Source organism: Mercenaria mercenaria, chromosome 8, assembly GCF_021730395.1.
Source record: "Mercenaria mercenaria strain notata chromosome 8, MADL_Memer_1, whole genome shotgun sequence".
Taxonomy (NCBI): Eukaryota; Metazoa; Mollusca; class Bivalvia; order Venerida; family Veneridae; genus Mercenaria; species Mercenaria mercenaria.
In genome coordinates, this window is record NC_069368.1 from 29,052,670 (window position 1) to 29,196,848 (window position 144,179).

Sequence of the window (144,179 nt, forward strand, 5' to 3'; positions counted from 1 at the left end):
AAATAGTTCAAGATGTAACAGAATAATCAGTAAAAACATATGTCTACCATTCCTTCGCAGGCGAAAAGAATGAAAATTGGGAAGAGAAATGTTTGTTAAATGGAAGCATATCAACAACAAGAAATAATTTTACAAAAAGTAAACAAAGCAACTAGACTTCAAGACCTAGTGTGTTCAATAGCCCTGCACGTATGTGATAACTGCAGGCGTCTTTGCCAACACTCTTACAAAATGTAGACGAAATTATATCAAGATAGTTTACTACAAAATACAACACAAATGTTAGAATATGTAAATCGACGTTTACAGTAGAATGCATAAGGAAAAGCGTGCTGCATAAATCTGGAGAAATGTAATGTAATAACAACAAAAATACCGCATTATCTATGGATTATTTTTCTAATACAACACTGAATAAAGAGCCCCACCCAACACATACACACATATACGTGTGAAAACGCTTGTCTGTATATGCTTGTCAGTCAATATTCATGAAAAGAGACATGGTTTATGACCTATCGTCTCATCTTAAGATAATAAACAAGAGCAGTCTGAGGACCTCAACGCTTGACTATTTGACAGCCTTGTCATAAACAAAAATTAAATAACTGAATACAAAAGTCGAATGAGGGCCATAATTTTGTAACAAGAGCTGCCGGATGACAGCGCGCTCGACTATTCGAAGAATTGATGGAAGAATGGGGTCAAAATATTACCACAGAATTTCAGACAAAAGAAAAGTAAAGATAAGACAAATAATGTTCCTGTATTTGTAGATTTGGATAAGTCTTGCACTAAATGGCAATGTGTGACCATATTGATAATGAAGTGTTCAAAGTTTTAAAGTCATATATCAAACGGTCTAGACAAATATGGAATGGTATGAGAAACTTTTAACTTATTTCTATGTCAAAAAAAAGGAGTCAACTGAGTTAAAGTCCTCGGCCTAGGTATGAAGTCTTGTCTATATAATGTAGACTGTGATAGTAAAGAAACTGTCAAAGTTTCAAAGCCATATGACAAACAGGTTAGGCAAAATAAGGGCTGTTATGAAAATTTTAACTGATTCCCAAGTCCAAAAAGAGCCATAATTCAGCCAAAATAGTTGTCAGAGTTATGTACTCTTGCCTACTGATGGAAATTATGATGATAAGCAAGTGTTTAAAATTTCAAAGTCACATGTCAAATAGTTTTGACAAAACATTGACTTGTATAAAACTGAACCAATTTTCAAGTCCAAAACGGGCCATAATTCAGCCAAAATAGTTGCGGAGATATGTGCTCTTGACTACAGATAGAGACTGTTATACTGAACAAGTGATTTAAGTTTCAAAGCCATATGTCAAACACTTTACACAAAATAAGAACTAGTACGAAAAACATAACCAAGATTTCCAAGTCAAAAGGGGCCATAATTCAGCCAAAATCCTTGATGGAGTTAAGTAACTGGACATGGTGATGGTAAACAAGTGTTGAAAGTTTCAAAGCTTTATCTCAAAAGACTTTGTCAAAATATGGACTGTTACGAAAAACTTAACAAGGTGTGACGCCGACGCCGACGCCGACGCCGTGGTGAGTAGGATAGCTCTACTTATTCTTCGAATAGTCGAGCTAAATGCAATACAGAGTTATGAAACATGTTAAATGCATGTCAGCTCATCACAGTGGACAAGTATGTGAAGGTGTAATTCATTCCTGCAAGCAGTTCTTGAGATACCAGCTTACATACAAATATTAACCAAAAGACATAAGAGTACAAACTATAAGTTATGCGCACGCACACCTCAGGTTGTCGATGTTCTAGTCACGTCGTTTTTGGCAGATCTGCACGTTCGGGTTAAAACAGTGTAGAATTTGATTAAACCGGGATTTTTCAAAAAGTCCTAGAATCAGTCAAATAAAAAGAAGATAGGGCCGTGTGGTTGATTTTTTGCTGGACTGATTTGAAAAATTATTGGAAAAATCATAATTTTGATAACATGGTCGCAAATAGGATATTTTCTACAACGTAAATTTTGATGAAAACGATTTTCGTTTCCGTATACCGAGTTTGTTGATAAATGACATTAATACGCAATCACTTCCGGTTTATCAAACGTGCAGAACTACTTTAATTAAGTTGGAATGGAATATATAGGAAGTGCTGAATACACAGTTACAAGTGTATTTGTAATACTGTAAAGTTAACAAAGTGATATGACTGAAAAAGTAATAATCCAACATTAAAATCGGGACAATATACGCACACGCCCACCTACTGTTAATGACGTATACCGAGTCTTATTTGAGTTAGATGGTGAATGCAAAAGGTATTTATGTAGCTGTATTATGGTTAAATTCAAACAAGAGCACCGCCTGCGGGTACTATCGCTCGTCTGCAGGTGCTGGACAATATGTAAGAAAAGAATAGTGGTTCTTAGCATTCCTGCCTAAAAGCTTAAGTTAGTATTCTGGTAAAGTGAGCTTAAACAAAAACAACCAAAAAGTACTGATTTTCTAAGTAAAAAAGGGCCATTTTTCTGACAAAATGCAAGTAAGAGCGATGGGTCATGGTCTACTTAATCATCTAATGACGATAAACAAGTGTACAAAGTTTCAAAGCTGTAGCTCTTATAGTTTTAAGGAAATAACGGACCTAAACAAAAAAATAACGAAGAAAATCAAATTTTCTAAGTACAGAAAGGGCAATATTTCGGATAAAATGCATATCAGAGTTATAATTCTTGGCCTAAACAGTCACCTTATAATAATATACAAGTGTGTTGTAGCTCTTATAGTTTTCCAGAAAAGGTGGCTCTAAATAACAATTTTAACCAACAATGACGCCGACGATCAAGTGACGACAATACCTCAAATTTTTTTTTTTCAACAATCAGACGAGCATAAATCAAGAAACAATAACCTCAAGAAACAATAACAGAGCATGAAAGTCCCGACAATTTGGGTTTATCTACTTCATGTTTATTCATTTGAATCTGTACACAAGGAACAGTTGTTATACTGTTAAGTCCAAAATGTTTCATTTGAATGTGGAGGAAACTGTAAGAGGAGTTAAAACACAAGAAAGTTTAACTGATGGACGTGTTGACAGACGTACAGTTCCAGGATCTTATGTCATATGACGTGGATGAATGAGAAACAAGTATTTTAGGTTTGAGTAATATCAGATATAGAGTGAAAGTGCATAAAAGCTTTAGCCAAGAACCTAGACTGGCCGTAGATGCGGGCGCCGGTGCAATAATGAGTAGGATAGCTGTATTCATAATTCGTATAGTCGTGCTTAGAACAACTTTTTGCAGAATAATGGCGCAAAAGTAACTGAGTCAATACCACGCAAAACTTTTGAAAGGTATTATACCTGGCATGCATCGGACTGTCAGCTGTCAGAAACAACAAACACAGGACAGCATGATTATACTGGTTTTCAGCAATTGATTATTTTTTCTGTGGATTTCAATAGTGTGAAACACTGCATTCAATGGTTGCCTTTTAAAGCCTGAAATAAATAATACTTTTATAGACATGTTGCTACAAAAACCAGCGAAATCCATGAAATTCTATGGAATTCTGCGAAGTATTGCTTAATGATGAAAGCCAGACATGTATCAGTAATTCCCCAGAAAACTCTTGACTAATATATATCAGCCGTGCCATGAGAAAACCAACATTCTGTATTTGCGACCAGCATGGATCCAGACCAGCCTGCTTATCCGCGCAGTCTGGTCAGGATCCATGCTGTTCGGTAACGGTTTCGCAACAGGCTTTGAAAGCGAACAGCAGGGATCCTGACCAGACTTCGTGGATGCGCAGGTTGGTCTGGACCCATGCTGTTCGCAAATACACTATGTTGGTTTTCTCATGGCGCGGCTCATATGTTGTTGCGGTCGTTGACTTCGAATCATTTACTCATCCCTTTTGTGGGTTCGAGCCTTGCTCGTGGTCGTTGTATTCTTTTACTTTAAGGTTTTGCTGAAGATTGGTGATCAATATCAAAAAATAATGACTTGAGCAGTAATCGCGACGCAGACGCCGACGCATGGATGAGTCCAATAGCTCTACTATTCTTTGAATAGTCGAGCTAAAAAGTAATCATACACACCCTATCTGCTCCAGAATCTCCCCTATAACTTTGTGCATCTGAACGTCGGTCATCAAGTTATACCGTTGCCTTTATGTAGATGTATGTTTCTATTCAGGGTAACCCTGTTGAGTGTATAGATACAGAGAGGCATGTTTAACAAGAGCTGTCACAAGAGATAGCACGCTCGACTATTTCGATGCTGGATAGTGAAACTGGGCACATCTGAGGAAACTGGAGCTATCACTGGTGTTTAATTTCTCCTATGGTGGATGACGATCTTGCATAATAGCTTGAGTCTGTGTCAAAAATATTAAGTAATAAGAGAGGTAAAGATACAGTGTATCAAAACACTAAATAAGACTTAGTATAATTCTAAGCAAAAAGGGGCATAATTCATAAAATATTGGTGTCATTCACCTTGTGTCATATGATGTGGATGATAATGAGGAACAACTACCTCAAGTTTGAATCAAATCAATTTCGTAACAACAGAGATATAGTGAAAATGCATCAAAATTAACCTTAAAAAAGGGGACATATTTCGTGAAAATTGGAGCCAGAGTTATGCTCTTGGTGTCATATGATGTAGGTGATAAAATGGAACAACTATTTTAAGTTCAAATCCATTAAGGAATAACTGAGATAGACTGGAAGTGTATCACAATTTTAACCTGAAATTCTAAGTAAAATTCTGGTAAGAATTGTGGCCCTAGTGTCATATGATGTGAGTGATGGTGTTGAACAACTACTTTAAGTTTGAATCAAATCCATTTAGTAATAACTGAAATGGAGTGAAATTGCAGCAAAATTTTAATCTGAAATTTGAAGTAAAAAGGGAGATAATTCACGAATGTTGAAAAAAAAACACACCCAATATGCTCTAAATCTAAAAAAAAAGCATGTCCGTTTGCGATCTGTATGCATCATTGTTGCAGTATAGTTTTGATCGTTGCTGCTAACACACAAGCTAAAATGCAAGAAATAAAAAGAGCTGTCCGTAAGTCAGCCAATACTGTCACAGAAGCAGGAAAATATTACCAAAAATGTTAAAATATCAAAAGAGTTTTAAGTTCAAAAGGGGACATAATTTGACCAAAATGCATATCAGAGTTATGGGACTTAATGCTATCAACTAGTTTTATAACCCCGAAGACACATGTGAAGTTTCAATTCAATATCTGCATTAGTTATGGAGATAGTAACTAACTTGCATGTAAAACTTTAACCAGAATTTTCTTAGTCCAAAAGGGGGCATAATTTGCCCAAAATACATGTCAGAGATATGGGACTTGACCCAGGAGGTTGATAATTGATCGAGAAAATGAAAAAATAAGTTTCAAATCTATATGTCTTTTAGTAATAGCTGTATATACTTGCACGCAAAACTTTAACCAGGATTTTCTAAGTCCAAGGGGGCATAATTTGGCCAAAATGCAGGTCAAAGTAATGGGACCTGATGCTATCGATTAGTTTTATAACCCCGAAGCTCATGTGAAGCTTCAATTCAATATCTGCATTAGTTTTGGAGATAGTAACTTGCATGTAAAACTTTAACCAGAATCTTTTAAGTGCAAAAGTGGGCATAATTTGCCCAAAATACCTGACAGAGTTATGGGACTTGATCCAGTGAGGTTGGTAATTGATCTAGAAAAAGAAAAAAAAGTTTCAAATCTATATGCCTTTTAGTAATAGTTGTACGTACTTGCACGCAAAACGTTAACCAGGATTTTCTAAGTCCAAAAGGGGGCATAATTTGGCTAAAATGCACCGCAGAGTTATGGGACTTGATGCTATTAATTAGTTTTATAACCCCAAAGACACATGTGAAGTTTCAATTCAATATCAGCATTAGTTTTGGAGATAGTAACTTGCATGAAAAACCTTAACCAGAATTTTCTAAGTCCAAAAGGGAGCATAATTTCTTCAAAATACATGTCAGAGTTATGGGACTTGGGCCAGTGAGGTTGTAATTAACCTAGAAAGAGAAAAAATAAGTTTCAAAGCTACATGCCTTTAAATGATAGCTGTATGTACTTGCATGCAAAACTTTAACCAAGGTTCTGTATGTATGGTCTTCCATCTATATCACCATGGCAACCTGGAAAACTGCAAAAATAAGATTTTGTTAATTATAAATGTCTCACTTGCAATTAAAGCTTTCAAAGCAATTCTAAAATATTTGTTTCAGTGGCAGCATGACTTCCATGATACTTTGACAATCAATAGAAACCCTCGGAATCTGTGTAAAAAAATATTACTGTGCGGCTGGGCCTAACCGGTCTTATTTCCAGGATAAGTATAACCTTTATAGTTAACCCTAAAATTAATTAATTTAGGTTACTTGCTATCATAGCTTGACAAAATTATGGTGTAAAGGAATAAGAGTAACAGAAAATCTAGTCATTATATGAGCCGCGCCATGAGAAAACCAACATAGTGGCTTTGCGACCAGCATGGATCCAGACCAGCCTGCGCATCCGCGCAGTCTGGTCAGGATCCATGCTGTTCGCTAACAGTTTCTCCAATTCCAATAGGCTTTAAAAGCGAACAGCATGGAACCTGACCAGACTGCGCGGATGCGCAGGCTGGTCTGGATCCATGCTGGTCGCAAAGCCACTATGTTGGTTTTCTCATGGCGTGGCTCATATTCTCAAATTAATTTTGTATTTTGATGGTAGACAGGAAGTCTGTAAGCCATACTATGTGTCCACCCACTTTACACAACTTTTCATGGATGCCAGGATGGTGGTACGGTCATATAAATGAGACTTAAAAAATGAGACCATTTAAAATCAAGAGCACCCCCCTTGCAGGTACAGACGCTCATCAGATTTTGTTGTCTCTGTATTATAGAAATATTGTCATACCCCTGATTTTCTAAGTCCAAAAGGGACCATAAGTCTTGCAAAAAGCAATGTAGAGTTACAGTACTTGCTGTGAAATGTCAGCTTTTAATAGCAAACAACTGTTCCAAGTTTTAAAGCAATAGCTTAGACCATTAATGAGAAAATTTTACCTAAACGCAAAACTTGACCAAAAAATCTGATACTTTCTTAATCCAAAAGGGGTCATAATTCTTGCAAAAAGTAGGATGGAGTTATGCTGCTGTACAGAGTCAGCTATTAATGGTGAACAAGTGTTGCAAGTTTTAAAGCAATAGCTTTGAAAGTTTAGGAGAAAAGCTGACCTATACATAAAAGTTAACCAGGCAACGCTAACGCCGACGCCGATCAAGTGATGACCAATACCTTATCTTTTTCTTTTCAAAAAAAATCAGATGAGAAAAAAACGTCAGAACAATACATAATTTAATTGTTTCGATGGCAAACGTTCATTTCAAACAATATCAACATGTACAGTTTAAGCATAATCATGGCATAAGGCCCTATACTGAATAAATGTGCGTAAAAATATCTAAAAAATATGCTGACTTTTCACTCCCAGTGAAATACATTATAGCTATAAATATTCTTTGTATTTGGTATTATTCTTTATTATCATTCCAAAGAAACAAGTGGTGTTTGCTATTTTTCTAGAAACAGATTTTTTCATTTACCATAATTTGAATGATAGGCCTACTTGCAGGAAGAAATAGATGAAAACACGAATGAGTCAAAATTTTGTTAAAGAAATGAGAAAAGAAAAAAAACAGCAGAAGTAGAAAGAAAATATAAAAGAAAGCGAGTGAAGAAAAAGTACGTACCATTTTTAACGTGTCCCCTCTGAAAACCCACGCCAGCACTAACTATAACAATATGTAGTCATGAAAATCACGTGCAAAGTGAACTGACCATAAACAGCGCCCCGGGAATAACATGTTGATTAATTCACAAAGAGTGAGTGAATTGTGTAAGATTGTGTCAAACATGTTTTTGTACAAGTTCATTAGTCACCGGGTCATTGCACCCTTTCGCTGTTATGCGGAGCAATTAATTATTTAATACCGTCGTAAATGATCAAGTTGATTTTGTACCCCCCCCCCCCCCCCCGACAACAAAGTTGTAAGGGGGAGTATACTGGTTTCAGGTTGTCTGTCTGTCTGTCTGTCCGTCTGGCCGTCTTTCCGTAGACGCAATCTTGTGCGCACCATCTCTCCTTATCCCCTTGACAGAATTTAATGAAACTTCACACAAGTGATCAGTGCCAACAGTAGCTGTGCATGGGGCATGTTAGGTTCTTTTAGAAAAAAATTTGCAGAGTTATGGGACTTTGTTTTTTGTTACTATACTATATACATAGACACAATCTTGTGCGCACCATCTCTCCTCATCCCCTTGACACAATTTTAATGGAAACTTCACACAAGTGATCAGTACCAACAGTAGTTGTGCATGGCGCATGTTAGGTTCTTTCAGAAAAAAAATTGCAGAGTTATGGGACTTTGTTTTTTTTTTTTTTTTGTTACTATACTATATACATAGACACAATCTTGTGCGCACGATCTCTCCTCATCCCCTAGACACAATTTAATGAAACATGTTAGGTTCTTTCAGCGACAAAAATTGCAGTGTTATGGGACTTTGTTTCTTGTTAACATACTATGTACATACAGTCTGCTATGCAATCTTGTGCGTGCCAAATCTACCAAACCCTTCACACAATTTAATGAAACTTCACACAAGTGATCAGTACCAAACCCTAGTTGTGCATGGTGCATGTTACATTCTTTTAGATAAGTATTCTGCATAGTTATGGGACTTTGTTTTTTGTTACTATACTGTATACATACAGTCTATATACATACAGTCCACATAATTATGCAATCTTGTGTGCGTCAAACTGCAATGTACTGTGTCAGTGCATGCGGGGGGTACATTCATCACCTTTAGTAATAGCTCTAGCTTTTCTTGTTACATCGTTCGTGGAGAAAGTTAATAGACTAAATGCCGATTAAATTCTGATATACTTTGATCTGTAACATTAATTCGCCCCTACTGGATGTATTGAGTGTACATTATACTAATACCGTACTTTAAAGGTTATCTCTAATAAAGTGCATGTTCCGGTTACTGGTAGGTTTAACATAGGGTTTTTGCGGGTGTATAAATGCCGACTAGTTGCGCACGATACCTTTAACCTGGTGTAATGAAATATTTCGACCCCCATAGAATAACGACCCCACGGTCATTATTCTATAGAAAATGTGACTCCTTTCCTGTAAAATATTGACTCCCCTTATAAAAAAAATGACTCCCTTCGAAAGCTCTATAGAATAACGACCCCCCGGTCATTATTCTATAGAAAAACTGACCCCTCCAAGTAAAATACTGACTCCCTAAAGATGACTCCCTTCGAATCTCATAGAATAACGACCCCAGTTATTATTCTATAGAAAAAGTGACTCCTTTCATGTAAAATACTCACTGCCGAAATTACTACATTCGAACTCTCATACAATATCGATTCCCGGACATTATTCTATTTAAAAAGTTACTCTTTCCGTGTTAAACACCGGCTCCTAAAAAGACTTTCGACGATAATATCTATTAACAAGAGATCAAGAATAGCACAATATACGCCCGTCACGCAAATTTCTTTACTCTACACTGTATTTGCAAATGGAATTTTAATTTTGTGGTTGTTTTAGTAATAACATAAGTTTTTGTTTTTTTAAGTCCAAAAAAAACTCCTTACCAGGTAGAGATACCTTAAAATACACCTAAAATTGGAAAGTAACATCTATGTTGTACCACAGAAAAGTGGTCTTGGTTTTTTCCCTACGGCAATTATAAAAAAGTTACATATAAGTTATTTATAGTAACAACTAAGGGAAGTTAATCTTAAAAAAAAAAAAAAAAAAAAAAAAAAAAAAAAAAAAAAATCAAAAAAAAAATTGTAAGTCCACACAAAACATCTTTACCAGGTAGAGATGGTCAAAATACACTCAAAATTGGATGTAGCATGCATGTTGTACTACAGAAAAGGGTCTCGATTTTTCCCTACGACTAAGTAATGAAAAAGTTACAAATATAAGCTATTTATAGTAACAACAAAGGGAAGTAATTCTAAAGAAGGGAACTGCGCATGACACTTCGTCTCATGATGGTGTATAATTGTGTCAAGTTACATCAAAATCCCTCCATGCATGAAGAAGAAATGCTTCGGAAAAGTCATTCTTGTATCTAGACCTTTGGCCTCTAAGTGTGACCTTGACTTAGACCTAGGGACCTGGTTCTTGCGCATGACACTACGTCTTGTGGTGGTGAACATTTGTGCCAAGTATATACAAAACCCTCTATGCATGAAGAAAAAATGCTCCGGACAAGGTTTTCATTCTTGTATCCTTTGCCTCTAAGTGTGACCTTGACCTTAGACTAAGAGACCTGGTTCTTGCGCATGACACTCCGCCTCATGGTGGTGAACATTTGTGCCAAGTATATATAAAAAATCCCTCTAATGCATGAAGAAGAAATGCTCCGGACAAAGTTTCATTCTTGTATCCTTTGACCTCTAAGTGTGACCTTGACCTTTAGACCTAGGACCTGTTCTTGCGCATGACACTCCTTCTCATGATGATGAACAATTGTGCCAACTTTCATCAAAATCCCTCTATGCATGAAGAAGATATGCCTCCGGACAAAGTCATTCTTGAATTTGACCTTTGACCTCCAAGTGTGACCTTGACCTTAGACCTAGGACTGGTTCTTGCGCATGACACTCCGTCTCATGATGGTGAACAACTGTGCCAAGTTTCATCAAAATCCCTTCATGCATGTAGAAGATATGCTCCGGACAAGGTCTGTGGACGCCGCCCGCCGCCCGCCCGCCCCCCAGGGGCGTTCCCATAATACGTCCCGTTTTTCAAACGGGCGTATAAAAAGTGATCCCCACCAAACCTAACGGACAATTTTACTAGATCTACAACTCTAATACCTCCATTGCCAATAGTTAACATTTTGATCGTACTACTACTACTGGTGCCGCTACTTCTATTGCTATTCTACATGTACTTCTTCTTCTACTACTACTACTACTACTACTACACTTCTTACCTACTACTACTACAACTGCTACTACTGATACTACTATACCTGCTTCCACTAATACGTCTTGTACATCTACCTCTTCTTCTCCTGCTGCTGTTGTTGCTGTCACTTATTCCTCTGCTGCTGCTGCTGCTGCTGTTGCTGCTGCTGCTACTGCAACTGCCACTACCACTGCCACTGCCACTACTACTACTTTCTATTGTTGCCGCTACCGTACTTTACTGCCACTGCTAAGTATTGCAACTTCTATTAATACTAAGTTCTATGCTAGCAGTTTCTTGTGCAGTTTTCTTCTGAAGAATTACTTCATACCGAAGTTTGCAGGAATTATTGACACTGTTGTGTTTTGTGAACGTATTGTGAATTGTTATTTTCCTAAACAAAATGTATACACCAAGATACAGCGTCTAGAAATAGAATCCCTTTTCTCGTTGCGGAATGCTCTGATTCCTGTGCCAAGTGATGGTATCTGGGGCTAATGATAAAACGGAAGGACGGACGGACAAGGGCAAATCTATATGCCCCCTCCCCCGAATGGGGGCATAAAATGCAACAATTAGGCCTTAGATACATGAGTTATCACTAAATTTGACCAAATGACCGGGGCTCGTTTTTTTTATGGAAGTCAATATTCTTCGTGAGGTTCAGTTTACTTCACGTGGGGGAGTCATAGTACTATGATCTGGAGGTCATAATACTATGACCGGGGGTCACTTTTTCTATAGAATAATGACCGGGGGAGTCATTATTCTATGGGGGTCGAAATACTTCATTACACCGGCAGTGACTTGTCTCAGGTAGCGACACGTCGACAAATGTCACATATACAATATCTGGATGGAACAGCTACATGTACTTCTCTATTCTTCAGTCCTTTCTATCACACCCCTGAAGTTTGGACTTTGACTGGTTGTAGGCTTATAAAATTAGCCCCGCTTCACCCATTTTCTCCAAAAAGACAGCCTACCACCCGTGCCCAGTAGGGACAATTTATGGTGTCGTTGCAGCTTGGGGTTCCCGAACTTAAAAAGAATGAAAAAGTCAGAAAATCGCTCTCGAACAACTTCAAGTCTCGCTCGCGAATACACAAGACCTTGATAGCCTTAAATCAGATCGATATCCCCTACAACAGCCACCCGGCTCGACCTTCAACTTAAGTCCTTTCTACTACTGAATGGCATAAAAGTAATAAGTTAACACAAATTTACATTATTTTGAGGTTTAAACCATCAACCGTTTTATTTTCTTGTAAATTGCCTTTTGCGTTAGGTTAAGCGAAGAATAAAGTTTATTACCTCGTAACTCACCACATTTTCGAACAAACACATAATATGATTAAGCACATCTTTCTCTGTGTTGTCCGGTGTTCGAAATAATTACCTAATGTGTAAGCAAATGCTTGTTTTTCAATTATTGGCAAATCATGATGTGTTAGGGTTGTTTACCAAAAGAAACTACCACACACTCATACGCGTGCGCACACGCGCGCGTACGCACGAACGCAGCTTTCTAAAATAAGCTTAGAATGTACACGTCACGGGGCACGTTTTTCCATGGTTACGCATTTTCTCTCAGTTTTAAACAACTATTTATGATAACGGGGTTTTCGATGGCTTCGATTCTGTTGAAAACCAAAATGGAATATTAAGGTTACATTATTAGCAAAATACTCAACACTTTACATGGTACACTATTTATCTTAACGTTTAAAGTAACCATGTGCTCAAAAGGACATATATACATAAACGAACTTTAGATTCACGAGACTGTAGCAGTTTGAACATAAACTTACACGAAATACAATAAATTGCTACGGCTCAACTAACCTAAAAGAAATATTTGTTCGTGAGTTATCGCATGTCGATCTCCTATAATGGATATTGATTGACATCATAAATCGTTGCTGAATTTTTTTCAAAATTAAAATGTCCATGATAATGATCATATATCATCAAAAGCTCAAGTAGGTATTAACACGGAACATTGGCTGTGGTAAACAAATACAGCCGTACCCTAACGACTGATTGAGCGATTGAATATTTGGAATACTTCCATATACTGAAGTAGACTACATTTTTGTTATATGAATATTTAACACAGTGCGGTAAAGACTTATCCTCTTTTAATTTACACCAATGAAACACGTGCTTTATGATTTGATGCGGATATGATAGCATAATTTATTGAGCAATTTAAAACTTTAAATGACAAAACTTATTCGGTCTGATTTGGAAGCTGCTAGTAAATGGGAACGGGATGGGTTGATGCATTTCCATCCTGAAAAATATATCATTCTTATATATGGCATTACACAGAAAAAGAATCCCATCCAGTTTAATTATTAACTACCCTAGAAAAAGTTCAGTCATCAAAGTATCTAGGAGTCTTCTAAAGTGAAAGAACTTGCATATAAAGCTAAAGTAAGACCAAAGTTAAAATATTCACGTATTATTAAGGACCCATCTTCAAAAAGCCATATAGATCAAATTGAAAAGGTTCAGAGATGGGTTACTAAACGTGTCACTAATCGCTATCATAATACCACAGGAACTTGAAATCCTATCCATAAACCAACACAAGTCTACATAAAAAATGACCCTCCCCTCATCTATATAGATAAAATTTCAGGTTCCTGTGATAATACAAGCTAAGTTTTTTTTTTTATATAATTATGTTCACAAATTTAAATTGACCGTCATTAGAGATAAGCGTAGGCCTACGCTTTCCTGTAGATTAAGGCCCAGGGTTCGATTTCTGGCTGCACATTGTAGTGTGTCCTTGGGCAAGGCAATTTATCACGATTGCATCAGTCGACCCAGTTGTCGCTGGGGATATTAAGGTATAACTGGTTTTAAGTGTTCTTAAATTGGGGTCGCTCAAAATCTCTTCGTATACAGAGTTAATTTCCATTGTTTCACAAAGCGACGGTAAATAAAATTTACCATTTCCTTTTACCTTTATAGGAAGAACTAGAGTTCGTTTAATAATGTTCTATAACAAACATAAACTATAGGAGAGATCACCGTGACGTCACAGTTTATCTAGTGGTGGGCAAAACAAATGTTTTTACAGCGCTTTTGTATGGGATCGGAATTTATTTTTAATCTTTAACAACTTTTTCGCTTATTTATGGATTTCAAAAATTCAAAAAGTATTGAACAAGTTACAATTTACATATTTTCGTATTCAAGTACCTTTAAGATTTGTTCTCTTTTATTTTCAGATATGAAATTTAGGTCTAGTAGTATAACTTCCGGTGTACAAAAGTAGCTAGAAGTTTTTATGATGTAAAACGTGTAAAGTTTATTGCCAAGACTGGCACATGTACAAACTTGATATTTGTAAAAATACCATAAAATTTTATTCATACACATAATCATCAAAGTTATGAAGAGTGTATATCTAGTAATTAAAAGAAGAGAAAATCCAATGACTCGAATATTTTACAGGTACCTCAGGTCAGTACAACTAAGTTCGGTAAGAACAGCTTTATGTATGCTGCCCCTGTATTGTGGAACTCCCTACCTGACACCTTTCGGCAAACAAATATTAATTTTATCAAATTTAAAAATCTAATATCTTGCTGTTCAGGAAAGGAATGTACCTGTGTGGCTTGTCAACAAGTATAACTTGTCCACAATGCAGTGGCATGCATACCTTTATCAAACCCCTGCTTGTTTTTCTGTTTGATTATTCCTGCATGTTTTTTCCGGCCACTAGTCACTACAGTTATAAATTATTATTCTTTGTGCTTATTAGAGTTTATCCTCCGAATACCTTTTTTAGTTTTGTAACCTATTCTTGCTTGATTTAAATAGTGTTTGCTTGCCATCATACGTATTATAATTATATGCTTGTTTTATTCCAAATCTGAGAGGTTTATGCTAATCTGTTCTCCTCAAACCTGGTTAAAGGGGTACGCTTTCTTAGCTTTTTTTAGTCTAAAACACATTTGTGTTAGTTTTCCCTTTTCAGTTTCTTAACCTCAGGTTCTTAAGTAATTTTTAGGCCTCTGGTCATGATTAGCATAGTCCACTCAGTTTTTACCCTGCTTTGCTTGTAAAATAACATGCTTTGCTTTGCTTTTATGCTTTTATGTTCTGTATATGCTTTACATTTGTACAGGAAGCTTTTTCTTACAGCTCTTTTTATTTGTTCATTTAATATATGCTATAGCAGCCGGTTATAAAAGCTCTTCTCGAGCTTATGTTTCCTGTTATGATGTCTTGCCGACTTTAAATAGAATTTATTGTATTGTTTTGTATTGTATAATGACATGTATTTAAGTAAAATGTGCAGTGGGCGAATTATAAGATTATTCCATATGAGGAAGTATTCAATCAAACGCACCTGGTGACTCACGACGCGCCCCATGAAATAATAATATTTTTAGAAAAATTTGTCAGAGTCGATAGAAATTAAAGACGTGATGGCAGATCCAAGAGTGAAGAATCTGAAAATAAAGACAGGGGTGGTGAAAAGGTATGTAAATTTTGATGTCGTTCTCTTTTGAATTTGTGAAATTCAAATGACATGCATTTTCGCGACCAGTTTGAACCACCAAGATAAAAACCTTTGTTGTTTCTTATAAGAATGCCAATTCAGATTTGATTTGCATACCTCTGTCGATACCTGTCCCATTTTATCATCATACTTGTAATCTCTCCTGATTCTGATTGGTTAGAAATTAGCTAAACAAATTTTTAAGGCATCGCCACATTCACAACTCAATATCAGTTCATATTTTAAGGCCGTGTATTTTTCTCTTGAAAATTGCACTAAGGGCCTTAACAGTTGGTGAAATTATCATCAACATAGAAGCATATGGGGCTTCTTCGGGCGGAAGTTCTTGATAACTCAAGTGTCGGTGCGAGATATTGGAGAACCGTGTCCTTAATTTGAGCCGCACAAACGCCAAGAACGTGCAATCAAGAACATTCAAGATGGCTGCGCTCATCATTTTGCCACAAGAAACAATAACAATACATCAAATTCTACAGGATATCTGTGACACTGAAACTGCGGACTGCCCGGTTGATTCATTGTTGCTAACTTGTATTTTGACTTCTGTAAACAAAGAAAGAAGGACAAAAGTGCAGAACTTTTTTTCACCGCCATTTTGTTGAGTGTTCTCGAACCGTGTTCCTGGTGCTCCCCGTAAAAGGTGGTGTAAAATTTTGACCCGCGAACAGTGTTCTCGGATCATGTTCTTGGTGTTCGAGCGTGATTCTTTACTACCGGAACAGGCGCCAAAACGCCACGAACATGTTCTCGTGTCAAGAACATCCCGCCCGAAGACGCCCATGATGATTTACAGTACATATGCAGCTTGTAAAATGTTTGAGTCTCGTTTAGACCGAAAGTTTACCCCAAAATATTGAAATCTCACGTGCAGTCAAACTCCAATATAAAAAATATTACAAAGACAAAATTTAGTTCATTTTAAAGTACAATATGTAGAGTCAATGTACCGGGTTTCGCACACATTTCCTAAGAATACCTTCCTATCAAGCTAAAAATGATCAAATTTGAATTTACCTCTATATGTTTTAATAAACACACTTATTTCGGTTTGAAACATGCTACTTTCACTTCCCACTACAATGACGTCACACCTCTTAGTGTACTTGATTCGGATAACATATTTTGACCAGTTGTTGCATTTAAGTGTACCCGGTTTCGCACAACCTGCTATTTATAGAACTCGGTGATAACAATGCAATTACTCAACAGGAAAATATTAATTAACTTTTTAACCATTTATATATTTCAATATAAACATGTATTTTCCAATAAAACATCTGAAAGTGAAATTTAAAAGCAGTTATGAAGTGAAAGCCAGGTACCAAACCCTGTTTTTACTTCTAAAAGCAGAAAAGGCTAAAACAACTGAATACATGAAACAAAAATAAAACAGTAGAAACGGTTGAATCACAAAAGACCCCCACATGTCAAATTATTCGGTTAAGTTCTCTGTTTTAATAAAAACGTAAAGCAAACAAGTTGAAGGCATTTTGCAGGTTGGGAGAACTTCAATAACTGTTGAAATATTTTTCATTTAGGTAAAGTAGTAGGTAAATACTTACTTGTATGATGGAATAGTGATTTTTCAATTTATTTTGCACCTTGTTGTTGTTTGCATAGTCATTATTTTCATGAAACTTAATATTTTTCAGTTGACCTACTGGTCTCCATTGATATTGTTATTGTTTTCGTCTGCACTTACCAGAACGAGGCTCCAGTGGGGAAGGACCCCTTGTGTCAAATTATGTAGGGAATAACTCAGTTTCGTGAAATAATAACAAAGAATTGTTGAATTTTCTGCTTTATTCTCACAAAGTACATGAATTTAAATGGTGTGCGAAACCGCGTACAGTGCGAAACCGCGTACAGTGCGAAACCGGGTACACTGACTCTATACTGCAAACTCTTACGGAATTTTGTCGATTTATTGAGTTTGATATATTGGATATATTGAGTTTGACTGCACGTAAAATTTTGTCATTTTGGCCAGAGAAAAATATCGAATAAACATCTTTATATTGGAGTAGTGAAATGCACATCCTTTTACTTGCATATGTTCACATAGATACTTAGAACATAATTATGACAGAATTAATGACTTTATTGTTACCACTTAGTCATCTTTTATTTTTATGAAAATTTGCATGTAAAATTTTTAGTAAAATGGCCACCACTGTGGCGATGCCTTAACAGGCTGGGCACATGTCCCGGTCGGGGTAAATTACCTCGTTCAGGGTAATTTGGGGTAAAACAAGAACAGTAGAAAAGTACAGAGTATTTGATAACGTTTATGTGATGTGCCCAGCCTGTTTAACAATTTCAGCTCGGAGATGTTAATATATTCTGTCACAGCTATCTGAGGTGAAATGAATCCGGTATTGAAACCTAACAAGAAATCGTGCCACAAGTCTGTCACGCAATAATTTCCCCAAATGAAATGTCATGGACTCGGCACTTTTACTTTAAAATATTGCTAATGCATTTTTAGCTCGACTATTCATAGAATAGTTGAGCTATTGGACTCGCCCATGCGTCGGCGTCCGCGTCCCGATTTGGTTAAGGTTTTGTATGTAAGCTGGTATCTCAGTAGCCACTTGTGGGAATGGATTGAAACTTCACACACTTATTCACTGTGATAAACTGACTTACATTGCACAGGTTCCATAACTCTGTTTTGCTTTTTTACAAAATTATGCACCTTTTTCGACTTAGAAATTTTTGGTTAAGGTTTTGTATGTAAGCTGGTAACTCAGTAACCACTTGTGGGAATGGATTGAAACTTCACACACTTGTTCACTGTGATAAACTGACATACATTGCACAGGTTCCATAACTCTATTTTGCTTTTTTACAAAATTATGCCCCTTTTTCGACTTAGAAAATTTTGGTTAAGGTTTTGTATGTAAGCTGGTATCTCAGTACTTATTTATGGGAATGGATTGAAACTTCACATACTTGTTCACTGTCATGATCTGACATGCACTAAGCAAGTCCCATAACTCTACTCTTTTTTTCAAAATTATGTCCCTTTTTCGACTTAGCAGTTTTTGGTTAAATTTTTGTATGTAATCTGATATCTCAGTATCCACTGATTGGAATGGATTGAAATTTTCCACACTTGTTCACTGTCATGATCTAACATGCACTGTGAAGGTCCCATAACTCTGCTTTGCATTTTTACAAAATTATGCCCCTTTTTCGACTTAGCAGTTTTTGGTTAAGTTTTTGTATGTGAGCTGGTATCTCAGTATCCACAAATTGGAAAGGATTGAAACTTTCCACACTTGTTCACTGTCATGATATGACCTGCAGTACAAAGGTTCAATACCTCTTCTTTGCATTTTACAAAATTATGCCCCTTTTTCAACTTTCGTATTCATTCAATTGACAAGGCTGTTGAATAGTCGAGCGTTGCTGTCCTCCGACAGCTCTTGTTAATTTGGCAGTGGCTAGAGAACCGGAATCCGTTCCCCAGACAGTGACCTTATTCGTCCGGAACCGAGTCTCTAGCCAAAGTACCTTGCATAGGCTAGGGAACCGGAATTTTATTTCTATGCATAAAGATGCCGAAATTCACTATGATTGTTTTGGTAAGAATCATGTTTTCATGTTATCATCTTAATTAATTTTACCATGCCCTTGCACTTATCTGCCTTTACTGTGTCTCTTAAAGTGTACACGCCACATACCGTGTCCGTCATATTGGAATGATATAAACTAGTACGAATAAATCAGGGTTGCCAGCAGTCTTGAAAAGTCAGGGAAATTGGTTTCTTTTTCAAGGTCAGGGAATTGTCAGGGAATTTTAAAATTTGGTCAGTGAAAAATGAAAATCCTGGAAAGTCAGGGAAAAGTTTCCAGGGAAAAGTCAGGGAAATATTATTTCAAAGCTCGAAGAAGTTAATCATTTTAAACTTTTGTGGCTATGGCAGTCTTCAAGCGTTAAATTTAAGTAATTAAAAACAAAGTTTAATGATGTAATACTGTAACATGCATTTAATTTGTTTAAATCCCCAATTTTTCTTTAAACACTGTTTTTGCTTGAAGACTGAAAGGCTATGATCTTGTTATTACCAATGCTTTATTGTTATGCCACTAGGAAACTATTGAGAGATCTTGAGTTTTGAGAGAGATGTTTTGCCAATAGGATTCCAATAGTCTTGCTACTACAGTATTAGTCATGATGCTTTATTGTTTTTGCCACAGTGACTAGGACACTGAATATTAAGAGATCTTGGATTTTGAGAGTGATGCTTTGTCAATATGATTCCAATGGTCTTGCTATTAGTCATGGTGTTTTATTGTTTTTGCCTCTAGGAAACTGTATTATAACAGATCTTGGATTTTTGAGAACGATATTTTGCTAATACTAGCAGGGTTCCAATGGTCTTGTTATTAACCATACTTTATTGTTTTTACCATGAGGAAAGTGTACCTTAAAAGATGTTAGATTTTTGATAGTTACATGTCATGCAAAGATGCTTTTGATATGTATCTCTTAATAATTAGGTTTCACTGACCAATGGTCACAATTCTGTTTCATTGACTTGACCACCAAACAGTCATACAAGAAAGAAAACCATGTTTAGTATCATTGTGTTTGATGTTTATGTTTAATATATTGGAAAATAAATACAAAACATTTGGAAAAAAAATAATGGGAGGATTGGACGGCTATAGGGGAGGTCAGGAGGCCGTTTAAATGTTTAGCGGTTGTGGTCAGTGAAAAACATGAATTGGTCAGGGAAAAGTCAAGGAATTTTATTCACGCAGAGTGCTGGCAACCCTGTTAAAATGCGTGAAAATGACTTTGCCATTTTTAAATGTTGTTTGCTTAAACATGTACAAAGTTTAACTTTAAATTATTTAAATGTTAAAATATATTCTTTTGTATATGCGTCATTACATGTTTACTGATGTACAAAATAATTTAATTGCCATTAAATCTTCCAGCGGATTCTTTGATCACTTTAAATACTCTGTGGTTTGTAACACCTTGCATTTCACATGCACTGGTTTTTAATTAGATTAACAACAACATGTGATCAGTACTAATTAACAGAAATTACTTAATTTGTTATAATTGTTTCTTTTGTTTTATTGTACCTTTTAAGTTTAAATTTCAAGTTTATTTCAGCTTGCTCCAATTTCCGCATTAATTTTTACTAGTTTATATCATTCCAATATGGCGAACATTATGCGGCGAGCACACTTTTGGAGACACAGTAAACGCAGACAAATGCAAGAGCATGACTTACTAAAATTAATTCAGATAATAACATGCATGATACTTACCAAAAGAAACGAAGTTTGCAAAATTTGCGAGGATAGCATATTTAGGTAAATTCAAAAGTTGCGTAATTGTTGCTAGCTAAATATGCTATGATACCACTGTAACAGTTTTAACCAAACAAGTAAAATGTCCATATAATATGTATTGTTCAAATGTTGAAATGATTAATCCAAGTTCAAATAATTATTACATATTACAGTACAATCTCTAAAATTGTTTACAGTGCAACCTTTAGCATTGTTTACCGTACAACTTTCAGAATTGTTCACAGTGCAATCTCTAATATTGTTTACTGTACAAACTCTAGAATTGGTTACAGTGCAATCTCTAGTATTTTTTTTATGGTTTACCGTACAATTTATAGTATCATTTACCGTGTGCAGTCATAAACATTATTTACCGTACAGCCTATTAGTATTGTTTGCCATACACTAGCATTGTTAAGCAAAACTACAATTTTCAATGAGATAGCTCGTTTCGCAATGTTTCTTTACAATGTGAAGTTTTGTTCTTCTATGTAAATTCATGTCTTCACTACAGGTTTATTGTATTATACACATGTAAGAGGCTATAAATGTATTATGTCATTTAATGCCAATAAAGTTATGTTATGTTATGTTATATATTACAAGAAATTCCTGGTATTTGCAAACAATCATGAAATGTCATAACAACTATATTAAATAATAAATTTCACAGTACAATGTATTGCCTTTGCAAACTTTTCTCAGTTTACAGTATTAAAATGGTATCATAATTTGTTCATGATTTGGGTCAGCAGTATTCAATGAACTAGATGTATTCTGTATTTTTATTTGCAGGTTGACAAAGGAGATAGGATATTATGAGAAAGAAGTTACTAAAGAAGAAGAGAGGTTTGAGAAAAAGAAGGCAGGTGGTGGTGATGAGCATGAACTAAAGAAGCAGGTATAATCATTACAGGGTTTGCATGGACCTTAAAAAAAGAAGCAGGTATAATCATTACAGGGTTTGCTTGGACCTTAAAAAAAGAAGCAGGTATAATCATTACAGGGTTTGCACGGACCTTAAAAAAAGAAGCAGGTATAATCATTACAGGGTTTGCATGGACCTTAAAAAAAGAAGCAGGTATAATCATTGCAGGGTTTGCTTGGCCCTTAAAAAAAGAAGCAGGTATAATCATTACAGGGTTTGCTTGGACCTTAAAAAAAGAAGCTGGTATAATCATTACAGGGTTTGCTTGGACCTTAAAAAAAGAAGCAGGTATAATCATTACAGGGTTTGCTTGGACCTTAAAAAAAGAAGCAGGTATAATCATTACAGGGTTTGCATGGACCTTAAAAAAGTGTCACAGAAAAAGTACATAATCATATGGAAAAGTGCTGATTGTCATTTTACCTGGGTGTTGCACATAAGAGGCTAAAAATTGAAAAGTCTTGAAACAACGTCTCCTCCTGAACAACTAGTCTGATATTGAAATAATTTCAAATGGTCCTTATGTAACCGTCTACCAAGATTGTTCAAATTATTTTGATTTGTCAAGAAACATAACAGATCTACATGAAACTTTAACTGTCAAAATGTTTGCCATAGTAAAATAAAATTTGAAACTGTTTTATTTTGAAAATGACCAAAGCAACATGTATCATCAATGCTTTATTGATAGTATTACTTGGAAATTCCTTGTGCTTTTAGAGTTCGAGCTGTGATGCTTATGTAAATTACAGAAATTTACATAAAAGATAATTGGGCGCAAGTAGTATCATAGTGCTAATATAGAGTTGTCTCCTGTTTTCAGAAGGAAGTTATAGAGGAGTCTAGAGCAATGATTCCAGATTCCAAAAGAAGATTGACAGCCGCTAAAGATGAGATGAAAAAATTACTGGTATGTACAGTGTATAAAATACTTCTGTTCATCAATGAGCATATAGAATTAGAGGGTTAATTATACCCAGGGTCAAGGTCACCAAGGTGTTATACTTAGGTTATTTTTAAGGTTAATGTTTTTCGGCAACATTTGTTTTTCTGTCATAGCTTTGTTACTGTTGCTTATATCTTACTGTAATTTTACATAAACATTATCCAGCGTACAAACAAAATAAGTACTGGGGCTGGGCCCATTATACCCAAGGTCAAGGTCACCAAGGTTCCTCTGACAATACTGTTATGCTTAAGATAAGTGCGGACAGCTGCTATGTCTGCTTTTAACACAAATATTAAAACAGTATGGAATTTTAAAGATGATGGAAACATGAGTTTTAGCTAGGACTGGGACGATTATTCGGTTAATCGGATCCAATTCGAATACTAGGTGAAACCGGATTCAGTTTTGCAAAACCGCTAATCGCTCTCAAAAAATAAACACCCAACACTCGAAATAAAAAGTAAATTACTTATGTATGTATACATTTTTCCTCTAAAACTTATCAACACAATAAATAAAACAATAAAGTTAGCTTACTTAGTTCCTTTAAGTCAGCTGCCAGAAGTACCTTGATACGGTCGTCTTGAAAGAAAACAGCATTTTCAATCTGGCGACCGATTAACCGGTTCGATTCGATTTCATGCAAACAACCAGTTTCAAAATTATGAAATCGTCTCAGCCCTAGTTTTAGCTTGCCAGCCAGCTAAGCTCAGTAGGGAAAGCGCTAGTCTATGGAATGTGGGATTGTGAGTTAAATCCTCAGTTTGGGGTGTATGTTCTCTTTGACGATTTGATAAAAGACATTGGGTCTAAAATCATTTGTCCTCCAGCTCTGATGCCTGTGGGGAAGGTGGCAGTTACTTATGGAGAACACTGGTTAGGTTAATTGCCCACTGTTACATAACTAAAATTCTGTTGAAAAACAGTGTTAACCCGTCCCACACCCACCCACCCACCTCCCAAAACAACAAATATAAAAAATAAGAACAAATATTTAGACTTTAGTCCTTTAGCAGTCTTAAAGAAACTTGGTCAGAGTGGAATTTTAACAAGGCTCACCTGATTTTATGAATTAAATCTTTCAGGAAAATGAAGCAGACCTAGCTGAAACAGACGATTATAAAGAAGCGCAAAAGATTTTAGAAGAAGCAGAAAACGTTCTAGCTGCGAAAGCTTAATAGAATAATGGATGTAAAACATTTGATAAATTATTTGTGTGTTGTACGGAAGATAGTATTATTGTAGCACATGTGTGATAAAAGTATATAGCTGGTATTCTTAAAGTGATATTCATTACCAGGCTTTATCTTTGATGTTTTATTCTGTTGGTTGAAGGAAACAGAAAGAGGATGTTGGTGTTGTTTTAGTTAATGTTAAAATAATCATTATTATTATGTGAAGTCACAAAGCAATGGTAAAAGTCATCCAGTGGTGTATCCAATCATACATCTGACCATTACACTATATTTATGCTAACCTTTCTGAGGTAAAAATAGAGGAAAGTGGAATATGATACTTCATTGAACAGTTTTATGCCCCCGAAGGGAGGAATATTAGTTTTCCGTCTGTCCGTTCGTTCGTTCGTTAGTTCATTCGTTAGTCACAACATTAACCTTTTGCATGAAGGCACTTTACTCGTGAACCACTGCACCCAGGACCTTCAAACTTCACGTGCTGATAGTACTTATTGAGTACATTACTCCTACTGACTTTGGGGTCACCAGGTCAAAGGTCAAGGTCACAGGGGCCAACATTAACTTTTTGCATGAAGGCACTTTACTCGCGAACCACTGCACCCAGGACCTTCCAACTTCACATGCTGATAGTACTTATTGAGTACACCACCCCTACTGACTTTGGGGTCACCAGGTCAAAGGTCAAGGTCACAGGGGCCAATGTTAACTTTTTGCATGAAGGCACTTTACTCGCGAACCACTGCACCCAGGACCTTCACACTGCTCCTGCAGATAGTACTTACTGAATACATCACCCCTACTGACTTTGGGATCACCAGGTCAAAGGTCAAGGTCACAGGGGCCAACATTAACTTTTTGCATGAAGGCACTTTACTCGCGAACCACTGCACCCAGGACCTTCAAACTTCATATGCTGATAGTATTTATTGAGTACATCACCCCTACTGACTTTGAGGTCACCAGGTCAAGGTCACAGGGGCCAACGTTAACTTTGTGCATGAAGGCACTTTACTCGCGAACCACTGCACCCAGGATCTTCAAACTTCACATGCTGATAGTACTTATTGAGAACACCACTCCTACTGACTTTGAGGTCAAAGGTCAAGGTCACAGGGACCAACGTTAACTTTTTGCATGAAGGCACTTTACTCGCGAACCACTTCACCCAGGACCTTCAAACTTTACATGCTGATAGTACTTTATGAGTACACCAACCCCACTGACTTTGGGGTCACCAGGTCAAAGGTCAAGGTGCTGTGGGGGCATTTGTCACCATTAGTGATAGCTCTGTTCTCTTTATCATCAAAGTAAGAAATTATCTGTTGTTTGTAACTACTTCTGTCAAAAAAAAAAGAAAAATATTGTCACTGTAATGATTAAAAAGGGTTATAACTGGTAAAGTAAGAGTTATGTTGTGTTAATTACCGTACATGCTTAGTAAAAGGATGAAAGTATTGCACTTTTTACTGTTTTATAATTTTATAAACATTTAATATCCAATTTCTGTTTGTTTTCATTCTTATTAAATCTGGATAGTTGTTAGGTTCTATGACAATTTTTGATTGATTACAGATACAAGAGAATGGACAAAACGTGAATTACATACATGTATTTGCAAATCCTATTTTTGATCAGTGTAAATCAGATTGTGATTTTGTCAGCAAAAAAATTTTTACTGAATTAATTATTTAGTATTAAAGGTGAGGAGTATTAGCAGGCCAGGGATTTTTCAGGACTGGTCCTGATTTCAGGTTTTGGGCTGCCAGAATTTCCCTACATAATTCAACTGAAAAAGAACATTTCAGGCTTCAGAATGCAGATTTTCAGGCTTTTGATTTTTGACTGAATCCCAGGCCTGTATTAGGCAAATGTTGACTGTATCCTGCCATACCTTTAAATGATATTTAAAGTTGTATAAGATTTACTGTTTCACAGTTTTAAACACAATCATATCAGATGTTGGTTTAAATCTATAGAACACTTGTCAGTTATATTTAACTTTAAACAGCTATATATATATAAGCTAATGCAGTGACAGTGAATTGTCACAATAACTATTTATTAAAAAGACTTCAAATTTGTTAGTGGCATTCCATATTTATACTGTAGTTATTTATACAGTTGTTTAAAACTTACCACACGTACTACAGTTTATACACACAAACATATTGTATGTGTACACAATGTTCATATTAACATGAAATTTTGGCATAATAGATTTTTAAGGATTGCTTAAAGGCATCTTAAGCTTTCTAGGTAACCATTTTTTTCTCACATTTTTGCTAATTGTAAATTATTACATTTTGAACAGGCTGTAATAATACCAAATCCAGTGACAATATAGCGTTAGAGGTTGCAATCGAGTAAATTTTGGAAAATGGACTGCCGCAAGTTTTGAAAATTGTGTGAAGTATGTTATCTTATGTCTTGTATCACTGATTTAGAAAATGTTGAAATTTAACTGTGATAATGCATTATCATTTTAGCGTGTTTTTTTCCTTGTGTTCATTTCACCTTAATTTGAAAATAATCCAGTGTTCAGATTTTAACATGAAACAATTCATTTTACCTTTACCCTGCTAAATCTTTTAAATGGACTGGTCTGTCATTCAATTTGGGCAGTACCACTTGTTTATCAAAGGGGTTTCCACTGAAAATTTACTGACTGAATATGGTAGTGAACAGTGCAGACTGATCATGGTCTGAAAAATAAATGGTACTGCCCAAATTGAAAGAATAGAATGGACCTGCCCATTTTAGAAATTTAGCAGGCTAAAGGTTAAATAATATCAGCTCAACTAACACATTATCTTGAATGACATGTAGTGGTGTGATAAAAAGATTTATACATTTTTCTTTGTCATCTGCTAGGACATACAGTGAAATCCTATGGGAAAAATATACAAAGAAAATCTGAATATTATGTACAGGCTTCAAGCTTCGCAAAATTTGTTTTTTATTTATAGATCAAAATAAGAACAATTTGCTTGTTAATGGGTACTACTACAAAATTTGTTTTAGCATATCTGCTTACTTTGTGCTTGAAAGAACATTTATAGACTTGATTCCATTGAAAATAAATAGAAAATTTTACCAAAATTTTTGTTTTTATCCCTTCAGTGTTAATTCTTAAACCCTTACCCTGCTAAATTTCTGTGATAAACTTTTCCACCTTTTAAATAGGACAATACCATTAACTGTATAAAGGGGTGCTCATCAAAAAGATACTGTATGGCGAACAGTGCAGATCTTGATCAGACTGTAAAGAACATCTCTGAAACTAATGGGCCAAAAGAGCTAAAAACAGAAAAACCTTAAAAAACTTGTTTTCTTGAGCCACTTGATAGTTTATATGTATGTATTTAAGCTCCTCTGTCAATTTTGTTCAAATGGGGGACACTTTGCACCTTTAAGGAGCCACTAGAGCTAAAAATAAAAATACCTTAAAACAATTCAATAATCTTGGTCTGTAACATCATTCATTGTTAGACCTTCCCAAATTTGTTCCAGTAGGGACATCTGGCCCCACCAAACATGGTCTTGGGCATCATTTTAAGGTACTCTCCAAAAATTGGGGGAGCTTGACCCTGTTAAAAACAAAAAGTAGAAATACCTTTAAAACCACTTCTCATGAACTGCTTGATTGATACACCTCGAACTATGCCAGTAGCATCATTATAAGGTAATTTCCCAATTTTACTCATTATTCTTCTTCTCATAGAGTGCTTCATGGATCTTCATTAAACTTGGTTTGCGTCATTATTATAAATTCTGCTCCAGAATTTGTGCAAACCGAGGGACTTGGCCCCTTAAAAGACCGTTGCCGCAGTTTCTTGCATAAGAGACGGGGCAAAAATTTCCCAATAATAGAATTTGTCCAAACTTTGTATATGTTGGAAACAGAAAAATGCAAAAAACAATTACAGGTAACTGACAGTAAACCTCGTTGTGTCATCTGCCCTTAGAACTGGATTTTTTCTCAAATTTGCATATTCAATGGTAGATAACTCGTGAACAAGCATGGTGAACCTCGAATGGGTTGATAGATCTTCACCAAACATGGTCCGTAGAATCATTGTAAGATCCACTTCCAAAAATGTTGTAACGGGAGCAACAGCCCGTCCCCTACTAAAGGCTACTGAAGCAAAATATATAAAAATACCTTTAAAAAACTTCTCATGAACAGTTGGGTGCAGGTAACCAATATGGGGAGACGTTTCAAAACACCCTCATTCTGCTCCATTTTGTCTGCTTGTATTTTTTCCACCCAATTTTAAAGGCCTAAGAAGCATATAGTGCTTGAACTGTTTGTCATCTATCACACTAGTTCATGAAATCCTCTACTATCTTTTGACACCTGGAGCATATTATGGTCCTGTTCCAGTTAAACACCGTCTGGCGTGATTCAGCTCTGAAACTCTGGTGAGCGATGTATAATGATGACGGATCCAAAGGATAATTTTGCATTTTAAAAGTAAAGATGAGATTGCACACTTAAACCTCAGCAAGTATTGGCTGGGTACTACTATTTAAAGCGAAGCTGTAGTCATCATACGTCATTTTGAGCTCAGCAGGGTCAAAAATTCAAGACGAGCTTGTGACTGAAAAACTGTTTGGCTCCTCCTTGTATACTTATGCACATGAAAGCATGTTCTCAAGATAAAAAGTATAATTATGGGAGCTAAATTGGAGTTGCTTAGGTCTATCTGTTTAAGTCATACCTTCAAAACCGTTCAGTGGATTTTCAAATTTACTACATACAAATGTCCATCACCATAATATACATATACATGACCAAAGTCAAGGTCAAAATTCTAAAATGTATCTTTTTGAAGGGGGCTCATATTTCACTACATATTTTTCATTTAGGATGAAAACAAGGTTTTTTTTATCAGTCTGGCCATATTTTTTGTCCAAGGTCCAATACTGGTGCCTGTGTTCCAAACCAGGTTAGCTTTTATAATAATTTTGTTCGTTATCAAAGCTTGAAAGATGAAATTTGTATTTCTACATAAAAATACCCCCCACAACCCAAAAACAAGAGGACCATGATGGTCCTGAATCGCTCACCTCTTTCCACATGACCCAGTTTTGAGTATGACGTCGTTTTTTCTATTATTTGACATAGTGACCTAGTTTTTGAGCTCATGTGACCCAGTTTTGAACTTGACCTAGATATTATCAAGATAAAAATTCTGACCAATTTTCATGAAGATCCATTGAAAAATATGGTCTCTAGAGAGGTCACAAGGCTTTTCTATTATTTGACCTATTGACCTAGTTTTCGAAGGTACGTGACCCTGTTTTGAACTTTAACTAGATATCATCAAGGTGAACATTCTCACTAATTTTCATGAAGATCTCATGAAAAATATGGCCTCTAGAGAGGTCACAAGGTTTTTCTATTTTTATACCTACTGGCCTAGTTTTTGACCGCACGTGACCAAGTTTCGAAATTGACCTAGATATCATCAAGGTGAACATTCAGATCAATTTTCATGAAGATCCATTGAAAAATATGGCCTCTAGAGAGGTAAAAAGATTTGAATAATTTTAGACCTACTGACCTAGTTTTTGATCGCAGTTGACCCAGTTTCAAACTTGACCTAGATATCATCAAGATGAACATTCAGATCAACTTTCATACAGATCCCATGAAAAGTATGGCCTCTAGAGAGGTCACAAGTTTTTTTTATTATTTGACCTACTGACCTAGTTTTTTATGGCATGTGACCCAGTTTCAAATCTGACCTAGATATCATCAAGGTGAACATTCTGACCAATTTTTATGGAGATCCATTCACAAGTATGGCCTCTAGAGAGGTCACAAGGTTTTTCTATTTTTAGACCTACTGACCTAGTTTTTGACCGCACATGACCCTGTTTCGAACTTGACCTAGATATCATCAAGATGAACATTCAGACCAACTTTCATACAGATCCCATGAAAAATATGGCCTTTAGAGAGGTCACAAGGTTTTTCTATTATTTGACCTACTGACCTAGTTTTTGAAGGCACATGACCCACTTTCGAACTTGACCTAGATATCATCAAGATGAACATTCAGACCAACTTTCATACAGATCCCATGAAAAATATGGCCTCTAGAGAGGTCACAAGGTTTTTCTATTATTTGACCTACTGACCTAGTTTTTGATGGCATGTGACCCACTTTCGAACTTGACCTAGATATCATCAAGGTGAACATTCTGACCAATTTTCATGAAGATCTCATGAAATATATGGCCTCTGGAGAGGTCACAAGGTTTTTCTATTTTTAGACCTACTGACCTAGTTTTTGACCGCACGTAACCCAGTTTCGAACTTGACCTAGATATCATCAAGATGAACACTCAGACCAACTTTCATACAGATCCCATGAAAAATATGGCCTTTAGAGAGGTCATAAGGTTTTTCTATTATTTGACCTACTGACCTAGTTTTGGATGGCACATGACCCAGTTTCAAACTTGACCTAGATATCATCAAGGTGAACGTTCTGACCAATTTTCATGAAGATCTTTTGAAATATATGGCCTCTAGAGAGGTCACAAGGTTTTTCTATTTTTAGACCTACTGACCTAGTTTTTGAAGGCACATGACCCAGTTTCGAACTTGACCTAGATATCATCAAGGTGAACATTCTGACCAATTTTCATGAAGATCTTGTGGAATATATGGCCTCTAGAGAGGTCACAAGGTTTTTCTATTTTTAGACCTACTGACCTAGTTTTTGACGGCACGTGTCCCAGTTTCGAACTTGACCTAGATATCATCAAGATGAACATTCTGACCAACTTTCATAAAGATCCCATGAAAAATGTGACCTCTAGAGTGGTCACAAGCAAAAGTTTACGGACGCACGCACGCACGGACGGACGACGGACACCGCGCGATCACAAAAGCTCACCTTGTCACTTTGTGACAGGTGAGCTAAAAAGCTGGAGTGGTTTTGCCCTACATATCAAAGGAATGCAGCTAATTTCTTAATGCAGTACTGCTGTGCAAACAATTCATTTAATACAGTGTATACACAAGCCGACTGCTGTTCGTCAAAAAGGCGCTTTTCTTTGATTTGAGATGTAATAAAAGTTTACACCAATCGGGTACTTTCAACAATTCAGTCCGCTGCCATTACCGGTAAATATTGCTGGGAAAATCCTAAATTAACAGGAACAGAATTACACTGGAACTTAAATTTTCTGACCATTTCCAGAGCAGAAATTGGGTACAAACTAGACATTACTGCAACCAATACACCCGTAACTATGGTAACCCACTGTGCAACAGACTATGAACAGACAAGATGGCAAACTATCCAATGAAACACCAGAAGAGGACTGATAATAGTTGTGAAGTTATTTGAAATTCCAAAAAGAACTTTTTGGGAGACAAACATCGAAAGCCTGTTTAGGTGTGAAAACTGTTGAAAACAAAGAGGGTCATTGACCCAAAAGCGCTCATCTGTGTACAAGGCTTCAAGTGTGTTTGTGTAAGTATAGAGTTAGGTTTCTTCTATGTTAGCCTATATTATATACATGTCACACACCCTTGAACCTAGGGCAATAATCTGATATCACACACCAAATATCAGCTCTAGCTATTGATTCAGAGGAGAAAAGTGAACACACCCCCTGGCAGCCATGTTTTTTGACGAATCGGAATAATTTGAACAATCTTGGTAGAGGGTCACCATCTGTGTAAAAATTAGTTTAAAATCGGGCTTGCAGTTTCAGACAAGATTTTTAAAGTTTCCACTATATACATATAGGGAAAAGTAACCACACCCTCTGGTGGCCAAGTTTTTTTGATGAATCAAAATAATTCGAACAATCTAGGTACAGGGTCACACAAGGACAGTTTTTGTGTAGAATTATTTTGAAATCTGGTTAGCAGTTTCACACAAGATTTTTAGTTTCCACTTTATATATATAGGGAAAAGTGACCACGCCCTCTAGCAGCCAGGTTTTTTGATGAATCAAAATAATTTGAACAGGATCACGCAAGGACCATTTGTGTAAAATTATTCTAAAATCAGGTCAGCAGTTTCACACAAGAAGATTTTTAAAGTTTCCCCTATATACATATAGGGAAGCCCGCCCGCTTAGCTCAGTAGGGAGAGCGTTGGTCTACAGATTGCAGGGTCGTGAGTTCGATCCCCGGGCGGGGCTTATGTTCTCCGTGACGATTTGATAAAAGACATTGTGTCTGCAATCATTCGTCCTCCACCTCTGATTCATGTGGGGAAGTTGGCAGTTACTTGCGGAGAACAGGTTTGTACTGGTACAGAACCCAGGAACACTGGTTAGGTTAAGTGCCCGCCGTTACATGACTGAAATACTGTTGAAAAACGGCGTTAAACCCAAAATAAACAAACAAACAAACATAGGGAAAAGTGACCACACCCTCTAGCGGCCATCGGTATAATTAAACAATCTTGGTAGAGGCTGATATGACCTTTTGTGTGAAATTATTTCAAAATCAGACCATCGGTTTAGGAGGATGTCGTTTCATCAAAATCCAATCATTGGTTTTGGAGGAGATGTCGTTTAAAACACAAATGTTGACGACTTGACGCCGAACACAGCATGAACACAATACCTCACCATGAGCACTTTATGCTCGGGTAAGCTTAAAAAAATACAGTTATTTTATTCTTTCAGTATTTTATTCATTATAAACATCCTCAAACAAAATATTTTCAGCAACAGTACATACATTGTGGGTTGCCTGCAGTATTGTTGCAAAACGATATCTATATGTAAGTATCAAACAATAAATATTTCTTTCATAAATGTGACCACTCTGATGAATGTTGGTCCAAGCACTATTTTAGTTTCACATTTATCACACATAGTCCCACTTCACTTGGTAATTATTTGTTAAAATGTCTCCTAGAGAGAATTACAATCAACCGCTCCAGCTGGCCAAGAAATTTACGACTACATCTTTTAATTTTGCATCGTTGGCTTCACTGATCATTCCTTGTTCACGAATTTCCTTCAGGAGGTCTGTCTGGGATGTGCGAATGTGTGCGAGGAAGTCTTCCTCAAAGGCTGTGATTTTTGATGGGTCGATTTTGTCAAGGTAGCCACGGACACCGGCATAAATACTTGCAACTTGTTCTTCAATAGCCATTGGCACTGAAATTAAAGCGATAAAGATGGCTAACACTGAACAAATTCTAAATTTTTTAAACAATTTAAATGCAATATATCTAATGTTTAATGCTTTTCTACAGCAAAATTTCATGTGAACACTATTAAAGTTATAAGACTTCAGCAAAGTGATTATATTCAGTTGAGTAAAACAATCATCTTTCAGAAAGCCAGATTGTTTCCTTCCTCATATGAAAGAATTCTAGATCCCTTTCTGGGTTTCTAACCAACTGGTGTGAAGAAAGCCATACCAAGTCAGTAACATCTTTTTCTGTATTGGTGGATTTTCAAGCTGCACAATGTCACATGACAGCTTTCAAGCTTAAAATGGTGGATGAAGACTCTCAGAAAATATTAGAAGCAATGACATGCATCAATGTAGAACCACAACCTTTCTGTATAATTATGCAGCTTTATACCATAAAGAATTCAACATCCTAAACAACCCAACAGCTATGTAGGGCAGGAGATTTGGAAACCACTTTGCCCCACTGTGTAGAGATTACACTATCTGAAAGTCCTTACCATACTGTCCTTGTTTCAATAATTCTGTGAGACGTACACCACGGTTGAGGAGGTTCTGTGTGGCCTGATCCAAGTCAGAGCCGAACTGGGCGAAAGCTGCTACTTCTCTGTACTGGGCCAATTCCAGTTTCATGGAACCAGCAACCTACAAGTTGAAAAAGAGTATTCATGATTTCAATATTTTTAACATTTCAACTGGTCAAAGTTAAAGATTATGCAAATAAATTTTCTTGCTAATTTTATTTCAAATTCCAACTTTCTATTGTTTCAACCCCATTTTTCATCAGTACTTTAGTTACAAGGCAGTCACTAAACCTAACCATTCTTATGTAGCTTCCTTCAGTATTTGCATGTTCTAAACAAGAGTGCCAGACTGTCACAAAATACGACCAGCGGTTGAAAACTGCTCGACTTGGGAGAGCGGACAAGGCTGAATTCGCAGTTTTTCGAGTAATTCAAGGGCCATAATCCCGAAGTGCCTGGGGCAATTTGGGTGGTTATCGAACTTGGCTGATATATTATGCCCACAAACATTGTCAGCAAGTTTGGTGAAGATTGGATGAAAACTGGCCGACCTAAAAAGCAGACATGCTTTGGACGCCGCCCGCCATGTGTGTTTACTTTTTTATACGCCCGCTCTTTCAGAGACAGGCGTATAAAAAGTAGCAATCATACAGAACAGTTTGCCCACAAAACACGCAGCCAAGAGTTTGCGCTCCTTCTCTTACAACTCAAATTACAAACAATATGATGAGTCCAGTGTGTGGTGTTTTACACCTGGCACACTGAAGAACCATTGGAGTTTCAGGAATTTGAGTCTTCTATTAACAACCTTCTCAGTTTTCCAGCTGAGCTATGAATAAGCTTACAAATTTAATCATTAGTAAGACCATAAACTTTTGTTCAGTGATGCAAATTTTCTTCATGCAAGCAAGACTAACCTGTTTCATAGCTTTGGTCTGGGCAGCTGCGCCTACACGGCTGACAGACAATCCTACATTAATGGCTGGTCGAATACCCTTGTAAAACAACTCGTTCTCCAAGAAAATCTGTCCATCTGTAATGGAGATCACATTGGTTGGGATGTAAGCCGACACGTCACCAGCCTGGGTCTCAATGACTGGGAGAGCAGTGAGGGAGCCACCACCGTGATCGTCATTCATTTTAGCAGCACGCTCCAAAAGACGAGAGTGGAGATAGAATACATCACCTGGGTAAGCCTCTCTACCTGGGGGTCTCTTCAACAACAGAGACATCTGTCTGTAAGCCACGGCCTGAAATATTAGTTACATTGTCATTAATCTGATTTCAATAGGGTATTATAGCAAAAGAATTGTACAATTTCAACTTTTGGAAACCTTTTGGCAAGAAGAATTTTGTCAATTTAATATGTATATTAAAACAAAGGCTTGTCAGTTAGAGAATTTGGATGAAACTGTTGCACTGGAAGGTTTAAATGAAATATTATCAACAAGATGGGAGAATTTTCAGCCTTTAATAACCGCTCACCAATTCTGAAAGTTTTTTGGATCTTTTTGCCTTTTTTCTGTAACAGTGGGTCATTAACCTAACCAGTATTCCTTTGTTCTGCATCAGTACCAACCTGTTCTCTAAAAGTAACTGCCAACTTCACATAAATCAGAGGCGGAGAACAAATACCTTGCTTTGTCAGCAAACGTGCAATCCAAACTTTGGCCAATCCAAATCCATACTTAGCTAATCCGGCCATCAATTCTGTCCGGATATCCCTGTGCCTTTGCCTTTACAGTAAGAACTCTTTTCCTCAGGATTTAAGCAAGAACTTTCAATAAGGAACAAACCTGTTTTGACAAGTCATCATAAATGATGAGGGCATGTCTGCCGTTGTCCCTGAAGTATTCACCCATAGCACAGCCAGAGTATGGAGCCAGGTACTGAAGAGGGGCAGCATCAGAGGCTGTGGCAGCTACAACAGTTGTGTATTTCATGGTATCTGAAATATCAAGATTTGGAGATAATCTGTAAATCATGAAATCCTATACACTAAATCATTTTAATAGCATATTCTTTTTCAGCATGTTTGTACGACTTCCTTTTTGTTTTACAGCAGGGGTTGTTTACTGACCCCAACCATTCCGTTTAGAAATTTCTCTCAATGGCTGTTTTACCCTAAAACTGACACATGACATTGAGATTTTTCCACCATTTGCCCAAGTACCCAGACATTTTTTCCCTCAAAATAATGAATGAAGGCTGCTTTCCATAGTAGAAACTGGATTTGTGCCCAGTGGACAGTCCCTCATTCTGTACAGCCATATATGTTATTTGCTATCAATGCAGGACTAAATAATGCACTTTTGTAAACATGGATGGCTTTGGGCATGGATACTACAAAACATTCCAAAAACACAGGACGTGACATTTGATAAGGGAACTAGCCTTAAAAAGATATAATGAACCCTGCAATCTTTAAACCAAAATTCAACAGCCCAGTCACAATAGGGCAAGCATTATAACCCCAATTGCCCTTAAATTCCTGGCCCAAAACTTCACATCTTCAACAATATGACCTGTTCAAACACACCTTTTTTAGATGTGTGGCACAAACTTTTAGACCCATGATACATACCTTTTACAAGTCAAAGACTGTAGCTATTATTGTACTGAATGAAATCCCAACTAAAACTGATGTGTGCAACTTCACATCTGGTTAATAGTCCTACTTGGTTCCATGACTCGGGTCAATTACTTTTTTTAGACTTGTGCAACACAAACTTTCAAGTCCTTTATGCATATTTTGGGGGATTTTGAGGCCATTTTAGTCAAGGGTTATTGCTCTCATCTGAGTAGAGTCCCAAATAAAAACCCACAGGTGCACAGTTTCGGTGCTAAATAAGTCCTATATTTTTTTTGATGACTACAGGTCAAATACATTTTGAGATATGCGAGTCACTAACTTTGGTGATGATAACTATTCTTTCGAGTCCGGCCTACAAATGACAAATAGCCCTGAATTGTGGTTACATTACTGGTTTCAGGTTAAAGATCCTCATTTCCAGCAGCTTTTACGTTCAATAGCATTAGCCAATCCTTTCAAAAACACCCTAGCTATTCATTGCTTTACATCCTGATCAGTCCTGTATGTTGTCAACTTCATATTTATCGCATCATTTACTTTGATAAAGCATCACATCAAAGAGATAAATTAATTTCTGTATCTTTCCAAGTCATTTAAGCATTGGTGTGCCTTCGGCTATTTTATCTTGATCAGTGTAAAGTTGTCAGCATGGAACTCTGAACGTTTACTTTATTCAAACATCACATCAAGATAGTCTGTGGATTGAACTGACCTATTTCAGACAATTTGATTTTTTTTAGTCCCTGCGTCTTCAATCTTTATGAATATGAAATAATAAACTTTAGCACTGCAAAACAACTGAACAAATTCACATGGGACATAAATGTACACATACCACCAGGGCTCTTGTTTGCTTTTTGGGACTGGGGCCAGGGTCCATGCAAGGGGTGAATTTTGCATGATTAAAAAAAAAACATTTCTTTGGAGGGGGTATTTTAGTAAAAACCAAAAGCTACAAGAAATGCAAACAAATACAAACATTCTTTTCAATTTTACTGACCCAAATCTGATTTCTGTTAATTATAAACTCTGCTGTATGAATTCTGCCAATAAACATTATTTTATGGGACTGAAAACAGCAAGTATACTTGCGCTAAAATCTGCCCAGATCAGACCGCAGTAAGTATGAAGTGCCTTTTACAATACATGGTGCTTATGGGTCAATGTCATCCCTCTGTCGGCTCGCCATGTCTTTTTTCTGAGTTTTTTTTAAAATGGGGGCGGGTGGGGGATATTTCTATTTTGAAGAGAGAATGGAGGGGGTTATTTGGTCCCAAATTTTGCCAATCAAGAGCCCTGACCATGAATAGGCATATACCTTCTGCAGTTCTGCTGAAACATGTTTTCATAAGAAACTAGTACACTACGTAACCACAAATTTTTTGTGTGTACATTACTGAAATATCATGTTCACAGAGAGGAGGGGCTTATTTTGCGAACATTTTGAGCCATCGTATTATTTTATCTTGATCAGTGTAAAGATGTCAGCATAAAATCTGAACGTTTACTTTGTTTAAACATCACATCAAGATGCACTCTGGACAAGACCAATTTCATTCAGACAAAGGAAAGTTCTTGCTTTTTTTCCATAACTGCTTTAGACAATCTTTATCTTGATCAGTGTAAAGTTGTCAGCATGAAACTCTGAACGTTTACTTTGTTTAAACATCACATCAAGATACACTCAGGACATGACCAATTTCTTTCAGACAAGTTTTTTCCATACCTGCGTCTGACAATCTTTTCACAATCTGTGCAACTGTGGACCTCTTCTGACCAATAGCAACATAAATACAGTACAGTTTCTTCTTCTCGTCTTGCCCTTCATTGAAACGCTTCTGGTTGATGATTGTATCGATAGCAATGGCAGTTTTACTGTATAAAAACAAAACCAGGCAAAATGTAATATGAACATTTTCTTTCATCGCTATGATATAGACAGTAGTCACTTAATGTCAGCATTTCTGGATTGTGTACCGGTACCATCTTGTTCTAACAAACTGAAATAATTTCTGCATTTTCTTCTGTGAAAACATCTTTCAACAAATTTTTTGTCAAGTTGACATGAACAAAATGTAACAAACAAATGGAAATGGAACATCAGATACATATATAATTAGATGCACTCAGACTAATTGATTCGGTGAGTAAGGTATCATCCAAAATGGTTCAGCGTGGTACATGGTTTGTCATCATTGTGCATAAAGGTCGTAAATGATGGGAATGACTTTAACATGACAGTCATTCATTATAAAATGGCAGTTAAACTTTTGTAATAGGAGAGTAAAAAATTACTCTGAAAATGCCTCATATCATTCCTTTGTCAACTTGCCTTCTTCAAAGTAAATTTTCATTTTCATAGCCTAGGACTTCATCGAGCATTAAATTCTTCTTACTTGCCTACCTTGTTCCTTTTACAAGATGTAATTAATAATATTTGACAATTTCTTAATTTATTGATCCACACGCTTTATGCAAAATGAATGATCCAGACTCGAGGAGTATTTTCACTTTTTCTTACACAATGAAAATGCACAAATGAATATTTAAAGTAAGATAGAATACCCAGTCTGTCTGTCACCATAGATCAATTCTCTCTGTCCACGACCAATTGGTACAAGACTGTCGACAGCTTTGATTCCAGTCTGCATGGGTTCCTTTACTGAAATTCTTGGGATGATACCTGGGGCTTTTGTTCCAACACGGGCTCTCGTTTTGCAATTCAGTGGACCCTAAAAAATGTAGACATGGCCGGCTTATAACACATAGTATTAGAAATTCCAACAAGAGCACCGCCTTTCGGGTGATGACGCTCATCTGATTTTTTTTGTATAATAGAAAAATTGTCCTACCAATGATTTTCTAAGTCAAAAAAGGGCCATAATTCTTGCAAAAAGCAGGATGGAGTTATATTTCTTGATGTACAGAGTCAGCTTATGATGGTGAAGTTCAGAACAACTGTTGCAAGTTTCAAAGCAATAGCATGAATAGTTTAGAAGAAAAGCTGACCTAAACATAAAACTTAACCAAAAAATTTGATATTTTCCAAGTCCAAAAGGGGCCATAATTATTGCAAAAAGCAGGACAGAGTTATGTTTCTTGCTGTACATGGTCAGCTTATGATGGTGAACAAGTTTAAAGCAATACCTTTGACAGTTTATAAGAAAAGCTGACCTAAACATAAAACTTAACCAAGAAATCTGATTTTCTAAGTCCAAAAGGCACAATAATTCTTGAAACAAGAGGGCCATGATGGCCCTGCATCGCTCACCTGAGTACCATTGCTCAAAATGATACGATCGTTTCAAACCAATCTCATTAGGAGCTGCTAAGGTGTATTCATTTAGATAAAAAATAAAGGGAGGTAATTTGTTATAAATTCAGTCAATATGTATCTTCACTGATTGTCCATGTCCATCTGTTGACATAAATGAAATTTCAGATCAGTATCTTCATTAGTTATGGAGAAATACCCATTTTGATTTGAAATAACGACAGGTTATTTGACATAAAATCAGCCCATAGTTATCTACCCTGATTGTCTCAGTCCAACTAATGACAATAATGAAATTTCAAATAAGTCCTATAAGGACTTACTGATATAAATCCATTTTGATTACAATCAGGGGAGGTAATCAGATATAAAATAACTCTGGAACCTACGATTGGATCTGACAGATTTATCATGGAATCCAAGATTTATTGTTGTTGAAGATATTTTGGAAGTTTGTATCAAATCAAACCATAAATGAAGTCTCCATATGGCTGCAAAAGCCAAAATAGCAAATTCTGGACCTTTAAGGGGCCATAACTCTGGAACCCATGATGAAATCTGGCCAGTTCAAGAAAGGAACCAATATCTTGTGGTGATACAAGTTGTGTGCAAGTTTGGTTAAAATCATGTCATAAATGAAGCTGCTATTGGGCAGACAAGGTCAAACTAGCTAATTTTGGCCCTTTCAGGGGCCATAACTTTTAAACCCATTATGGGATTTGGCCAGTTCAAGAAAGGAACCGAGATCTTATGGTGACACAAGTTTTTTGCAAGTCTGATTAAATTCAAATCATTAATGAAGCTGCTATTGTGCAGACAAGGTCAAAATAGCTAATTTTGGCCCTTTCAGGGGCCATCACTCTAGAACCCATGATGGAATCTGGCCAGTTCAAGAAAAGAACCAAGATCTTATGGTGATACAAGTTGTGTGCAAGTTTGGTTAAAATAAAATCATAAATGAAGCTGTTATTGTGCAGACAAGGTCAAAATAGCTTATTCTGGCCCTTTCAGGGGCCATAACTCTGGAACCCATGATGGAATCTGGCCAGTTCAAAAAAGGAACCAAGATCTTATGGTGATACAAGTTGTGTGTAAGTTTGGTAAAAATCAAATCATAAATAAAGCTGCTATTGTGCAGACAAGGTCAAAATAGCTAATTTTGGCCCTTTCAGTGGTCATAACTCTGGAACCCATAACGGGATCTGGCCAGTTCAAGAAAGGAACCGAGATCTTATGGTGATACAAGTTGTGTGCAAGTCTGGTTAAAATAAAATCATAAATGAAACCACTATCGTGCAGACAAGAAATTGTTGACGGACGCACAGACGACGGACGAATGGTGATCACAAAAGCTCACCATGTCACTATGTGACAGGTGAGCTTAAAAGCAGGATGGAGTTACGTTTCTTGATGTACAGGGTCAGCGTATGATGGTGAACAACTGTTGCAAGTTTCAAAGCAATAGCTTTGATAGTTTAGGAGAAAAGTTGACCTAAACATACAACTTAACCAAGAAATCTGCTAAACTTAACCAAGAAATCTGCTATTTTCTAAGTCCAACAAGGGCCATAATTCTTGCAAAAAGCAGGATGGAGTTACGTTTCTTGCCGTACAGGGTCAGCTATTGATGGTCAACAAAGTGTTGCAAGTTTCAAAGCAATACCTTTGATAGTTCAGGAGAAAAACTGACCTAAACATAAAACTTAACCAGGCAAAGCTGATGCCGACACCGTCCAAGTGATGACAATAACTCACAATTTTTTTTCCAAAAATCAGATGAGCTAAATATAACTAGAAGATGCTTTTGTAGAAAAAAGCACATCTCCCCCAATACAAAGTAGTAATACCCAATAGGTCAGAAGCGAAAATCAAGGAGACACTGATGCTTGGCTTAGTGACTGATATATGCATTAGCAATCATCTACTTGGTATGTCCAATATCATCCGTTGAAGCTTTAAGATTCTGGGAAAAGTGGTTCTTAATGTTCTGGCCCCTGTGACCACGACCTTTTATGTGGTGACCCAAAAATCAATATGGGTCATCTACTCTGCTTGTAAAAACATCCTATGAATATTCAACATTCTTGATCAAGTGGTTCTCAAGTCATAGATCGGACATGAAGTGTGGCGGACGGACAGGGCAAAAAACTGTTATAACAATCATTCACTTCAAAGGAAGATCATAAACATGTGACCACTTTGTGTTACTTTTAGTCCAGGCAGCTCACACAAAACATGCTTGCTTGTTTGTTTGTTTTGGGTTAAGCACCATTTTTCAACAGAGTTTCAGTCATGTAGCAGTAGGCAGTTAACCTATTCAGTGTTCCTGGATTCTGTACCAGTATTAACATATTCTCTGTAAATAACTGCTAACCTGAGGAGATTGAAATGGCTCCGGACACAGTATCTACTAATCAAATTGTCATGGAGAATATAATGCAAACAAAACATCCTGTCTCCATTTTGTTACAAAGCAAGATAAAGATTATGTATACACAACTCAAACCAGTTACCTTGCCATCAATAGGGTTTCCCAAAGCGTCTACAACTCTGCCGAGCACTTCCAAACCCACAGGCACATCTACAATGGCTCCTGTTCTCTTTACAACATCACCTTCTTTGATAAGTTTGTCATTACCAAATACCACAACACCAACATTGTCAGGCTCCAAGTTCAAAGCCATACCCTGTCAAAAGGTAAAAATTTTAATCAAACACAAGTAACATTTATGTAAACTTAAACACAAGTTGTTTTTTTTTAAATGCACCATTCACCATTTCTATAGGATTATAGTTCTAAACCACGATGATGACTAAACTGTCCAATTTATTTTTTGAAGTAAAAAAGCTCACCTTTTATGCAATGTTGGGCGGTTAAAACCAGCCCCGGTTTTAACCAGCGGTTTTAACCGGTTAAAACCACCCCAGTCAATACTCCCTGAAGTGGTAAATACTGGTTGATTGGTCAGTACTGGTCAATAAGTCAACACTGACTGTTAAGATATTTTGCAAAGTTTATGAACAATTAAATTACGACTGTTTTAGAGCATTCAGGACTCAATTATGGTGAATGCAGGCATTATTATTTAGTAAAAACAACCTAATCAATACTCCTAAATTGGTCAGAAGTGATCAACTGGTCAATACTGGTTGAATTTTTACTGGTCATTGAACATATTGTGTTAGATTAGATTACAAAGATGTATTATTTCTCTACAAAAATAATACAATAAGTGGAAAAACTGCTAATTTAACTGAACTTAACTAATTTTGTAAAAAGTATTTCATAAACTATAGCAGAAAGTGTTTGATTCACAAGTGACAAATCTAATTCATTTTACTGGTATAAATGATTTAATGAAAAATTACTGTAAACACCTGGACCATTTTATGGAAGTGGTTTGTGTTTTGATAGCAATTGTCACAGTGCCTAACTGACACCATGTCTTACAATATACAATAGGTATGTTGCTGACCTGTTTATCTAGTCACTAATTAATTAGCTGTCATGATCAATAACCCCGCTGTACTGTTCTCAATGCTGGAACATGGTAATTAGTTTTATGTGGAGGAAATAATAATTTCATTTCTGGTACTTTTAATTTTTTTAAATGACAAGAATTTTCTTACTCTTAGACCACTTGAGAATTCCACCATTTCTTCTGCCTGGATATTTTTGAGTCCATATACACGTGCAATACCATCACCAATGGTCAATACACGTCCAGTTTCTTCAAGATTTGCCTGTGTTGACTGGCCTAAAATTCTCTCTTCCAAGATGGAGGACACCTCAGCACCTTTATAAAAAGATTAGATGATCAGGAACATGGAAATACCAAAATTTTTCATTTGTCTATTGACAGGAAATATTCAGATAAAAATGGCCATAAATTTTCTGAAAATCATCAAACCAAATGCTGATGATATGCACAGAAGTCTTGGCACTTGGCACCAAGCTGTGGTGGAAATCCGCCTAATATTATAAGTGGCCAAAACAACATAAAATTTGATGAACCCATTAAAAGGCCACAATTCAGCGGAAAGTCATCAAGCCAGAAAATGTTGACAATACAAATAACTAGGCTTGGAAATGACCATTCTTTAATACAAAGTTTGATGAAAATCCTTCCAGTGGTATTAGAGGAGCTACATGGACAAACTTTGTGACAGACAGCATGACTGAATCTGTACATCTTACCCACTACACGTGGGAGATATATTATTCAGTTATTTGAAGGACTTTTAAGCTTCATTTTATCTGTGTCTATTCAAAAGAAAACTATTAATACTGCATAAAAATTCTCTATTTACCTCCACTTTTTTGAGATGCCAATTTGGCTTGTGAAGTTGTCAAGTTCCTAGCTGCAACACTCCCAGCTCCCAGGGCATGGCGGCACACCTACAATCACATATATACTAAATGTAACACAGCAGTTCAATCATTTCAATCTTCCTTCTTCAACACAATCTAATCATTCTAATGACTATAGACAAAAGCAGTGTTTTTTTCCAGAACCTAAAAAGGGCATAGTGTTGTCGGATCAAAAGGGCACTGTTCAGCAGGCAGTAGCAACAAAAAGGGCAATCATTTCAACTTTCATTTATTATAGTCAGATCTTCATTATAAATTTCATTCACAAAATCAACAGAAACAATCTCTTAACCCTTTCCCACATGGATACGTTTATCACCGTATCTATCGATTACCGAACAGAAACGTATTGACCCGAGTCTATCGGTTCCCCGATAGAAACGTATTATACCGATTAACGGCCATTTGAACAGAATCGTTTTATCCCGTGTCTCATAATCAATCGCTTTATTTTCGTTCTTTTCCTAAAGAAACAAATTCCGGATGTTTACTAACTCAAAATATGGGATTTCGTCATCATTATTTACGTACAAGATCATGTGGTTACTATTTAAATTTATCGAGTACTTTGCAAAGAAAGACACCGGGGTTTTTTCCTACATGTGCACGACGCTACGTCATGGAAAATTACTGAGAAAACTGCTTGCAACTGGCCGGTTCACGGGCTTTCCTCGTTCTAAAAATAACACCCATTTAACATCAAAGTATTTTTAAATGTGTTAGGTCATGAAGGTCACGCGTGATACATGCGGATTTCCCCTAAACAACAATTTGTGTATACGATGGCTTGGAATTTATGGCCTTACATAACGGGAAGTGTTAATCAAAACAGAAGGACCGCGGCTTTCAAATATTTTATGACACCCCAAGAGTTAATTGCTGCGGAAGTCACCCGTGATGTACCGACGTTTGATCATCAAAATATTACGTAATATTATCTTAAAATTTTTAATTTTTAGCACAAGAATACTGTAGTCGGTTACGAGTCTCGATCTCAGCGATCTTTTTGCACTTTCAGAAATTTTATGATCCGTTATTTTTGTAGTGTTATTCAGTTTGATGGTTGTTTTTTTATATAAATACTTACCGATTCCGATTCGAAGATAAGTCTATTAACTATAAATCAAACTTTCAAACATCAAAATGAAATTGTATATGAATTTCAATGTGAAAGTAATCCAAAACAGAATTTTATGCCTAAAAATATATATTCCCGTACTTTAACACTTTATATCTTCGAAACTCAAAGAGAAACTACAATAAATTTTGTATCATCGGAAAGAGAATTTAAATTGCTACAAACTTTATATTGACAAAAATAATGTCAAACTTACAGAAAATATTAAAATAATGACATTTTTAACATAAGTGTGTGTAATCATAAAATAATGCCAACACCTCTGTTCAGATAAGACAGTCACCTTTATCAGCCATATACCGATTATTGATTATTGATTATCACTTATCAGTGTTATGTAAAAGAGGTTACTTTGGCTTCTGTTCTGTGTGGTAAAGGGTTAAAATCAATATGTCTTTCAGAGCTCGGCTCCTGATAAGCTTTTGGTGCAACTGGTAAATAATTGGGTATTTACCAACCATTTTTTGTCTGAATTGGGTATTAGAAATCTGAATTGGGAAAAATAAAATTATTACCAAGGCTTTTCGAAAGTAATTGGGTAATTGCTAAAACTAATTGGGTATTTCACCAATCTTGCAAAAACATTTTTTTCTTGCATAAACTATTTATTTTTTCTTTTGGCTAAGTTGCACTGGATGAAACATGCTTTATACTGTTACAGTATATATCACAAGGCAGTCTGAAAGACAGCTAAATCCCCCGCCACTGCTATGGATAGTGAAAGGGTATTTCCTTTGGTTTTAGCTGTGACCTTGACCTTGAACTGACATGGCTGACTCATGAATTCTGCACAACGTCTTGATGAGGTGATCATTTGACCAAAGTTTCATGAAAATCCTTCAAGGAGTTTAGGAGATACAGAGCTGAAACCTTTGACCTTCAGTTGTGACCTTGACCTTGAGTTGACATGGCTGACTCATGAGTTCTTGATGAGGAGATCATTTGACCCAAGTTTGATGAAAATCCTTCAAGGGGTTAAGGAGATACAGAGTGGACACCAAATGGAAGGCTCAAACCTTCGACCCTTAGTTGTGACCTTGACCTTGAGCTAGCATGGTTGACTCATAATTTCTGCACATCGTTCTGATGAGGTAATCATCTGACCCAAGTTTTATAAATTCCTTCAAGGGGTTTAGGAGATATAGAGCGGACACGAAATGGAAGGCTCAAACCTTTGACCTTCAGTTGTGACCTTGACCTTGAGCCGACATGGCTGACTCATAAGTTCTGCACATCGCCTTGATGAGGTGATCGTTTGACCAAAGTTTGATGAAAATCCTTCAAGGGGTTTAGGAGATATAGAGCGGACACAAAATGGAAGGTTCAAACCTTTGACCCTAAGTTGTGACCTTGACCTTGAGCCGGCATTATTGACTCATGGGTTCTGCACATCGTCTTGATGAGGTGATCATTTGACCCAAGTTTTATAAAATTCCTTCAAGGGGTTTAAGAGATATAGAGCGGACACAAAATGGAAGGCTCAAACCTTTGACCTTGAGTTGTGACCTTGACCTTGAACCGACAAGGCTGACTCATGGGTTCTGCACATCGTCTTGATGAGGTGATCATTTGACCCAAGTTTCATGAAAATCCTTCAAGGGGTTTAGGAGATATGGACCGGACACGATTTTGTTACGGACGGAAGGACGGACGGACGCAGACCATTCCTATAATCCCTCCGCCACGGCAGGGGATTAATAAACCAGGTCTGACTATTTTTCTACATGTACATACCTGTAAGGCTGTAAGCAAGGTAAACATGTGTATTTTAAATTTACAGTTCTAATTATGTGTAACTTTAACCAAGGATTTTTTTCTCCAATTATTCAATGTTTTCTGGGATACTGGGCGGGGAGGATAATCTAGGAATTAATTTATTATGGCCCAACGTATAACCAGTCTGTTGTCTAGCGTTAAAAGTCTCATTCCCATTTTATAATATGGAAAATTTGATACGCAAGTGATTTTCAACAAATTGGGTATTCTGAATTTTAGTTTTGTTTCAGTATGCACACTGTATGAATTCTATTGGGTTTTCTGCAACTTAATTAAATTGCTTAAATATGCAAATACGCAGCTTAGGCATAAAAAAAAAATATGTTTGTTTCCTGTAACATGCTGAAAAAAATGGGGATCGGTAGGTAGGGAATTTTTTTTTTTTTTTTAATTTTTTTTTTAGTAGGTGTCAGAACATTTCAGTGTTTAGTAACCTTATTATCGCCAATTAACTGCATAATCAGGCCTCAACCTTAACTTTTTTCAGCAGTTGCCAGCAGGTTCACCAACTGCTAAAATCTAGTTGACCTGCTCAGACTTTAGTGGACCTCCAATTCTATCTCATAAATTGTGATGCTGTAAACGTCATAACTTCATATGACTCAAAGAAACAGGACTTATTTCTAAATAATTAAAAATGGAAGACAGTAGCAATCTGTTATCCCGAAAAATAATTATTTTGAAAAGTGTCCCAAAATATGGACACAATCAGCACCAGTGTTGAAAGTGAAAAAAACAAAAAAAACATCAACAATTATCGGTAATCATTCTGATGATAAACTAAGTAATTGGCCTCGTTTTCATCATCAATTAACACCCCCTCAAAGAGCTAAAAGAAGTGTGTCGGTTATTGTGGCATCTGCAGTGGAGATCAAAGCGGTATAGTTTCCACGAGATTGTCATTGTATTACGTCATGTTTTCGCGCCATGTGACACATCACTGTCTGATCGTCCTTTCTCGATTCCTTTAATTGTTGAGAAGAAATCAGTAAAAAAGTTTTTTCTTTAATTTTTTAAAAGCGAATGTGCAATATCCCGAATAAACTGACATGTAAATGTGTCAGACCGTGAACGATGCTGACCTATTTGCCCTCAAGAAATTTACATTATTGTTTGAGAAGAATATCTAACAAAGTGTTGTGTCAAAAAATATATGTACGAAGACTCATTTAAAACTTATTAAAAATCGCAACGACATCATACTGCCTCATTTTAAAACCACATTTCTATTTACGTTCATGAGGTCACGTAACCTATTCATTATTTAAGATTTTTTAATTGTGTTTTTTGTATTTTCTGGTCAAAAGTCTGAATTTTATTACCATAGTATGTACCGTTTATTTACTTTAAAAAGGAAATAAATAATCAAGATCGCGCTGTTTGAAATTTTACAAAACATTATATGAAAATTTGATCGTTTTAAAAGAATTTTGCCTACATTCCTGTCGATATCTTATTAAAATTATTATAGAATTCAAACTGTATTAGTTCTCAAGCGGTGTTGAATATCTGAAGCGATTATATTAAAAAATGAATGCACTATGCGCGTTTTTTTGTGTCAAAAGTAAATTAAGTATTACGATACGGATAGGGCGCACGTGCTGTGGAATGGAAAATTACCAGCATGACGTTTTGATAGTTTTACGATTCGCGGGTAAATTCCAGTCAATCCAGGTAATTTTGCCTGATGTAATTACTCAATTTGGTAAAGTTACCACGTAAAAACCACTCACCCGATCGGTGGAGTAGTCCATTCGTGCTATCCTGACTTTAACTCGCCAATGCTTATAACTGTAGAATGCCGTACTAAGGCAAAATCAACTTTCGTTTTGTGAATTCGCCGATATGGATACGATCCCCCACCCCCCACCACCCCTATTTTTTCACTTTTAAGGGTTTTATTTTATTTGCAGACCGTGACTGAAAATTGGTTGACCGTCGGTCTACCCAACTTTTGATAGTGGACCTGCCGACATTTTTGGTTGCGTCGGTCCAACGGTCCACCGCTAAGGTCGAGGCCTGTAAATTAAATTACTAATCAAATAAAATTGTTGAAAATTTGCTCCCGCCTTTCAATAACAGATGTTGTTCATACAAGTTTTTTTTCTACACCGATTCCTTTTGTTCAGTAAACATTGTGTTACAGACAAAGTTCATAGTTTTGCAGACAGACATAGCCGTTTTTGCCAATTAGAGATTTTCGGGGCCACAATTAATCTTTTGTCGCAAATGGCTCAAGTGCAACCGACAGCGTGACCCCTGAACAAGTGGTACAAACATGATAATAGACTGCTCTTCTACGAATTGTTTAGCAATTAACGTTTACACCTTGATCAATAAACACCTTTCATAATGAAGTACTAAATACAAACCGCGAGATAACCACGTGTCAGTCGGCGCGTGGCGTGATTGACATCTGTCAGTAGCTAATTAGTATATGACGCTCCGCCTACTGCCATACTTCCGCTTGTGGCGGCGAACAGTATTGAAATTCACCGAGATTTTGATTGACAAGGGGCAGAACTTTTGAACTCGATATGCATCAAAGAAAACTTCTCGATTTTCGCGGGTGAAAACCGGGAACCTCGAGTCTACCGACAAACAGGCTTTTCGCCATGTTGTTTCATGTCGACAGAACCAGGAACGTTCGTGACTATGCGCGACGAGGTCGGGTACAACTAAATTATCCCTATAATCAATAAAGATATGATCAGAATCTCGAATTTCAGCCCATAAAAAAATTGCGGTCGGCGGTAAAAACTTACGGTCGGTCGGGTTACAGGAAACAAACATATTTTTTTTTTAGGCCTTATCTGGAGCTCAGGTCTTTTGTTCAATTCCGATTGGCACTGAAATGTTGAATCAGAAATCAATCACTTGCCTAAATTCAGGTGTATTACATAAGGCGTGGCAATACCTTTTCTGTAACAAGGTATCATTCCTATTTTACATCATCCTAACGAACTCCCAAGAGCGGTAATAGGACCTGAATTTTTATAGAGCATTTTGCAGTGCACATTCCTTCCATTTTGGACACCATGAAAGATTTTTTTATGTTTGACTTTGCCAATTATTATATACACTTTTAGAATGTCTTAGCAGGCTGACAGCTAGCACAGAAGGAACATTTATCAGTAAAAAAAAAATCATTCGAAAAAAACTTTTTTCAAAATTTCATGCATGAGGGAAATGCAATTTTGATCGAAATATTGACATTATCTACATCTGTATAACCAACAAACGTTTTCAGCGCTGTCAGAGAAACAATTGTTAGAGCAATTAAGTATATTACAGCATTAAGGATAACATGGTGTAATAGCCATATTTCATATCTTGTAACTGGATGGTAATATTTTAATGAAATTTGGTCACTTTAACCCTTTACCACACAGAACAGAAGCCAAAGTAACCTCTTTTACATAATACTGATAAGTGATAATCAATAATCAATAATCGGTATATGGCTGATAAAGGTGACTGTCTTATCTGAACAGAGGTGTTTGGCATTATTTTGTGATTACACACACTTATGTTAAAATGTCATTATTTTAATATTTTCTGTAAGTTTGACATTATTTTTGTCAATATAAAGTTTATAGCAATTTAAATTCTCTTTCCGATGATACAAAATTTATTGTAGTTTCTCTTTGAGTTTCGAAGATATAAAGTGTTAAAGTACGGGAATATATATTTTTAGGCATAAAATTCTGTTTTGGATTACTTTCAAATTGAAATTCATATACAATTTCATTTTGATGCTTGAAAGTTTGATTTATAGTTAATAGACTTATCTTCCGAATCGGAATCGGTAAGTAATTATATAAAAAAAAGACGACCATCAAACTGAATAACACTACAAAAATAACGGATCATAAAATTTCTGAAAGTGCAAAAAGATCGCTGAGATCGAGACTCGTAACCGACTACAGTATTCTTTGCTAAAAATTAAAAATTTTACGATAATATTACGTAATATTTTGATGATCAAACGTCGGTACATCACGGGTGACTTCCGCAGCAATTAACTCTTGGGGTGTCATAAAATATTTGAAAGCCGCGGTCCTTCTGTTTTGATTAACACTTCCCGTTATGTAAGGCCATAAATTCCAAGCCATCGTATACACAAATTGTTGTTTAGGGGAAATCCGCATGTATCACGCGTGACCTTCATGACCTAACACATTTAAAAATACTTTGATGTTAAATGGGTGTTATTTTTAGAACGAGGAAAGCCCGCGAACCGGCTTTCTTTGCAAAGTACTCGATAAATTTAAATAGTAACCACATGATCTTGTACGTAAATAATGATGACGAAATCCCATATTTTGAGTTAGTAAACATCCGGAATTTGTTTCTTTAGGAAAAGAACGAAAATAAAGCGATTGATTATGAGACACGGGATAAAACGATTCTGTTCAAATGGCCGTTAATCGGTATAATACGTTTCTATCGGGGAACCGATAGACTCGGGTCAATACGTTTCTGTTCGGTAATCGATAGATACGGTGATAAACGTATCCGTGTGGGAAAGGGTTAAAGACATTCAAAATTAAAAACTTTTCACGGAGAGATTTTTTGAATTTTATCATTTTTGGGGGAGATAATCGGTATTGAAGTTAACATTGATGCCTATGTGTAATATATAATTTCTTTGATTATGAGAATCTGAGCTTGAGTTTCGAGAAAATTTTGCGGTAGAAAGCTGCATTATATGATTCTGATACAAATATCAAAAAGAAATCTAAAATTCCCCGTAGGGAAAAGGAGAAAATTATTTTTTTTCTAGTTTTCAGGGGACATACACAGCATGCCCATTCACGCACTGCAGTACGTGAATCACGTACAAAATATCAAATGCACGCATAAAAATCATTTGTTGGGGGTACATGCACGCAGAGATTCGGAACTCCAGTTCAGCTGCAAAATCGCTGTTTATTTCATAGCGCACTTGCCAATTGTTTGGTATGGTCTAAAACGCAGATCCGGTCCACAAACGTTATAATTTCGTTTCCATCACCAAATTCTCGGCGTAATTGTCAGCTGTATAGAGGGTTTGGTAAATGTTTTAGTCGGACGTCACACGGGTCGTGTGCAAAAAAAGAATGGATACGAAACGCAAAAAGGCATTTTAGCTTTAATAAACTCAGCAAAAGGTTAACAGTATTTTATTTTTCGATATTTAACTGCAATTTTGATACACATTGCATATCTGTAATAGTTTGGGCATTTATTATTGATGGACGAATTTTACCAGTCTTCAGTTGACTGTATGTTATTTCGGACGAATAGTGTTCCGTTCACGAAATTGGGAATACATGAACCTTGCTGAAAACTTATTTATATTTAGTATAATATAGGGAGGGGTCTTTTGATTCAGAATTTCCTATCTTAACTTTGGAAAAAACATTTTACATTTTCTAAAATTATCTCATCTGTTATACCCACCCACGAGAGTTCTGTATGAAAAAAAAAAACAAAAAGAAACATTTAATATACAAATTTCAGTAGTTAAATAGAAAATTTTCAGATCTGCCATGTAGTGTACCCCCAAATTTTGAAGTGTACCCCTATTTTGCAAAAGCAGGGGGTACATGTACCCTCAACTTTAAAAATGAGTGGGCATGCTGATACAGTGATTTTTTTACTTTTTTGGGCAACAGCCCATGCCTTTTCAATTGGGAATTTTTAGCGCGATAAACTTCAAAGTTGGGAAAAATTAACAAACCTTAATAAAGAAATCGTTTTGAAAAGTTTTATTTTAAGGTAAATTTATTTCATTCAAATATGCACTGAGGTTGAACAGACAGGACAAACAGGCTATTTTCTGATGTCACAGGATCTTATGGCTCAGATAGCTTAGGGTCACCATGAGCTTCTGTTGATTTCTGGGGGTCATTTTGTGGGGACTCGGATTTCTTGGACAGATCACTTTGCTTTTCTGATGTTTGATTTGAATTTTTAACTCTTTAACTTTACCAAAAGATGTTCGAATGTCCGGAGTACCGTTGGCGTGTTTAAGTTTTATTTTCTTATTATAATATTTGGAATTATGGTCATTTTTCGATAATTTAGGTAAGTTTCTAAACAATTTTCTTTCCGACTCATTTTGACGCATGAAAAAGCATTTAGCGACCGTGATGAAAGTCATACTAAATGCTGTACTATGCCGTGACCCGTTTTATGTAAACAACGCGCTTCGAGTTGGCAACAAAATTCTGCGAATAAACCATAATTAGAGTCGGAATTTTTATGATTATTTGCATCGTTTTAGTTCAACTTTCACAAGAAATCAATCTAATTGGGAAAATTCATCTCGTTTTGGGGAATTTTTAAGTATTTTTTGGGAATTTTGACCATTTTTGTCAATTGGGAAGACGCCGAATTTCGGAGTCAAATCGGCGCAAAAAAAATCACTGACATAACTCATGAAAAAACAAAATTATCAGGGGAGGTAATCTAAAGGAAATTTTTGAGAACTTCTGTCACTGTATAACTTGTCAATATGCACCTTATTTATATCGTTTGACATTTTTAAAGGTTACATTATCAAGTTGTATATACGCTTTTGGTGAAATTAAGGCCTATTATAGGTCGTCATCCTTAAAAGTAGAAGATAAAAGGGCAGTATGCTACAGTTAAAATAGGACAGGATGGAAGAATTACATAGTGACCACCGCCAGCCTCTGTGTAAAGATACTGATGCGGGGAGAGATTCCAGAGACAGATTATTAAAACTATTGCAAGAAAAAAGCTCATAATACCAAATCTACCAACCTTAACATGAAGAATAAATACAAGATAAAATATAAAGAGTTTGAAAAGGCAACTGGAAATTTTAACTAACGCCTACAATCAAGTCTATCTATCTATCTTCCGTAGACGTCAAACCCCTTGTGGGAACGTAGACGTTTTGCGCGTCAAAATCATAAAGAGAAAGAATATAGTGATAAAAATTTAGCGTGGAAGAAACTAAAAAAATAACTTTGGTGATACAAAAAGGTTAAAACTCGAGTTTGCAGGATAACTAGGGCGAGGCATGTTCAAGGCTGCAAACTGCAGCACTGAACTGCTCTAGGGTAGGGAGCTGGGCGACACTGGGGGGAAGTTGGTTCCAATGGTACACTGTTCTCGGAAAATAAGAAAACTTGTAACTTGTAAACAAGTGACGGCAATAGCTCATAGATTTTTTCCAAAAAATCTGACAAGCTAAAAAAATTTTATCTTCTTTTCTTCAAACAGTTTTTGACTAATAATTTAAACTTTGTTTTATGCATCATCCAATCAACCGGTATGTTTTCAATGATCAAATTAATATTTGATGACCTTCATGGGGTACAAGTCTAGACCCACTAGTTTTTGTGTAAATTTAAACTTTCTGACGATGTCGAACAAATGGTTCACACTGCAAATATATTTTGCAATGTTTATCTATCGAATGGGAACCCAAAAAGACATCAGTGGACGCGTAGATTTAAACTGACGGTGTCATAGAAACCAAGTGGGTGGGGTAACTGTAGATACTGTATTCTGTTTTGTTCCGTCAGTTAACGGTGCATTAAAATTTTTGAAAAATTAATCCGGGATAAATTGCATTACACTCCATCTAACAAAGCTTCACCCTTTGTCTTAAAACAAATGCCACGAAAGCACGGACAATGTGCCTTATTCGCAGGGTCAACTCACAAGGGCACCGGCACATCAACTTTATTGCTTAATTTCCAAGTAACTACGTAAAAACTGCACTACTGCTGAAAGCAAACTCTTAATGCAAATGCCTGTTACCTTAGGTGCAGCCCTTGGGAGCTGTCTTATCAATGATGTTGCTACTCGTGCCGTTAACATTTCAGCGGTGTTCCTTCTTCTTAGACCGCTATGGCCGCCTGTGAGAATGTCCGTGCGTTGCAAGGTGTGGGACCCGAACTTTAGAATGTACTAAATCCCGTCATGTCGGAATGAGTTTACCGTTTGGGACCCGTGTAGAATCAACCACATCGCATGGAAAGGTAGATCATCATTTTTTTTGTACGAAATCGAAGACAATATAAACCTGAAATAGCAAATACTGATCAGTTTTGTAAAAATAGTGTAAATATAGTGTCGTTTAACTGTAAAAACGTAAGAACTAGTGTGCATAGCATCAATGATTTGTTTAAGCTTTCAGATCTGATACTTCTTCAGGAGACATGGTTGTTTCAATGTAATACTCACGAACTTGGTGAAATTAGAAAAGACGTCTGCTTTGCAGCCAAAGGAGTGAGGTATTTGACTCTAGTGAGGTATTTGACTCAGACCTTGGTTACTCTATCTTCCGTCGCGACCGTATCAAGCAGGCAGGCGGAGCCCCTGGGTCTTCATTGCAATTAGAAACTGTATAACAGCCCAAGAAATGCCCGAACTTCAGTCCGAGTGTAAGGACCTTTGGGTAAAGTTAGACCTGGTAGGTAATAAGTCCCTAGTTATTGGTGCTTATTACAAGCCACATGAATTAGACAATGACAGTTTCGCAGAATTTACTAAGTCCATTGAAAAGGTCAATAAAAAGTTTTCAAATGTCTGGGTGGCTGGGGATCTTAACCTCACAAAAATGGACTGGGATACCAGCAGCCCATCCCCTGAATGTAAGCACCCTACCTTCTACCGTCAGGTTATTGAAACATTTAATGATTCAAACCTAACCCAAATTGTCAACTTACCAACTAGAGGAAATAATATTCTAGACTTATTCCTTACTACAAACCCAACTCTAGTAAATCAGGTCAACATCATACCGGGCATCAGTGATCATAATATAGTAGAAACAAAAGTCAATACATCCGCAAGGATATGTTACCAGGAGCCTCGAACAATTCCCTTGTATAAAAAAGCAAACTGGCAGGAAATAAAACAGTCATTAATTGACTACCACCAGGTTATGACCAATGAAGGTAAATACTCCGCACTAAACACAGAAGAGTTATGGGAAAATATTCTCAAATACCCTAAACAACCTTACAGAAAATGGATTCCTTCCGAACAGTCAACTATAAGAGATCACCTTCCATGGGTCAATCAGGACATTAAGAAAACTAATCAGAAGGAGGAACAGAGCTTTTAAAAGGTTAAGAAAACTGCTCATCTTCTGATCGAATGAAAATTTCTAGACTTAAAGCATCTAGTGCGGAAAAAGGTCAAGAGGCTTATAGCCAGTATCTTGAGCACTCCTAAACCTGATAACACTGATGCCTCACTCCAATATAACCAAATACTAAGAAAACTGTACTCGCTCATTAAACACTCGAGACAGGAATCTTCCTCTATCCCTCCCCTTAAGTATGAAATAAACTCCATGGATGTCAAGCTAAGGCAACAGTACTAAAACAAACAGTTCAGTCTGTTTTTAGCCCTAAATCACCACTAAACCTCGCCTCGCTCAGTAAAATGAAACTAACCTCAGATGGTAATTCAGTCCCTACTATGTCAGATATTAGGATAGGTACAAATGGTATTGAGAAACTTCTCAGCAACCTGAACCCCCATAAGGCCAGTGGTCCTGACAAAATCAAGCCTATAATACTTAAAACACTCTCTGTAGAACTATCTCCCATCCTTGAGGTCTATTCCAGAAATCCCTGGTGGAAGGTTCACTTCCATCCAGTGGAAATTCGCATATGTTGCCCCATTTTTAAAAAGGTGATAGGTCAAATCCAGTAAATTATAGGCCAATTTCATTAACATGTGTCCTATGCAAGTTCTTGAACACATTGTTTCCTCATCAATTGTTAAGCACTTCACCAAACATGGTATTCTGTATGACCTACAGCATGGATTTAGGGAAAAAAGGTCATGCGTTACTCAGTTAGTTATGTTAGTAAATGATCTGGTCACCTCAGTTTACAATAAGAAACAAGTAGATCTTATACTTCTAGATTTTAGTAAGGCTTTCGACAAGGTTAGCCATGAGAAAGTCCTACTAAAAATGCATGAATATGGAGTCAGAGGTAACACACTAAGATGGGTCAAAGGCTTCTTCTTAGATAATAGGATCCAGTCAGTAGTCCTAAATGGCACTACCTCTGATGCCATCCCAGTATCATCAGGTGTCCCGCAGGGGTCTGTACTTGGTTCCCTGCTCTTCCTAGCTTACATAAATGACCTCCCACAAAACATCAGTTCCAAAGTCCGTCTGTTTGCAGATGACACGGCAATATATCTAACATTGTCATCTGCAGACCAATCTGTCACTCTCCAAAATGACCTAAAACTTCTAGAAAAGTGGGAGTTGGAGTGGGATATGGAGTTCAACCCCTCCAAGTGTTAAGTGATCCACGCCACTAGAAGGAAACATCCTATCCCTACATGGAGTCCAACTTGAATCGGTCAGCTCAGCTAAATACCTAGGTGTGGATATCTCAAATGACCTATCATGGGACAATCACATAAATAGGTCAACCAAAAAAGCTAACCAAACCCTAGGGTTCTTACGAAGAAACATTAAGGTCAAATTCCAACCCATTAAAACCATTGCTTACCAGACTCTAGTCCGACTCCAGCTTGAATATGCCTCCGAGGTATGGTCGCCCCACACCCAAACCCAGATAGACCAAATTGAAAGCGTCCAAAGGACAGCCGCCCGTTGGATCAAGACTGACTACGGCCGTACTTCTAGTGTAACAGATATGCTACACTCCCTAAACCTTCGTCGACTGGATTTAAGGCGTATAGATTCTAGGTTATCACTCTTCTATAAGATTCATCATGATCTGGTTGCTATCCCAGTCGTATATTACCTTACCCCAATGACCGATGTGTCCGCTATGGCCATTCCCTAAGTTATAGGTTAATTACTGTAACCACTGACTATGACAAGTTCTCTTATTTTCCGAGAACAGTGTACCATTGGAACCAATTTCCCCCCAGTGTTGCCCACCTCCCTACCCTAGAACAGTTCAGTGCCGCAGTTTGCAGCCTTGAACATATCTCGCCCTAATTATCCTGCTAACTCAAGTTTTTAACCTTTTTATTTCACCAAAATTATTTTTTAGTTTCTTCCACTCTAAATTTTTATCACTATATTCTTTCTCTTTATGATTTTGACGCGCAAAACGTCTACGTCCCCGCAAGGGGTTCGACGGTTACGGAAGATAGATAGATAGACTTCTACGACCCCATCCCACCAACATATATCCAGAGAGGTTATGGAGGTGTTGCGGTTCTCTGGAAACGCCAGATAGATCTCCTAGTTACTCCCGTGAATGAAGGTAACCAGAAAATTCAGGGTGTCGAGGTGCAAACTGAAGGTAAACCAATACTGTTACTATCCGTCTATTTACCGACGAGAGGCAATGTTGACTCTGAAATTGAACTTTGTGAATGTGTGGACCAAATAAACGAAATTATTATGAAATATCAGTGCTCTCACGAACTAATAATAGGGTGAGACCTGAATGTTGATCTATCGAAACAACTGCAGTCTTGCAGGAGAACATCTTACTTGTTAAACCTAATAAAAGAACATAGTTTAAAATATGAAACTTCGGTTAAAACATATATTTCACCTCTCGGAGTTGAATTCACGGAGATTGATTTCTTTGTATATAATTGCCAACCAATATGTCTGGGAAAAAAAGAATCTTGAAATACCTTGAGCTGAATATGTCAGACCATTATCACATTCTAATGGAAGTGAAATGCAAAGTATGTAAAAAACAGAGACCCTTGGAAAATTAGATAAAAAAAAGATCAACAATTAGGAAAATTATGTGGAACAAGATCGATCATAGTCTGTATGCTCGATCATTGCAAGAGAAACTTTTGGTGTTAAACATTAATGACTTGACTAGTAACTGCTGAAGACATTGAATCATATTCTGTAAAATTAATGCAAGCAGTTAAAAGTACAGCGGATGATTATTCGGTAAAAATTAAAAAGTTAAATTCCAAATCTAAATTGAATGTCTGGACGCAGGAAATCGCAACAGCACTTAAAACCTTAAGAAGTACGTTCAAAGAATGGGCAAATGCAGAGAAACCAACAGAATTTAATAATCCTTTATTTAATCAGATGAAAAACTGTAAGAAATTATTCAGAAGTAAAGTACGACAGGAGCAGGCCAAGCGTAGACCGCGTGACAGAGAAACTGTCATGGAAACTAGAATAAGGGACAGTAAACTCTTCCATAAACTGGTAAATAAGCAAAGGAAAACAAAACTAAGCATGATAGATGACTTGAATGTAGGCGGGAACTCGTATTGTGGAAAAGATGAAATTGTTAATGGTTTTCGTCAATACTTTGTGACCTTGGCGACTGAATCAATGAATCCAAATTATGATGAAAAATATGATAAACCGTTTAATTCTGAAATCAGGCATATCGATGATCTTCTTTGCCAAAAAAAAGACATTCCTCAAATCACTATGGAAGAACTGAAAAAAAGCGTTTTCTAGAATAAATAAGGGTAAAGCTCCAGACTATAATGGTCTTACAACCGAGAGTATAATACATGGTGGTGAGGAACTCCACAATTCCATCCTGACTTTACTGAACAAGATATTCGAACAGGGTCATGTACCATCTAGTTTTAAAATCGGTTTTTTAACTCCTATATTTAAAAATAAAGGTATACAAACAGATGCAGTTAATTATAGGGGTATCACTGTGTTACCAGTTTTAGAAAAAGTACTAGAAACAATCTTAAAAGAACGAATTGTTGAAGTGCTGGACCAAAAACAAAATATGTATCAAAGAGGATTCACTGCGAATACTTCACCTTTACATGCTGCACTATTGGTAGAAGAAGCAATACGCGAATCGAAAGACAACAACGAACCAACAGAATTCATATTTTTGGATGCCAAGGCCGCGTTTGATGTCGTTAGCCCTAGTCACCTGCTTCGTAGAGTGTATCATGCAGGAATAGATAACAAACACTGGACAATACTTAGTGATATTCACAAAGGTTCAATGAGCGTTGTCAAGTGGTCGGATACAGTCTCTAAACCATTCAATATCTTTCAAGGAGTCGGGGTGGCGTGCTAAGCACCGACTTGTATAAACTATACGTAAACCCATTACTAGATAGGTTAGAAACATCTTCTCAAGGGTATTCCATAGGCAACATAAAGTGTAACGTCAGAGCGTGTGCAGATGATATTACATTGAACTCGAACTTAAAGTGTGAAACAGAAGTATGGCAGAGGATTTTTCGAACCTAGAACGTTATGTTTTCCAACCAAAGAAAACAGAAGCTCTGAAAGTAGTACCGAATTCAAGAAAAACTTATAGTCCTGACACATACTTTATATATGACAAACCTGTGACAAATTCACACTCAAGTACACATCTTGGACTTAAAAGATCAACTCTTCGAAATACTGCGGAAACAAATGTCGACCAGAATATATAGAAAGCACGAAGAACTGTTTATAGCTTCATGTCAGCGGGACTGCATGGTACGGTGTGTGTGTGTGGGGGGGGGGGGGGGGGGGGGGGGGGGGGGGGGGGGGGGGCGTAGATGTCCAAACAGCACTCCACATTGTTGAAACTTATGTATTACCAATTCTACTATACGGGTTAGAAATCATTCTTCCGAACAAAGGACTTTTGAATAAACTTGAAATATATCAAAAATACTTCTTAAACAGCTATTAACACTTCCGAGTAAAACTTCTGATGTAGCAGTATATACTATAACGGACTTTCTTCCTGTAGAAGCATACATCGATAAAAGAGCGCTTGTACTGTTCAAAAACATTTGTCTACAACCCGAAAAAGCAGTAGAAAAGAGAGTGGCACGCCGACAGTTAACAGTGAAATCTCCGTCCAGCGCCAGTTGGTTCATAGCTGTGAAGCGAATATTCTGAAAATATGACCTGCAGGATCCCAAAGAGTTGCTAGATAAAACCTGTGAAAAAAAAGAACTTTGGAAGAAAACAGTTAATGACTGTTAATGGCATGTTTTGTGCTTTTAATTAATGGCAAGATCAGGATTCTCATACAAGAATAAAGAAAGTTATCAAAACGAAAGGTTTACACCATCCATGAAAAATAGCATGCCAAAATCATCAATTTTGCACTTTTTGAACAGCCTGCAATGATCCCGCTGCAAGAACAATGCCCAATTTTATTGCATTTCTCAATTTAATAGTCCTTACTGAACGTCAGGATATAAACGGAATGGGGGCCTATCCAGCTCGTTTTTTCACAAAATAGCGAAAATGTTCCCGAGTATCAATCAACAAGCACAGAACCCTTCCGTGATTTGAATGTTTCCGCGAAAAGGTGTCTCATTGATCATACAAAGCTACCAGCAGTTAGTTTTCCAACTGACATCAGAATTTTACATGTGGTCAAAGGGAACTAACAGTTTTTCCATAGACTTACATTGTAATGTTTTGGGTTATAGCCCTTTCCTAACATTTAAACTTTTGATGCCACCTACCCAGGGTGAAAGAACTATTCAAGACCTAAAAGAAAACAGCCAGAAATATACATGTTGACCATCATTTTAGTGCACTTTTTTCACCCACAAGTCAGTAACCCCCAGTCCGGCAGTTAATTTTTGTTTACATTTCATGAAAATACTATATCACTAAAACAAGCAAAATTTTCAAACAAAATACACCTTCAAATATTTTTTCCTCCATTAATCATGGCTTAGAACTTCAATTTAAGAAATAAAACAGTTTTCAAACATATTCAACAGATATTTCACCAATGAGAGACCACTTTACATCTTAAATATTTGTCTCGGAATACCATATACTTTTTCAACCAATCAAAGGCCCTGTTAGTTATTTCCCTTTGACCAAGGGAACTAACAGTTTTCCCATAGACTTACATTGTAATGTTTTGGGTTATAGCCCTTTCCTAACATTTAAACTTTTGATGCCACCTACCCAGGATGAAAGAACTATTCAAGACCTAAAAGAAAACAGCCAGAAATATACATGTTGACCATCATTTTAGTGCACTTTTTTCACCCGCAAGTCAGTAAACCCCAGTCCGGCAGTTAATTTTTGTTTACATTTCATGAAAATACTATATCACTAAAACAAGCAAAATTTTCAAACAAAATACACCTTCAAATATTTTTTCCTCCATTAATCATGGCTTAGAACTTCAATTTAAGAAATAAAACAGTTTTCAAACATATTCAACAGATATTTCACCAATGAGAGACCACTTTACATCTTAAATATTTGTCTCGGAATACCATATACTTTTTCAACCAATCAAAGGCCCTGTTAGTTATTTCCCTTTGACCATGTATCGGCTGTATAAATTTTCTAAAGAATTAATAATCATTATCTCTCACCTTAATTTACAGATATCCAAAATCACGAAGTTCTATTTATAACAAATATTGACGGGGGCCAAAATTCGAAGTGTACCCTGCTACCTTAAGATTTTTTAGTTAATGAACAAAAGACGGTTTTACTAGTTCTGAACTTTTATATGTCTTTCGCAAATTAAACCAAATAAAAATGTTTTCAATAGCATGAATAGAAGTCTGTATGAGAGAATCTAAACTTGCCCACCACTAATGCGCAAATTTAGCCAAAATTTACAAATTGTCGCTACGAGACAAAGAACGTACAATAATCTGTTTTTACCATTTTCTGACATGATTTAACGTATTTTATCATTAGGAATGATATAAGGGCAATTATGCACCATTTTGCAAAAATAAAAGGTCCCCACCCCCTATTTTCCTATTTCATTGGGTTCCCACCGTCCGAACATCCCCCTGATTGACGAAATGCATAGCTGGTGGGCCAAATATGCGCTATGTGTTAATAACGATAAAAATGATGTTTTTACTGTACCAGAACCTTGTTACTGGAGCTAGAATCTAAAAAAAATCGTATGCGTGTATATTGACTTTTATGCTTTTATGTGTCCTCACCGTAACATTTTTTGAGCTGTTGTGCCGTCAGATAGCGTTTTAAGTCCCCAGAAAGTTTAGAATATCGAAGAAGAGGTTCTAGTACACTTAGATGCGAAATGTTTGGGCACGGACGGTCTTACATGTAGCGAGTCGCAATATTGCACTTCCCTTATGAGCAGAATCAGGGTGGCCATTTTATTTCGGCTGTATAAATTTCCTAAAGAATTAATAATCATTATCTCTCACCTTAATTTACAGACATCCAAAATCACGAAGTTCTATTTATAACAAATATTGACGGGGCCAAAATTCGAAGTGTACCCTGCTACTTAGAAACACACCCAAATTGGCACGGTGTTGGGGGTAAATATCGACCCGTCCGGAAAAAATGTAGCGAGTGCCTTTAAAGTTTATGCATATATTAATGGGAATACATGCGTCTAAACACACGTCTGTTACACTGACTAAGTGACACGTCTATAGTCTTGGTCGTGTGCAGTATGTTGTCAACGGGACGACCACCCATCCATGAAAATTATGATGGAATTGTTGCATGTCGGGTAACTTTTTATCTCAAAATTCGTTATCTATTCAATTGTTCTTCGACTGTCCGTTATGTGACAACTATACACACATATTCGGATCATACATTCCGAACATTCACCAACACAAAGATTACACTAAATTATACTTTGTTCCAGTTCAAGAGCCCTAACAATTGACTAACTATTAACTGGATTATAATTTTAATGAAAACTTATTTCGCCAGAGTGTTGAATAACTATTAATTTAGACTCTCTTACAGTCTGAAAATAAAATTACATGATTGTTACAGTCCCACATTTTGATACACAAGGCACTCCTGAATGGGTGTTTGCAACTAGTGCGCCAAGTTAGTTACGAAATAATTTTACACGAATACCATTATATATTGACTGTGTTGCAATGACATTTCTTTACATTATACATACATGTACGCATATTCGGGCCTATTAATTATTTATTATTATTATTAATTATGTAATTGGAATGGGTTTAGATATATTAAAGAAAGATCGAAACATTTGTTCTATACGCCTATAATATTTGTTGATAGAAATATTGATTCAAACACTAATTTTAATTCAGCAAAATTACTGAGTCAAAAGAATAAGATATCCGTTCAACCCCCATCCCAATCTCCGAAAAAAATCATAAAATAATTCAAATAGAATGTATTTTATTCAGAAATAAAATGGGTTCAATATAATTATTCATTGATTGAATAAATTAGAACCGTTAGAGTTTTTCTATACTGGGTATATTTAACATCACTGAACATTGCATTTTGTTTCAATGAATTTAATTGGCTCCTGCTAATCAATATGGCTGTCCCTAGGGTACGCTTTTGTTGAGGTGAGACTTTAATTTCGGAGGCCCGCATTGTAAAATTTTATCAGTTTTTTTTTCCTTTTTATTAAAATGATCTATCAGCAAATCATGCATATTTCTCACACAACATGTATCACTCCATTGGTCAGTAAAAATGGATTAGAATTTTAATATATGAAACGACCGTTTTCAAACAATTCCAGCACATATTACACTAACCGAATACCATTTTACAGGGAACGCGTACATCTGGGAATTCCCTGTACATCTTCAACTAAACAGAAGTCTTGTGAGCTACTTGCATTGCTTCATAGAGCCAGTGGATTCTTTATCTCAAACATTTGAATTTAAACGAGGTTCCGGCAGCTCAGAAGGTGTAACTGTGTCTGGAGAGAAAATTCACAAGCAAAATCAGTTCGTATAAATTCATAATGCGCCCAACGTATGAAAATAAAATCATGAAGGTAGTTGGTTTGGAGAATTTATTGTGTGATGGTTGATAATTCAATGGAACACCACACAGGGGAATTTCAGAATATATGTATACATATTTTGTCATACATTTGCCATTATGACTAATTCTACGAAGTTTCATATTCGTCTTATTTAAGGTCATCAAAAAACAAACATTTTTGAATACCCCTTATGCGGTATATTATTTAAAAAAGGTGAGATTTACTTTAATACAGAAAAAATCCATATTTATCATTTGTTATCCTTAGTTGTGAATTCGCCGTTCATACAGAATGGCCGTGGTGTGCAGTTTATTTCGAAATATTTCAAGAGTATATTTGAGTTAACTCAGTTGTATGTATACTCAAACTCAAATGAAAGTGTGCAGGTTTCTTTTTATGACCGGTTATAAACGTTTCATATGTGTATCATGTGACGCACGCCTGCCACTGTGTTGATCAATGGCTACATCGCCCAGATTGGGTCAAATGTAACGTAACGTCCTATACAAGCTTTTTGCATGATTTGCCCGTGCAGCGTCTTATAAAATGTGAAATCGGTCAAATAATCTCATTACTTTCTTACGACTTCTAGAATTAAGAAAAACACACAGCGATTTGAATTTTTTCAAAACTCGCAATGCTCAGCAGGATGTAAGACGTAAATGGTGTCTTTTGGTGGTTTAAGTGAGAAAATTTTGTATATCAGGTAAATATGGCAGATTTAATTGACAAATCATCACCTTAGGGAGGATATTTTTGCCAGAAAGTGAATTTTTCTTTTACTTTGGAAATATTGCATGCAAGCATATGTAAACACGCTATTTATATCCTCCCGACAATTTACACTGTGCCTGTGCCTGACGCCGTAAAAAGGTTATGGAACGCTTTATATGGAGATAAATAGTTCAAGTACTGCTCAAGTCCACTTTTCCAACGGTTTTTGTAAAAACAGTACAAGTTCGACCAAATTTATTACAGCCAAGGCTTTAGAATTATTAATTCTTACTTGCGACTGCAAAGCACAAGTACAAGAACCTTTTATTGCCAATTTTTTCTTGTTTAAGCCGATAACAGTATCATACGGGGAACTTTAAAACAATTTGGTCTCTATTCGGGTCACTCTGTACTGCGTTAGAGTTACTAGTTTGATACGATTCGAATGTACAAGAAAAGCAATCATAAAACATTTCGATAGCCGAACCGTTTTCATTTGTGACGTTTTATATTTGCAAGATACCTATCTACCTACCTACCTAGTCCTTGTTGTGCCCGGAGGCTCGTAGGGCAAGGACTAGAGCTTTCCACTCTTCTCTGTCTTATGCTTTCCTCTCTAGCTCTCCCCAGGTCATGCCAAGTTCTCCATCTCTGTTGTGCGTCTCAAAGTTGTATTTGGGCGTCCTCGCTTTCTTTTCCCTTCCAGAGTCCATCGGAGAACTATTCTTGTCAGTTGTTCTGTGGTTTCCTTAAGACATGGCTAATCCATCGCCATTGTTTTTGTTTTAGAATGGTTCTCATGTCTGTTGTATTGGCTTGTTCATGCAAATCTTTGTTTGTTATTATTTTGGGCCAAATATCTTGAGGATCTTTCTGAGGCACCCGTTGTGGACACAGCTATTATATAATTTTATTTTAGTGTCCTTGCTAATGTTGCTCGTCTTCCAGATTTTATTGAGCTTTACAAGGCACCTCCGGCTTTTCCTAATCTGGCTTTGATATCCTTGTCAGCAACGCCATCTGATGTTATCACGCTACCAAGGTAGGCAAAGGATGATGCTTTCTCAAAATCTATGAAGTTTATGATTAGTTTTCGTTGCCATTCGGTGGACTGTTCTATTATGTTTCTCAAAATAAATATTTGATCCCAGCAGCTCTTTCCTTTTCTGAATCCTGCCTGTTCGTCTCTTAGTTTGCTGTCTACTGCTGATTTTATTCTGTCAATCAAGATCTTGCAAAATATCTTGCTGGGTATTAATAGCAGGGTAATACCCATCCAGTTATTACAATCAGTTAGATCTCCTTTCTTTGGTATTTTAATGATATTGCCTTCAGACCATGAAGTTGGTATAACATTACTTTGCCAGATCTAACAGAATAGCCAATGGAGAATATCTGCTGCTAGAGCAGGGTCTGTTTTAAATATTTCTGCTGGCAACTGGTCGTTTCCGGGGGGTTTATTGTTCTTTAAACATTTAATTGCTGTGCATATTTCTTCTTTCCTAGGAGTTTCTTCATCAATGTCTAAATCAGATTCTGCTTCTGTTATATCCGCTGTGTTTACTGGGACTGGGCGATGTAAAACTTTCTCAAAATGCTCTTTCCATCGCCTGTCTTGTTCATCCTCGGATGTGATCAGTGTCCCTTGTTTGTCTCTTATTGGCATATTTGCGTTTCTCTTTTTTCCACATAATTTCTTGGTGATTTGGTAGACATCACCTATTCTTTACTCTGAAGCAGCTTTCTCAGCTTCCCTTGCCATTCCCCCTAAAAAAAATTCTGTTGATCTTTCTTTGTGGCTTTCTTTACTTCTTTATTGCTGTTTGAGTAATGTCCTCTCAGTCTCTCTTTCAATCTCTCTGAATGTGTGTTACACATCTGCTTCTTTAGGTTTTTTCTTTATCTATAACTTTCCATGTTCCAGGTGTAATCTATTCTTTATGTACTTGTCTTTTGAATCCGAGTGTTTTTTTTTCACTTGTGTTTTTAAAAGTCGATTTCACATTTTGCCATTGTTCATTTACATCATCTTCTATGTTATTGTTTTGTAATATTTGGAATTTGTTTCTAAGTTCTAATTTAAGGTATTAGGCCCATAATAGAGTAACTCCTTTTTGAAGAGTATTCATTTCGTACCATAAACCTACTTTGACAGCAATTTTCAGGGGGCGTAGGTTCAAGCCCTACTGGGACCAAATTTTTTTTCCTTATTTTCCTTTTTTTCTAGTAAGTTTTTACTTCTTTCAAGACTTGTTATTGATTTATTGTACAAAAATGGAAAACAATTCATTTGATATGCGATTTCATGCTGTTAAAAGTGAATTTACCTGTAAAACAGAAGGGGTAAAGTTAGACATCTTTAAAAATACAGAGTTACATGCGGTAAAAGTTCTCTATTTTGCCTTCATTCTTTAGATTACACATTGTGGAAGAAATGTAGGTAGGTTTTACTTCTGCCGCAAGGTTATTTTTGAATGAAGTGAGCAAAATTCAAAACAGACCCACAGGATTCGACCATAATTTTTCAATATTGGAGTTGGAATTCTTTCTGATTAAATCAATTTACTCGAGGCACCCTAGAAAAAATGATATCGACAGTTTTTATTTTAAGTTTTATGATTGTTTACCAATAGTTTGATGTTTCTTTCATAAAAAATAATGGAATAATAAATTCTCTCTGACAATGTTTTGGATAAAGGCCACTACTTTGAAATTTGTCTCTACTTGAACTTTAGGAAATACGATAAATTACACAAAATTTATAAAAAACGGCACGGTAAAAGTTTTTAAAAATTTGCAAATAAGTGCGAAGCACGGTCAACTGTAAGAATATACCAAGCAAATGCCATTTTTAAACATTACTATTAGGGGCCTAATAGCTTAAAGTCCTGTTTTGTTTTTGCATCTCTGAGTCTGCCAGTGTCGAATCTATTTGTGTTGAATTTCACTGCTGTTTTCATCAGTTTAAGCTTGACATTGGCTGTAACTAGGTGATGATCACTTCCTACATCAGCGCCACGTCTATATTTGCAAGACAGCAGCTCATAAGACAATTTAACAAAGGATGATTTTTTTTACTGTGTTGTATTGAATTACATAAAATGTGCGTACATGTAAGTACATGCTAGATGCAATCAGTAATTGTGAATAGAGGTCCAATATAACCACTTAAACCGCAACTGGGATACGACACTTATATGAATCAGACAGAACATCAAGGTACGTGATACTTAGTAATTACAATTCACTATTCTAACGTGTAAAAGCCATAATCTATTCACAGTTACTGATTGTATTTAGCATGTACTTACATTTGCTGACGCCAAACAGGTTTGACAGGGGCAATGTTATGGTTCGGGGCTGGATCATAGGAAACAGGAAAACTGATCTGGTCACAGCTGACGCAGCATGACCTAAATGCAAACGGCGTTAACGTCTTGCCTTGCCTACCGCTTCTCATGACCTCAACCCTATCGAGCATATTTGGGATCTTCTTGGTCGTAGAATTAGGTCAAGACATGTCGTCAACAAAATTTAGTTACAGGAGCTACAAAATGCTCTGCATATCGAATGAAACAACATTACTGCACACGTCGTACAACGTTACGCCAGTTCCATGGGAAGCCGTATTGTTCAGGTTATCCGACAAACTGGTGGCCATACCCAGTATTAATCAAATAATCATGACAAGCTGCACTACTTACAATAACATCAATATCACAGTTTGCGTATTTTTCATTTTGACCCTTGACATTTGTAATCGAATTCTGTGCATCTATAGAAACAGCTATTTTAAAAAAAAATTACTTGGGTTTGTAGGCAATTGAATAAGCTAAACAGTGGTACCAAACATCATATAATTTCTATTATGGATATCAGGCAAATTAAGAAAAAACTCTATGAACACTTTTGAGTATACATACAGAGAAAGGTGACCAGGCCCTCTGGTGGTCATGCTTTTTGACGACAGAATTACTTGAACAATGTTGGTAGAAGGTCACCTAAGGATTATCTGTGTTCATAACTGGACCAGCATGCAGCTTTTGTAAAGAATATTTTCATTATTTCCACGATATACACATAGGGAAATATGACCAAAGTCTTGTTAAGGTGTCACCAATGAAACATATGTATGTATTTAATTCAGAAACGGTACATTAGCTTTTGACAAGAAAAAACAAAGTTCCTACTACATACAAATAGAAAAATGTGAACATAACTTCTAGAGGCTGACGTTTTAAAGGTTAATTCATTCTAAAAGAATATAATTTGGAAGCAAAGAATACAACCAAATAATAAAAGTGTCTGGCTTTTTTATCGAATCTAGTTTTCTATAGTTACGCAAATATATACAATTCATTATTTCGACGTCCTTCCACTATCCAAAAATGCTTTCAGGTTTCTCCTTTAAATGACTTATAAATGTCGACTGTCTGGGAAAACACTGCAAGTTTTCAGACTTTCCGTAAGTTTCTATTTTCAACCCTTTATTCAAGTCAACTTGATCTTTGGGCTCTATCCTGATAGCGTCACCAGATCCCATAGCGGGGTCTTCATCGAAATAATTGTAAGGTAAAAGAAAAAATCCAAGGTCAAGGCCAACTGTTGGGGTCACTGGAATATCCTCCGTGTGTGGAATATGATGTATGCCCAAAGTTACCCATGTCACTTGATCCTGAAAATTAAAAAAGAAAGGTGTTTTAATTGCAAACTGTATAATGCATTAAGATACAAAAATGCCCATGAGAATATTATGCTGTATGATATATAAAGGAGGCAAAGTTTGTAAAATAATTTATGTAATTATGTACTAAAAGTTTCAATAACCAAATATCTATACAACGAATGAAATAGTTAAGTTGTCTAAAATACTGGATACATATACTTGAAATTGCATTTAAGTCTACTAGGAATAAAATACTTCTGAAAGTGTTAAGCTTTGATGGAATCAAAAATACTTCATAAATATCTTTTTTTAAATTAAATGCATGTATATATTTATAAACTGACTGTTGATCATTTCTAAACTTTTAAAACGATTTCCTGAATATTCTAGGCAATATTTAAGGTAGAAAGTTCATGCCAAACATGACAATATTCCTTTGTGTTTAACACAATACTAAATGGCATAATTTTACAACATACAGGATTTTATTTCTCTTCTTTCTCCCGTACTTGACAGATCAAAACAGTGATCTATTTGGTGAAGTTATGGGGTCATTTGGGACTGAAACAGGTGGTCTTATTGGTGAATATAGGGTTCGTCTTTTACAAAGTGTTTACAATTATTGAAATAGATAAGAAATGATTTTGCTCTGGAAAAATGTGGTCTTAATGCGAGGTTCTACTGTACATAGAAACGCAAACTGTAAGGACAGTTCTTTTCCTCTATGTTTGCATCATTTCTCACAGATCTTGTATTTGTTTCCAAAGTTTGTGACAATTACCCGAACTAGGAAAGGAAATATTGACATAAAGAGAACGTTTTCTCACGAAAAATATATGAAATTCGGGATATTATCAGGGTAATCGGCCCTTGGGCCTTCGGGTTCCAAATTATTGCCCAGCCGGCTTTTTGTGCACAAGATTTAGCTACCTCGTCGGCTATGTTTTCATCGTCGTCAATAAAACTCTGAAAATTGACAACAGGGTCCTTGGCGTCCCAGATAGCATACATGGAGCTGCTACGTTTTTCCTCTTCCTTGTATTTGGTTACAGCAACTTGGTACCGTGACCAGGATACAGATGGTTCTTGTCCTGTGCCTTGTTTGAGCATCTATATTTAAACATTACATATATGTTATAAGAACATATATTCGATAATGGTCAAGCCCTACAAGTTATTAGTGTTTTTTTAAAGATTTTTCTTTTTTTATAATATATATCTTACTAAAAGTTTCATATTCTTGTAGATTTATTTAAGTTCTGTCAAATAATTGTTACAGTTGTGTTTACTGTTATTTTAATTATTTAATTTAGTGTTATTATTTTTATGATTGATCATTAGTTTTTATCATCATTTACAGCAGTTTTTCGCTTTTCCTATCCCATTCCAAGCAAATAATTTCTGTATTACTGTTAGCAATACCTGTTTAGAAATTCCTCTTGTGAGTAGTCTATATGCTCTTGGTACACCGGTAGGCGATAATGCCAAATTGTTGTAGAAAGTCAGATACTTTGGCTTGTCAAAGTTATACTTCATAGCTGCCTCTTTTTCAGATTTTATTTGGTGTCGAACAATTCTTGTCTGGTGGTATCTTGTCGTAGTTTGTGCTGACCACTTAGTATTATCGACTTGTTCTGGGGTTATTTCTATAGTTTCAAACTGATTCTTCTGTCCATAAATATCCAGGTCAACCTTGAAATGAAACATATGGTGATGAATATTCCCAATCATGTGATCGCGCAACCGGAAACCGTAACTGTCTTCCGGCGGATGCCTAAATGAGGTCAAGATGTAACCTGTTGAAATCATTTTAACTTCAAGTGCTCCATTCTGGTGAAAGATGAAATCAACAATGTAATCGTAATTAGCTATTGCTGCTATTGTTCTCACAGTTAGAACAATATCCATCATGCCCTCATAAAATACCCTATATCCTTGAAAAGACAGGTGTCTTCGCAGTGGAACACCTGAATTATGCTCGAAAACACAGAATGAACGATCAAAATGGACTGGTTCTTCACTGTAATCAAGAACTAGGTCTGTACTCAGAAACGTTGAGTGATAGGGACAGTCCGCACCGGAAACAAGTGACCTTACCCTTGAGCCAATCAAAGCTACGCCATCTACATAGTCTGCAACACGCTGAGCAGGACTATTTGCAGAGTAAAATACAGCAATTTCCTGCAAGCTCAATTCATAAACAATTCTCTTATTATTAAATCTTATGTCAAATATTTGTGGGCCGGATATGGTGGACATTCTGACATCAAAGTCCCAACCCATGTATTTAATATGGCGGCCGTTTATTGAATATCTTTTTCCACTTGGTTCAAATTCTGTCGGCGGAAGTAACGGCTCCTCTGGAAATAAAGTTCCTCTTCTATGCATTGAAGAATACAATTCCTTACTTATAGAGGGAAATGGTATTTGGGTTTTTGTAACAGAGCCGGACTCATATGCTCTTAAAAGCTCATCCACAGTATTAAACATTTGATTTCCATAGTATATCTTATCAATTGTGAACTCCTCAACCTTGTTACTCGTAAGGTCCATGAGAATGGAAAAGTCTATGGGATGAAGGCTCCAGTATTCAACAACTGGTGCAAGCCAGAACCATATTTTCCTTGCTTTTGGCTCACCATGTGACACTGGAGAAATTGGTGTAATCATTTGAAATTCTAAACATTTCTCAGAACAATTTCCAACTTTTCCTCCATAACTTTCTTCTACGATGTGACTCATTTTGTTCTGTATCTCAGTTCGCATTATGTCAATTGCCCCGAAGTATTCTGGTGTTGATAAAGGACGAAAAAGAAATGGTCCTTGTGTCTCTGATCTCTTCTCTTTAGGATATGGTAGTGGGCCTACAATGAATTCTTGTACAAATGGATCGGATTTATCGCCTCTGTATATTATTACTTTAGCTTCTCTAACTGGTCTTAATTCTTCTCTATCGAGAAATTTTAATGTTTCTTCTTTTTCTGGAACATTTAGTTCCATTGTGTAGATGAAGCTTCTGTTGCAGCGAATGTCATTTGCATGAGCTAGATTTAAATCTGGTTGTCCGTATAAAAACTGCTTGATAGACATGATTTCGTCTTTTGTAAGATCGTGAAACGGCGGCAGAATATCCGGGGGATCAAGATTGATATTATGGTCACGTGATGGACAACTTCTGTCGCCAAGTGCGGAGAATAATCTTTCATGAAGAAGAGAAATCACAACTGCAAATGCTATAAGCAAGGCAACGATTATCACACATAGCACGATGATTGCTATTCGGCATCTGCTGAATGTACGGTTGTACTGTGAAGTCGTTTCCGATTCGGACATTCTGAACTGAAATTTGAAATAATATACATTGTACCTGTAAAAGCACAGGCACCAGTATCGGACCTGGGACAAAGCATATGGCCTTGCTTTTCATCCTAAATGAGTTGAAAATGAAAAATATGTAATGAAATATGATCCCCCTACAAATGATACATATGTCTACTGAAGGCCAGAATCTCGAGAATCGAGCCTGCGAGCAATGGGTTCACTTCCCGGGCCGTTTTGAAATAAATTCTTTAGACAATTAAACACACTACCTATTACTTTTTCCTGTATACATTTAGCTACAAAATGAAACGCCAAGTCTCTAGCCCTTCCCGTTCATGAAATATCTATCAGGAAACGAGTGATTTCCTGCAGAAAGTCCCTGGTAGATAAAAATGCGGCACAAAGAATCGGTACGTAAACATAGACTAAAGTATGGTTCTCCGCCGAGTACGGCACAAATTCAATAAAAAATACTAAATAGTATAAATAAATACATAAACTACGGCCACTCACAATCGTCAGTTGCATCTCAAACACGCGATATTGGCGTTTCAAATTAGTCCACGGTCTTTCAACTGAATGCTACGCCAATGAACAGAATTCATAAGGTATTTTTAAACGCAATTTCTGGTTGGCCAATAGCGACACACCTCCGACAGAATCTCAACGTTCGTGCAAAATTACTCGGATATTATCGTATTGGTTTCAATGGCGGATAATGCAATTGAAAGACCGACGGAAAAATAAAAAAGTAAATATCACGTATAGTAGATGCTACTGACGGTGGTGAGTGGCCATGATTTACATATTTAGTAATACTTGTTATTAATGGCAAATGAATTTGACCCTTGCTAGGCTGACAAACATCTTTTAGTCCGTGCTTTCGTACCGTTTCGTTGTGCCACATTTCTATCTAACTGGAACTTGCACCAGAAAGTCACACATTTTCTGATAGATATTTCATGAACGAGGAGGGCTATAGACTTGGGGTCGGTCTCATTTTGTAGCTAAATGTACATGTGAAATAGTGATAGGTAGTTTGTTCAAATGTCTAGAGAATTTATTTCACAACGGCCCGGGAAGTGAACCCATTGCTCGCAGGCTCGATTCTCGAGACTCTGGCTTTCATTAGACATATGTATCATTTGTAGGGGGGTCATGTTTCATTACATGTTTTTTATTTTCAACTCATTTAGGATGAAAAAGAAGGCCATATTCTTTGTCCCAGGTCCGATACTGGTGCCTGTGTGTAAAAGTAATACAAATAAAAAATAAACGTCGGTGCAAAAACAATTCGTTGTTAAATCTGAGGCTCTAGCGTGCATATCAGATTCTTTATTGATGTGGTCAATAACATTACTAAGCGTGGCCCTGCATATACACGAATTTGTGTCACTTCATACTCATGAATGTGTTGTCCTATATACACACGTATGCCCTACAAATACATGCATGTTTGGCTCCGTGTATACACGCATGCGTGTCTAAACATATGAGCAAATATAATGTGTAGCCCTATAAATACACGTAGCCCGCCCGCTTAGCTCAGTAGGGAGAGCGTTGGTGTACGGATTATGGGGTCGCGAGTTCGATCCCTACAAATACAGTCGAAACTCGGTATCTCGAATTTCAAGGGGTCATTCTTTTTATTTCGAGATAACCGAAATTCGAGTTATGAAGAGGAACATACATAGACGAAATGATGGAAAAATTTGGTTAAGTTACGAAAATATTTAATAAAAAATAAAAAAACTGTTTCCTTGATGTCGTGTATACACTGTCGGTTTTTAACGCGCACACGATTCTGTACAGTTTGTGTTTATCAAAGTTTTCAGTTTTTCGAAGAATAAAAATTCCACTACCACCAAATGTTTTTGAGTCAAGTTTCCTTTTTGTACTACGTTCCTCTCCCGAAGGATTGACAACATTTCGATCTGACATTTTGAACGAATGATACTTTCTCCCTAGAAGTTAATATTTTATACAGTCTCATCGTGATTACCTCTAGTTAATCCTTAGTAAAGATTCCTGCTGTTCAAACTAATTAATTCGTTAGTTTAAAACAAATGCAATTTTCATAACTTCTCAAATGACCGCTGATTTAAGAAATCTAATGTTTACATCAAACAATTAACATTATGACACGTGCAAATAAGTATGATATCACCTCACTTTGATAATCGCCGCACCTTTGATATGTCATCATCACGGCTTTCTGGTTAGGCAATAACAATGGACATGTGTTAAAAATCAACCACATTCACAATTAGATTTGTGAAATTTTATCGCATATTTTTTTCAAACTTCGACTTACCGAGTATACAATGCACTTGAATTTTATTGACGGGACTGAAAATCCCTTTCGAGACACCCGGAGTCTCGATAAGTCAAAATTTGACGTAACCGGAGTTGAATTACATATATAAAGAAGAAAATTTGACGGGACTTGAAAATTTCTTCGACTTAGGCGGAATTTCGAGGTAAGCGAGTTTGAGATACCGAGTTTAGACTGTATATGCATGTGTGGCTCTACACATACACGCATGCGTGACCAAACATATGAGCAAATGCGTAGCCCTACATATACACGTAGCCTGTCCGCATAGCTCAGAAGAAAGAGTGTTTGTCTACAGATCACGGGGTCGATCCCCGGGCGTGGCGTATGTTCTCCGTGACAATTTGATAAAAGACATTGTGTTTGAAATCATTTGGCCTCCACGTCTGATAATTCATGTGGGGAAGTTGGCAGTTACTTGCGGAGAACAGGTTTGTACTGGTACAGAATCCAGGAACACTAGTTAGGTTAATTACCCGCCGTTACATGACAGAAATACTGTTGAAAAACGCCGCTAAACCCAAAACTAAACTAAACAAAAACATAAACACGTATGCATAGTCCTCCCTTCATATTCACGAATGTGTGGCCCTCCATTTACATGTTGTCTACCGTATATATGATTGAGTCTCTACATATACACCTATATGTGGCCCTACATATTCACGTATACGTTGTTATATGCATTCACAGATATGCAAAAAAACGTATGTGTGTCCCTACATATACACACAAATTTGATCCTACATATACACGTATGAGTGGCACTTCATATACAAGTCTGTGTGACCCTATATATACACGTATTTGTGACCCTACATATACACGTACGTGTGGCTCTTCATATACACGAGTATGTGGCTCCACATATACACGTATGTTTGGCTTTACATATACACGTATGTATGGCTCAACATATACACGAATGTGTGGCTCTACATATAAACGTATTTGTGTCTCTACATATATACGTATGTGTGACTCCACATTTACACGTTTGTGTGACCCTACATATACACGTACGTGTGGCTCTTTATATACACAAATATGAGGTCCCACATTTACACGTACGTGTGGCTTTACATATACACGTATGTATGGTTCTACATATACACGTATGTGTTGCTCTTCATATACACGAATGTGTGGCTATACATATATACGAATGTGTGGCCATATATATATACGTATGTGTAGGCCTACACATACACGTATATGTGGCCCTACATATACACGAATGTATGGCCCTACATATACACGAATGTGTGACCCTACATATACACGTATTTGTGGCCTTAAAAATACACGAATATGTGGCTCGGGATGGTCCTGCATATGCAGGTATGACTGTGTTATACATGTACTACATTTTCCATATTCCAACATTTTGTAAGATGATTGAAATTTAGCGTACGTCACCTTGAACTATATGTCGTAATAAGATTTTAAAATTTTAAAAATAACCCGATCGGTGACATCATTTCACGACTTCATGATACACTGGACTTGTAATAAATGCCATTATTACCATTTTGACAAAGCATTTATACAATAAGCCTACCATAGTTAGCAGTACAGTCGTACTTATTAAATGATCTGAAGTTAAAGCAAGAAATAGACATTTCTTTCTACTTCTTGTAAACTGTTTACGGCGTTCGAATTATTCGCTTGATCAAATTAACTATATTAAAGTATTAAAACAGGTTTTGCATATGTCGAACAAGTTATTTTATATATGTATCAAATTTGGAAAATGAAATGCATGTAAGCAGGTAAGCAAAATCAAGTTTTGAACCCACCCATCAACTAAATAGCCATATGAGCCGCGCCATGGGAAAACCAACATAGTGGGTGTGCGACCAGCATGGATCCAGACCAGCCTGCGCATTCGCGCAGTCTGGTCAGGCTCCATGCTGTTCGCTTTTAAAGCCTATTGGAACTGGAGAAACTGTTAGCGAACAGCATGGATCCTGACCAGACTGCGCGGATGCGCAGGCTGGTCTGGATCCATGCTGGTCGCACACCCACTATGTTGGTTTTCCCATGGCACGGCTCAATTATATTCAAATCATACTTTTATCTACTGTAAACATGGTAAATGAATGAATAACTGAATTAGTTCTTGACGTCTGACTCGTTTTTTTTTTCTCAGTATAATAGAATTCAGACAAGTCTAGGTAAAATGAGAATTAAGATCAGTCTTTGCTTGCTGATGTTTTTAATTAACCCAATTTCTAGCAATAAGCAGCATATACAAACATACCTGACAGCGGGTAAAATCCACCTAGTTAAATTTACTATTTATTCCTCGAACGAAACATACAATGATACAGAGTGTGCGTGATGTTATGTTATAAATAACACATTATGGATGAATACAACTGTTACACTAAAGTGAAGAGCAGGTATCTGCTCTACCTGAAATGTCAACTTTATCGGATCAAATGGTTCCAAGAATTTTACGAAGAACTAGTAGAGAAATATGGACGATGGTAACACATTTTCCGGTCTTTTAATTATGATTCAAAGGAACGTCTCAGGCCAGTGAGTTGTCTAATTTGTAATATATATATATATATATAGAGAGAGAGAGAGAGAGAGAGAGAGAGAGAGAGAGAGAGAGAGAGATGATAGAATATATACTGATCAAGATACTTACACGCACTTTATTATTTTGCTAATATTTATAACTAAAATACTTTCTTGATATTTAGCGTACATTTCAAACAATATATGTTGTCGAAGTCATCTAACAATTTTAACAAAACCAAACAATGACATCATGTAAATTAACTCCTTTTACGACCTCAGCCCATTTATTTGAAAAATCACAAAATAGACTAAAACGTCTGGAATAAACAAACGGGTGATAAACGTTTGACAACAAAAACTAAAACATCCTCGTTGCTGTATCCTATCGTAAATGATCATTTGAAATTTAATCATTTTCTAGCCAAAAATAATAAATAAATAAAAATTCACCCCTCGTTTTTCGTATAAATGGTATTCGCCCGATTTTTCAAAACAACTTTTATTGTACTTTTGTGACTATTAGACAAATGTGTGTATAAATAAAATTGCACATATATCTTTGCATGATAATTAACGATATATGATTTTAAAAAAGTACATTTAGTTATTCTTAAGATAAAAGCAACATAGTAGATGGCGGGTTAAATGTTTTGTTCAGCAAAAAATCATTGTGAATTTTTTATCAGTATTCAACGATGGAAAGTTCTGTGACTAATTAGCGTTCCTTGGAACACACGTGAGAGAGGTCAAAGCAACTCTTAACTTTGACATACATCGAAATATATTGAAAGAACTTGGCACAACTGTTCACCTTCATTATTTGATGCGTTGTTCGCATGACCCTGAGACAGGTTTCACAAACACCAATAAGTAAGTACAGACTGTTTGAGATTAAAATTCAGGAGATTCACGAGAAAAGCGCACAGAAGACGGGTTGTATAGTACCTTTAAGAAGATCCCTAAAATACCACTCGCATGTATAAACCAAATAAAATATCTAAATCTAACGACGGAGAGTTAAGTTTTTGGAATATTATTAGAGTAAGCCCACGCCCACATTAAACCATTCTTTTACGTTGAGTTTCAAAAGGTATATGTGGCGGACTCTCGAACTCCCGATCCCCGCCCCCCTTTAAAGAGAAAAAATCTTTTTTGCCGGAAATATTTATCTAAGACCCCTAAAACACGCACAGAATTACCCATTTATGTTTATATGGGATGTTTTAAAAATATATAGGTTGAGGACCCACGTGCTATACTCACATTTGTACTGCGTTCTACAGAATTCAACAGTATCGTGCTTTAAAAAATCTCGATGTACTATCCCTCCGGCAACACTAGCACATTAAAACAACAAAATAATACAATGTTGTTGCATAGGAAGCGTCGTCTGACGTCCCTTTTACACGCTCAGGAATCTACATTTTGGTTATTTTATACGAAAACAATATCTCGGGAGGGGACCTCCGAACCCCCTCCCCCACCCATTTTTATAGGAGACATTCCTTCCTTTTATCTCTCTCTTTCGTGCGTTGTGTAAAATTGAGCACAGCCCTGATGCAGAAAATGCTACCAAAATACGTTCCCTATTAACACATCATATGTACCCTTGCAACGCATTTTGTCGCCACCAACATAGCTTCTTTAATAGGTAACGTTTTGATATGATGTTGTTATTATTGTTTTTGTTTTCACTTTCCATCACAGAGGCCGCTATAAAAGCGAAAGAATTAGAAAAAAAGATCATTTTAAAAAACATTATTCTTTTATATACATGTAGTACATGTATTTCAAAAGATAATTATTTGGTGAGTTAATAGTTACGATATTGTCATTTTAACAAAAAGATTTTTGGCAAAATTAGAAACACGCAATTACTTCTACTTGAGATCTCTCAGGTCAGCACTGAGTCATAAAGTGCTAAAACAAAAATAACGACTGTTGAAAAAAATAATTCTTGACTTCATGATGCTACAATTCTTGCACAAAAAATAAATCACAAGCCATGCTGCTTAAAATCTATAATTCCTGGTCAGCACCATCTTGAACTTTCACCCTGAAAAATACAAATGGTTGAGAATGAAAACAGAGGAAAACATATCACAACCATATCATGGCGTAAAACTGTAAGTGAAGCAAAAAAGAGTTACCATCAGTTAATTCTAATTTGTGCATACACATCTCCAATAGAATAACGAAATTGGCTAGGAAGAAAGAATTAGAAAAAAGTCGAATTTGATAGCTTTATTTGAATAAAACATTGCTATGTCAGTGTATACTTCAGTGGCACAGAAGGGACATGGACAGTTGTTTTTTCTCAAGTGCAGACGCACATCCCTGAACGTACCATGTGCGTACATGAAAGAAATGTATCTTTTTTATCCTTTCTGTGATGCCGTGGTATGCAGTCATTACAAATTGTCTTTAATATCGGACTACCTTACACTTACCAACTGTGTATTTCACTGTTGCAATAGATGGACATAATTCCGAACGCTGGAGAGATATCTTCTGTATCATCTTCAAAAGCACTATTTGAACCAAATATATGGGGATCGGACATAACACCTTCATTATCGTCATAGCCTCTAGAATCGAGCCGCGCATTGAATTCAGTAATACCAAGGCTGTCATCATAGCTGCCTTTGTCTCCGTGATCACAAATACTTCCATCGAATATGCCACTGTCATCGTCGCCATCATCTCTACCACCGCCGTCGTCATCACCAACTCTGCCATCGCATCTACCATCGCCTTCGTCACCATCAACTCTGCCATCGCATCTACCAACGTCTTCATCGCCGTCAACACTTCCATCGCATCTACCATCGCCATTCAACCCTGCCGCCGAATCCACGGTCGTCTTCGTTGCCATTAACTCTACCACCGCTTCCACAATCTTCTTTGTTACTATTAATTCTGCCGTTGAATCCATAACCATGATCATCACCATCAACTCTACCATCGCATCCGCCATCACTGTTGTCACCATCAATTCTGCATCCACCTTCGACACCATCAACTCTGCCATTGCATTTGCCACAGCCTTTGTTTCTATCAGCTCTGTCACTGCATTCATCATCGCCTTCGTCAACAACAACTCTACCGCCGCATCTACAGTCGCTGTCGTCACCAATATTTTTACCATCGTATCTACCATCACCTTCGTCACTATTAACACTACCGTCGCATCTACCATGACATCTTCCAATACCTTCCTCACCATTAACTCCGACATTAAATCTACCACAGCGTTTACAATCGCCTTAGACACCAACATTTCTGTTATCATATCTTCCCCCGTTTTCTTGCATTATTGCTTCACTCTTCTGTTCCGCTGAAGCAGTGATGACCTCTTCATTTAACCATCGAACTTTCCTCTTCATCCTATAGTGAGGCTGACATCCGTGTTCTCCGCATGTACATACGCTAGGATTGTGACGAATCGTATCTACAACCATGTTTGGTGGTTTCGGCTCTTTTACTTCATCTAACTTTTTAAGTGGTTCTGACTTTTTAGGTGGTCCTGAAATTGAAAGACAACACGTATAGTTACATAGAGTATATATTCAACTTGTACACTGAGTTTCTAGGATGTATTCAGAACCGAATTTAGAGACCAGACTCAAAATGTATTGAATCTTTTCATTGGAGTGTGACTCAATGCAGACTCCGATATATACCGGATTCAAGCAGTTTGAACGAAAAGTATCTTAAAGGTATATATTTTGTAACCATGGTATAAGATTAGTCAGTATATTATACATGGTATACACTAAATGTGTGCGGACATGCAATAATTTTGCGTATTTTTGCCGTGCGCTCCAACTGATAATTACCTCCTGGCATGCGCAGAAGACCACATCAGCTACCGAATTTCAAAAAAAGAGGATCAGACTCACCAGTCAGATGCCGGAGAGTGAATCTGGTTTAGTAACCTCTGAACCAGGTTTATATTTATCAACATTTTTTCTCAAAGAGATTCATTCGCCATGTTTTCAGGTTGTATTTTCTAAAGTATCTTTTATATAAATTTTGATATTTTGTCAGTACACAAACAAATGTGCATGAATAACTTTTTATCCTACCCTTATACAAGATATAACACAATATCGGCCTGCCTAATAAACTTTGCTTTATTCAGTCAGTGTCAAAATATCACTTTTGCGGGAAATTTTGAAATCACATATTTTATCAAAATTTTAAACTGAAACCGATACTATTGTATTGGAAATGTTTGAATTTAGAAAATGAGTGGTCAAATTATAGGTTTTTATCCAGAAACAAAAAAGTTATTGCTATTTTTCACTTTTACGGCACTTCAGCCGGAAATTTTGAAAACATATTTTTTTCCGAATTTTTCAATGAAACCGTTATCATTGTATTGGAAATGTTCTAACTAAGAAAATAAGTGGTAATATCAAAAGTTTTTATCCAGAAACAAAAAAGTTATTGCATTTTTTCTATTTTATCCGCAAATTTTATTTCACTTGCAAACGTTATATATGACGTCAAGTCTGCACGCTGTTGGTCTTTCCAACGACTTTTGCCCCAATATTCTGAGCACGTAGGATAAATAGAATATTAGATTACTGTCTGAAAAATTTAAATTTATTAGGCTCGTCTACGAAAATACATAAGGCTCGGCAGCAGCCTCGCCTAATATATTTTCTTCAACTCGCCTAATAAATTTAAATTTATCCGACAGTAACATAATATTCTCTATTTAAACGTCCGAGTTATTTCTGACATAATGTAAGAAATGAGTAATAACAGGCAGACAGACAGACAGACAAAGCCATGTAATCTTTTCATATAACATTATCTGGGTTTTGGTAAGTGAAACAGTAACTAATACTAGTAAGCGAATATAATTCATTTACAATATACCCAACTTAAAATGTAAGACATTTTCAGAAAAGGATTTCTGTAAAAGTATAAAATTGGTGTGTCTCCATATTAGATTTTCTTTGCCAAATATTCATACATTTCTTACGAAAAGATGCAATTTTGGTACACATGAATGTTTTGTATTAGATTATTATTACCATAAAACTACGAAATGAAACATTGCTAAATGAAATTTAACAATACAAATATTTCTTGCATACCAGACGGGGATTTCCGGTATCTTTACTGGTGCTGGAAAAATCCATCTTACACCCCGGGGTGTAAGATGACTCTCGTGCTGTAAATGACGTTTAACGAACTACATATATGATGAAGATTCATGTAGTAATTTATATTTTATTTAAAAAATGGAATAAAAATTCAATACCTTGACAGTTCCTATTGGTTCCTGATAGTATATTTCTCCATTCAAATCACGCTACTTTATCAAAAATTCATAACGTTACGCTGCAACTGATAAAACAAAACCGGAACTAAACATTGTTGTTTGTTTTGAAACGTCATGACGTCTTTCCTGTTTACGGACGTTGGTTTCCCGCGCTTTGTTTAAATACATTGCCATAAGAAATAGTTCTAAAAAGAAAGCCGTTCGATTGATTTTATTTTTATTATTATTTCTTGAAATCGGTATGCAAGAAAAAGATTCTGTCACTGGTTATAGGTGCAGATGGAAATATCCGGCTCTCGGGTAACTGTTTAGGCGGTAACTCGGCAGGGAGCCTCGTTACCGCCTAAACAGTTACCCTCGAGGCCGGATATTCCTATCTGCACCTACAACCAGTGAAAGAATCTTATAGTATGTGAAGTACATTTTTCAGAAGATGAAGCTGTGGAGCTTTTACAATTGTTGACTGTTGCACTCAGGTTTCATGACCTCAGTTAAGCCGTATTATCACACGTTTGACGTTGCGGGAATGTAATAAAGCCATTAAATAAAAATGATAATACACTAGTGTAATAAAGCTTTGACGTCGACGTCATTTACAGTATAGGAGAAGTTGGTCAAATTGACTTGTTTATATAGTAAAAGAAAGTAGGTTTGTTGACGTTTCGACAGGAAAGGATAACATGTGATAAAAAGAATATTACATTTGTGACTTTCCAGATTGAATTTATTAAACTCGTTGAATAAAATTGATAAAATGCCCGGCAGAGCCTCGCATTTTATCATTTTATTCAACTCGTTTAATAAATTCAATATGAAAAACATTACGCTTTCCTGGTTGCTATGACGATGACGTCCAAAGCGTTGGCGTCACTGACGTTGTATGTCATCACAACATTGACGTAGGAAGAGTGAGGCCATTATAATAATAATAATAATAATAATAATAATAACTTTATCTAAAGAAGGTAACACATAAAGACATATAACAGTTCTAAAACATATTACAAATCTTAAGCCTGTAAAATAAAAATACAACAGTTCAAAATAAAAATGATAAAAACTGATTATCTTATTATAATAAAAACAGATGGAATTTACGTGATAAACATTTCAATTCACAAACACTCCAATTAATTAGAAAAATATATATATCTACATGTATATCAGTCCGAAAAAAGGTCAAAGCGCTTAGATAAACATTCAGATCCTAATAGATATATATAGAGGATATTTGTTTGTTTTGAGTGAATATGGTATATATCTCACTGAGAAGTGAGAAATTTTCAAATATTTTCACGAGCGCGTAGCGCGAGTGAAAATGTGAAAATTTTCTCACTTCGAGGTGAGATATATTCCATATTCACGAAAAACAAACAAATTTTCTTTTTATTTTATGCTAAATTACGTTGAGAAATGCATTTTGCAACTGTTTTAATCTCAGCGCGGGAAACAGACGCGCGTAAACAGACATGACGTCAGACGTGCTGTGACGTTATAAAGACGCATGTAACATAAAGTTCCATTTTGTTTTATATTTTGCTGCATAACGGTATGGAATTCTCTTTAAGTAAAATAATTTGAATCGTGAAATATATTATAAAGAACAAAGTGCGACTATAATTTTCATCCTGTTTAAAGCAAATAATTTAAAATTCATACACAAAGTATGAGGGGGCGGAGCTCATATCTCTCACAGTGTGAAAATATAGATTTCATATTTTCACAGTGTGAGCGATGAGATATGAAAATATTTAACTGATAGAATACAGTATTTCATTAGTTAGCATAAAATAAATATATATATATTTTTTTTTGTATAGATCTATTTGTTTTTGAAAGAAGTGAATCCACACAACCGATATTCTGCGGAATGAAATTCCATACTTTATCATTAGTATAGACAAAAGACCTTTTCATATAATTAGTGCGATATTTAGGTATTAAAAGATGATCAAATTATTAAACAGGTTATGAGTCCACCGCGAGATGCGGGAAAATTAAAGTGAGGCAATAATGACGGTGAAGTAGGCTTATACTGCGGATGTAATTCAGATTTCACAACGTCAACCATATCCTATCTGTTCTATTAAAGCCTACATATCATATCTTTGTATTATCTTCTTTTTTTTTTCAGAAAATCAATTTAGGCCTTAACTTGTCATTTTGATGTTCTTTGATTACTTCGGCTCTCTAAACAACGCGTGCTGTTAAAGAGTGTTTTCCATACGTGATTAGCTTTCTACCAGCCTCGGAAATGCTGACGAATCACTATGCCGATGAATCGTGGACGGTTATAGCTACAAAATATTGTCACCCTAATATTGCCTCCAAAATAAGCTAGATCAGATGCCTTTACAACTCTGTTGCTTGTATAAAAATGCAAGTGATTTCTAATAAGACAGAATAGTGCAAAATTGACAAAGTTCGGTGGTTAATTTTCAAAATTTCCATAATTACTGGAATTCAGATTTTGGCCAGATTTCTTTGAAATTCGGACTACTTAATCGACGCACACTATTATCCGAACGGAACATTACATTAAAACTCCATCGACTGGCCGAAAGTTGGATCGGATTAAAATTAGAAACGCGAACTGAAAACATTATTTACATGTATTTATTTATTTGTTAAGTGCGAGCTTGTCTTTCTGATTTTGCGAAGTTAACGATAGTACATGATAGCACTTTCATATTTTTACAGTGAATTTCAACTTTTATCTGTTTTTGTGTTGAATCAGTTATTGTATTTTTATTTTACAGAAGGCTACTTTGAAACTTAAGATTTGTAATATGTTTTAGAACTGTTATATGTCTTTATGTGTTACCTTCTTTAAATAAAGTTATAATAATTATTCTAGCATAAAACTGCTGTTACTGTCACTTTTCGGGGGTGTTTTAACAAAAGAGAAAACGTGTGTTAACAGGGAGATTCTCGCACTCACGTGCTGTTATAACACCTTTTTATAAATGCGCGTTCCGTGGCGAAGCTTAAGCGTATTATGGCCCCAAAACGGATAATTCAAATGGAAATGACGTCAACGTGAGAAAGCAACTCAGATATTCTCGCGCATTTCATGGAAATTTAATGACGTTGAGGTAGAATGTATCTATTTATAAGGTTTCTTTTCGCTTTTTATACTAGAATACATATTTTTTTGGTGTGTTTCTGGTTTTTGCAATTTTAGCATAATTTTTTATCATGCGCAGTTTCTTAAAATTACATTGATGACTGTCTATACAGTTGGTTCGCCGGTTCCGACGTTTCGCCGGTTCCGAAGAATTCGGAATTAATATCGAGTAAACAATAAGATATCAAAGATCAAACTATTGCTTTATTATCCTCAATTAACAAGTAACTATTCCTAGAAATTTCATCTCTCGGAGTTGTTTTAAAGTTAAACAAAATATGAATTATATTGCGCCAAACGTGTGTAAATTGACGGTGTCCAAGTGACGCGTTTTGAAAGAAAATTTTATACGAAGCAGTTATTTTTTGTAAGAAACAAATTCCATTTCTTTTTTTTTATCAAATTATACTTTTATTTTGTCTGTATTTAACACAGAAAAAAATCTTGTAAAAAAATCTTCAGAAGTTACTAAACATGTGTATTTTACAACGTATCTCTTTTCTCCAGTTCCGACGGATGTGTTGATGAAATGCCATATGGAAGAGGTATCCAGAAGGGGGATCAAAAAACAGCTGATTCCATTATTCTTTGCAAAGCATATGTTAAAAACATTCACTTGCCTTCTTGAATTAAATTCTAATGAGCCAGTCTGCTTTCAAGCTTGTCTGTTTGTCTGCCTGTGCAGTATTTACAAATGTTGAAATTGTAATTATCAACTGACATATATTTGCTATGCTACTATAGGCATTGTAACACATTTGCAATATTTTTAGTTTGTTTTAGATGTCATGTCCAGTTGCAGAAGAACCCTCCCCCTCTATACTGGTCTGCACAGAGTATCATTATTAAAGCTACACAAAAGTAGCCATTAAAAGTGATAAAGAAAATCACATTGGAAGGCTATCAGTATTGTTTTTTAAGTTATATATTAATAAATTTCATGATGGTAGTTTTGTAACTATAGCATCCAAGGATATAGAATTCCATGATTTGAGATTTCTGAGAAGACTAGGTCTAAATGATGAAGTATCAGTAGAAAATATAAATTGTCAAGGACCTGTATTTCAATGTTTTCTTGAAAGAAAGAAAAAATGACATTATATTTGTTACATGTTATTTCTCCATTTTATATATTACCATATAGGGATTTCCATTTAGATTGTGTTATTTCCATTTGTGACGACATTCTAGCCGAAGTTTGTTTCACACTACATTATTCATGCTATATAATTTATAGCAACTTTGCTTTATGTAAATGATACTGTCACAGGTAGAATTTTAAACATGTTTTGCTGTAAATGATATGTATGAAATAAAGGCATACACATGTAAAACAAGTGTTTTTTATTTTTGAAATACATAAAACATTGCATCCTCAGATTCCAAAAACAGCAGACTAAGCCATGGCCATCTTCATAGCCACCATGTTCATGAGTATCTAGTTTATTATGAAACATACTTCAATTAGCATTTCATAGACAATGGATGAAAGCTCTGGCATGACTGTTGCTTCTCATTGGACTTTTTTTTTTACTGACAAAGCCACCATATCCTTTTTAATATATTAAAATTCACATTTGAACTGACAAACAGGAATTGAAGTGTTTAAAATTTTAAGATTCAGCTGACAGTCTTTATTGAGCTTTGCCTTCCATGCATGCTTGATGTGAACCCTTTAATAGCTGGCATCCATACTAAAGCAAAACAGCATTATCTTCATACATATTTGTATTAGATATATTACAAACCTACCTTTCACAAAGTGTTCATTGTTGCTTTATCTAATAATATAGTCTTACTGTATATTCTTACAATTTTTATTGTCATCTCAAACAACTTTCTGTGGGGTTGTTTTTTCCAAGATGATATAATAACAGAACAGGCTTTCATATATATTTTGATGTGTACTTTTGATTTGTATTTTGCACTTCTGAACACTTAAGAGTGTTGAGCTATCTTAAATAATTTGTAAGTTTCCCTTCGGGTGCCCCTCGCTTAATTTACACGGAAGTATAAAAATACGACGGAACCGGCGAACACACAACGGAACTGGATAAATCGGCTGCAAGTAACTTCGTCTGTTTTTTGTAAATACCGATATATTTGACAATAAATAAATATTGATTTTAATAAAGGACTTAACACCTAATTAATATGTATTGTAATATTTACAGTGCAGATCGCTCTCTTTAATTTACGCGCATTGTTATGAAATGTCCGTCGGAACTGGCGAACCAACTGTATTTTTTAAATACATTTTCAAAAGATAGCTATTTTGTAACTTAACAGTTGCGAGATTGCCATCAACTCTACCACCACGTTGGCAAAATTGGAAACATGCGATTACTTCTATCATGTTTTTTATCACGTATTTACTGAGTCAAATGTATGATTGCATCAAATACCAAAACAAAAATGAGAAATGTTGAAACATCGTTTCTTGATTTTATTACGTAGTAATTCAAAAGAAAAACAAAATATTTCAAAGGCTGTCTGGCATACAATAAATCACTCCACAGCATCGACTTGGTCTCTTCCCCTGAAAAATAAAATTGGCTTAGTATAAAAACAGTAAGAAATTTTACGTTACAAGTACATAATGGTGGAAATGCGTGTTTAGCGAAATATGAGCTGTCATCAATTCGTTCTTGTTAGTTTACACAGACATCTCCGATAGAAGAACGAAAAAAGCTACAGATGAAAGAATAAGAAAAGTCGCTCTAGATTTATTTTATAAAACGTTGCTATGATCAAGCATACTACGTTGTCACAGAACGGACATGGAAAGATTTTCATGTTCAGATGCAGTCTCATGCATGTACATTCAGGGTACCATGTGCGCACATGAAAGAAACTGTATCTCTCGTGTCCCTTCTGTTACACCATAGTATACTACCATTACTTATTCTGTCTCTGATGTCTGGCTATCTCACACTTACCAACTGTGTAGTTCACTGTTGCAATAGATGGACATAATTCCGAACGCTGCAGAGATGTCTTCTGCATCATCTTCCAAAATACTATTTGAATCAAATATATGGGCATCGGTTCTGGCACCGTAATTATCACCACAGCTTCTAGAATCAAGCCCACAATTGACATCACGAACATCAAGACCGTCATCGTAGCTGCTTTTGTCTTTGTGACCACAAACTCTTCCATCGAATCTATCATCATCATCTTCATCATCAAGTCTGTCATCGCATTTGCCATTGCCTTTGTCACTTTCAACTCTTTCATCGCATCCATTTTTGTAATTGTCACCAACAACTCTGCCATCGCATCCATCTTCGCCTACGTTACCATCAGTTCTTCCATCGCATCTACCATCGCTTTTGTCACCATCAACTCTGCCATCGCATCCACCATCGTGATCATCACTATAAACTCTGCTATCGCACCCACCATCGCCTTTGTCACCATCAACTCTGTCGTCGCATACACCACCATCTTCATCACCATCAAATTTTCCACCGCATTCACCATCGACTTCGTCACCATCAATTCTACCATCGCATATATTATCATCTTCGTCACCATCAACTCTGCCATCACATCTACCATCGTCTTCATCATTGCCAACTCTGCCATCACATTCACCATCGTCGTCGTCACCATTAACTCCGCCATCAAGTTTGCCATCACATCCATCATCGTCTTTGTCACCATCAACTTTGCCATCGCATCCACCATCGTCTTCGTCACTATCAACTCTGGCATCGCATCCACAGTCGCCTCCGTCACCAACATTTTTGCCATCGCATCTACCATCGCGTTCGTCACCATTAACACTACCCTCGCGTGTGTCATTGTCTTTGTCACCATCAACTTTGCTATTGCATCTACCAATACCTTCGTCACTATGAACTCTGACATCACATTTACCATTGCCTTTGTCAAAATCAACTCTACCATCTGTCTGCTCAATTGGAGCGGAGTTTACCTCTTCATCTTCATTTATCCATCGAACTTTTCTCTCCATCCTATAGTGGGGCTGGCATCCGTGTTCTCCACATGTACATACGCTAGGATTAAAGCGGATCGTATCTACAACCATCTTGGGTGGCTTTGGCTTTTTTGCTTCATCTGACTTTGTAAGTGGTTCTGACTGTTTAGGTGGTTCTGAAATAGACAGACAAATTTCTATACAGATACATCGAGTATATACATTTAGTAGTTTTTAACCCGTTTATAGAATATCCATGATATAAATCAGAATCGCGTTAGGTGAGTAGTCTAAATTGGATTTAATATTTCCATTGGTCAAATTTAAGACAGGGGCTCAGAACCAACTAATCAGATGCCTAAGTGTAAGACTGCTCTCCAAACCCGATTGTTTAGATTAGCAATCTTAGAACCAGGTTTATATTTTATCAATCATTCTTCTCAAAGAGACTCTTTCACCCTGTTTGCTATTATGTTTGTTTCTTTTTTTTTGTTGTGTGTTGTGTGTGTGTGTGTGTGTTTGTGTGTGTGTGTGTGTGTGTGTTTTGTTAAAATGAAGTTGCTTAAAATTTGCTTCCAAATTGAATTTTCTAAAGTTGCTATTCTACATCTTTTTGATATTTTGCGAGTACAAAAAAAACAAAATGTAAATGGTTTGTACTGTAAGCAATGGCAATAACTCTCAATGTATGAATATAAAAACGGATTCAATTTACTGTTTCATCCAACAAGTCCGTTGAAGAAATTTCCTTGAATACTGGCTTAACTTTGCAATATCAATATAATTTATAAGGTTCATATCGTTCTTAATCAACGTCATTAGGGGTTGTATTTGGAACTTTGTGCTAATTTCCAAGTCAAAAATTAGTTTTCCCTGTTTGGAAGTCTTGCCTATGAAAACATCGAACAAAATAAATGCAATCCTCGAAAAAGTACACAATTTATGTTTACAAGGAAAGTAACTCTTGTAATGATGTTTTTTGGGAAATTCTGCAAGTTTTATAATCCACTGGCATAAAATAAAAAGAATGGTGTCCAAAATACCTGAAACTCACAATGGAAACGTCCCTTAGAAAATCGACTAAAAAGTAACTAAGATATTTTGAAAAATATTTAAAAAATTCCTATTGACACCCTAGCGTCACTGGAATAATGTATGTAATGAATATTTACGAAGAAATTAAAGAAAACTTATTTTCCAAACAGGAATTAGTCATTTCTCAACTCGATGGTATGATGTTAGGGCACGATTACATATCTCGGGCACTCGACATTAATATTTCAAGCGATCGGGATAAGATGTCCATCTCTTGAGATAATAAGTCGAGCGCTCGAGAAAATGTGTCGTGCACTCGAGATATTTCAGTCATAAACAAGAGAGTCACGAGATCTTAGATCGATCGCCTAAGTTTCACAGGTGAAGGTGTAAGATCATATATGAAATCAAGCCCCGCCCACGAACGAAAATGTTTGACGTATGAAATAAAGGAACACTCGTAGTTGATATACCCCATAAGGAATTGTTTGTATTATACTGATTTTGACACTTTTGAAGTCTAATATTTTGGAAATAGATTTTAGTCTGCATTCTTTGTTGGCAAATAAACACGGTTTTGAGTTCAGATGCGTAATAATCACGAAGGCCGAAGACAGACAGACATGTATATAGATAAATATATAGATCTCAACAAAAGTTGTTTACGCTAACAAGGCAATGCCGACATGGAGGGTTTGATTTTCTCTATATGTGTACAATTAATGAACACTTCTTGGCATGTTATCGATAAAATTATGTTGTTGTTGTTGTTGTTATTGTTGTTGTTTCAAAAATTAACTGAGTACTTGTCTGCTGTGATTGGATGTTTTTACTGGTATAACGTACATTGGTAATCTCTTACATTTAGCTAATCATTTTTGATTTATTTTACAATCTCTTATTTTTATTATAGTTATCAAAACATTTTTGATTTAGTTTATGTTGATGGTTATTTTTTGTTTGCTCTATCTTTTATTTTATTTTTAACAGAAGGCCACACTGAAACCCAAATTTTGTAATATGAGCCGTGCCACGAGAAAACCAACATAGTGACTTTGCGACCAGCATGGATCCAGACCAGCCTGCGCATCCGCGCAGTCCGGTCAGGATCCATGCTGTTCGCTAACAGTTTCTCTAATTGCAATAGGCTTTGAAAGCGAACATCATGGATCCTGACCAGACTGCGCGGTTGCGCAGTTTGGTCTGGATCCATGCTGGTCGCAAAGCCACTATGTTGGTTTTCTCGTGACGCGGCTCATATGTTTTAAGAACTGTTATATAAGTCGTTATATGTGACGTCTTTTAAATAATAATTATTATTATTATTCATATTAATATGAAAATCATTATCTTTCAGAATAAATCCACAAATCAGTTCTTTAATTTATTTGATTTGTAACAAATGGCACAAATATGGAACCGTGTTTGTTTATATTTGTGTTTAGGCTGTGAGACTCAGGTCGATGCAGGGTCACTAATGTTTTTTTTTTCTTTCGTTTATCATTTCGAGCCGAGTCTCGACTAATTATCTTGATATATGGATTGCCTCCCGGTCAGTAGTCAAATCTATTACCCGAGGTCCGAAGTGTTTTATTACATGTCATCAGAAATAAATTTTCATATGCTTTTTTGTCAAGTTTTGACCTAAATCCAGCAAAATTCAGTGAACTAGCGATATATAATAGGCGTCATGTAATAACTACAGATATAGCATTGTTTTGGATAGTAAATAATGAGCGAATATAGCGCATTTATAATGTACTTTCCGTAAGCACAGAACACTTACAGAAATAAAATACTGTAAAAATATAAAAAAAAAAATAATAAAAAGAATTTTTATAAGTACATTTCTTCGCAGAAAAATAATACATTATCACGAAAATATGTTATGTTCTTAAAATAAACACAAATGTTTTGAATTAGATTAAATATTACAATCTATCATGAATTAAAACATTTCTTACTGAAATTAAACATTACATAGAATTCATTATGTCTGTCCCCATCTAATCCCATATTTCGTTTGGAAAAAAAAGTCATGTATGTAACCTGGCATTAATTACTGTATTGTGAAATACATTTTCTGAAGATGAATCTGTGGAGCTTTTACAATTGTTAATCGTTGCACTAAGATTTCATGAACTCAGACCGGTCGTGATGTCCCAAAAAAAATTTCTAAATGAAATAAAAACTTAACTTACTGTAATGTATGTTGTATAATAAGTTTGGCTTGTACCACTGATCTCTTGTTTCCATTTTTCGTTAATTTATCAATACTCTTCCTCTCTGTATTTGCGCTTCACTTGTTACTATGACGTTGACGTCCTAAGCGTTGACGTCACTGACGTTGAACGTCATGATAGCATTGACGCAGGAAGAGTGACGTATCAATTCGTTGGACATGTTATGAATCAGAAACGTGATACTGTGACTTCACAGCGTCAACCATATCATATCTGTTCTATAAAAGCCAACATAATACATATGTTTTATTTATCAATAATACCTTTTTGTATGTATTCTGTCATTTTTCTTCAAGAAAATCAATTTTAGGCATAAATCTATCATTTTAATGTTCTTTACTTTGGCTTTCTAAACACCGTCTGATGGTAAAAAAGTGTTTTCTGTATTATTAACATTCCATGCTGATAGATAACTATGTCGACAAATCGTGGACGGGTATGGTTACAGAATATTGACACCCTAATATTGCCTCTAAAATAAGCTAGCTCAAATATATTTACAACTCTTCTGCGTGTACAAAAATGCAAATGATTTCTAATAAGACAGAATAATGCAAGATTGACAAAATCCTGCGGATAAGAATCAAAACTACCATAATTACTGGAATTAAGATTTTGGACATCATAACTGTTCGATACATTCAAATTTCGGACTGATAAACTGACGCTGAACATTTGATTGATCCTTAGGATCACTACAGTAAACATTTGGTAAAACTCAATTCAGCCTGACGAGACTTTGGTCGAATAAAAATTCTTCTGATTACGTTAGAAACGTTAACTGGAAGGCATTTAACCTAGTACGAAACCTATTTACATTGTATTTAAAATATTTTTATTTATTCATTTATTTATTTATTCATCTATTTATATTATTTTCATTCTGCTCATACTCTGCATTCGGCGCATGTTGTCGTAACTATGCCTGTGTATATGATTAGATTTTTATCTTTTTACGGTGGATTTCAGCCAAGCTAGTACCGTAAAATTTAAAACCGTCATCCCACACTGGCCATAGCTTTATCAGATCAAGTGGTTCCAACGTTGTTTGAGTGGTGAATTTTACGCCGATCAGATGGAGAATTATGGCCGATACTACAAATTTCCGGTATTGTAAGTATGATTTAAAGGAATTTCTACCCGTTAAATAACGAATCAAATGAAAACGATGGGTGCACCTGGAGCGCAAATGTGTCTATGTTTTAGCACATGTGTCCATTTAGCTGAGATTTGTGCCGTTTATTCAAACACTTCTGTACAGTCCGGCGGGGGAAGGAGATTTTTGATAGTTTTTGACAATATCGCATAAAATATAGTGTTAATCGGGAATAAGTAACTGTTAAAACACTTTTTATGTAACGGACTACCTCTTTAAACAAAGCATGTGTATTTTCATAGAATTATTCAGGGTTATTTCTGAAAAATCGGCCGAAAACCTAATTCAACGCCGTTTCGAGTGGGTCGGTATGCAACGCAATCAAGTGGATACCGTTCTGTGTCTTACTTGCGAAGTCTTATCCGTCTTAAAAACAGTCATTAAAGCCTAACAATGAATAAATTTAGTGAGCTTTATAGCATTATAATGATCTCGCCATTTCTAATATATTGTACATCGAACAATATCATTAAGTAAATAATAGTAATAGTTGGTAAAAACAAGAACCAGTTCACGGATATCTACCTCCTCCACGAATGGTACTGAACAGACTACCAAAATCGGGTTGACTCTTTAAATCAGTACAGTTACAGTTGGTTACTTTTTAGTCCTTTAAAACCAATACATTGCGATTTCATTACTAATTTGTTGTGCAATTAAGCTGTTCATACAAAATAAATAAAATTTGGTCCATGATAAAAGTATTGATCAGTTGTTTGTACATATTTTCATTCATATTCCTGTGGTAGCGTTCATTTATTTTCAGAGAAATAAATCACAAAGAACGTTAAAATTGGCCAGGGAAAAGACAAGATTTTATTTGTCCTCCATAAAACAGAAACAACGTAATAAACCTCTATGGTCCCGTTCAAAAATGAAAATACAAATGAAATACAGACACCAATGAAAGAAAATAAACGGACTAGCAATACTAATAGAGATGTGCCACAGCTTTTTCCAACGCGTACTTATTCGATTTGATAAGAGTTAGAAATATTGTAAAATAATGTATCTTTTGCTTCAGAAAGTTGTCCCAGGACAGCCTTGTCGCTTGCAATGTCTAAAAAATCTGTTTCTTCCTCTGTTAATTCTTCAAACATTTCATCACATAAAATTCTTTCTTTTAATACCTTATTGTGAACAGCTTTTTTTGTTGATATTTTGGTGCTTGAAGTTGGAGTTAGCAGTCTTTTCGGTTTTTAGCTCGACTATTCGAAGAATAGTCTAGCTATTCTACTCACCCTGGCGTCGGCGTCGGCGTCGGCGTCGGCGTCGGCGTCACACCTTGGTTAAGTTTTTGCATGCAAGTACATACAGCCATCAGTGAAAGGCATATAGCTTTGAAACTTATTTCTTCTTTTTCTAGGTCAATTACCAACCTCTCTGGGTCAAGTCCCATAACTCTGACATGTATTTTGAGCAAATTATGCCCCCTTTTGGACTTAGAAAATTTTGGTTAAAGTTTTACATGCAAGTTACTATCTCCAAAACTAATGCAGATATTAATTTGAAACTTCACATGTGTCTTCGGGGTTATAAAACTAGTTGATAGCAGCAAGTCCCATAACTCTGACTTTCATTTTGGCCAAATTATGCCCCCTTTTGGACTTAGAAAATTCTGGTTAAAGTTTTGCGTGCAAGTACATACAACTATTTCTAAAAGGCATATAGATTTAAAACTTATTTTTTCTTTTTCTAGATCAATTACCAACCTCACTGGGTCAAGTCCCATAACTCTGACATGTTATTTGAGCAAATTATGCCCCCTTTTAGACTTAGAAAATTTTGGTTAAAGTTTTACATGCAAGTTACTATCTCCAAAACTAATGCAGATATTGATTTGAAACTTCACATGTGTCTTCGGGGTTATAAAACTAGTTGATAGCAGCAAGTCCCATAACTCTGACTTTCATTTTGGCCAAATTATGCCCCCTTTTGGACTTAGAAAATTCTGGTTAAAGTTTTGCGTGCAAGTACATACAACTATTTCTAAAAGGCATATAGATTTAAAACTTATTTTTTCTTTTTCTAGATCAATTACCAACCTCACTGGGTCAAGTCCCATAACTCTGACATGTTTTTTGAGCAAATTATGCCCCTTTTAGACTTAGAAAATTTTGGTTAAAGTTTTACATGCAAGTTATTATCTCCAAAAATAATGCAGATATTGATTTGAAACTTCACATGTGTCTTCGGGGTTATAAAACTAGTTGATAGGATCAAGTCCCATAACTCTGACTTTCATTTTGGCCAAATTATGCCCCCTTTTGGACTTAGAAAATTCTGGTTGAAGTTTTGCGTGCAAGTACATACAGCTATTACTAAAAGGCATATAGATTTGAAACTTATTTTTTCTTTTTCTAGATCAATTACTAACCTCACTGCATCAAGTCCCAAAACTCTGGCATGTATTTTGGGCAAATTATGCCCCCTTTTGGACTTTGAAAATTCTGGTTAAAGTTTTACATGCAAGTTACTATCTCCAAAACTAATGCAGATATTGAATTGAAACTTCTCATGTGCCTTCGGGGTTATAAAACTAGTTGATAGCAGCAAGTCCCATAACTGATATGCATTTTGGTCAAATTATTCCCCCTTTTGAACTTAAAACTCTTTTGATATTTAACTTTTTTGGGTAATATTTTCCTGCTTCTGGGTCAATATTTCGAATAGTCGAGCTTGGCTGTCTTACGGACAGCTCTTGTTTTTATTATTATTCACTTTGAGGACATGCAGAAAACGCTCTTAATCGTTTGCTTGATGACACGTCTCTATTAGTATTGCTGGTCCGTTTATTTTCTTTCATTGGTGTCTGTATTTCATTTGTATTTTAATTTTTGAACGGGACCATAGAGGTTCATCACTTCGTTTCTGTTTTATGGAGGACAAATAAAATCTTGTCTTTTCCCTTGCCAATATTAACGTTCTCTGTGATTTATCTCTCTGAAAATAAATTAACGCTACACCGACAATATGAATGAAAATATATACAAACAACTGATCAATACTTTTATCATGGACCAAATTTTATTTATTTTGTATGAACAGCTTAAATGCACAACAAATCAGTAATGAAATCGCAATATACTGGTTTTAAGGGACTAAAAAGTAACCAACTGTAACTATACTGATTTAAAGAGTCAACCCGCTTTTGGTATGCAGTTCAGTACCATTCGTGGAGGAGAAAAATATCTGTGAAATGGTTCTTGTTTTTACGAACTATTACTATTATTTACTTAATGATATTGTTCGATGTTCATCCTTGCTTTATATTTTGTGTTGATGTTTTTTGACAATGTCCACAAAAATATGTTAAATGTTAAGCTAACATGAAATGTATAAGTACAGTATATTAGAAATGGCGGGATCATTATAATGCTATAAAACTCTCTAAATTTATTCATTGTTAGGCTTTAATGACTGTTTTTAAGACGGATAAGACTTCGCAAGTAAGACACAGAACGGTATCCACTTGATTGCGTTGCATACCGACCCACTCGAAACGGCGTTGAATTAGGTTTTCGGCCGATTTTTCAGAAATAACCCTGAATAATTCTATGAAAATACACATGCTTTGTTTAAAGAGATAGTCCTTTACACAAAAAGTGTTTTAACAGTTACTTATTCCGATTAACACTATATTTTATGCGATATTGTCAAAAACTGTCAAAAATCTCCTTCCCCCGCCGGACTGTACAGAAGTGTTTGAATAAACGGCACAAATCTCAGCTAAATGGACACATGTGCTAAAACATAGACACATTTGCGCTCCAGGTGCACCCATCGTTTTCATTTGATTCGTTATTTAACGGGTAGAAATTCCTTTAAATCATACTTACAATACCGGAAATTTATAGTATCGACCATATTTCTCCATCTGATCGGCGTAAAATTCACCGCTCAAACAACGTTGGAACCACTTGATCTGATAAAGCTATGGCCAGTGTGCATCCTGTCCATACGACTGAACCGATTTTGCAACGAATCCCCTCAAATTGTAGTTCAGAACTTTGCTACAAAAGCTACATTTTCATTGCAACAGAGGAACAAACACTTGCGTTGCAGTGCACCGATATTACTAAGGCTTGTGACTTCCTGTGCTGTTCTCACTTAATTGCGTTGAGCCGTTCTTATACAAAATATCAATTGTACCGTCTACCTGTCCTGTCTGCTCAACCCATTTGGCAGCGAATCCCCTAAAATTGTAGTTCACGGGATAAACTCAAGACATATTTTCATTGCAATAGAGCAACAAACACAGATTCCCGATCATAGTTTTACTAATACTATAGTATTATAAATTGCCATTCGAACACTCATTGTACCGTATACAATCGTGTTCTGTGGCATCTGAGATTTATTTAACCAGCGCCAAATATGTTTTATGGACCATGTATACTTACTTTTGCTATGTTAACATTTAGTTTTTATTTCAAATTTAAGGCTGCCATACCGCCTTTATTATTGTTTCGATTTGACAGCGAATTATGAAATCTTCAATTCATTCTGTGGTTTTTGTGATAGCAAATATCCATTTATGGATATTTAAGATATCATAAAATTTGATTAAGGATTTCATACCCTAAAACCAATTTTTAAGATTTCATGGAAATTGAACTATAGATGTTTATATTAAAAACCATTTTGTGACATCTTTGAATTTGAATTTTGAATTTAATGACATCCAAAATAATTAATGATCGTGATATCCATAAATTGATTAATGATGGCGCGTCTCATATCCTTTGAAAATATTCTGGATTCAATATACACAAGAGTTTGTTCAATTTTTATTGAACACGTTATAAAAGCAAAATATCTACACAGTGTACATACACATTACACATAATATTCAAAATTTTATATATATATATATATATATATATATATATATATATATATATATATATATATATATATATATATATATATATATATATATATATATATATATATATATATATATATATATATATATATAGTTCATGTATTCACACATCTTGTGTACACAAAATACTAAATATGTATCAAGATTAATGAACCTTTTCAATAAATTCTGCATGTTCATGTCATTGTACTGATGCCTAGGAATCGAAATGAAGAATATTAACAATTCAGTCTAGTCCTTTGTTGACATATTCAGAAAAGAACGATATAGCTTGATATTTGCTGAATCCTTTATCCGTTAACTGAGATACACACAAATGCTTCTGATGCTCATACATTCATGAAAATGTAAACAATTTAGTTATTGTATACCTAAATTAACACTGTTTAACATTCCCTTCTCTTTCATCAATGTTTACATTCAATATGCATATATTAAAACATATATAATATGTAAAACGTTCAAATACGACAAACTGTTGTAAGATACAAGTCATGACGGCACAATTTTTATGACACATGGCGATTTTCCAGCTTTATATGGTGGCGGAAAACCAGGAGTATACCTCCGGTAAGATTTGGACACCCGAGTTGAGCCACCGACCTACCGAAAACCAGCTAGATTGCTTCCACGCACGTAACAGTAACCCATCCAAAGTCAGGTTTTGAACCCAGAGGAATGATGGGTAAATGATCCAGTGGCTATATGGAAGTTCCATGTATCAATACGTCTGAGTTATGAACTTGTATTTTTTTGAAGAAGGTGGGTGGGGTCGAAACCACTAAAGGCGCACGTTCGGCGCCGATTTCGAAAGGTAATGAATAAGTCATTACAAGTGTATGAACAAAATCACGCGAAACAGGAGGTTTTTTTTTAGTCCTGTCTCAACTTGTTGGGCTTACGATACAACTTTTACGGTAATTACAAGTGTGCTCTTCTGAATTCCTGCAAAAACCCGTGTTGCCCTAATCGAATAAAATTTTGACCATTTGAACTTTCAGTTCAAAAAGGGAAAGTGAATTTTCTTTATACAAAACGCATATATAATACCCAGTGAAATCTTATCGTCGCCACAGCGCGAAACTGTCGTACATTTATCTTTCTTTATATGCAGTTACAGTAGTTTTGCGCAAAAGGGATGAAATGAACATAGGTTTCCAAATAACATGTAAATGGTTGATCTAAAACGCAGTCCTGAGAGAAAGCTTCTCTTTTGTAGAACATGTATTACATACATTGTTATAATTAGGATTGTCTTACTATGGCAAACAACTCACGAATGAATCTGAAATATGTTAACACAGAGTTACATCCCTTGATATATAATCCAATACCAGCAGAAGTAACAAATAGGTTTCCATAGGAGATCCCCTTTTTTTTCAGATTATTCACTGGTACTCTACGGCAGGACATATGATATAGCAGCAGTGTTGATTACCGGCTATTCTTTGACCGATATGTATCTTATCTGAAATACTTTTAATATATAGTTACCAAATAAAACAAAACTTTCCATTAAAATGCTTGTTTAGAATATTCAGAATTTTCTGATAAAATAAAATGGAAATAGACAAGGGAGTTTCAACCAACGCCTTGAACCAAGCTCTTTCTACAAATTACGCAGAATATGTCGTTTTCATTTCCAAACCGGCGTCAATCCACTTCCGGTAGTTGAAAACCAGGTTAGTGAACTACCTTGTCTTTTTATCATAATTGGCAAATCATTTAAATTATTTGGTATCTATAAATGTAAAGATATAAATATCAGTCTAAACACGGTGCGTAGTCTACACGGCGGCTATACGTTCAGCCGCAGAGTGCCTGTGAAGAGTATTCTGAACGGGGATATCTTTATCAACAAATCTCAATGCACAAAAAAATGATTTCATCATTGTTATAAGCTGCACTTTGAAAAAACCAACACATTCACACTATTCTAATATTAGAGCGATAGCAATTTCGTGCTACGAGTACGTGTAGAATTTTATTCTTTATCAAAATAAGCGTCTGACGTTTCGGAAGCACCTCGACAAATTTTTGCAGACGCTTTCTACTGTCGGGTACACGTACTTTTATAAGTTTGAAATTGCGCCCTAATCTTTGCTGTATCACATTATTTCAATATATTTACTAAATCGCTTTAAATAGTAACATCACCCGTTGGCTTATCAAAAATACTGTTTGGCCTTTCCTTTATATCGTTCATAAATGTAGACTGTTCCGGTAGGCATTGTTTATGACCTGACTTTCCGTAATTGTAAATATTAAGTCCATGGTTTAATGTGCGCTGACTGCTAGGTTCTATACGTAAGGCATCTCCGGATCCCATCGCAGGGTCCTCATCAAAATAATTGTAAGGAAGAAGGAAGAATCCAAGGTCAAGGCCGACTGTTGGGGTCACGGGTATATCCTCCATGTGTGGGATGTGATGTATGCCCATAGTCACCCAGGTCACTTGATCCTGAAAAGATTTATACGTGGTTTTATAGGTTATGAAATATTTATACGAATCAGTAAGAAATTTGTATGAAGCTGCAATTACCATTACAGTAATTGTAATTAAATACAATTATTACATACACGTTTTTATTCCCCGTTAAGTTACACTGGTGCCGGAAACGTCAATATTTTCCATACGCTGACAGACGCCTGAATTTCATATCTGGTGCGTGACGTAATTCAGTGTGTGTTGTTGCACTATTTTTTTCTATTTAGTTCAGTATTGTCAATCCTATTTAGCCTATTGAACATATTTATGATATTTCCCGATACAAAGCTAATAACCTGTAATTATTATTACAGTTTCAGTAATATTTCTTTATGTGATCGGATTATAGCATGGAAAGGAAATAATTTTAGCACTGTCCGGAGTCATAAGAAAAATTCACATCTGGCAGGAGGTCGTCTAATACATTCCTAATGAAAACTAAATATACATTTGCTGTATATTAAAAGCAGTGTATACTGAATGTTTTTCATAGTCCTATAGTAAACGGGAAACCTTTCTTTTTAAATAAATAATCAGTGAGTTCGTCGCAGTGATTGATGGACCCTTTGAAAGCTTTGGTAATTATATTTCATTCCATAGTATACAAAAATTCAGGACGTGAAACATCAAGTCCCAACACCACTGACTGACGTTGTCTGTAAATATAAATACACTTATTAACCCTTACCCTGCTGAATTTCTAAAATTGACTGGTCCACCAATAAATTTGGGCAAAGCCATTTATTATTCAAAGGGGCGTTCACTGAAAATTTACTGACTGAATAGCGAACAGTGCAGACCCGGATTTGCAGGCTGATCTTGGTCTGCACAGGTCGCAAAGGCAGGTTAAAGGTTAAATAATCAATGTCTTCGCGTTGTTTATCTTTGGATATAAAAACAGCTCAGAGATCTAATGCACAAATTAAACCCGAACGCAAAAATGTATAAGCACCAGTGAACTGTGGTAAATCAGGTGATATATCACAAGAAGGCGTTGTTTATTCTAATTTAGAAAATAATGAAAATATCTGCCAAAGTTGTCATGAAGAGCGGGCATTATACGGCAGTTTGACGTCACTATAATGACATCAAAATGTTAGCGCGTCAACGGTTGTTTATCTCGGAATATACAATGCTTCACTTCCATGTTTGTTTTAATGACAAATATTAAGCTATGTATGAACTGTATTTTTACCTCGTCATTTATTATTTCGTTGTCGTCAATAAAACTCTGAAAATTGACAACAGGGTCCTTGGCGTCCCAGATAGCATACATGGAGCTGCTACGTCTTTCCTCTTCCTTGTATTTGGTTACAGCAACTTGGTACCGTGACCACGATACAGATGGTTCTTGTCCTGTGCCTTCTTCGACCATCTAGAAAGATACCATTTCACGTATAACATTGTACCAGTTTAAAGTATCAGTTTCCAGGGCTTTTCCATCCAAGACAACTTTAATAGAACTGAATGAATGTTATAAATATTGTAACTCAAATACCTTTTATTAAAAATGTTACGATATATTATACCAAAATGTAACATCAGATAATACGAGCTTTGTAAAGCAACTTTTAATGGATGATCATTAATTAATACCCTACCTGTTTTGAAATTCCTCTTGTGAACAGTCTGTACGCTCTTGGTACACCATAAGGCGATAGAACATTATTGTTGTAGAATGTCAGATATTTTGGCTTGTCAAAACTATACTTTACTGCTGCCTCTTTTTCTGATTTCACTTGATTTCGAACCATTCTTGTTTGGGTGTATCTGGCTCGGTCTTCTATAGACCACTGTGTATTATCAATCTTAATCGGCTTTATTTCTATATATTCAAACCTGTTTTTCGTTCCGTGTATGTCCATATCCGTTTTGAAGTGGAACATATGGTGGTGAATATTTCCGGTCACATGATCGCGCAACCGGAAGCCGTAATTATCTTCTGGTTGGAATCGGAAGGAAGTCAGTATATATCCTGTAGACACAACTTTAACCTCAACCGCGCCATTTTGGTGAAAAATGAAATCAAAAATATAATCATAATTAACTACTGTTGCTATTGTTCGAACTGTAAGTACAATATCCATCATTCCTTCGTAAAACATTGTACCGGAACTAGATAAATGCCTGCGCAGTGGAAGACCTGTGTTATGCTCAAACACACAGAAAGCCCTATCAACATGGAATGGCTGTTCTAATGACTCAATAACATGGTCAGCACTGAGGTAAGTTGAATGGGACGGACAGTCGGTTCCTGAAACAAGTGACCGAACCCGTGACCCAATTAAAGCTACGCTATCCACATAATCTGCAAATCTCTGAGCCGGACTGTCGGCTGAGTAAAATACGGCAATGTCTTGCAAACTTAACTCATAAACAATTCTTTCATTGTTATATCTGATGTCAAACATCTGAGGACCCGAAATAGTAGACATCCTTATGTCAAAGTCCCATCCCATGTATTTGATATGCCGACCTTCTATAGAATATCTTTTTCCACTTGGTTCAAAAGCCGTAGGTTGTAATAATGGCTCCTCTGGAAATAATGTTCCCCTCCTGTTCATTGAAGAATACAGCTTCTTATCCTTTGTCGGAAAGGCAATTTTTGTTTTTGTGACAGAGCCGGTTTCATAAGATCTAAGAAGGTTTTCTAAGCTTTTGAACATCTGATTACCATAATAAATCTTGTCTATAGTATATTTTTCAACCTCATTACTTGTAAGATCCATGAGTACGAGAAAGTCTAATGGATGGAGACTCCAAAACTCAACAACAGGTGTGAGCCAAAACCACATTTTTCTTGCCATCGTCTCTCCGGACGATGCCGGGGACATTGGCGTTATCATTTGGAATTCTAGACAATTTTCAGCGCAGTCCCCCAATGTTCCACCATAACTTTCTTCCAAAATTTTACCAACTTTACTTTTTATTTCCACATGCAGCTTAGTAACCGCTCCGACGATTTCAGGAGCAGTTAACGGACGGTATCGAAAAGGCCGGGGGGTCTGTGCTTTCTTCCTTATTGGATTAGGTAGTGGGCTCACGATATATTCCTGCACATAAGGCTCGGGCCTGTCGCCTCTGAATATAACAACACTGGCTTCTCTTTCTGGCGGCGATCTACCCTTGTCAAGAAAATTTAAAGTTTGTTCTTTGTTAGGAATATGAAGTTCCATAGTATAAATGTAACTCACGTTACACGCAATTTCAGACGGCTTAACGAGATTTAAATCCGATTGTCCGTATAAATATTCTTTTATTGACAAAATCTCTTCTCGCGTGAGATCATGAAATGGCGGTAAAACGTCTGGCGGATCAAGATTTATCCTGCTGCTGCTTGCAGGACAGCTCTCCGTTTTGGAGTCCAATTTATTCTGCATCTGGGACACCACGAGCGCAAAGGCGACGATAAGAGCGATGACGGCCACACTCAGGACAATAACAACTATCCTGCACACGCCAATCACGCGTCGGTACTTCCCTGGCGTTCCTGAGTCGGACATTTTATGAGCTGAAATAGAAGAAAAAATATACTTGATCAACATGAATTAAAGCCAACAAAATATTTCAATGTAATGGGAACAAAGGGCGTATTACAGAACAAGTTCCCATGAACAAAATCAGTCAAACCAGGGCCCAGTTCGAAACTTAAACAGACTGTTAAACTAATCGCCTGTTACATTTTGATTCAAAATACTAGTCTTGGTGGGAAACACTAGTGTGATGTTTTAATTTTATTGTAAAGACGTTTTAGTGTTCATAATCCTTAAGTCATACATTTGTTTTTCAAAGTTTTCTAAAATGTTGAAATATTACTTTAAAAGTTAATCGACTGTTAGCTTAATCAACTGTTAAAGATTCGAACAACTAGGCCCAGGTCTGCTAACATTTTGCTTAGTTACATTCTATGCTTTCAATGGATCTTTTTGCAGATTTTATTTATTGTCTATAGCGTTGCACATTTCATTTACAAACTTCATGACCTCTCACGAAGAGACTCGACTAGTGTTTTGCTTAATCGGTCCTATGTTTCAAAACGATCTTGTTGTAGATTTGATAAACCTTCGTGACAACATGTGCGACAGTCGTGAAAAAAGTTGCCTAATAGGCGGACTCATTTCTTTCGGATAATAGAGTCCTTTTCTTATGCGTTTTACTTAACCCAATACTAGAAGTTGAAGATCTAGAAATGCTGCGAGTGTCATAACATATAATGGACAGGCTCAATCAAAATGTTGCTTGGTTGTATTTTATACTTCCAACTGATCTTCTTTTAGGTTTGATTACCTCGAGCAAAATAATAAAATATCATGCAACCCATTTCGGGGAGAATTTTTTTCTAGTCTTCGGCTTCTACATAATTATGATGTTACTGAATCTGATATTTAGTGAAATGGAATCCCTTAAGGTTTTTTACTACATGTATATCGTCTGTAGAATGTCATACGGACAACAAAATGGCTTGATTCTACATACCAAGTTTGGTGAGATCTAAACTCATGAAGGGTGAGATTGTGAAAAATAATACGGATGGATGGAAGTGTCTTTGACTATCTAGTTAATTAAAGTGAACTCAAACATAATACGGCCACAAATTTAAAACATTTACTTGTTTATTTTTATCTTTATCTTTATATTCTAAAGTCTCAAACCATTAACGGGTCTTTCAACTTATTAAATAAGATAATTTCAGTGTTTCAACTAGTTTTCCTTGCGATTATACTCTTACATTTCATAATCACAATCTTCTTTGTCCTCTACAAAGGTTAAAACTGTATTGAAATAAGCATATGTTTAAAATCATGACATGTTTTCTTCCTCATGCAAATTACTTATAAGATTCATAGCTGAAAAAGGTTACATTGTACTATAAAATGCTCCTTCTGAACCTTGTACTGCATAAGTATACTTGAGCCGCGCCATGAGAAAACCAACATAGTGGGTTTGCGACCAGCATGGATCCAGAGCAGCCTGCGCATCCGCGCAGTCTGGTCAGGATCCATGCTGTTCGCTAACAGTCTCTGTAATTGCAATAGGCTTTGAAAGCGAACAGCATGGATCCAGACCAGCCTGCGCATCCAAAGCCACTATGTTGGTTTTCTCATGGCGCGGCTCAATTGTGTGTTATTCTGACCAGTGAAAGAGGTTTATTGGTACAGCTTAACATTCAATTTGGTATTAAAAACATTTCTCTAACAATTTGCGTTAACAAGACACATTTGCGTTAACAAGACAAATACATTTTTCTAAACCACTTGCGTTAACAAGACAAATACATTTTTCTAAACCATTTGCGTTCACAAGACACGTGCATTCTTTTTCTAAACATTTGCTTTAATAAGATGTGCATTTTTCTAACCATTTGCATTAACAAGACTCACATTTTCTGAAATCATCTGCGTTAACAAGACATATACATTTTATTTTCTAATCATATGGACATTTTTCTATTTGCGTTATCAAGAGACGTACATTTTTCTCACCAGTTGCATTAACAAGACACAAATCTTTCTAAACATTTGCGTTAACAAGACACATACATTTTTTTTCTTAACTTTGATACAGTATTGTAACACAGGTTGTCCAACATCTGGAAAGTTTCGGAGCCTATTTTGTATTCGTGATTTTGATGCTCTGCATGGGCATTACGTGATAGCGTGCCTAAATTGCTGATCTTTTTAGCTCAGACGCTTATTTCCGTTTTAAGCGTTTTAAAACAAGTATATATCTGAATTCAGATTGTGTTCCATTAAGAGCAGGGGTTATCACTGTATCAGCTAAACGCATTACTAATATATATATATATACAATTTATATCAGTGATCAACCTACATAAATTATGTGAAGGTTATTCAATGATTAGATTCACATTAAACTCACGTACTTAAAGCATTCATTTTGAAAATCGAAAATACGAGGCATGCAATGCACACTTACAATATATTTACACAACTGTATGCTTTCCAAATATTTTGCCGAAGAAGCTTTCTGCGTCAGCAGATAACGACAAAAAAACATATGGTTAGTATAAATAAATAACCCAATTTCATGCGAATTTGCTATGCTTCAATATGACTGGCCTTGAATAAAAAAAATTGTTTTATGAAATGATTTTTTTGAGTCTGTAAATGTTGATCCAACAGTATAAGAGCTTACTTAAGTACCCCGTAGTGTAAGAGTTAGAAGAGGCACAGCATTGTGAACAAAGGAAGTCCGATAAGTGATAGAACCTACCCTGAACAAATAGTGTATGTAAAAACTAAATGTTAAAATATGCTTATATTTTTCTACAATATGATCAATTCTTACGAGATCGGTCTATGACCTAGTTTTGGCGATGTTGCAGACACCAGTGTTGAAGAACATAATTTCAGCTACAATGCTAGATGTATATGGATAGAATAAGTCAATTGAAATCTAAAATGAACGTTTTTACAACTTGATATCATTTTATTGTGTAGAAAACAGCACCGGTAAAGGCATGCGTAAAGCTTAAAACATAAAACCACAACTTGCCATGCCGCACGAGTAAACAACTATAGTACGTGCATGTATAACTTTCAAATTGTCCACCATAAAGTTGAAGGATATATATACAAAATATACGGACAAATGAAGCATGTTGTACTAAAACATAGACAACAATTTGTTAAGTGACAATCCTCAAGCTGGTTATGCGAAAAATGTAGTATGACTAAGAAATGAAGCTACAGACGGGGTCATTAATTAGAGACACACATCGGCTGCATCTTTTTAGGAGGGGGTGTCTCATAAATTCAGACAAGCGTAGTTGAAATTGCATAGCTGATGCTGTGATAATGAATTTGTGCCGCACCATCAGAAAACCAACATGGTGCATTTGCGACCAGCATGGATCCAGATCCATGCGCAGTCTGGTCAGGATCCATGCTGTTCGCTTTCAAAACCTATTGCATTTAGAGAAACCGTTAGCGAACAGCATGGATCCTGACCAGACTGCGCTAGTCGCAAATGCACTATGTTGGTTTTCTCACGGCGCGGCTCATTCAGCACTTTACTTCAGTAAGCTTCAAGAATGCTAATTACTTCTTGGTCTTTAGCTGTATGGCAGTGTAGTTTGTGTATGATTCCATGAAAACTGTTCCGGAGAATACATATATAGTGTTAATTAAAGCTCCTAACTGAGGCAGTGTCCATTGTTCAGAAAGCAAACAGTACCATCGGTGCAGTAAATAACCAGTATCCGTGGTACAGCAAACAAACAGTACCAATGGTCCAGCAAACAAACAGTACCAGTGGTCCAGCAAACAAATAGTATCCAAACAAACAAGACCCGAGAGCGGTGGTATAGTGGATAAGGTGTCGGCCGTTCAATCCAGGGGTCGTGGGTTCGAGCCCCACTGGGATCACGACCATGATTTCTCATAAGACACCAGTACTGGTTTTTCCAGGAAGCGGACTCAAGAGTGGTTCCAATAAGCTTGAAGCATTCATCACAATCGAGCTAAAACAAATTAGCATAAACTAAACAGTACCCGTGGTCCAACAAAATCATGGTCGAGCAAACAAACAGTATCCATGGTTCATCAAACAAACAGCACCAATGGTCCATCAAATAAACAGTACCCATGGTCCAACAAACAAACAGCAGCAATGGTCCAGCAAACAAGCACTACCCATGGTCCAACAAACAAACATACAAAATGGTCCATCAAACAAACAGTATCCATGGTCCAACAAACAGCCCATGGTCCAACAAACAAACATACAAACAGCAGCAATAGTCCAGCAAACAAGCAGTACCCATGGTCCAACAAACAAGCATACAAGCAGGAGCAATAGTCCAGCAAACAAGCAGTGCCCATGGTCCAACAAACAAACATACAAACAGCAGCAATAGTCCAGCAAACAAGCAGTACCCATGGTCCAACAAACAAACATACAAACAGGAGCAATAGTCCAGCAAACAAGCAGTACCCATGGCCAAACAAACAAACATATAAATGGCCCATCAAACAAAGAGTGTCCATGGTCCAACAAACAAACATACAAACAGCAGCAATGGTCCAGCAAACGAACAGTACCCATGGTCCAACAAACAAACATACAAAATGGTCCATCAAACAAACAGTATCCATGGTCCAACAAACAAACATACAAACAGGAGCAATAGTCCAGCAAACAAGCAGTACCCATGGTCAAACAAACAAACATATAAATGGCCCATCAAACAAACAGTATCCATGGTCCAACAAACAAACATACAAACAGCAGCAATGGTCCAGCAAACGAACAGTACCCATGGTCCAACAAACAAACATACAAAATGGTCCATCAAACAAACAGTTTCCATGGAACAACAAACAAACATACAAACAGCAGCAATGGTCCAGCAAATGAACAGCACCCACGGTCCAACAAACAAACATACAAACAGCAGCAATGGTCCAGCAAACAAACAGTACCCATGGTCCAACAAACAAACATACAAACAGCAGCAATGGTCCAGCAAACAAGCAGTACCCATGGTCCAACAAACAAACATACGAATGGTCCATCAAACAAACAGTATCCATGGTCCAAAAAACAAACATACAAACAGCACCAATGGTCCAGCAAACAAACAGTACCCATGGTCCAACAAACATACATACAAACAGCAGCAATGGTCCAGCAAACAAACAGTATCCATGGTCCAGCAAAAATCATGGCCGAGCAAACAAACAATACACATGGTTCAGCAAACAAACAGTATCCATGGTCCAGCAAAAATCATGGCCAAGCAAACAAACAGTATCCATGGTCCAACAAACAAACAGTATCCATGGTCGAACAAACAAACAGTAGCAATGGTCCAGCAAACAAACAATATCCTAGATGCAGAAAACAAACAGTACCCATGGTCCACCAATAGTCCAGCAACCAAAAGAAGTAAACCATATTGATTTTGACTGGATAGAATGTAGTGCTTATCAAATCAAGCAAAACGAAGTTTTCTATAAAATATAAATATTTTAACAAGTGTTGGCTGTTGTCACAATACAACTGCATGTAACAGCGGGTATCTTGCCTTCTAATTTCAGTGGTGACTAGAAAAGAAAAATGCAAAGGAAAGATCGATTGGTTATGGATATATACACATCCTTTATTTATCTCTGAAAGAATATTTTTGGATAAAACTCCATGCTGGTCAACTGTCAGTGTTTGGACCTTAGCGAAACGGTGGGGAGGGGCATTTACATGTATTCTTGTTTTTATTTTTATCCAGCTGTATTAAAGGGGGTGAAAACGACCTTTGTCTTCCCTGCAGTTATTTGATTAAACATATTATCTTCTTTAAATCACAGATGAAAGTATTAAAAATTGTACTTTTATCTACTTAGACATCAGAGGACCTATATACTACTGACATACACTGCCTTTAAGCGTATCGTACAATATGCCCTGTAGGTTCAAGTATATACATGGAGCTGTCAAAAGAGCTAAAAATTGAAACTAAAAGTTAGTCTAGAATCTGATAACATTTTACTCCTGTATTAAATGAAAGTGTTACATCAGTGTAAATAAATTGAGCCGTGCCATGGGAAAACCAACATAGTGGGTGTGCGATCAGCATGGATCCAGACCAGCCTGCGCATCCGCGCAGTCTGGTCAGGATCCATGCTGTTCGCTAACAGTTTCTCCAATTCCAATAGGCTTTAAAAGCGAACAGCATGGAGCCTGACCAGACTGCGCGGATGCGCAGGCTGGTCTGGATCCATGCTGGTCGCACACCCACTATGTTGGTTTTCCCATGGCACGGCTCAATTATGTTATACTTTGCAACAATGGAGTAAAGTAGCTATTGCTGACCAACCCTCGAATTTCTGACATGAAATATTGGCGCGTTTACCATTTAAGGACGCCCTGTCATTATACTGGTACATAAAACTTACAAACATCAACATTCTAATGAAATACCATTATCATATAAGATAGTAAAATTACAACAGTTCTAGTAAGCATCTAAACTTGACACTTTGTGTGATGCTGAAAAGCTTACGATTTTTTAAGGCCTTTAAGCGTTAGTGGTAATTAGATACTTTTATATCTTGAAAAAAAAGGAGTAAAAGATTAAATTGTTTTAAGAGTTTGTCTTAGTATACTGCTACAATGAACTATATTTGTACGAACATGTGGACGGTGAAACAAATGAACATTTTGTACATGTATAAATGCACGTCAACGTTCGTACGTCGCCTGTAAACGTTTGTATTAGCAGTCTTGATTAAAATGAAAAAGCGGTGAATAAAAAATGAGCCCTACCTTACAGAAGCCTATTTATACAATAGGCCCAACTTGTTTAAAACATAAAAACAACAAATGAATATAATCGCTATGTGACAGAAATGAAAATTTCACGCGCTTATATGTCGAAATAAAAACTAGAAGATTAACAACAGCGACTTTGTAAAACCTTAAATTGAAATAGCCATTAAAGTTATCTAGCTCTAATTAAAATTTGTCATATTGAGAAATGTATATGTATATATGATAATTAAGTTGAAGGAATGATGGGCTATGGAGGCGACAAATCATTTGCATATTAATAACGTTGTGTAAAAAAACATACGGAAGAAATCCAAATCTAATGATTATGTGTCATGATTATTGACTGGCATGCATACATTTATAACGTATCGTCATTAATAACTTCATGAAACATAGGCATACAGATGTATGTCTTACTTATATACAGTTGGAGTCACATGAACACAGTTTAGAATTTAGCTTGGAGGAAGACCAAGGGTTTTTCAGATCAGTGGCGATCACTTTAATAGAATCCACGGCCTGATATGTGTGTTTTTTTCTGGGGTGGGGGGGGGGGGGGGGGGCTCACTTCCGAACCGGTTATCGGAAGTTTAGATTGTTAAGCCTGTATGGGGAAAAATTGACACAGTTTAATAAGCGAATGAAGGTCATGTTTGCAGATCCGAGCCTGCGACCTCCGGCTAAGCGGTCTGTACACTATCCACATGACTATTCGGAGGCATTCCTTAAATATAGGACTTTTTTTAATTGTAAATTAACTGAAGTTAATGTTGCTTATTTTTGCTTTAATACGTCCGGTCAATTAATTTGTTCATTCTTTGAAATACATTACTGTAATACAACATTTATTTTTCTAAGCATAACTTACTTTAAATCTCTTCTATTTTTATCGTTTTTAGTTTCGAAAAAAAAGGAGAAAAAAAAACACAAGGAAAAAGAAAGGATAAAGACATTTAATGCGCTTTAAGCAAATGCCATCCCGACATCAAAATGCACGTACCTGTGAATGATTCAGATGAGGTATGTCCTTTCCAGCTTATAAATTCCCAACTCATAAATTCATTACTTTATCCTTCATGTATATATCACTCCGATAAATTCCACCACATACATAAACAATAATTACAGAAGCGCGAAATGCAAGCTCAGAGAATAGAGTGAAAAATATGGCCCGATGCCCCAGATCGACTGGCTTGTCATTTACGCTACGTTATCTCACGTAAATCTTGACGGCCGAAAAACAGAGGAAAACTTGTCGCTGTATGTTAAATAATTCGCCAAGATTACTCGCATTAAAGTAAATAAAATTTTGATTACGAAAATGCTGATAATAAAATTTACGACTCATAAAAAACAAGAGACAAAATCAACGACTGTAATAAACCGTTTAATTAAGTGCATTATACATCGATCTCAGGCAAGTTAAACTTTAACCCTTTAATTTAAATTTCTATTTCATTATATTCATGACATGTCTATGTAAATATATATAAGCATGATATGTGATACAGCAAATATAATATGAATTTGTTCATGTCATATACACGTATTAATATATAATCTTGTATTTCTTGTTGTATGAAATGTGCGTTGATTAAGCTATTTATGATAGGACAAGGGCCATTCATTTTCTCCTAGGTTGCATATTTAGATATTAACAGAGGTCATAAGGTCATTTAGTTATATGTTGACCATGATTTACTAGCAATAAAATTATGATTATCATATCCAGTAATTTACATGTATATCAGTCCTAAAATCGTCTAGCGGTGTCATACCATACACTTAGGCTAACTAAAATAATATAGAGTTTATTAGCCCCCTCCCGACCCGACCCACACCCATCACATTTTTTCCTATGATTGTTCCTGCTTTTAAACGGGCGCCTTTAATCACTTACCTATACAAAATTGTAGTCAGTGTTTCATACAATTTATAAAGAGGACTCCTTTTAATTTACTCTTCCTTTGAGGTACTTACGGTATAATTCTTAAATAACCTTTCTTAAATTGAAAGTAAAAATATAGACAGAGTACTGTCATGTAATTAAACAAACGGAGAGAACTTTGGACGTCGATTCTTATTGTTGTTTCACACGTAAAGACATATATGCGTCAATACATGTATTTTGTTTGTTTCACATGCACGGAAAGGAATTGACGTCGATTTTTTGGTTTTGCCTTAAAATGTTATATTGACCTGCGGGCTGTCAACTATCAGAACATCAGCTGTCATAGTCTACAAATATATCTTACACTATATCATATTTGTACACAATCACACCCCGACAGATAAAAATCAGTATAACATATCATCTTTAAAGTTAGACACTTACAAAAGCAAAATTATGCTATAATAAGTGGTCAAATTTATGACGGCGTACGTTTTGATTAAAAAACAATGTCAGTATAAGTGTATGTGTTTTCAAGGCTGACCAAATAAGCTAATAAATGTGTTCATTATATTGCAAACAAGACCGGATTGTACACATGAATTCTGATCAAATGTAAAGAGGATATGTAAGATCAAAACATCTTTCAATGAGGGAACACCAGATGCAATAGCTCCACGAACGGCATAGCCGTGAGCGAAAAGATTTGGAGATACCTGATCTCATATATAAAACAAACAAATTTTCTTTCTCGATGATTTTACCAAATTATGCATACTTGACATTTCAAATATATTTCACTCTAATATTTGTCCATACTTCATCGAAAAGCATATAATAAAAGTTTTTTATTTCAAATCAAGGTCGAAAACTAGAGTGTCCGTGCCTGTTTCAAATTAAAACAAAATGTACTGTGATCACTTGTTTACAAGCTTGTATTTGAAATAAAACAATATGATATGAATAAGTACATATTTACTTTACATCCTATTTAGGATCTTGTTTAAAGAATTTATAAAGCTATGTAAAATTTCATTCGTAATTTTTTGTAGAAATTTTATTTCGTTTTTACGTTTTTATATGCATGCACTTAAGAAATGATGCAATTTATTGCAAACGTGCGGTTTTTAACATTTTGCATGTATAAAACAAACTGAAACGCACGCGTGTCCTCTTCTACATGCCAATTAATAAACTTTACAAGAAGTCTATCTGTACGAGAATCGCTCCCCTTGGTACGGCAAAGTAATGTTTTACGGAGGTGTGTGAAGACTCATAAGTATTAATGTGATTTATCATTTTACGACGATTATATAACACACTGCCACAATTATTCAAGGGAAGTAATTATGGAGTAACATGTAAATATAACTACATCGTTTCCTTTGCGCATAAAGCGTGCAAGTACTTTTTTAAGTCATTGAAGTTATTCACTTTTTCCACCAGTGTAATATTATCTTTCTCAAAATGTTAACATACGAGTTATTTCTTATTCATTTTTGCACCCTAAACCGTTTTAGTTACTCAGGGGCAGTAACTCTAGTAATAAATTGCAAAATTTCTCAGTTTGACTATGCGACCAATTTCTCAAGGTTTGGTACCCCAAAATGTTTTGCGAAATGCCAGCTGTTAAACTATTTGTTGGTATACAAATAAGTTGCTTTCTTTACGGTATTTCTGGTGATTAATGTTGAAGAGTTCCCAAACACAATTAAAAGATTTGTTTCTCAAGAGATCTGTTACACCTAAATCACTAAAAGCGTGTGATGACAGATGAATAACATTAAATAATAGTTATTATTATATACTTATATAAATTCTGTCAAAAATGTAGCTTGCAATTCAAAAGGAAATACGAACAGGCTGAAAAAAAAATCCCGTATTGTCCCTTCCAAAATCCCGTTTTGTACCGTGTTGCCGGACTACTTTCATAAATATGCATGAGCTGACACAAAAACATCACTCATTTCATTTCATTTTAACTTCAGCAAACATTTACGATTTCGTTTTCGGTTACAAATAAACAAACAAAAAGGTGGAGATATATAATAAAAGGGTCATTACAACAGTAGTTCCAGTTGTGATTTTGTATTTGGCTCTCGTAGACTTTGCAAGGACGGATCACACTCGGCGGATGCGCTCCTCGTGAGATCCGATCTGGCAAAATCCGCTGGAGCCGAATACAACATCCCAGGTCGAGCTACTGTTATGATAACCCTATTTTATTACATCATTCTTGAAGGCACTGGTCCTGCGTATTTGCTATGAATAAACTTACACACTAGTCATCAAAATTAAAACTTACACACTATTCATCAAAAAATTTTATACCGTGCAGTAACCTGTGTGTAGTGGTCCTTGTTAACCGGTCTGGATTTACTGTCCCTTAACTGCTACTATTAGTACACGCCGGGAACCAGGTTAGGCCCTCGTCAGATATGTGTTATAAGCAGATTCAACAATAACTTATTCGGGAGAGCTAAACTAGTGTCATGGTATTTTAAGATACACCTAAGTAAACAGTTATATCCTATCAGATATTTTTTTCACAAACGAAATGATAATGGAAAGTTTACGCATATTCCTTATCTTACTCTAACCATATGAGCCGCGCCATGAGAAAACCAACATAGTGGGTTTGCGATCAGCATGGATCCAGACCAGCCTGCGCATCCGCGCAGTCTGGTCAGGATCCATGCTGTTCGCTTTCAAAGCCTATTGGAATTAGAGAAACTGCGCAGGCTGGTCTGGATCCATGCTGGTCGCAAACCCATTATGTTGGTTTTCTCATGGCACGGCTCATATTACAAATTGTCTCGCAACCTTGCTGTTTTCTGTAAATCATGGGTGTAAAATGGGACAATGAGGAAGATCCTCTATAATATATAAGGGATTGTGGTGACTAATTCGTCTAATGTCAAATTCCACTATTGACAGGATGTATTCAAACCTAGGATCTAAACCTTAATTGCCTTTGGTTGACTCAGAAATGGCTAATCATAATACCAGTCTGAGAATGCAGTATTGCCATTGGTCAATTTTAAGACTGTGCTCAGAAACAGCCAATCAGACGCTTGAGATTACAGACTGGTCTCCAGCTTCATCTCCAAGGACTTCTATCAACCGCTATACACCTTGCATTCACCCTTAAAAAGCAAATATTTGAAAGAAAATCGTCCTTAGAAAGACAATTTGTAAATAAAGTCAAACTGTATTTTATAAGGGATTTTACTGACTGATTTTGTTTCAAGTGAGTTTAAAGATAAGAATTTATCTACTGTCAACAAAACCCGGGTTTGATACAGCCTTATCAGTCTCATAAGTACATAAACAATGCAAACAGTGCTGTTGCGATCAATAATTTACAGCATATATTAGGTGATAAATTACACTTAATGACTAAATTTGAGATTACAAACAGATACATGCCTATCTTTAATACTATGTAGGGGAGATAACTGATGTATAGAATGATAAATCCTAAAAGCTTAAAGAAGATTGGGCAGGGATTTGGAAAATAAACGGCGCTGTCAAAAAAGTGTTTAGTATGACACAAATATGTTTACAGGTGGGACAAATATAGGACAATTTCACTGAATAAAATAATTTAACATGTTCTCAGGATACAGACATATACCTCGGTCAAAAAATCGTACGAGTCCGCCAATTTAAGAATCCTTACGGTCTCTGTACAATCGTAGCGTTTGTTCACAGTACCTACGGGCCCCGTACGATCTTTAGAGGATGCAATCGTAGGATATAACGTACGGACATTGCAGACAAGTCGTGTGGAACTTGCGAGGAGCCCGGCCGTACTTCGTGCGTTGCTCGTAGGTTCGTACGGCGCTCGCATATCACTAGCACGGTGTCCGTACCGTGTGTCCCTGCGACAAGAATAAACCAGTTCGACGACGTCTGAAAATTATCCATTAGTAGCTACTCAGTCACCAAGGAAAGTTGTACGGAGCCCGTATGGCGATAATATCGTACGGGCATCGTGCGCTGACCGTGCGAGTCCCCTGCGATAGTCGTGCGAGCATCGGCAAGCCTTGCAGTTTTATAAATCCGCACTAACATCGTGCGATGCCCGGACGAGCTTTTCCGGGGCCCGAGCGCTTCCCGTACGGTGCTGTTGCGAGCTGTTCCAGTCTTCGAAAATCTCTACGAGACGCCGTACGAGTTTGCCAAAATTTGACTGAAAACCTACTTGTACGGAGCTCGTAGCCTTCTTGTGACCGGAGTATTAGGTAAACTGGTTAAAGACATGGTCACAACAACACAAAAAGACCAAGCGCTGTAAACAATTTGTTGACACTGGCATTTCAGCAAAACTTTTTGACTTTTGCATTGTGTGGAGAACTTTCATTCAAAAGACTAACTGGCTCAAGGTTATAAATATGTGAACAGTATTTACCTGGTATATGCAATGCAAATCATCATGTTTATTTCTAAATTTTCTTTGTTTAGATTTCTGTCTTTCAGGCTTGAAATTTATTTACAAATTGTTACTTATTAATCATGATTATCAGTGCCGCATCAAAGCTACTCTTTCACTGGATCAAGGCATGAATTTAATTAAAACAAAATCGTGTACACGTGCTGTTGATGCCCGATTTTTATTTTTCAAATGCTGCGTCAGGGCCGAATAATTATTCTTAAGGTGCCTACTCCCCTGTTTATTCTCTTTGGGATTGGGCGTAAGGAAAAAGTTCGTCGATATCTGTGAAAACATTGAATTGCATTGTAACTAATGCGATTGTTTTCTTTTAGGAATTTTATCAACAATTTTGGAAGTATCAATCAGTATGTTTTTTACTTTTAATATCTCAAAGCTTGCACTACCGAGCGGCCTAAAGGCCAAGTCATGCAAAAAGATGAAACTGTATTTCTGGAGACATGTAGTAAAATACTTACTGAATGTCTTGCTTGACAATAGTCAGAACTATTTTTGCCCTCAGTTTTTCAAACTCCGGGCAATAGTTCTGACTACTGACTGACAAGTTGTTCAACAAGTGTATACTGCACTGGATTAAGGAGTCACAACCTAAGCAAGTTTAGAGAGAGAAAAAAAAGAAACGCATTCACAAATATTTTCCATCCTACTGAATTTCTACTTCCTATATACATGTATTTTTCTGTATAACTTCAAACCTTACGTTTCCACTTTATAAGCGTTTCGCATTATCATTAAAAAAATGTACAATATATACTTTATAGTACTTAAAGACTTGATATTAAAAAAAAACAAACGCAAATTATGACATCTGCTCTCTATTATACACTGTTGAAATTGTTGCAATTTAAATATAAGGACTTTGTTTAAGCGCAGTTCTGCTAGTTAAGTTGAAAAAATATGGCACACTGTTATATAAATATTCGTAGGAGATTATTCTCATGAATTCGATGGTTGAATAAATCAATGGATTAAAAGGCAAACCAGTAAAATTCCCATCCACTTTATGTTCAAAAGTTGGAATCCACGCACATATTAATATCTAAATGAAATAAATGTTTTGACCCAAACTCACAAACTTTCACGCCTCTGAAAATAAAATGTTTTCACAGTAACTAATAATTACTGGTGTCAGTTAAACTTAAAGGGGGTCGTCATCATATTTCGAAATTTAACAAGCAGCATTTACTATAATTGAGAATAAAAAAAATAAAACCAGTGATCCACTAACAGAAAAGATAAGAATTATTTTAGTCTGTCAAACATATAGAGGTTCTGTCAGTTGCAACTGACATGTAGTGATAATCTAGACTTATTCTTTTCATACTCATAAAATATTGACTTTAAATATGTACATCTCTTTATTTTTATGTGCTACTGATTTTTCAGAAGATTCTATTGCAATGTGCATCTTGGTGCATGCCCCCTTAAACATCTTCTTCAGACCATGTCGCTCTAAACATCTTCTTCAAATATATGTCTATGATAAAATGCCCTTTTAAACATCTTCTTCAAATAAGTGTATGCTTTATACAAATTCCTCAAATATGAGTATGGGACAATCATATGCAAGCCTACGCTGGTCTACACAAGTAGTCCAAATATAAATGGTTTTTCCTCGTGCCCGGCCTCAATAGTGTTGTGTGTATGTGCACCATTCTGTCAAAATCGACATGTTCCTATTGCAAACTAGATAAAAATGGTGGCGTAAGAACTTAAAAGAGACTGAACCACGCATTTTAGGCGAAAACTATTTCCTTTCAAAAAATTCTAAAAAGACACGTAGTTTGAAAGTCACTAGCGGTACAAACTTATTGACATAAGATTTTAACAATGAATTCTTCTAAATAACCAAAGTAGTAAAGCGTTGCAATACTTTTGAAATAATAAGGAAAATTTCCATTATTCTTGCATTTTTACCAATATCTAACTTTTGTTTTCACCCACTTTGTCATTTTTAAGTGTCACATAAAAATTCCATGCCAAATTTGGTGGAAATGATCATGTTGAAAAAGTCCATCTAAACTGTGGAGGGTAGCTTGAAGTCTGGAAGAAGCGCAAAGGGTTGTATTTAACGAACAGTTAACACTCTTTTTTTCTTTTTCTGCAGTAACGATATACGTCTTTACGTAGAAAACAAATGTTCTGAAATACGTATATGGATTTAATATGAAAAAAAAACAACATATGGATTTAGTGATGTTTAGCACCCCAAACAACCTTAAGCAAATCACCTCTCCGCAACATGGTAGAAGACTTAAATGACAGGAGTTAGAATGACAAAATTAATTTTGCTGCAGGCTAACGGAACAATCAGTTTTCCTAACATAACCATCCATCCGAGAAACATTTTCAAAATAATCCGCAACGTGATGCAAAACTTTTATTATTGCTAGATTTTATCTAAAATTGCACTTTCTTGTATTTCATTTACATCACACAATTTGTCTGGGAATGTCAAATGATTTTCATCTGAATTATTGCCCCATTTCATTGTATTTCAGTATCATTATATATTTAAACGGATATGACAGGGTGGCCAACCCACGTGACTTTTCAGTATCCTAACAGTGGAAAATCGCTCGATTAGTAAACATTTTTGTTTTTAATTTTCTTGTTACTTGATGGAAATTGATAAAATAAAAAGCACCGAAGACGCACACACACACGCACGCACGCACGCACGCAAACACGCACGCACGCACGCACGCACGCACGCAACTAACGCCGAGTGCTTGAGTGCTTTCCTCGCCGGGTCATTACCAATACTGTTTTCAAATAGCAAATTCCTGTGTGCACGTTAACTCAGTCTACATATTTAGGCCGTGAAAAAAAAAATAAAACAACAAAAAATAAAAACATTTGGGCGAAGTGTTTGAGAGAAGTACCAAGAATGTGTACAATACCAAAAAGTCACGTGGGTTGGCCACCCTGTATAACAAAACATAAACATGCACGTTGAAAAGATATTAATTACACATATAATTATCAAAAAGTGGAAAAGATTAAATGAAATTGAATTAAGCTTTGATATATTATTTAAGAAATAAAATTAAATATGTATAAATATGTGACTCTGAAAAGTTGTACTTACTTTGAATATTGATGTACAATTGCATCACAAGACAGGATCTCTTTAGGACATTAATTTTGTTTGCGATTGATTTGGGTTTCTCCCCGTTTTCCACGAGTATTTCAGTGATGTAACCTGACCAGTGTTCCTGTATTCTGTACCATTCTATACGTATTTTGCAGCTGCACTTTATTTTATAAAAAGGTACATTTATTTGCTCGTTCCCCTAAATTTATATGAGTAAATATTGAGACAAATTAGCGCGCGGTCTCGCTTCGTTAGAAAAAGTCACACACAAAATACGAAACTGAAGAAATTTGCATGTACAAAAAATTAGGCAGTTCTGCACCTTCTGTACAATTCAGAATTTGATAACATTCTGATTTTTTTAACCTTCAGAATATACATAGAAAAAAATGCAGAGAATGAAAAGCATAAGGACATTTGGTGTGCTTAAGACAAATGTGGACATTTGGTGTGCTTAAGACAAATGTCTTTCTTACATCAAAATGTACGTACCTGTGAATGGTTCCGATGAAGTAAATCCTTTCAAGACTATAAATTCCCATCTTTCGTCGTTATTGCATACCACTCTGTTAAATTTCACTACATACATAAAACAGAGAAGATTACTTGCACGAAAAGTTATTGCTGATTAAAAAGAGAGACAAAAGCAGCGTCTGTAATGAACCGTTTAAAATAGTACATCTCTTTGCCTATCTCTGGCAAGTTAAACTTTAACCCTTTAAAATTTTAAATTTCTATTATGTGATATAGCAACAAGAGCTCCACCACGCCTGAAAGGTTTTATTAGAGGAAGCAAAATTTAAAGAAATCGCAAAATTTATGACACTAAATATGACAGACAAATCTGACCTTGACCTTTGACCTACCATCCTGATTCATGCACTCTGCACATCGACTCATCGCCATCTACTTACATACCAAGTTTCAAGTCAATAAGTTATGCTCCAGACACAAAAAAAGGACGGAGAGAATAGACCTTTGAGCACAAATTGTGACCTTGACCTTAAACTTACAGACTAGGTTAATGTTATCTGCACATCGTCTCATTACTACCTACCTACACTACATGCCAAGTTTGAAGTCAATTCTTTGAATGGTTAATAAGTTATGCCCCGAACACGAAATGTGACTGACAGATTTGATCTTTGAGATGCTCAATTTGTGAACTTTGACCTAGAGAGCCGTTTCATGTGCTCTGCACAAAGCCTCAATACCTTGCATGGTCATTAAGTGATGCTCCGGACACAAAATAGGATGGAAAGTTTTGACCTTTTAACTCAATTCGTGACCTTGATCTTTGACCTACAGAGCCTTTCAAGCGTATTGCACATCCTTTTATTGCCGTATACTTAAATGCAAGGTTTAATATCTTTAAATGGTTATGAAGTTATGCTCCGGACATGAATTATGACGGACAGACGAAGAGACGCACGCGCCATCAAATAATATGAAAGTGACGACAGACAATATCTCATGCTGAGCACTTTTTGCTCCGGTGATCTAAAACATGCAAAAAGGCGTTATCTGCAAACAAAAAGCACTTAAATGCAATTGAATTTCAGTTTTGTTTTAAAATTTGAAATACATCAATATTCTAAATTAATTGATCGAAAAATAAAGTTTACTCAAATTAATTAGTAAACAAAATGACTCTAAAGACTTTCCTTGCGAACTCTAGTAATGTTTCGTGTATCAAAACGTATTATAACTACAAAATTCTCAATCTGATAGAATAAGGACAGACAAACAATATACTCTAAAAATCATGACTCCTATAAATTCCTCTTATGAATAAAAGTAGAGTTTAAATAATAATCGTTATAGGAAACTACACAATTTATATGTGTGCATGAATCATCCATCGTTTGTTACCAACAAATTGTCCTCTATATATCATGTTATAAAAACTTTTTCCATAAATATGAAAAATTTCATTCGTGCGAAAAATTGATGGGTTTAATTTTCCCATATGAATGTTTATGCTTTAGCAGTGTACTAGAACGGAAAACTTGTTTATTGGTACTTTGAATAAGAAAAAGATGAAAACATAATCTTTATTACATAGAAAAACTATATATGAGCCGCGCCATGAGAAAACCAACACAGTGGCTTTGCGACCAGCATGGATCCAGACCAGCCTGCGCATCCGCGCAGTCTGGTCAGGATCCATGCTGTTCGCTTTCAAAGTCTATTGCAATTAGAGAAACTGTTAGCGAACAGCATGGATCCTGACCAGACTGCGCGGATGCGCAGGCTGGTCTGGATCCATGGTGGTCGCAAAGCCACTATGTTGGTTTTCTCATGGCACGGCTCATATAAAGCGAATGATCAGTATGTTAAGCACAGCTGTCGCACAGACTTATGTTATACATTCTGCATTGAAAATATTTCGCACTGATACAGTTCTAAAGACCTCTTTTGATAAAAAAATTCTTTCTCACGTACCATGCTTCGTTTCACATCTATGTCAAAACTGTAAAATAATGAGATTTGAAGAGATATACGAGGGGAAAACCCTAAATTAAATTATCTTGTAATTTAGGGGTAGGGTTATGTAACACGGTATAACGAGAAAATTAATCCGGTGACCCCAAACTTTTATTCCCCCCCCCCCCCCCCCCCCCACTTCTCCAGTCGATAGTAAATAACGTTTTCATCAACATGTTAGCGCTTTTTTTTGTCAAATTCTATCGTTTGGCTTTCACATGAGACAAGATTCATGGAAACTTTTTATTCAAAACTCAACGTCATATTTGTCGCGCTGGTTTTGTTTAATATAAAATTCAGCATATTCCTCATAGAATGCGTATTTTACTTTTTTGATATTTCTGTTACTTTTTCTCTACAGCCATTGACGTCCATTTTTGATGAACGGCGATTTCACGTCCGTCAGACTAAGATTAATATACACTGTATTCAGAAACTTACATGTATACTATATAATATATGATTTATATGCAGCCACTCCTAACATTATCTAGTGGTGTCATATTAGGTTAACTAAGGTAACACGGAATTTATAAGCACACCCACGTACCACTGGATCACATTTGTTTCAGTAACTACTTGATGTTAAATTTCTTAAGTTATTTCTCATCACAACCAGATAATAACTAAGAGTTCCAGTCACTTTATCTCTCTTATTACTTGATAGATTTGATCCAGAATTAAAATAGTTGTTGCACACCATTATCCACATCATAATGACACATGGTACTGAAATCCGGAATCGATTTTCCATGAATTATGCCCCTTTTTGCTTAGAATTTGATTTTAATTTTGATGCATTTTCACTGCTTTTTTTCCTGTTATTAGTTATTACAGAAGGGCTTTGATTCAGACTTAAAATACTTATTCCAAATCATCAGCCACAGCAAATGGTCATAACTTGGCATTGAATTTTCAAGAATTAGCACCCTTTTTACTTTGTAATTTCAGGTCATTTAAATGCTGTCCTCTCTTATTTTGTATAACATTAATAATAAATATTTTTGACTATAATTAAATCATATCTCACAATTATAGTCGTCATCGATGATGACATAAGGCTCGTAATTCTTGCTGACATTTGTCATAAATTATGTCCTCTTTTTGTTTGAGATTTCAGTTTAATGTTTAAGATTTAATGTCTCTGTTGTTAAAATAGTTGTTAGAGATCATTGCCTCAGTCATATGATACAAGATCCATAACTCTTGCACCAAAATAATCTATGAATTAGCCCCCTTTTACTTATAATTTCAAATCATAATAATGAGTATATGCCACATGATCCATCATATGATACTAGGTTCATAACTCTTGCACCAAAACATTTTATGAATTAGCCCCCTTTTACTTATAATTTCAAATCATAATAATGATTATATGGCAAGGCCCATCACTCTCGCACCAAAATATTCTATGAATTAGCCCCCTTTTACTTATAATTTCAAATCATAATAATGATTATATGGCAAGGTCCATAACTCTTGCACCAAAACATTTTATGAATTAGCCCTTTTTACTTATAATTTCAATCATATATGTTATATGCCAATTGATTTGACAATGGTGAAATTACACTTGCAGAAATATTCCAAGAATTATGTCCGTTAAATACTTAATTAATGTTTTGATACACTTTAATTCTACTTTCCGGTATTTATAAATACATTTGACTCAGACTTGAACCATTGTCAAATATTGTCATCGACGTTGAAGTCATTAAACACTCCAGCAACAGCTCCAGCTTCCCAGATGTCATGTGCCCTATTTCATTACCGAAAACGTCGAGCGCGCTGTCTTACACAGCTCGTACCATGACATATTGTGGGATGGGGCGTGTGTCAGTCCGTCTGTCTGCCATACTTGATGTCCGGAGCATACTATTAACTCCAAAACCAACCAAGATATTGAACTAAAACTTGGTAGATCTATATAGGTAGATAGCGATAAGACAATATGTGGAGAGCATAAATTATGTAGATAGGACAAAGGTCAAGGTCATAAATTGATCCCAAATGTCAAATTGTCCCTATTATTTCCTGCCCGGGGCATAACTTAACAAACATTCAAGGGGTATTGATTGGCACCAATCTTAGGATAAAGGTGCGTGACAATGAGACGAAGCGCAGCTTGTTTGAAGCTTGTCTGTAGTTGAAAGGTCAATGTCACAACAAGGTCAAATTTGCCCGTACTATCTGTGTCCCGATCATGACTCAATAACTATTAAAGGTATTTATTTCAAACTTAGCACAAAAATAATTGTCAATAAGACAAGACGATATCCAGAGGGCATGAACCTGGCCAGTAGTTCAAAGGTCAAGGTCACAAGCTGAGTTGAGTTCTATCCTTTATACATTGTATTTTGTTTCTGGAGCACACAACTTCAAAATTATTCAAGGTATTGACTAAACTTGGAATATAGGTGGATTGTGATGAGGTGATTTAAGGAGTGCAGAAATCTGTATCAGGCATTTCCACCAGAACACCAACATTACCCCACCCCCCCCCCACAAAAAAAAAACTCTGTTATATTTTAATGCCTTAGTATTCAAGCGTATGAAAGATAGATAAAGTGAAAGTGCGTCAAAACTTAAACCTGGCAGTCTAAGTTATGATTTACGCAGTAAAAGAGAATTCTTGGCTATTTGAAATAAACAGAGAAAGGACCTAAACAAGTATATAACAGAGCAAGTTTGGTAAAAATCCATCACGCAGTTCATGAAAAAAGTCGTACAACATTTATTTTTAATCTTAAGCTCTAGTGTTTCCGTACAGGTACTTCAGTCAAGGAGAATAATTTTAAAAAAATGATAGAGGACCTTGAAAAGGATGCTACAGACTAACTCTGGCGACAATCCATCAAGCGATTCATGAAAAGAAATTGTATAAAGTTGTTTGTTTTTTAATTTTTATAGTCAAGCGGAACCATTTAAACAAATTTGAAAGAGGACCATACAAGGATCGGGCGGTTCATGAGAAGGCGTTGTTTAAAAGATTTTCTGTTTTCAGTTCTGGTGTAAAGCAGAAACTTGAGAGATAACCTTACAATGATGCACCAGACCAAGTTTGGTGGTGATCCGTCAAGCTATTAATGGATGAAAAGCTAAACGCCAGGCAACTGACAAAACACGACGGACATAGCATATAACAAAAGCTCATGCAGAACCTTTTGTTCAGGTGAGGTAAAAATCAACCACAGCTGACGACCAAGTCATCCCATCAGCTCGTAGTTTTTTGTTGTTGTTTTTTTAAAAAATAGAAGACCTAAATTGGAAAGCTATGTTTAATACAAAACGCATATGTACACAGGAAAATACAAATTCAATAGAGACATGTCGTTGTTACAGCACGAAACTGTCATGCCTTCTTTAATTATGTACAGTTACAATAGGTCAGCCGAGATCATACAGATACTTCGGATACTAAGGGAAACAATTCACGAATGAACCTGAAAAAAATGTTAATAGAGTCAAATCCCTTGGTACATAATCGCTTGTTCATAAGGTGGCAGGGGAGTGCAGATTTGCGAATTCCACATTGACGTGTGGGTACCAGTGTTGAAATATCCATAGAAATCTCGATTTTGCTTATTTCTCTTTGAAACTACTATGGACTATTGCAGATACTATAGACTACATAAAGACAACTCTCCGGTCCTATGCACCTGTCGCTTTCCGTGCCAGATGTAGTGAAAATTGGCCAAATCACCCAAATTTTATAGACCAAAATTAGCCTAACCGGGCCTCACTTTGAACTCTGCCATTCATCCATTTTGTATTTTTAAATCCAATTTCGTAGCATTTATGTATAGTGCGAACATAGATGCATACCCAGGTGGTGTGGAATGTGTCTCCCAACCACCACTTTATTTCCCTAATTTTCACTTGAAAAAAAGTGGATGGATAACAGCCGAGCGTCTGGCCGACTTTTTGTTCTGATGTTTATGTTTTAGCCTCAACCGGAAGTACGGAGCTAGGAATTTTAAAACACCCGCCATGTAGAATCATTAACCGTTCCTCATTCCCCAGATATATTAAAGAATTAATAATGATAAATAACCAGTAAGATAGATATGCCTTTATATCTACCCTGTCCTGTTTGTACAGAAAATCGACAGGGGCCAAACTACGAAACCGCTCCCCTGCCACCTAATAGATTTCATCACTGTTACCAGCTTCCTTTTTACTTGTCACAAAAGCAAGGGAGGTTGCGAATCCATACTTTTGCGTGTAGGCGTACGAGTAGGATTTTATTCTTTATGAAAAGGAGCGTCTGACGTGTCAAAATATAGCACGCAATTTAGTAGCAAATCGCTGTATCATACAATTTAAAGATTTGACGAACTGGTTATTTGCTAAAACACTTTATATGATAAAGTCACCAGTTTCCTATATATTAAAAAGAATGTTTGGTTTTTCCTTTACATCGTTAATAAATGTAGACTGTTTAGGTAGGCACTGTTTATGGCCTGACTTCCCGTAATTGAAAATATTAAGTCCATGATTTGGCGAAAGTTCTATTCGTATGGCATCTCCGGACCCCATCGCAGGATCCTCATCAAAATAATTGTAAGGAAGAAGAAAAAATCCAAGGTCAAGGCCGACTGTTGGGGTAACGGGTATATCCTCCATGTGCGGGATGTGATGTATGCCCATAGTGACCCAGGTCACTTGATCCTGAAATATTTTATACGTGGTTTTTAGTTAAGTAATGAAATATTTATACGAATCAGTAAGAAATATATTTGCAACTGCCATTACAGAAATATTTGTTTCTAGTAATATTTCGTTATGTCACCTGGTTATATAGCATGAAAGTTTAGTAATATCTTCAGTGACCATCCAGGTGAGTTCCAAGAAAATTTCACATATGGCAGGAGGTCGTTTAAAAGTCAAATAAAAACGAAAAAATAATTATTTGAAGATTAATGTAGTCCAGCATGAAAGCTTTTAAGATTTTTGTACCGTGTTGAACTTACCTTCTCTAGCTTAGTCTCGGTAACCATAAAACAATTTCTAAACAGTCAGTTATTTCATCGCAAAGCCCATTCTATTCTAGGGTTTGATAAAACATTTTCATTTTGCTCTGCATATTTTAACAGAAACCTCGGGATATTACATAACATTCCATGGTATAAAAATATGTACGGACAAGCATGAAACAAGTCCAACTGCAGTGAATGACGTTGTCTTTAAACAAGGGCCAAGATGGCCCTATATCGCTCACCTGTTTAATGTAATAATATTTTATTATACATATATACAGAAACACAAACAACAATCGCATACATCAAATATGTCATATATACAAATGGGTAGGGCCAAAAATTATGACAACATTATCGAGGGCCCTTCCCAGCTCACCTGTGTAACACACCATAACAGTGTAAACATGTTTTACCTAGTGGTTACATGGAAACAAATATTCTGACCAATTTTCAGTAAGATCGGACCAACAGACCTAGTTTTTGACCCAACATGACCCAGACTTGATGATAACAACATTCTGACTAAAATTTATGAAGATAGAATAAAAATGTGCCCCCATAGTGTGTAAACAAGCTTATTCTTTGATTTGACCTGGTGACCTAGTTTTTGACCACACATGACCGAAATAAAAATTTATATAATATTTCAAGCAAACAAACATTCTGACCAAGTTTCGTGCACATTAAATGAACAATAGTGTTAGGGTGCTTTTCCTTTGATTTGACTGGGTGACCTTGTTTCTGACTCCATATGACCCAGTTTCAAACTTGGCTTAGGAACAATTAAGATAAACATTCTAACCAAGTTTCATGAAGATAGGGTCATGAATGGGGCCCCTAGTTTTTTTTTTACAAACTTTTCATTTGACTTGACCTGATGACCTAGTTTTTGACGCGACATCACCTAGTTTCGATCCAGGTCTAGAGATCATCAAGATAAACATTCTGTGCAAGTTTGTATCAAACAAAGCATAAATGAAACCTCTATATGGCTGAAAAGACCAAGATATAAAATTTTGCCCCTTTCATGGGCAGTAACTCTGGAACCCATGATGGAATCTAGCAGGGTTTCGAAAGGAACCGAGATTGTATTGTGACTTAAGTTGTGTGTAAGTATTCTTAAAATCAAATATAAAATGTCATTTCTGTCGTGTTCAGAAGGTAAAAATTAATAACTTTTTGGTTCTTTTAGGGCTTAATCAGGGGCCGTAACTCTAGAACCTATGATTAGATCTGACAGATTCACCATGGAATCCAAGATTTATTGCTGTTGAAGACATTTTGCAAGTTTGTATCAAATCAAACCATAAATAAAGTCTTTAAATGGCTGCAAAAGCCAAAATAGCTAATTCTGGACCTTTAAAGGGTCATACCTCTGGAATTCATAACGGGATCTGGCCAGTTTTCGAAAGGAACAGAGATATTATGCCAGTACAAGCTGTGTGCAAGTTTGATGAAAGTTGATTGCAAAATGTTGTCTCTATCGTGTTCACAAGCAAAACAATAGCAATTTTTGGCCTTTTAAGGGGCCATAACGCTTGAACCCATGATGGGAGCTGGCCAGTTTTCGACAGGAACCGAATTATTATGCCAATGCAAGTTGTGTGCAAGTTTTATTTATGTTGATTGCAAAATGTGGTCTCTATCATGTTCACAAGCCAAATATGACAAAATTTGGTCCTTTAGGGACCATTACTCTGGAACCTATAACGGGATCTGGACAGTTTTCGAAAGGAACCGAAATATTATGCCCATACAAGTTGTGTGCAAGTTTGATTAAAATCAAATACAAAATGTGGTCTCTATCGTGTTCACAAGGAAATTGTGAACGGACGGACGCACGGACGACGGACGAAGGGTGATCACAAAAGCCTACCCTGTCAGTTGAGCTTACAAAAATACACTCAACAAGAGCTGTTACTAATGGTGACAAATGCCCCCGCAGCGCCTTGACCTTGGACTGTGTGACCTTGATCTTTGACCTGGTGACCCCAAAGTCAATAGGGGTCGTGTATTCAATAAGTACTATTAGCACGTGAAGTTTGAAGTTTCTGGGTGCAGTGGTTCGCGAGTAAAGTGCCTTGATGCAAAAAGTTTACATTGGCCCCTGTGACCTTGACCTTTGACCTGGTGACCCCAAAGTCAGTCGAGGTCGTGTACTTAATAAGTACTATTAGCACGTGAAGTTTGAAGGTCCTGAGTGCAGTGGTTCGCGAGTAAAGTGCCTTCATGCAAAAAGTTAACATTTGCCCCTGTGACCTTGACCTTTGACCTGGTGACCCCAAAGTCCGTAGGGGTCTTGTGCTCAATAAGTACTATTAGCATGTGAAGTTTGAAGGTCCTGGTGATTTGCGAGTAAAATGCCTTCATGCAAAAATGTTAACGTTGAGACTAACGAACTAACGAACGAACGAACGGACGGACGGACAGTTGAAAACTAATATGCCTCTCTTCAGGGGCATAATACACTTATTTAAACTTAAATATTTGGCCGGATAAAGAAACGAGGAATTGAACCTATAATATATTAAAAATATACAAGTACCAATAAGCTATGGTAAATCAGATGATCAATCATACGAAGGTGTTGTTTATTATTATTTACGCCATAATAATATTCTAAGTAATTCATCCAAGCAAAGCATCATTTGAGCCGTGCCATGAGAAAACCAACATATTGGCTTTGCGACCAGCATGGATCCAGACCAGCCTGCGCATCCGCGCAGTCTGGTCAGGATCCATGCTGTTCGATTTTAAAGCCTATTGGAATTGGAGAAACTGTTAGCGAACAGCATGGATCCTGACCAGACTGCGCGGATGCGCAGGCTGGTCTGGATCCATGCTGGTCGCAAAGCCACTATGTTGGTTTTCTAATGGCAAGGCTCATTTGGCAATTTAATGCCACAGACAGCTGTCATTATGATGATTTCTAGCCAGTCCGCGCGTCATCCTTTGTTTACAGCGCTTCTGTGTTTAACTGACATAAACTGAGGTTTGTATGAATTGTAAATATGTTTTTACCTCGTCGGTTATTGTTTCATTGTCGTCAATAAAACTTTGAAAATTGACAACAGGATTCTCGGCATCATAACTGGCATAGATTGAGCTACTTCGTGTTTCATCTTCCTTGTACTTAGTCACAGCAACTTGGTACCGTGCCCAGGAAATAGATGGTTCTTGTCCCGTGCCTTCCTCAACCATCTGAAAACAAACCATTTAAAAATGAACATGGTACACTGTATCAGATGACATTATCCATTTTCTGCGGCATCCAAAGACAGCTTTGTATAGAACTGAATGGATGTTATTAGCATCGTATTTCTAATTACTTTTATCGAATATGTTCCGACATTGTACGAGAATACCTTTCTAAACCCTAACAAATGGTACAGTGCATGAATATTATAAAACTTTGTACACGCGTTTTGCCCGATGAAGGTCAGGAACTACTAGCTTACCTGTTTTGAAATTCCTCTCGTGTAGAGTCTATACGCTCTTGGTACACCAGCAGACGATAAAACACTGTTGTTGTAGAATGTTAGATATTTTGGCTTGTCAAAATTGTACTTCATTGCTGCCTCTTTTTCTGATTGCACTAGATGTCGAACCATTTTCGTTTGAGCGTATTTGGCTTGGTCTTTTACTGACCATTGTGTATTATCAATCTTAATTGGCTGTATTTCTATATACTCAAACCTGTTTTTCGTTCCGTGAATGTCCATATCCGTCTTGAAGTGGAACATATGGTGGTGAATATTTCCGGTCACATGATCACGTAACCGGAAGCCGTAATCATCTTCTGGAGGAAATCGGAAGGAAGTCAGTATGTATCCTGTAGACACAACTTTAACTTCAATCGCGCCATTTTGGTGAAAAATGAAGTCAAAAATATAATCATAATTAGCCACTGTTATTATTGTTCGAACTGTGAGTACAATATCCATGAGTCCTTCGTAAAACATTGTACCGGAACTAGATAAATGTCTGCGCAGAGGAAGACCCGTGTTATGTTCAAACACACAGAAAGCCCTATCAACATGGTATGGTTGTTCTAAGAATTCAATAGCATGGTCAGCACTTAGATAAGTTGAATGGGAGGGACAGTCAGCCCCCGAACCAAGTGATCGAGCCCGTGGCCCAACTAAAGCTAAGCTATCAAGGTAATCTGCAAATTTCTGAGCCGGGCTGTCGGCTGAGTAAAATATTGCAATGTCTTGCAAACTTAACTCATAAACAATTCTTTCATTGTTGTATCTGATGTCAAATATCTGAGGACCCGAAGTAGTAGACATCCTTACATCAAAGTCCCATCCCATGTGCTTGATATGTCTACCATCTACAGAATATCTTTTCCCACTTGGTTCAAATTCTGTCGGTGGTAACAGTGGCTCCTCTGGAAATAATGTCCCCCTCCTGTTCAGTGTAGAATACAGCTTCTTATCCTTTGTCGGAAAGGCAATTTTTGTTTTCGTGACAGAGCCGGTTTCGTAAGCTCTGAGAAGGTCTTCTAAGCTTTTGAATATCTGGCCACCATAATAAACCTTGTCTATTGTATATTTGTCAGCTTCACTGCTTGTCAGGTCCATAAGAACTAAAAAGTCTAATGGATGGAGACTCCAAAACTCAACAACAGGTGTGAGCCAAAACCACATTTTTCTTGCCATCGGTTCTCCGGACGATGCCGGGGACATTGGCGACATCGATTTGAATTCTAGACAATTTTCAGCGCAGTCTCCCAATGTTCCACCATAACTTTCTTCTAAAATTTTACCAACTTTACTTATTTCCCCATGTAACTTAGACATTGCTCTAACGATTTCAGCAGTAGTTAACGGACGGTAACGAAATGGTCGGGGTGTTTGAGCGTTCTTGCTTACTGGATTAGGTAGGGGGCCTACGATATATTCTTGCACTTCCGGCTCGGGCAAGTCACCCCTAAATATGATAACGTTGGCTTCTCTTGCTGGTGCTGATCTACCCTTGTCAAGAAAATTTAAAGTCTGTTCCTTGTTAGGAACATGAAGTTCCATGGTATAAATGTAACTGTCATTAGTATCAAATTTATACGGTCGCGCAAGATTTAAGTCCGCTTGTCCGTATAAAAACTCCCTCACCGAAAACATCTCGGCTGGTGTAAGATCATGAAATGGCGACAAAACGTCTGGCGGATCAAGATTTATCCTGCTACTGCTTCCAGGACAGCTCTCCGATTTGGAGTCGGATTTGGAGTCCAATTTTTCCTTCATCTGGGATACTACGACCGCAAATGCGACAATTAGAGCGATGAGGGCCACGCACAAGACAACAACTACTATCCTGCACCCGCCAATCACGCGGCGGTGATTTCCCGGCGTTCCAGAGTCAGACATTTTATAATCTGAAATATTAATATACAAAAAATATACTTATCCAAGTGAATTACATAATAATATGAGCTGCTATATGTCTCTCCCTTACTTTAGAAAGCAAACAAATCATTTAAATATGGGAAAGAAGACATAGTACAGAACAAGCTCTGTCTATTGTGATGCACATAACATTTACACAATTTGTAACTTCTCAAAAACCGACTCCGAATCGGTTCTAAACGATCTTCTTACAGATTTCATAAACATTTATAACAATAGTGACGGACCTAAAATCGCAATCGGACAATTAACAAGACACAGGCATTCTTACAACCATTTACTTTTCTAACCATTGCGTTAAAAAGACACAGACATTCTTAACGCCATTTGCTTTTCTACCCATCTGCGTTGACCAGACACAGACATTCTTACAAGCGCTTGTTTTTCTAACCATTTATGTTGACAAGACACATACATTCTTACAAGCATTTGCTTTTTCTAACCATTTTCGTTAACAAGACACATACACTCTTACAAGCATTTGCCTTTCTAAACATTTTCGTTAACAAGGCACATACACTCTTACAAGCATTTGCCTTTCTAAACATTTTCGTTAACAAGGCACATACATTCTCACAAGCATTTGCCTTTCTAAAAATTTTCGTTAACAAGACACATACATTCTTACAAGCATTTGCTTTTTCTAACCATTTTCGTTAACAAGACACATACATTCTTACAAGCATTTGCCTTTCTAAACATTTTCGCTAACAAGGCACATACATTCTTACAAGCATTTGCCTTTCTAAACATTTTCGTTAACAAGGCACATACATTCTTACAAGCATTTGCCTTTCTAAACATTTTCGTTAACAAGGCACATACATTCTTACAAGCATTTGCTTTTCTAAACATTTTCGTTAACACGGAACGTATCAAATTTATACGGTCGCGCAAGATTTAAGTCCGCTTGTCCGTATAAAAACTCCCTCACCGAAAACATCTCGGCTGGTGTAAGATCATGAAATGGCGGCAAAACGTCTGGCGGATCAAGATTTATCCTGCTACTGCTTCCAGGACAGCTCTCCGATTTGGAGTCGGATTTGGAGTCCAATTTTTCCTTCATCTGGGATACTACGACCGCAAATGCGACAATTAGAGCGATGAGGGCCACGCACAAGACAACAACTACTATCCTGCACCCGCCAATCACGCGGCGGTGATTTCCCGGCGTTCCAGAGTCAGACATTTTATAATCTGAAATATTAATATACAAAAAATATACTTATCCAAGTGAATTACATAATAATATGAGCTGCTATATGTCTCTCCCTTACTTTAGAAAGCAAACAAATCATTTAAATAAGGGAAAGAAGACATAGTACAGAACAAGCTCTGTCTATTGTGATGCACATAACATTTACACAATTTGTAACTTCTCAAAAACCGACTCCGAATCGGTTCTAAACGATCTTCTTACAGATTTCATAAACATTTATAACAATAGTGACCGGACCTAAAATCGCAATCGGACAATTAACAAGACACAGGCATTCTTACAACCATTTACTTTTCTAACCATTGCGTTAAAAAGACACAGACATTCTTAACGCCATTTGCTTTTCTACCCATCTGCGTTGACCAGACACAGACATTCTTACAAGCATTTGTTTTTCTAACATTTTGCGTTGACATGACACAGACATTCTTACAGCCTTTTACTTTTCTTACCATTTACGTTCAAAAGACACAGACATTCTTACAAGCGCTTGTTTTTCTAACCATTTATGTTGACAAGACACATACATTCTTACAAGCATTTACTTTTTCTAACCATTTTCGTTAACAAGACACATACACTCTTACAAGCATTTGCCTTTCTAAACATTTTCGTTAACAAGGCACATACATTCTTACAAGCATTTGCCTTTCTAAACATTTTCGTTAACAAGGCACATACATTCTTACAAGCATTTGCTTTTCTAAAAATTTTCGTTAACAAGACACATACATTCTTACAAGCAGTTGCTTTTTCTAACCATTTTCGTTAACAAGACACATACATTCTTACAAGCATTTGCCTTTCTAAACATTTTCGCTAACAAGGCACATACATTCTTACAAGCATTTGCCTTTCTAAACATTTTCGTTAACAAGGCACATACATTCTTACAAGCATTTGCCTTTCTAAACATTTTCGTTAACAAGGCACATACATTCTTACAAGCATTTGCTTTTCTAAACATTTTCGTTAACACGGAACGTATCAAATTTATACGGTCGCGCAAGATTTAAGTCCGCTTGTCCGTATAAAAACTCCCTCACCGAAAACATCTCGGCTGGTGTAAGATCATGAAATGGCGGCAAAACGTCTGGCGGATCAAGATTTATCCTGCTACTGCTTCCAGGACAGCTCTCCGATTTGGAGTCGGATTTGGAGTCCAATTTTTCCTTCATCTGGGATACTACGACCGCAAATGCGACAATTAGAGCGATGAGGGCCACGCACAAGACAACAACTACTATCCTGCACCCGCCAATCACGCGGCGGTGATTTCCCGGCGTTCCAGAGTCAGACATTTTATAATCTGAAATATTAATATACAAAAAATATACTTATCCAAGTGAATTACATAATAATATGAGCTGCTATATGTCTCTCCCTTACTTTAGAAAGCAAACAAATCATTTAAATATGGGAAAGAAGACTTAGTACAGAACAAGCTCTGTCTATTGTGATGCACATAACATTTACACAATTTGTAACTTCTCAAAAACCGACTCCGAATCGGTTCTAAACGATCTTCTTACAGATTTCATAAACATTTATAACAATAGTGACCGGACCTAAAATCGCAGTCGGACAATTAACAAGACACAGGCATTCTTACAACCATTTACTTTTCTAACCATTGCGTTAAAAAGACACAGACATTCTTAACGCCATTTGCTTTTCTAACCATCTGCGTTGACCAGACACAGGCATTCTTACAAGCATTTGCTTTTCTAACATTTTGCGTTGACAAGACACAGACATTCTTACAGCCTTTTACTTTTCTTACCATTTACGTTCAAAAGACACAGACATTCTTACAAGCGCTTGTTTTTCTAACCATTTATGTTGACATGACACATACATTCTTACAAGCATTTGCTTTTTCTAACCATTTTCGTTAACAAGACACATACATTCTTACAAGCATTTGCCTTTCTAAACATTTTCGTTAACAAGACACAGACATTCTTACAACCATTTGCTTTTCTAAAAAATTTCGTTAACAAGACACATACATTCTTACAAGCATTTGCTTTTCTAAACATTTTCGTTAACAAGACACATACATTCTTACAAGCATTTGCTTTTCTAAAAATTTTCGTTAACAAGACACATACATTCTTACAAGCATTTGCTTTTCTAAACATTTTCGTTAACAAGACACATACATTCTTACAAGCATTTGCCTTTCTAAACATTTTCGTTAACAAGACACATACATTCTTACAAGCATTTGCTTTTCTAAACATTTTCGTTAACACGGCACATACATTCTTACAAGCATTTGCGTTAACAAGATACATACATTTTTCTACCAAACTGCATTAACAAAATCTTACAAGCGTTTACGTCAACAAGACACAGACATTTTTCTAACCATTTGCGTATTTTTAAAACATTTTATACAGTCTGGTAACACAGCTTGTCCTAATTGGAAAAATTTCGGAACATATTTTGATTCTCTTGACATATAATGTCAGTTGAAGATGGCTGATCTAGTTTGTTCAAACGCTTATTTCCTTTATCGACAAGTATCTGAAGAGCGCATGGGTTATCGCTGTATCAACTATGAGTTTAGCAATTGCAAACAATAACCTTCCAAAATGCTAATTACTTTTTGACAATGTAGTTGGTGTACCACTCCGTGAAGACTATCTCCGAAGTTACATTGTCTTAATTAAAGCTCCATAAAGAGGCAGTATCCATGGTTCATGAAACAAAACGTGTCCTTGGTCCGGCAAACAGCCAGTTTCCATGTTCTTGCAAACAACCAGTGTCCATGGTCCATCGAAACAAAAATCCATGATCCAGCGAAAAAAACAGTCCCAATGTTCCAGCAAGTAAAACGGGGATAATTAACTATATGAATTTGGGTACGATGTACAAGAATGATCATGTGGGCGATACATTGACTGTTTTCCAAGGGTTTTACGGCAAATCAACACCATACAGGTTATATGGCGCCAAACAGGACTAAATAGTTTGGTCTGAAGTCACATTTACATCGGATCAAATCACAAAGCTACAACAAAATCAAGTGTTCAGACCCTGTAAGTCGCCTCTTACAATCATGCAAGGATAAGAAAGACAGTGTTTTCAATTCTTTTTTCATACATAGATCGTCTCAGATCCACTTGGGGTTGTGGACGATACAGGATTTTCCTCTGGTCAGGTTGTGTTTTTAAAAGCGGGAACATCAAAGTTGACAGAGGACCACACCAGGATGCTAATAATCAAGTCTGATGAAATTCTGAATAGTAGATTTAGAGGACATGTCATCTGAAAAAAAATGACGACGGACAAAATCTCATTTCAAGCACTTTGTGCTTAGATGATCTAAAAACATGCAATAAACCTCGCCGCACAAGATAAAGGTTTTACCATTAAAGACGCATTATCTGCATTTATTAACTATTAATTATCTATTAACTTAGATGTAATTGAATTTCAGTCACTCATTCTATATTATTGATCGAAAGCTATTGTACTATTAATATCTAGTAACAATGGCCATGACCTTGCAATTAGAAAGCTATAACTACTTCTCATAAAATAAACAAACGTGTTTGTAAACATGGACGGTTCCAAACTGAAGGGGATCCATGATCATAAACAATGAAAAAATACAATACATATCGCATATCCGTAGCCCTGAACAACCTATAAACCGGGCCAGTCTATTTTATAAGTACAACAACACTGTTCACCAATTTAAACGAGGAGTACGCAATGCAAGAACGAATAAAACAAAGATAAAATAAAACAAAACAAGTAAACCGGTCACTGACAAATAATTTGTTCAAACTTCAAAAAACTTTATTGCAGCATTTATTTTTCTTGTATTAGACCCATGATAGCTTACCGGGAGGATTCTCTTTGTTTATATATATTCATTTATTTTTGAAAAAAAGAACGTGGCTGCTCTCCGTGGATGAAGTAAACGACTGACGAAAGTAAGTATGTGCGATTGAATCTTAGAAAACGCATGCTTAGTACGAAAAAAAAAACGAGACTGAATAATAAACATATACGAATTAAGGGGCCACAAAATTTAAAACGACAGCAATGTTCGACAATGCAACAGCCTTTTTGTGTGTATGTAACATGTCGAGCCTGACCTTCGACCCATAACTGTGACATTGACCTTTTAGACATCGTCAGCCTCACTGAGTTAAATATTCCTCAATGCATGTCAAATTTATGGTCCAGACAAACAAATCGGACAGACACACGCATGCACTGACGCACGCACGCGCATAAACCGAACAGCCAGTTGAACAACTATGTCTTCGCATCCGCAAGCAGGCTCGACAAAAAAGGGGCATCATTTTGTAAATAGGCAAAATAGATACATGTCAGGTCATTTTAATGGGCAAGTGTATGACGTTTCAATCCATTCCCATTTGTGGGTATTGAGATACCAGCTTGCATACAAAAGCTTTACCAAGAACAGGACATAATTTTGTAAAAAAAATATATCGAAGTAGAGTTAGTGAACCTGTGCAGTGCATGTCAGATCATCACAGTGAACAAGTGTGCGAAGTATAAGAGAAACCAGCTTACATACAAAACTTAACCAACAACTGATTAGTCAAACAAGAGCTGTCGGAGGAAAGCAACGCTCGACTATTCCACAGCCTTGTCAGTTGAATGAAAATAAAAGTTGATAAAGGGGAATAATTTTGTAAAATTGCAAAACAGGGTTATGGAACCTGTAAAATGCATATAAGTTCATGACAATGGAAAATTGTGAGAAGTTTCAATCCGTACTGAGATACCAGTTTACATACAAACCTTAACAAAAAGCTGCTAAGTCGAAAAAGGGGCATAATTTTGTAAAAATGCAAAATAGAGTTATGGAACCTGTGCATTTCATGTCAGATCATGACAGAAAACAAGTCGTGACCTCAACGCAACAAAGTCGTATCTCTATATAAATTTATAATAAGATACGGCTTTGTTGCGTTGAGGTGACGAAGTGTGTGATGTTCCAATCCATTCCCATTAGCGGGTACTGAGATACCAGCTTACACATAAAAACTTAACCAAAAACTGCTAAGTCGTAAAAGAGGCACAATTTTGTAAAAATGCAAAGTAGATTTATGGAACCTATGCACTGCATGTCAGATTATGTGCGTGATGTTTCAGTCCATTCTCATTAGTGGGAACTGAGATACATGCTTACATACAAAAACTAACCAAAAACTGCTAAGTCGAAAAAGGAACATAATTTTGTAAAAAAGCAAAATAGAGTTATGGAACCTGTGCAATGTAAGTCAGTTTATCACGGTGAATAAGCGTGTGAAGATTCAATCCATACCCATAAGTGGTTACTGAGATACCAGCTTACAAACAAAAACTCAAACAAATCGGGACGCCGACGCCAGCTCATGAGTGAGTCCAATGGCTCTACCTAATCTTTGAATAGTCGGGCTAAAAAGGGGCATAATTCAACTCAACCAAATCGGGTCGCCGACGCCGACGAACGGGTGAGTACACTCTAACTCTTCCATGAAGAGTCGAGCTAAAAACAACGATAAACAAGCACAATTTGTTGGATTAGTTATAAAATCCATTTATATTGTTTTCACTTTCGAAAAACGGAGAAAAAAGAAAAGCAAAAAGATAGAATATTTTGATTGTATCCTCGCACCGACCTGAATTTGAAAGAAAGGCTCAAAATTCAAATATCGCGGTTAGTAACGGCTTGCAACGAAAAATGATAACAAAGATAAAAACACAACAAATAACAAAGAATAACTTGTTTGTTCATTCTTCGAAATACATGAATGCATCTTGCATTCAAAATAAACCCGTAATGACTTCTTGAGAAGATTCTAAGGGTTTGGGCCAGCTGCGACCCTGCCTTGGCCTAAAATTTGGCAAAAGATAAGGGATTTCTATGATTTTAAAAATGTGGATTGATTTTTATTAAATTGTTATTTTGGGAGCTGTTAGTGCGATTTTGTTCGATATAAACTTGTATTTAAAACCAGAGCAGGGTCGTAGCTGGTCCAGATTCAAGTATCATTGGATTCTCCTTGCTTATTTGCAGCTGCACTTCAGTTAACTACTGACGAAATTTAGCGGGTGCGAAAACGCATGCTTAGCATGAGAATACGTGAGACTGAATTAATACGTGCAAATTCTGTGATCACCTTATTTAGAAAAATATCAAGAAAATTGCATGCACAACATTAACAAAAATTGTTACACGAGACGAACTCACTAAGCCTGGATTAGTTTTTAAGCTACTGAAAAATCTCTCCATTTGCGTATATTGTTTTTACTTTAAAAAAGGTAAAAAAGACGTAGGGAGACATTGTGCAAATGCCATCCCGACATCAAAATGCACGCACCTGCAAATGATCCAGATGAAGGTCCTTTCCAAATGATAAGTTTCAACTCACAAATTCATTACTTTATACCTGCGATTAATATCAATCACATAAAGTTTGATAAACAAGAATTACTGAAGTGCAACTTGCAAGCGTTGTCCTAGATTTTACTCTGCGTTTAACCTGTTAACTCAACAGGAAACTGGTAATTGTATGTTAAATAATACGCCAAGAATAACAAAAAAAATTACAATTTCTTTACATCTGAGGATAAAGACAATATTAATGTTTGAAATAAACCGTTTCATTACATTTTATCGATCTGCGACCCTTCAATTTTTAAATTTATATTTTATTATGTTCATTACATATATAATTATGACCCGTCATATTGACATAAAATAGGTGTGGATGTCATATTATACATGTATTAATAAACAATGATGTATCATTTGTTGTATGTTTAGACTTACAGAGTATGTTGAGATCAAGTAATCTGTAATAAAGTTTATTTGAGCCGTGCCATGGGAAAACCAACATAGTGGGTTTGCGACCAGCACGGATCCAGACCAGCCTGCGCATCCGCGCAGTCTAGTCAGGATCCATGCTGTTCGCTATCAGTTTATCTAATTCCATTAGGTATGAAAGCGAACAGCATGGATCCTGACCAGACTGCGCGGATGCGCAGGCTGGTCTGGGTCCATGCTGGTCGCAAAGCCACTATGTTGGTTTTCTCATGGCACTGCTCATTTCTTTCTTCATAATGACACTGATAATTTCTAAGAAAACCCCTTTCTCCATAGGGTCAGAGATAAGAGATATTGTATTTTTTTCGGAGGTATTTGAGATGACTTAATGGCATATATACTGAACAGCAAAAGAAACTATCCACATGTATAACTGGTATATTTTGAAATAAGAAATCAATTATTTTAATTTGAATTTCTTCTTACCAAAATTACACTAGAAGATCTTCACGAGATAAATTTTTAAAAATCAATCAACCGTGAAGTCAGTAGTCCCGCAATAGCCGTTTGAAAGGCTATTATCTTCTGCGCGTCAGTTGCATTGTAACATCCCAATTGGGCGCTCGCGCTAAATTTGATTTATTCGTGCTGTGCAACCAACAATATTTTTTAAACTTTATGCTGTGTTGAGTTAGCCAATTATCAATATTTCCAATGACAATAAAATTTCACAAAGAAAATTGTTGATTACAGGCGCACGTGTATTTCGTGCAAAACGGCTAATGTGGGACTACTGACTTCAAGGTTGATTGATTTTTTTTTTTAAATTTTACACGTGAAGTTCTTCAAGCGTAATGTGATATGAAAAACACAAGTGATTTATAAATTAAAGTTTTTAAATAAAAAATACCCCCAGTTATAAAACTGAATAGTTTCTTTTGCTGTTCAGTATATATTTATTTTAAAGACTCTAACGACTGATGCCAGTTTATTGTGTGATGTGCTTTGGTTAAGGCATCGCCACAGTCACAACTCAGTATCAGTTCATATTTTCAGGCTGAGTATTTTTCTCTTGAAAATTGCTAAAGCCTTAACAGCTGGTGAAATTATCATCAACATAAGAAGCATATGATGATTTATAGTACATATGCCGCTTGTAAAATACTTGAGTCTCGTTTAGACCGAAAATTTACCCCAAAATATTGTTATTTTATGTGCAGTAGAACTCCAATATAAAAAATATTACAAAGACAAAAT

The 144,179-nt window shown here is 36.2% G+C and overlaps 6 protein-coding genes across 6 annotated transcripts; 1 reads left to right on the forward strand and 5 right to left on the reverse strand.

The window, feature by feature from the left end:
- Positions 1 to 15,389: 15,389 nt before the first annotated feature.
- Positions 15,390 to 27,082, forward strand: LOC123566671 (tubulin-specific chaperone A-like). Its single transcript, XM_045360975.2, has 4 exons — positions 15,390 to 15,549; positions 21,706 to 21,811; positions 22,662 to 22,748; positions 23,873 to 27,082. The coding sequence occupies exons 1-4, from the start codon at positions 15,497 to 15,499 to the stop codon at positions 23,963 to 23,965; spliced, it is 339 nt and encodes a 112-aa protein (XP_045216910.1). The 5' UTR covers positions 15,390 to 15,496; the 3' UTR covers positions 23,966 to 27,082.
- Positions 27,083 to 32,630: 5,548 nt separating this feature from the next.
- LOC123566672 (ATP synthase subunit alpha, mitochondrial-like) lies at positions 32,631 to 54,785 on the reverse strand. The gene is made up of 10 exons (XM_045360976.2): positions 54,627 to 54,785; positions 43,870 to 43,957; positions 43,189 to 43,355; positions 42,072 to 42,245; positions 38,850 to 39,016; positions 38,011 to 38,159; positions 35,488 to 35,639; positions 34,609 to 34,941; positions 33,668 to 33,812; positions 32,631 to 33,127 (listed from the first exon to the last, which is right to left on the reverse strand). Exons 1-10 carry the CDS (start codon positions 54,684 to 54,686, stop codon positions 32,895 to 32,897), a joined length of 1,668 nt encoding a protein of 555 aa, XP_045216911.1. The 5' UTR covers positions 54,687 to 54,785; the 3' UTR covers positions 32,631 to 32,894.
- A 14,762-nt stretch (positions 54,786 to 69,547) lies between these two features.
- Positions 69,548 to 77,973, reverse strand: LOC123566673 (putative amine oxidase [copper-containing]). The gene is made up of 4 exons (XM_045360977.2): positions 77,837 to 77,973; positions 71,340 to 73,256; positions 70,848 to 71,027; positions 69,548 to 69,926 (listed from the first exon to the last, which is right to left on the reverse strand). The coding sequence occupies exons 2-4, from the start codon at positions 73,248 to 73,250 to the stop codon at positions 69,630 to 69,632; spliced, it is 2,388 nt and encodes a 795-aa protein (XP_045216912.2). The 5' UTR covers positions 73,251 to 73,256; positions 77,837 to 77,973; the 3' UTR covers positions 69,548 to 69,629.
- Positions 77,974 to 88,952: 10,979 nt separating this feature from the next.
- On the reverse strand, positions 88,953 to 93,832 carry LOC123566675 (protein qua-1-like). The gene is made up of 3 exons (XM_045360980.2): positions 93,714 to 93,832; positions 89,471 to 90,653; positions 88,953 to 89,070 (listed from the first exon to the last, which is right to left on the reverse strand). The coding sequence occupies exons 1-3, from the start codon at positions 93,766 to 93,768 to the stop codon at positions 89,040 to 89,042; spliced, it is 1,269 nt and encodes a 422-aa protein (XP_045216915.2). The 5' UTR covers positions 93,769 to 93,832; the 3' UTR covers positions 88,953 to 89,039.
- Positions 93,833 to 100,557: 6,725 nt separating this feature from the next.
- LOC123566674 (putative amine oxidase [copper-containing]) lies at positions 100,558 to 113,975 on the reverse strand. The gene is made up of 4 exons (XM_045360978.2): positions 113,578 to 113,975; positions 103,889 to 105,798; positions 103,483 to 103,662; positions 100,558 to 102,260 (listed from the first exon to the last, which is right to left on the reverse strand). Exons 1-4 carry the CDS (start codon positions 113,630 to 113,632, stop codon positions 101,940 to 101,942), a joined length of 2,466 nt encoding a protein of 821 aa, XP_045216913.2. The 5' UTR covers positions 113,633 to 113,975; the 3' UTR covers positions 100,558 to 101,939.
- A 13,800-nt stretch (positions 113,976 to 127,775) lies between these two features.
- LOC123566677 (putative amine oxidase [copper-containing]) lies at positions 127,776 to 142,714 on the reverse strand. The gene is made up of 6 exons (XM_053549637.1): positions 142,477 to 142,714; positions 137,167 to 137,429; positions 135,836 to 136,098; positions 132,952 to 134,870; positions 132,515 to 132,694; positions 127,776 to 129,182 (listed from the first exon to the last, which is right to left on the reverse strand). The coding sequence occupies exons 4-6, from the start codon at positions 134,860 to 134,862 to the stop codon at positions 128,895 to 128,897; spliced, it is 2,379 nt and encodes a 792-aa protein (XP_053405612.1). The 5' UTR covers positions 134,863 to 134,870; positions 135,836 to 136,098; positions 137,167 to 137,429; positions 142,477 to 142,714; the 3' UTR covers positions 127,776 to 128,894.
- Between the last annotated feature and the right edge of the window lie 1,465 nt (positions 142,715 to 144,179).

Excerpts from the sequence above, each read along its gene's own strand:
- LOC123566671 (XM_045360975.2), top strand. The coding sequence starts at position 15,497 with ATGGCAGATCCAAGAGTGAAGAATCTGAAAATAAAGACAGGGGTGGTG. Across the intron at positions 15,550-21,705 it reads AAGACAGGGGTGGTGAAAAG|GTTGACAAAGGAGATAGGAT; the intron begins GTATGTAAATTT and ends TTTTATTTGCAG. Across the intron at positions 21,812-22,661 it reads AGCATGAACTAAAGAAGCAG|AAGGAAGTTATAGAGGAGTC; the intron begins GTATAATCATTA and ends TCCTGTTTTCAG.
- LOC123566672 (XM_045360976.2), bottom strand. The coding sequence starts at position 54,686 with ATGTTAACGGCACGAGTAGCAACATCATTGATAAGACAGCTCCCAAGG. Across the intron at positions 42,246-43,188 it reads AATTCTCAAGTGGTCTAAGA|GGTATGGCTTTGAACTTGGA; the intron begins GTAAGAAAATTC and ends ACCTTTTGACAG. Across the intron at positions 34,942-35,487 it reads ATGATGACTTGTCAAAACAG|GCCGTGGCTTACAGACAGAT; the intron begins GTTTGTTCCTTA and ends CTAATATTTCAG.
- LOC123566673 (XM_045360977.2), bottom strand. The coding sequence starts at position 73,250 with ATGTCCGAATCGGAAACGACTTCACAGTACAACCGTACATTCAGCAGA. Across the intron at positions 71,028-71,339 it reads CAAGAGGAATTTCTAAACAG|ATGCTCAAACAAGGCACAGG; the intron begins GTATTGCTAACA and ends GTTTAAATATAG. Across the intron at positions 69,927-70,847 it reads ATGAAAACATAGCCGACGAG|GATCAAGTGACATGGGTAAC; the intron begins GTAGCTAAATCT and ends TTTAATTTTCAG.
- LOC123566675 (XM_045360980.2), bottom strand. The coding sequence starts at position 93,768 with ATGGAAACAAGAGATCAGTGGTACAAGCCAAACTTATTATACAACATA. Across the intron at positions 90,654-93,713 it reads ATTATACAACATACATTACA|AACCACCTAAACAGTCAGAA; the intron begins GTAAGTTAAGTT and ends TGTCTATTTCAG. Across the intron at positions 89,071-89,470 it reads AACAGTGAACTACACAGTTG|GGGAAGAGACCAAGTCGATG; the intron begins GTAAGTGTGAGA and ends TTTATTTTTCAG.
- LOC123566674 (XM_045360978.2), bottom strand. The coding sequence starts at position 113,632 with ATGAGTTGGGAATTTATAAGCTGGAAAGGACATACCTCATCTGAATCA. Across the intron at positions 103,663-103,888 it reads CAAGAGGAATTTCAAAACAG|ATGGTCGAAGAAGGCACAGG; the intron begins GTAGGGTATTAA and ends GTATCTTTCTAG. Across the intron at positions 102,261-103,482 it reads ACGAAATAATAAATGACGAG|GATCAAGTGACCTGGGTGAC; the intron begins GTAAAAATACAG and ends AAATCTTTTCAG.
- LOC123566677 (XM_053549637.1), bottom strand. The coding sequence starts at position 134,862 with ATGTCTGACTCTGGAACGCCGGGAAATCACCGCCGCGTGATTGGCGGG. Across the intron at positions 132,695-132,951 it reads CGAGAGGAATTTCAAAACAG|ATGGTTGAGGAAGGCACGGG; the intron begins GTAAGCTAGTAG and ends GTTTGTTTTCAG. Across the intron at positions 129,183-132,514 it reads ATGAAACAATAACCGACGAG|GATCAAGTGACCTGGGTCAC; the intron begins GTAAAAACATAT and ends AAAATATTTCAG.